Here is a 121,896-nt window from a genome sequence, read left to right as displayed (position 1 = left end):
ACCATCTTTAAGTCTTCTCTCAAAGAGACAATCTTATGACACTTGATTCATTCAGAACCCTTCTAAAATCATCTCAGATTGAAACTGAATCAAGATAGGTCTTCATCACCAACAGAAACAAGTGGGATCGACTGGAGACATGCTAAAAATCAGGAAACAACATCAGAGCAATTGCCCTAGTCTAGAGAAGAAGGGCTAAAGGTGGCTTCCTGGTTTCTAGCACTCAGCTGTTCTTCATAGGGCTAAACTCTCGCTATAGAGTCTTTTTATTTGTATTAATAGAATTAAGTCCCCTGAGTCTAAGTTGCTATAAAGTACCTTCTATCTTTAGTGTTTTTGTTTCAATTTTAGTTTTCTTCCTCAGAGATACCCTCTTTCAGAATTAATAATTAACCATAAAACTAATTTATCCAAATTCTTTAAGCTCCGTTTATTTAAAAGGAAAGTAGCTTCAAGCAGTTTGAGTCCATGGTTTAAACCACCTCTAGCCATGGGCCTTTTGGAAATACTTTGTCTTTTAATCTTCCTGGAGAAAAGTTGGGGTCAGGAACAAACGTAAGTAAAACAAATCATCTTCATTTCATAATGTATCTGAGTAGTGATGAGTGAAAAAGTAAGTTCAACAGATTGTGTTAATTTGAAAATAATTTCTCCTGAGAGAACCAAATGGATAGTCTCAGTTCTAGATGAGAAAGTCATGGAAGCATTTTGATTTGATGAGTGGCTAATAAAGGGACAGATTTTATAAGATTATTTATAAAAAATTGATGTAAATGAATATTCAAATTCCTCTTCAAAAAAGGCACAAAGTAAACTCAAAATAATAACTGCCTTAGCATTAATTGCTTCTTTGTATTTAGTGCTTAGTTTTCTTTATGTTTTTGATGGACTATACACAGCTAAACCAGAGTTACTTGGTGGTTAATTCTAATACTGTGATTTGAAAATTTATTGTAGCAATTAACTTCTACATTCATGAGTTAATTCTTCACAATTTTTAGTGATATTGAGATCATATGCATTTTAAACTATGTCTTATAAATGACGATTTCATATCTAGAAACAATATTTGAATCCTGAAAAGTAACTGGGTATTGTCTAATGGAATCAACTCATTTCATATGTGAAGGTAAGTCCAGATAGGGCAAGTGATTGACCAAAGGTCACACTGCTAGAGAGAGACAGAGGCAGGACTTTAATTCACGTCTTCTCCTTATCACTTCAATTTTTCCATTTTATCAAAATTTTCCATATAAATATATTAAATATATTATAAATACAAATGCTTAGGCTGTCATAAATTTATAGCATCTTCCCATCTCTAGTCTGAGATTTTATCACATGGCCACAATCGCCCCATTACCTTAAATAGTTTTTGTTACTTTTTAATGGTTTTTAATTTCTTTGTGCATTATTGTTATAGGTAATACTGTGTCTCATTTTGACATATTCATAAATGTACATAATATAATTTTCTCCATTTCAATTGCAAGTACAACCTCCTTCCCTCTCCTTCCTCCCCTGTTCCCCTTCCTCTACTTTATTGGTTTTTATCTATTTTTTAATTGATGCATTATATTTGTATATATATTTATTTTTTCATTTTTGAGATAATGAGTTGAAGCTTATAGAAATTGATATTAGTTGACTTCACATTGATGTCAGAACTAGGGCTAGAAGCTAGGGTCTCAAGGTTTTTATTCAGGGGCATTCTGAATTCTCCCCTACTACCTTACCTTGGCCCTTAATAAAAAGCACTTCCTTACTTGTTCTGAAAAAGTGATAATCGATTACTTTAATTGATTGAGCAACTGTTTATTGAGCACCTAGCATGTGATAGCACTGAGGGTATAGCAGATGAGAAAAGATGATTCCTAGAGCTTGCTTCTCATGGGAGAAGCAAATGACGAATGAACGAATCAATGAAGGAAGGAATAAATGAGGACAGGTAGTTACTAGTATCATGAAGTAAAAATAAAGGAAAGTAAGAAGATAAGGAAATGATGGAACACTATTTAAAAGTGTGAGCAGGAGGGTTCTCTTAAGGAGCTGACACTAGCAGATGTTGAAGAAGTGAGGGAGGAAACCGGGTGATCAGCTGGGGAAAGCATTATAGGTAGAGGCTGAAGAAGCATTCTTGCCTCTCTGAAAGCTCAGCAGCTTGATCCTCTATGGCTATTGAAAGAAAATGAAAATACGAAATTCATCATATGGATAGATCATAATATCAGTACATCAATAAGGACCAAAACTTGTATGAACCCAGTTCATACAGCTGGGGACTGAACCAAAGAATGCTCTACCACTGAGTTATATCCCAGCCCTTCTTGTTTTTCATTTTGAGACAGCATCTTGCTATAAATTGTCTAGGCAGGCCTCAAACTTGTAATCCTTCTTCCTCAGCCTCCCAAATAGCAGGAATTCCAGGTGTGGGCCTCCTAAGAGCTTCTAGGCACTGAATACACATGTCTCACCACTACCACCAAAAAGACAACTCAAAACAATACCAAATGAAAAGTGCAAAGTTTCTAAGAAAACAAATTAAAATAGCTTTTTATCTCCAAATGTTCTGATTGCAAAAGTCTTCCAAACATTGGAGAATATCATGCTAAGTGAAGCAAGCCAATCCCAAAAAGCCAAAGGCCAAATGTTTTCCCTGATAAGTGGATGATGATACATAATGGGGGTGGGGGGGCTGGGGGTGAGAGAAGAATGGAGGAACTTTGGATTACATAGAGGGAAATGAGATGGGGGAGGGAGTGGGGGTATGAAAGATGGTGAAATGAGACAGACATCATTACCCTATGTACATGTATGATTACATGAATGGTGTGAATCTACATCGTGCACAATCACAGAATTGAAGTTGTACCCCATTTGTGTGCAATGAATCAAAATACAGCCTGTAAAAATAAAAAATTTAAAATAAAATAATGTGAGTAGGAAAAAAGACTTAAGTGCTGTTTAGGCTGGCTGTCGAAAATGCAAATTCTGGAGAAGGGCTTCTCAGATTCAATTCTTAATTCTATAACTTAGTTTTGTGATCTTAACCAAGCTAATAAGCAACTTGCTCATCTTAAAATGGGTGCAATAATAAGACTCTCCTCACCAAATAGTTGTAACAACACAATGATAGATAGAATGTGATAAGTAATAATTTAATATATATAATGAGTAATATACACTATATAATGGGTAATAATATATAATGTATAAGGATACACACACAGTTTGGGATGGTGTCTAGCACACAGGGAGACGTCAATAAATATATCTGATTACCGTTTCTTATTTTCTGCAGTCCCCTGCTAAGCAAATGACTGAGATGATTGGCTGGTGGTTGGAAGTCTGGAGATTTTTAAATCTACCTATAATTGGCTCCAAATTAGTTATGTAGAGAACTGTTTGTACTTTAAAGGAATTATTTACTGCTAAACTAATTTTGTTACTATAGACTTGTTGACCTTTAAAGACTTTTAAAAAAAAATATCAGCTGTTGGTAGGAGCCTGAGGTAATTCTGCCCAGTGGGGTGATGGGTGCATCCCAAGTCTGTGGGAACACTTCAATCGGTCAATCACTAGGCCCTTTTGGATTGATAGGTACTTCTTATGCAGTTCTCACTATTCAAATTAGATACTCAAGTGATATATAATTAATAATCTAGTTTATATGTGAAAGTTTCTATTTAATAAGACAATGAAAAATCATTTTGAAACTTGAGTTTCAAAAGTTTGTATAGCTCACTTCTATTCCTATATTAAAATGCATAAAAATAAAATTGAGACAAACTGTGATTGGAACAATGCTTGTAACCTTGACCTCAATTATACACATACAACAGAGACCAGAATGTAAACTTTCACTTCATTTACTTATAAGTCATGTGACCTTGATCAAATCAACCTCTGATCACATGTAAAACAGGAATAGCAACAGTACCTACAGTACCCTTAGCTTGCAAAGATGAAATGAAAAGAGTTCCATGGAAGTGCTAACGTGCTCTGACGTCACTGCCCAAGTGCTGCCATTGTGATTATTGTCATGATTGTTATTACTGTGACCTCATGAAACTCCATCACTGCTGTCAGATACCTTCCTCCAGCTCACCTGCATTCTCTGTCTTTACCCCCTCACTAGAGAGACATATTTCTATGATTAGTTCTTTGAACTAACTTGGTGAAATTGGTGGATTTTATTCTTTATTGAGTACTAAGTAGGCTGGGTGCTGCCATATACATGATCTTATTTAACCCTGACCACAGCCTGGTTAAAAAACAAACAAAACCCAATATCTTAACAGACATACTGTTTTTGCTTCAGGCAGGTTTAATGACTTTACCTCGATCATTCAGCCAGCAGATGGCAGAGCTGAAATTCAGTGTCTAGCGCCTGTATTTCTTCTTTCTTCAATGAGAGAAAGAAGAAGGAAGGAAGAAGAAAGGGGGAGAGAGGGAGGGAAGAAAGGAAGGAGGAGGAACAAAAGCAAGTCCCCGTTTGTATGTTGCAGTGAACACCCTCGAGTTCTCCCTGGCTGCTATTATTACCTTTCTAAACATAAACCAAATTCGCAGTTCCGTTTCCCAGGTCTTTATGCTTGGAAACTATCTGAAATTATCATAGATCACAAAATAAATTTTGATTTTAAAATATCATTTAACTTGAAATATGTCTATTTCAAGTTGACTCTCACAAGTGAGAAAAAATATAAGAACAGATGTCACATAAAGATACTGAACCTTTCATGTTTCAACAGCTATGTCATTGCAGCACCAAAAGTATTTCATGTGGGAGCATCAGAAAATATTGTAATTCAAGTTTATGGATACACCGAAGCATTTGATGCAACAGTCTCTGTTAAAAGCTATCCTGATAAAAAAATCAGTTACTCTTCAAGCTATCTTATTTTAACTCCACAAAATAAATTCCAAAGCTCTACGATTTTAACCGTATGTATTTATCCTTTATTTTCTTTATATATACAGAATATTTTGGATAAAATGTGTACAATATTTGAATATTGATAAACTTAAGATTTGACCATTTGTGCCATGCTACCCCTACATAATTATTAGATGATTATTGGTTGCTAATGATAATATGACTGAAACATAAAAATCTAAACAGAAGAATTGTGTAAGATGCAATTATTTGGTGAGGAATTGAAAATACTTTTTTGCTATGAAAATTGTCATGCAAATATACAGAAGAATATGAATATGAATGTCAATCTGTAGTACTTTGCTCACAAACATCCAAGGATGCTATTGAATGTGGGTTTACCTAAACTCCAATATTCTAAAATCCCCAAAGTCATAAACTATTGACTACCAAAACAAATAGCTCTCACTGACAACCCATGGTATATGGAAAGATCAATCCTGATCAACCAACTTCTTTTATTAAGACATGAATGGATTAGAGACATGCTTGCAAGTCATTTGTTATTTAAAATTATGATACTTAAAAAAGAACCAGAAAAATCAAAGAGTTATCAAAGTTGGAAGGGGTTCTAGGGCTCATTGAGACCTGTGTTTGTCTAAAGTGAGTTCTTAATAAAGAAATTAAAAATTGAGCACGTTTGAGGCTCTGAGTTCAATCCTCAGTACCACATAATTTTTTTTTAAACAATATAAATGTATTGTGTCCATCTACAACCAAAAAATATTCAAAAAGAATTAAAAAATTGAAATTTTATGAAAACTTCAAGTTAGAATCATATTGATTGTTAATATTTTGGAATCAGTTCTACAATTGTTTTGATTTTTAATTATGTGAAGTCATAAGCATAAGAATATTATAGCTAATATTAGGTTGGATATATTTAAGACACTGTAAATGATTTTCATTATGCTACAAATAATAAAATGTCAACATCAAGAGTCTTTCATATATATATTCCTTTAAAAGTCATGTATTTATTACTCATGTTTAAGCAACACCTATCTAAATAAATTGTGACCAATATAAGAATTCTATCATTAGTTTTGGATGGCAAGTATTCTAATCTCAACAAATACTTGCACTTATCAGGTTTATTAAGAATTAAAATTAATTCCCCCAGGTGTTGTTTTCAGTAGGCACTCTCTCATTTCATAAGATGCAAGGTTGCCACTAGCCACCTGTGGTGCTCTCCTTTAAATTTAAATCAATAGCTGTGCTATAGAACAGTTGTTGAAAATGGAGATGAAGGCGAGGGAATCCTAAAAATCAATGTTTCTGAAGCATTTAATTTTAGCTTAACATTCTAACGTATCTTTCTTTGCCAATTGGATGTTGTGCCACTATCTTCTAAGGACAAGTCCACTGAACCAAGTTCAAATCTTACTTATTACAGGTTACAGCTTTAACGAATCATGTGTGTTCTGTAGTGTTTCTTAAGAAAGAAATTAGGATGCTTGCAAAGTAATCTGAGTGCAGAATTCTACAGATTTTTACTATGAGTTCAAAATTGCTACAATAATCTCAAATATATAGTTCTATAGCTCTTGGTTTTAGTATTAATTTTCACCCCAGGTTTTAATTCCTGATTTTCTGAGAAGCACTGTTCTTCCTGTATTACATATTTTTGTGTAAAATTTGCACATCATTGAATGCAAAGGGGATCAGCATAAGTACATGCTCAGATTGGGAAGCATGCACGGTGGCCCCTGGAGCAGCAGTGGGTGATGGGCACAGTGTGCCCAGCATGAGCCAGGCTGCCACAGTGGCAGTGGAGAGCAGGGCTCATGCGGGGAGCTGACCAGGCAGCTTCTCACGAGTTCTGTGGCAGGGCTGCCTTAAGAGTGTGCCAAACTTAGCAAGCATGGAAGCCAGAAGAGTGTCAGTTCTTAAAGTTGGTGATGATAGTTGACACTGAAGGGCTCTGGGCAAATTTGATGAATTCCTCTGGCTCCTGTACCACTTCACAAATGGTGAGATGCGCACGCTCGTTTTCGGTTTTAATGAGAGTGCTGTGGTGTTGAGAGAGTCAACACGTCTTAGAACCCTAGAATTACTTTTCTGCATCAACATTTTCTTTTACAGATACAACCCAAACAGCTGCCTAGAGGACAAGACTCTGTTTCACATGTGTATTTGGAAGTCATTTCCAAGCATTTTTCAAAATCAAAAAAAATGCCGATAAGCTATGACAATGGCTATCTCTTCGTTCATACAGACAAACCTGTTTACACTCCACACCAGTCAGGTAGAGTGCAAGATGCTTCCTTCTCTGGGGAAAATTGATGCTGTATTGTAGAATTGTTTAACATCTGAAATTTCAAAGAGCTTCTACCTGAGAAAAAGTCTGTTAAAGACTCTGTTCTTCTGGTAGAGGGGAAAGGCAGAAGAGGCGTCAAACCCTGATGGAGGAGTGCCTGGATTTAGTCTCACTGGACCAAAAGTTCAACCCAGAAAGGCACCACGCTGCCCACAGGGTCACGTGTGCAAAGCCTTCCCTTCCCCACCTCTCCTCCTCTCCATCCTGCCTTTGAGCACTTCAGAGACAGGGTCATGAGAGATGTCTTGGAGAAGAGGAGCCTCTGACATTTTATTAATGATAGTTTTGGGAAAGGACAGAGTAAAGGGGGCAGAACCAGCAAGTTTCACTGAAAAGCTTGGCGCACCGTGGGCGCTGGCTAAATGCTGGTGGGCGTGGACGCAAACAGTGAGGTGGGGTGGCCACTACCTTTTCTGCAGGGGCACCTGTTACAATCCACTCACGTTGGAAGGGCCCAGAGAGGGTGGGGAGATTGCCATCATCTTAGAATGTCCTTGCAGGAACAGAACCGTCTCCTGCCCCTTGACAATGACTCGGTCAGCAAGGCAACAGTCTCTGCCCACAAAGGTCCTTTTAAGCGGATCACACCTAGAAAGGAGCACAACCTCGCCCTTTCTCCTCCCTGTGTCAGTGATGCTCCTGACTGGGTGCTGTTCACTGCCTACCTCTTAGGGTCAGGAGTCACTGTCCAGTAAGAAGTAGTCTAACGTCCAATGTCTAGGACCTTCCATGGCCACCAGTGCCTTCCTGAAGAACCCCTCATTACTCACTTCTCTACCAGGCTTTAACGTAAGAAGGCGAAGGATCCTGTGTAGTGTAGTCACGGAGAAGATGAGACACTTCCTCTAAACACCGCCCCATTCGTGAGAGGAGCGTGTGTAGGGGTAGAAGCAGACTCTGGAGCCAGATTTCCTGGGTTCAAATCCCAGCTTGGGCTTTTATTGCCTGTACGACTGTGTGAATAGACTCTCAGGTCCCCACTTTCCTCTTCTGTAAAATAAAATTAATAATACAATGTACTTCTTAGAGTTGTGGGAACTAAGTGAATTCATAGGTGTAAAGCACTTAAGACAGTGCCCAGCACAGTAGACACTAGTGTTTCCCAGTATTATCTAAGCCTATTTACACAGAAGAAAAAGAATTACTTGAAAATAATTTTTAAATAATTTTAAATAATTTTTAAAAATTGATGAAATCTTGGTGTTTGTAGCTCTAATATCCTGATTGACATATTTAATCTGAAGAGCCACAAGGGACTTTCAGTATAAGCATCCCAGGATAAAGGCTGAAGTCTCAAGGCTTTATAGGTCAAGGGACTGTAGCATATGGGCTAAAATCCTTCAGTTCTCCGCAGCCTGTGGCCTGGTCTTCCCCAGCTTCCTCACCTTCCACGTGCCCCTCAGCTGTGGACACGGGACAAACACAGCCACGCTGTCCTCATTTCAGTTGCTTCCTCACCCCATTTTCCCGTTCATGTCCAGGCCTGTGTAACGTGCTGTTCCCTCTGCATGGTCCGTTCCTGCCCCTCTGTGCCTGGCTGGCTTCTGCTCCACCCTTTCCTGAATTTTACATGTAATTGCATTTACCCCTGTCCTCCTCCCCATAGAAGACACCCATGTCTTGCTTATTTCACAGCTGTATCTTACTGCTTAGCACAGTGCCTGGCACCTAGAAGGCATTTGATATTTTTTTTGAAAATTAATAACCATATCTTCAGTACAAAGATTTAATTCTTGCCTCCGATACCCCATTGATTAATATTTGTCTTAAAACACACTTGGTTAGAAACTCGATTAATAATAATCATAGAGATAATAATAAACATTTATCAATTCTTGTTATGTGCTGGGCTGTGAAAAGCGTTGTCTTTTTTTAGTTCTCTCAGCAACACTAGGAGAAGATCCTGAAATGTTCCTTGTTTTTATCAAGGAGCTTAATCAGGCCTCAAGTGGTTAAGTGCCCTCCTCCAGGTCACACTAGAAGGTGGACCCAATGTTTTGAACTCCAGGGCTGGTGCTCTGGCTTTTGCAACATGCAGCCTCGGACATTCTCCCAGTGATGCTCAGACCCAGACCGGTGTGTCCATAGACAGGCGATGATTCGAGGTGGCAGACAGGTGTAAAACAGAGGAGAAAGAAGAAGGTGGCAAGACTTACTGAGTATGTTGCTTTTATCTTGTGGTCTTGGTAAAGCTGATTTTAACATGGCTTCTTTATAGAGTTTTGCTTAATACTGACTCTCTAAATCATATTGGGCTTATGGTATCAATCCAGTTTTATTATGTGGGTAAACTTTGGCCATGAAAACATTCGAGCCCCAGCTTTTGCTAGAGAAATTACAACATGCCATTGAAAAGCACTTTCTCATTGTGTATCAGACAGCTAAACAAAGGCTTTTGTTCAAAAGTAGGTGTGCATTAATTGGCAGAAGTGAAAGGAAGACAATGAAAAGTTTGAGCCCCTGGCATTACTGTTTTAAACATGAGAAAATAATGGTAGCACTGGCTCACTCTGTAACAAAACCATATAATTCAAAACTTTTGTAAGTGCTCATTTGAGGTCTTGTTGTGTTTTATAAGCAGAAAAGTATATAGATCTGAATCAAACTCCAAATTTTTCACTGAAATCTTTAACCATAATTTAAGACAATATTTTATGTTTTCATATAACCATATGGTAGATCTAGGTCACTATTCTGCTGCTCTGAGATTCTCAATAAATAACCTAAGTATAGATATAACTAATTTTGTACTATGGGTATGTTCCCCTAAAGTTGTATGGAAGCGTATTTTAATAAAGTGAACTGTACTTTAAATTCATTGGAAGAAGGCACTCTTATGAAATCTCAGAGGAATCACTTTAGAATAAAGAATATTTATAGACTCTGTCTTCAAAGTGACCTTACTTTCTTCTAAAAATGGATGGTTGTGTATAGATCTGTTTATTGAGGCGTTTCAATGAGACTCTTTTTTCAGGATTTTTTTTTAAAATATGAAAATACCCTTGTGTTCAGCAGAGCTTTTGATTATATTAATTTTCCTTACAGTAAAGGTTAGAGTTTATTCACTGAATGATGACTTGAAGCCAGCCAAAAGAGAAACTGTTTTAACTTTCATAGTAAGTATATAATTTATTCAAATAACACTAACTGATGTTTTTAAGACGGGCATCCCATTCCATAATCCTGTCCTTACAGCACACTTAGTCATCAATGTCCCATAAATGGATATTAAACATCTACTATGAGAATAACACTATAGACTTTTATGTGTATGCTATAGGCATAAGCAGAAAGCTCAAAAAAATTAAATCTCTACACATTGAAAGATTTTGAGCTAAACCATTGAAGTACATCCTTCGTGATTCCCTTTTTAAAGAACACCCAGCAGTCACTAAGAATTAATTGAATATCTATTATGTTTAAAATTTTTGATTTGCCTAATTTAAGATGAAGAATTATAACCATGGTGCTTACTTTTAAGTTACATAGAGTTTAATAGCTAATATGGTAATGTGTGGAAATTTTTGCTTACTGATGGGGTGAGCAGCTATCATGCATTTGTCAGACATGATAAACAACAGATGATGTGAAACAGGCTTGCAGGTTCTCACCTAGTTTGTGAGATTTGAACAAACTCTTGTGACTTTACCCAGTTTTCACACCCGTGATATTTTTGTAGGGATATAAAATACTGCAATTAGTCATAACTGCTCACTTATTAACATTAGGTGTAGGAGTGACAGTCCCCCACTGCAGGCTGTGGCATCTCTTCTACTGCAAAAACAATAAAACACAAGCGAAAAATCCTTATCAGAATGCAGGTAAAAAGAGGGGATATTAGAGAACAAAACTACCCTAAATACAAACCAAACTAATTATACATTAGGATAAATGACATGGGAGACAGGAGCTCGGAAAAGACAAAACAACGTCACAGGGAGGGCTGACATAACCCTGTTTTGGAATGCAGGAGGCTGAGGAAACCTTGAACTGGTTCTTAATGAAAGGAACTGACATGGGTTCTTTTAAAAGAACAAAGGTCATCCTGTGTAAGAAAGAGTGTGAATTAATCTCTGGGAGGAGGAAGAATTTTAAGCAGAGGTAGTAGTAAATAAACTGACTGCAGACTGATAGAATGTCTGGAAGAGAGCTAAGCAGAAGCAACCTCAGCTCTGCTGGAGAACAGCAGGTCTGTGGACTCAGGCTCCTTAGCCCACAGCTCCATGGTGGAACATGAGTGAAGCAGAACCACGGAATGCCAGTCATCCCAGGCAAGAGCTTCCCCAGGGAGCAGATTGAGGAACTGATCGCAGAGCTGCAGGGAGCCAGTATGTGGGAAGTTTCCTGAAAAGAGTACTCCGAAAGATCATCTTAGATGGATCCTGTACAACCGATGATGGGATAAAGAACACCAGGGAAGAGACTTATCTATGAGTGTTGAGTGTCCATCTTCCACAGGATAGGCTTTTGTAACGGTTACTATTTGTCATTCAAGAGAAAAAAAGCTTAAAATTCCAACCATGAATTTCAGTCTGAGTAAATGGTGTAAAAGGTGCAACCAGACCTCGAAGTGTATTTCGGAGACCCACAAACTTTATCCTAATAATTTGCTAAACCGAACACAGAATTAAGCATATGGGGAAGTTTTATGAGAATTTTCAAGTTTGTTCAATAATTTTGAGGGTTCTAGAAGCTTAAAATGTCCACACTGCATGTTTATAAATTGTCTAGTTAAAATTCAGTTTGTAGAATATTTGCTTTGGAAATTTAATATGAACATACATAAAAAATGAATTCTGGCATTTCTAAAGCCTGCTAGGCTCACATTTGGCTTATCAGAGGCATCAGGGATAGTTTGCTGTTGTTGCCCACACGTCGCTGCACTTCTTTTTTTAATTATAAAATAAAGAGTGGAGCCATTTCTGGATAATGAGGACAGATGAGAGAGGTTCCCAAACCAGGAAGGAAGTGACTTTAAATGAACTGTGTGTACCTGTCATAACATTACATCGAATTTTGTTTTTCATATTTAATTTGAAAACAGGAGTATTTGTTGGTAAGTATTTCTGTGGGTCAAAGATCATACAGTTAGTTGAAATTGTTAAAATGTAGTTTCTGTGCTTTGGGGGCTGCTGTGGGTTGAGTATGTGCCCCAAGCCCAGGTGAGGCAGTGCTGGGAGGTGGGGTCAGGGGAGGGTTAGTTCAGAAGGCTCCGCCCTGATGAATGAATGAGGCCATTCTCAGGGGAGCAGGGCAGTTCTCTGGGAGAGGCTTTGTCTTCAGAGCAAACTCTCCCATGGGCTTCCTTGCCCCTCCCCTTTTTCACCATAGGAGGAAACAGGACCAGGGTCCCCCTAGATGCAGGCACCATCCTCTTGGACCTCCCGGGCTCTAGAATAGTGACTCCAAATAAATCTGTGCTCTTCACCAATTGCCCAGTCTCAGATATTCTTTTATAGTTGGAGAAAATAAACTAAGACAAGGGTGTTTGTTTTTATTCAAAGGATCCCCAAGGATCAGAAGTCGACATGGTAGAAGAAAATGATTATACTGGAATTATCTCTTTTCCGGACTTCAAGATTCCATCTAATCCTATGTATGTAAAAATATTACTTGATAAAGTTTTCCCTACACAGCTCAGCAGGAACGCTTGGCTGTGAACAGAGAAACAGTCAAATGGAGCCACCTAGTGTTGACGAAGGGTGTCACAAATGTGGGGATGCAAAGTCTTCAGTCTTCTGAGAAGTTAGGATCAGTTCCCCGGGGGGAAAAATATCCCAGTACTAGAACCTGACCAGGCAAGTTGATAGACCTTTAGGAGGCAGAAGCAGGAGAACTGGTTAAGCCCAGGAGATTGAGGCCATGGTGGGCTATGTAGTGAGACCCTGCCTCAAAAGGTAAAGACAAACAAACAAAAAATCTCATTGCATCTCATTCATTCTCTTTCCATACAGAAATAAAAATTGGGAAGAGACAAAAATAGTGCTTGGGCTTCCTTTTATCAAGAGCATCACCTCCCGCCTTTGAAGTATGCTGTGGGTTCAAGAGGCTGGTGTGGTGCCATTCCTTTCCTGGGTGTTAGATAATCAGGTCCTCTGTAGTTTTTCTTTGCATAGACCAAAAGGCAGAGTCCAAGGGGTGGATATTTAAAGCCATTTTCTCATTGGTCCTCATGTGAAAGGACTTAAAATCATGTCTTCACAGAATTCGATGTAATACATCTTTAGTGGACACATTCCTGGTCCTGATAAGTCACGATAGGAGGGAGAGGTACCCAATAGAAACCAAATATCCACAATCCCTGCTTTGAAGGAAATTAAAATACAAGAGGATGCATAAAACGCCCCCCCAACCCCCCCACCCCGCCTAGAAATGACTACATTGTAACTTTGAGGCACAATGATTTTATGGTCATTTTTACTCTGCCCTCTAGAGGGGAGTTTGCATTTAGTTCATAGGATTATCAATCTAAAAATTTAGATTGAAATCGGGGGATTTGAATAATTTCGATAATTTACAATTGTGTCCTTTCTTGAATATGCTGCATGCCCTACAATACAGAATCAAGCCTATGATTTCACTGCCATTATCATGTCTCTGTCTTCATCTTGTGCTACTTTCCCCAAGGAAGATTATGTATCATGATCATGACCACGACTTTCCCAAGCCTCTCTTTAGCGTGTACTTCACCTTGTCCTTCACCAAGTGAGCTTCCTGTCACCTTAGGCCTCAGAGAAAATGCTGCTTTTTAAAGAGGCCATGACTGGACATGCTCTATGGAGTCCTTCACTTTCTTTACTCTGTCTTCTCACCTTGTGTATTTTCTTCATAGCACCACAATATGGTGATTGTTTATTTATTAATTGGCTTGCCTTTTATTCCCCTCTAGATCGTAAACTCCTTGAGGGCAGGGCTCGTGTCCATAGCTCACTGCTGTGTCTCAGGACTTCAACATAATAGCCACTTGATAAATACTCATTGAGTTATGATGATGATGATGATGATCTTAGGCATAGCATTACCTTGACTGACAACATAACCAATCTGCAGATAGATGTTCTGTTCTTCATTCCACAAGTCAAGTAACTTGTACAATTAAACCTGGTAGTAAATGGAAAAGTGAGGATTTGAATTTTCTTCTATTTTTTCCCATTTTTTTTATTTCTAGTGCTTAATCTACTGCTCAGTAAATATTTTTAAATGCATGTTGTTAATTAAACAGATACCGAATAAAGAATTAAGCCTATAATTTTACCAATCTTTATTGATCTTATTATTTTTTACTACCTCTTTAAACACACCATACTTTGTCTCCAGCCAGAATTTCATTTGTGTGAGGTATGAATTTTATCATCCAGCCAGGCTTGACCTATAGTGTATGTTTCCAGATATATTATTATGAATTTTCAACTCTATTGTGAATCTTAGTGTTTTGCTAGCATAGTAAAGCTCCAGGATTAAATAAATTCTCAAGGTATCATCAGCTCTTCAAATCAAAGCTAATGAATCTATATTAAGTTAAAATAGCCAGGCATGGTGGCACATTACACCTGTAATCCCAGTAATTTGGGGGACTGAAACAGGAGAATCACAAATTCAAGGTCAGTGTCAGCAATTTAGTGAGACCCTGTCTCAGTATAAAAAATTAAGGTTGCAGTTCGGTTGTAGATCTGGGAAAATAACACAATATATGAAAATCTAATTACTAAACAATTTTTATTGTCCTGAAAATGCTCAGTCAGTTTTTTTTTTAATCTTGCACAAACAAAACATTTAGGCCACATGTAGATGTATAAATATATTATAACTTCTTTAAAATAGAAATGTGTTCAGTTTCCACTGTGTAAATGAAAAGATGTGATAATGTGTAATTTTTAATATTTTGCTTCCACAGATATGGTGTGTGGACAATCAAAGCTAAATATAAAGAAGACTTTTCAACTGCTGGAACCACATACTTTGAAATTAAAGAATATGGTAATTTCTGACAATTAGAAGTTTACCACTAAAGTCAGGATTTTGCAGTAATTCTTTTCATTAGTGTGCCTCAAGTAAAATCATCCTAGATGAAGATGGGGACACCTGGTGGTGTGGCTCAGGACCTTTTGGCGGGGAGATAGCTGGTAGGGGGTATTGAATGCCCAAGTTTTGGATCCAGGTTGCCCTTGTTCATCTTGAGCAAGTCACCAGCTTCTCCCCCTGGGCTCTTCTTCATAGAACTAGAGGAGTCTTGTCCCCTAAAGAGCTTGGCTTGTTAAGGTCCTTTAGAGAATTATGATCTTCGGGGAAATAAACAATCAGAGTTGAGGAGAATGGAACCCAGGAAGATAAATGAGTCACTCAAGTCTCAGTCACTTAGTGACAGAGCAAAAATATCAGATTTCCTTACACCTAGTCCAGTACTATGTCTTCCAGTTCATGAATCCCTAACATATCGATTTGTAAATTTAGGGTACTCTCTTTGAAGTCAATCATATTAATGAGCTAATAATTAACATATCAATAACTCTTTGCAGTTGTTGTAGTAGTTAACTAGAATATCTGTATGCTCCACTATCAGATTTAACTTTTTTTCTGTTTGAAGTCATTTTTTCATTTCCTCGGGAGATTCATAATGAGAGAGAGAAGGATAAATACGTAGCAGGAAATTTTGACATATAATAAGGAAAACAGTGACAAAAATTTATACTGAAAACTGAAAGATTACAGGCTGCCAGGGACACGGTGTTCAAACTGATCTCAGTTCCTCCACATGCTCTGCTGCTGCCTGCGTGTGTGTAGAATTCACCCACTTTCTGTAGCCACCCTGGTCAAGTCATCACTAGGCTTCTCCATGACTGCAAACGCCTCTCCATCTGCTGTCTGCTTCCAAGTCTTAGTATTAGCCAAAAACAAAAACAAAAAAACACTTATTCCTCCGATGATGAAAATCAAAATCCTTATTGGGAACTGGCCCCAGCTCTTCTGCATCCTCACTTCACTCCTGGGCTCCCTGACCTGCAGCACAGGGCTTTACACTGATGTTCTCTCTGCCTCCAACACTCTTCCCCTCCCTCCTGGGCCAGCCAGCTCCTGCTCATGGCTCATGTCCAAGTCGAAATCCCTGTAGACAGGAAGCTCTCCTTGAACTCCTTTCCCTGGGTGGCATCCCTGTATTCACATCCGTGCTCATCACAGTAGCTTGGATGTGGATCTGTGTAATTAGCTCCCTGTCCTATCTTTGCTGCTTGTTCGTGTCTGGCCTGGTCATCCGTGTGTACCTGCTGACAGGCATGTGCTGCTTCATGGTAAGCAGGTGTCTGCTGGAAGGCTGAAATCGTTCCCTGCCCTCCTATCCTGCAGATAGCACACCGCCTTGGTCTCTGATGAACAGACTGCTTCATTCTGTTTCTTCCACTTCCTGTCTGGCAGACCCGTGAGCCACAGCCACACCAACTCACCCCCTCTGTGCACAATATCCACTTCCCTCAGTCACCCAGTTCGTTGGTTTTCTGTTAACTGTGGTGCAGGTCACCAGAATCACCCTACGATGTGGTCTGAGTTAGCGTAAAGAGAAGACAGAGCCATTGCAGCAGACTGAATTGTTTTCTCTTGGGCAATCAAGATACCAAAGAGATAAAAGAGAAAAATTAAACCCCTGCCTCCTTTTGGTCTTATTTTTAAATTTGACATTGATGTTCATTCTTCTAATTGTGAGTTCTCTCCTTATGAAAGCCAGAGTTGTATGCTGGCACTTGCACACTGGATGCATTTTATCTGCTAGACAAAAAAAAAAAAGGGGGGGGGGGTTCTGGGGGGGGGGATAATAATAAGAGGGAGATGATAATTCTGCATAATAAACCAGAATTTTCCATTTCTATTTTCAACTTAATAAATACTCATTGAACATAAAGTATGTGAAAGACTCAGGGGAAGGATGAAGGAAGATAGAGAAAAACAGAGAAAATGGTCTTTCATTTGTTTGAAGGAGCCCATACCCCGTGGAGGGAATAACCTATTGCCCGTAATAAATGCTATCACTAAAATGGAAGAAGCCAGGTGCTTCTGGTGGGGAGGCTCCCTAGGAGCATTGCTGCTGATGGCGGTGGTGACGCCAAGGCAGATGTGGTGCTGATGGTGCCGCCTGCCCAACTGTGCCAGTAAGGAGAGCCCTGTGCTGTGTTTTCAAGGCCTCGCTCATTCATTCGGTATTATTCTTTCTCCCCTCTATTTTCAGTCTTGCCACATTTTTCTGTATTAATAGAACCAGAAGGCAATTTCATTGGTTACAAGAATTTTAAGAATTTTGAAATTACTATAAAAGCAAGGTAAGAAAGTTTTGTTTTTTCAGATTACCCAGCTAAATTAGGAAACATCGTGCTCAAAGTTTATTTGCTTATTCTGATTTTAGTTTCGTTGGTTATTCATTAGTGAAAAGAAAGGAAAAAGAAAAGGTCCTAAAGATTTAAACTCTGTGTGTATGTTTGGAAACCAGGATGACTGAGCTTATCTGGGCTGAAATAGGAATCCTTCACTTCTTGTCATTTTTAATGGCTTACTCAGCCAGCAAAAGCTCCATAACCATTTCAAAACCCATGCCTTGATGTCACCCCTGTTTCCTAGTCAGTGGGCAGTTCTGCTGATCTGGGCCAGGCTGATGTCAGCTGGGCTCACCCACATGTCTACACTCAGTAGACAGGTCATTTGGGGGGAGGGGGTGCTGGTCCAGGAAAGTCTTATTCATCACTTGTCTGTCAACAGCTGGCAGGGAGGGGGACTCCCGGTGCCTGGACCGCGCATGGATCCTCCCCAGCAGGCTAGCCTTTAGCCTCAGCAGTGCCTTGACAGAAATGTGAGCAGGAAAGTTCCCTGGAGGCCCACGCTTGGTCCTGGCACACCATGACTTCCCCGTGTCCTTTTGTCCAAAGCAAGTTACAGGGCCAGCCCAGAGGAAGTGGGCTCCTCCACACCTTCTGCAGGCCAGGACTGCGAATGTCATGGATGCAGGGAGAGGGAGAGAATTGAGGTCAGCGTTGCAGCAAGTATGGCAAGAGCCAAGGTCATTTAGAAATGTCAGTATAATGTAGTTGTTAAAAACCAATTTATACAGCACATGTGTCCGCACAGCACCTCTGCATAGCCCAAGTGAAAAAACTGAGGTAGATAAATGCTAGATAAGTTGCTCAAGATCACACAGCTAGTAAGTTGCACAGCTTGTTGGCTCTGGAGCCCAGCCTTTAAATGCTACCCCATACAGCTTCTTTTGTAGCATTTACTCATACATAAAATAGTGTCATTTAGTCTACATTCATGTAAATGGCACACTTGAGAGAAAATTATAGAAACTAACCTCTTGTAATGCAGACAGTTTGTTCAAACCGTGAATAAGGAAAGTTAACTCTTGCTATAGTATTATTTGCTATGCAGAAAATTCACTTTATTCTTACTCTAATTCTAAACTAGAAAGGAAATATGCAGTTTACATTTTTTTCAAGAGAACTATCTCACAACAGTGAGATCAGCATGCTCTTTTTAAAGACATAAAAGAAAATTGGGAATCACTCCCTACTAATGTCAAGATCATCCAGGAAGCTATGTGGGCGGGAGGAAGGGCCCTGGAGTTAGGTGTCTTCTCCCTAAGATCAGCTGCTTCTTTTCTCTCATAGTAGTAAAAGTCCATACTCCAGCTTTCTTAGTGTGGCTTTATGAAGTGTAATTGTAGATGGAAGTGTATCAAGTGCTTTATGTGATTTCAGATCATTACAGTTTATCTGATTACTATTGTAACCATGTTGGCAACACAATTTTATGGTATTGTTTGACAGATATTTTTACAACAAAGTAGTCACTGAGGCTGAAGTCTATGTCACTTTTGGAATAAGAGAAGATTTAAAAGATGATCAAAAAGAAATGATGCCAAAAGCAATGCAAAACACCAGGGTGAGATGCTAAGACGCGTTCGCTCATAAGGATGGCGTGAGAGCAGCAAGATTATTTCAGAACCCTCTGGCCCAATCCCTTGTTCTGCATAGGTGCAGAAGCTGAGGCTTAACATCCTCCACTGGCTTCCAGTTGCCCCTGGGATAAAGGCCAGGGCATCAGCCTCTTGCCAGCTGCTCTCAAGCCACTTCTCCCTTCCTCCCTGTCCTAGTAACCACTCCAAGTTCTCAGACTGATGGTCTCTCCTGTCTACAGGTCTTTGCTCTTTCCCTCTGTCTCCCCCTGGCTCATCTTCACCTGATTAATTCCTTCTCATTCTGTGCATTTCAAAGTCGACACCCTCTCCCCAAAGCCTCCCCTGGCTCTTCTGAACTTAGGTGGCTGTCCCCGCTATGAGCTCCCAAGGCCCAAGCCTCTCTCATCAGACATGTGCCATACTGCCTGGCAGGTGCCCAACCAGGATGATTTTCACCCTCAGGGAACATTTAGCAATGCTCAGAGTCATTTATGGTTGTTACGACTAGGGAAGAGGGTACTACTGGCATTTAGTGGGTAGAGGCAGGGATGCCCCTAAACTCCTACAAAGCACAGAGCACCCCTCCAAACAACAAAGATTATCCTGTCCAAAATGTCAGTAATGCCAAGGGGAAGAAGTCCTTCTTTTGGGATGGCTTATTTACTTATTTATCATTTTAGATATTAAACTCTTTGCAGGTCCAAATCATTCCCATTATATGGCCAGAGACAGCATATCTCTTTGCAAAGAGTAGGTGCTCTGTAAATATTTGTGAAGTTATTTGTTCATGGTAAAGGGCTAGCGATTGCTGGAACTTAGATTAGAGCCCTGGCCCCTTTCCTCTTATTTAGCATTCTTTATATTATACCGTGGGTAATACAAGCTTATGTCATTTTTTTCTTACTTTTGCATATTCATGTATTTTGCATCATCAATTATTCTCTGTTTTTTATATTTTCAAGATATAAGTTTAATGTCATTTTTTCACTTCATACTGAGGATTGAACCCAGGGGCACTCTACTTCTGAGCTATACCTCCAGCCCTTTTTATTTATTATTTTGAAACAGGGTCTTATTAAATTGCAGAGGCTGGCCTTGAACTTGCAATCCTCATGCCTCACCCTCCTGAGTCTCTGAGATTACAGGCACAGGCCACCACACTGGGAAGTCAAATTTAAAAAAAAAAAAAAGTTTTTTAAAAAATTCTACCCTAAATAATGAGACTTACAGCTACATCAGAACAGGGGTGTAGCTCAGTTCTCATGCAAGTACTTAGCATATGTGAGACCCTACTTTCAACTCTTAGCATCAAAAAATAAAAAAGATAAAAATAAATAAAACTAGGGGCTGGGTTGTGGCCCAATGGTAGAGCGCCCACCTAGCACGCATGAGGCCCTGGGTTTGATCCTCAGCACCATAATATATATGAAATGTAAAATAAAATAAAGTCATTGTGTCCACCTACAACTAACTAACTAAATAAATATATATATATATACACATAAACATTTTAAATAAATAAATAAATAAAACTAAATCAGACAAAAATGCCTGTCTTCAAGTCAAACATTTAGAATTAAAAAATAAGGAAAATCTATTTTTAAATATTTAAATAATACGATATGCCCTTAACGTCATCTCCCTCTATTGATTGTACGTTTCTCAGTTAGCATTTAAAATTATCAATAGCCAAGTACAAACTAAATATAAAATCCAACAAACTCTCAGCTAATGGCAGAAACAGCATGAAAGGCCTCTGAAGGTGGATGAGGACTCGGGGGTTGGAAGAGGCATCTTTGTCTCTAGTATCCAAAAGGCCTGTTGTTCCCCGTCATGTTCCAGCTCCTCCATGTCTGTAGCTCCACAGAGGAAGCAGGAAGCGACGTGCTGGCCTAACTGCGGCCTCAGTTGTCCGCCGCATGGGTGATGCTAAAACAGTCTTATAATATTTGCTTTCAATTTAGAGTCTAGATAACACATATTTTGTTAATTTCTTCTTTTAAATTCTTCTCTAATGTTTCCATTTTCCCCTCTTAAAAAGTTGATAAATGGAATTGCTCGTGTCACATTTGATTCTGAAAAGGCAGTTAAAGAATTGTCATATGACAGTCTAGAAGATATAAACAACAAGTACCTTTATATTGCCGTCACAGTCATAGAGTCTACAGGTAAGTTTTTTTGTGTGTGAGTGTGCATGTGTATTTAACTTCTCTTGGGAAATAGTGTATCAAGGGTGCAAATGACTTATATATTTTTTCATGGTTAAATTTTACTTTAACATCATTAAAGACTGGGATTAGAAAAGAGGTCTACCACACTGTAGTTGCTAGGCAAGCCACTGGGTCCCTGCTCTGTTATCTGCAGAAAAAGAGTCACAGTGCCCAGGTGATATCTGAAGTGGCCGTGCAGGCATCAGGCTGGAAGGTCTGCTACCCTGTGTCTTCTCCTAAAGAGAATCTAAATCAAACATGAGATTATATATGCAAAAATGTTTCATGAATACTATGCTAATGAAAATCATTACTGTTCTGGTCTCCTTATCTGTGCAACAGTGAAGTTGAACTAAATGATTCCTAAATCCTTTAGATGTAAAATTCAGGATTTTTATCTAAAATTAGAGAGAATAATATTTCTGAAATGAGTATAGTAATAGTTTATACCTTCTAGGGTTAGGATAAGGATCAAAGAATCAATATAAGCAAAGCTTAAATGGTACCTGTCAAACTAACCCTACATCCGACATCTTCTTTCTCTCTCTCCCTCTTCTTTCCTGCCTTTCTCCTCCTCCTTTGCAAGGTCTTCCTACTACCTCCCTAACACGCTTAACATCCTGGCTAGTGCTTTAACCCTACTCCGTGGTTTTCAAGAGTTATAAATCACTGTTCCAAGTCAAACTGTCTTGCTTCTATTATCTCTTGTTTACTAAGGAGTTATTCGTATTTTCAATTTTATATTGAACTCCTACCTAACCTTCAATAAATAATTTAACCACATTGATTAAGCCCAACATTTTTTCCATAAAATAATAGTTAGGCCAAGCATGATGGCTCAGGCCAGTAATCCCAGCATCTTGGGAGGCTGAGGCAGGAGGATCTCAAGTTCAAAGCCAGCCTCAGCAACTCAACAAGGCCCTAAGCAACTCAGCAAGACCCTGTCTCTAAATAAAATATAAATAAGGCTGGAGATGTGATTTAGTGGTTAAGTGCCTCAGGTTCAATCCCTGGTACCAAAAAAAAAAAAGTTAGATCAGGCAATTCCTCTGACCTTTTTCTTGCCCTTTAAGTTTGTCCTTCTGTGGTACCAGAATAACAAATCGGAGTAATTGTGCAGTCATTGAGCACCTCACCTATACCAAATGCCCAGCAGATGTCAGAGAGTGGCAGTGACATACCCTGGCTATTGTTTTCAGCATTGTTTCAATGTCTCTTTCTTACATTTTTGTTCCTCGATTTATCTTACATAAATTCAGTTTGACCAATATTTATGAAATATCCAAAGTGTCGCTAAACACGCAGGCTTATAAATAGGACTGACGTATAATGCCAGCACTCAAGTGGATTAAAAACTAACATCAGGTAGAAGACAGAGTCCAAGAAGCAATTTCAAAGGTGCTCTAAACAAAGCATTCAATGCTAGTGACCTTGAGAAGAGGGCAAGCTTCTGGACGATTGTACAGGAACCAAGAACAGGGTCTTGGTGATCAGTTGAAGGAAAGGGTCTGGAGACAGGGATGGTAGTTAGGGTGAAGGGGGGCTCCTTCCATGGGGGGATCCTTCCGTAGGGAGGGCTCACCAAGAAGCCTAGAAAATAAAGACTGGTCTTTTGGGGGGAGGGTAGTACCAGGGATTGAACTCAGGGGCACTCAACCACTGAGCCACATCCCCAGCCCTATTTTGTATTTTTTATTTAGAGACAGGGTCTCACTGAGTTGCTTAGCACCTTGACATTGTTGAGGCTGGCTTTGAACTCATGATCCTCCTGTCTCCACCTCCCAAGCCCTGGGATTATAGGCGTGCACCTCTGTGCCTGGCTGAAGAGTATCTTTGAGAATAAGATTTAGGGATGCGACACTGGAATGGAATTGGAGGACACTAGAGTTTTGTATGTTATTTTAATGTTCACCTTAACTTTTAGCTGTAGGATGGATACTACTGAGTTTTTGCCAGTGGTCCCTCAGGTTCTCTCTCCATCAAGCTCTTTTCTGATTTTTCTGCATCTCTCATATCTACTATCTGACTGAATACCTACCTGTCAGGCTCAGTCTCTGGCTTGGCCTTTTGCTGTCTCCTCGCCTGGTGAACAGATTTAACTGAGACTGGGGCCACTGCTGAAAAGCAGCATCCTTCCTCCTTCCTCCTCAGTCCACTGCAAAAGCTCTGTTTGTACAGAGGCAACTACCAGTGAGCCTTCTACGTGGGCTTGGAAACCCTCAGGTCTAAGTTCCTCTCTGCCCCTCAGAACCAAGAACTGTGTTCTACTTACTGTCAGGAAAAATGAATGAGCAGGGGAGAGAGTGAGAGAAAGAGTAAGTCTGTGGGGTCCTACAGATGATGTAGGGACCCGTACAGATCATTGGGCTTCAAATATGCTGACATCGCACTTGTCATTTCCTTAGGTGGATTTTCTGAAGAGGCAGAAGTACCTGGCATCAAATATGTTCTGTCTCCCTACAAACTGAACTTGGTCGCTACTCCCCTTTTCTTGAAGCCTGGGATTCCATATTCTATCAAGGTAGACCATTTTGCTCCTGCCATGTCTGAGTGTGCCTCTCTCTGCTGTGCACAACCCTGTCTGGTCTCTTCTCTGCGTTGCTCTCTTTGCCCTCCTTCCCATTTTGACACTGTCTGTCTCTGACTCTTCCTTCTGCCTTTTTAACTCCCTTATTCCTCTGCTTTTCCTTTTTAAAATGCTAATAGTATGAAGTCAAAGCATCCTCTTAATGTTGATTGTATTTATTATTCTAGTCAATATTTCAATATTTTATAGGTTTGGGGTTGTAGCTAGTGGGAGAGCACTTGCCTGGCGTGTGTGATGCACTGGGTTTGATTCTCAATACCACATATAAATAAGTAAGAATAAAGGTCCATTGGCAACTAAAAAATAGTTTTAAAGATTATAATGTTATATATTCTGTCTTTATTTGGGAAAGGCTAGAGCATGATGTTTTAATTTTTTCTTTGAGAACATTTTTCTTTTAATAATAAGCTTAGGTAACCAGTAAGCCCTCTATATCCATGGTGTCTGTGTGTGTGACTTCAACCACCTACAGACTGAACACATACAGAATTTTTCCTTATCATTATTCCCTACACAATTCAGCATGACAACTATTTACATGAGGTTTCTATCATATTAGGTATTAAAGAAATATAGAGCTGACTTAAAGAGTTAAGTCTACTATGCCAGAATTTTATAAGAGCCTAGAGCATCCTCCTGGAACTAACACTCATGGATACAGAAGAATGACTAATTAAAATGCATTACTGGTTGGACGCAGTGGTGCACACCTGTAATCCCAGCGGCTCAGGAGACCAAGGCAAGAGAGAGTTCAAAGCCAACCTCAGGAATAGTGAGTTGCTAAGCAACTCAGCGAGACCCTGTCTCTAATAAAATACAAAATAGGGCTGGGGATGTGGCTCATGGTTGAGTGCCCCGGGTTTCAATTCCCGGTACCCCACCCACAAAAAGAAGCATTACTTCCTACTTACAGTGGGCCACGAGCTTTTAAGAGAACAAGATTTACCAAGCCCAAAGCAAGCTTTAGATGTACTTACAACTTCTTACATACATGCACAATACATATTATCACAGAATATACAGCGATATGTAGCATATTACATAATAAAATATTTGAAATATAATATTAGATTTTGTATCACAAAAATAAAATAAAAGGTATCCTTTTGGAAAAAAATATATATGGTGGTAAAAGGTAGAGGTTAAGAAAAAAATGTTATCTATTTATTGAATTGTTCCCAGAAGTCATTGCTTCATTTTCTCCTTTATCCAGTCCTATTTAAAGAAACCCAGAAGTTGGGTCACAGTAGATCTTGTCACATCTTGTGGGTTTGCATAAGGAATGATATTTATGTTCTGAGTCTGATTGATATATGGGGGAATCCACTCAAAATGATTAAACTAAACACAATTGAACATTTCTATATGTCACGAACACACTTCTTACTCAATTAACTGTACTGAATTTGTGTCTTGGTGGAAAGGAAGGAAAATGACTCAGAGTTGTTGGGCTTCAAAGGACACGATGAGCTGTTGACATGGATGGAATTGTTCTGACAAACAGGTGCAGGTCCAGGATTCTCTGGACCACTTGGTGGGAGGGGTCCCTGTAACCCTGAATGCACACAGCGTGGATGAAAACCAAGAGACGGCGGACTTGGAATTGCAGAAAAGCGTCACACGTCTGGATGATGGAGTAGCCTCGTTTGTGGTTAACCTCCCATCTGGAGTGAAGGCACTGGAGTTTCATGTGAGCTGAATCTCTGGCTATATTTTCTAGGACGAAGTGCACTTTTGACTGCATGTTTTGGCAAGTGTAGAGAACAGATGTGGCAGATTTTATAAGTGAGTCCGGTGAACAGTTCTACAATTTGAAAACAAACCAAATGACTACAAAAGACAATCTTCTAACTCATTGAATGATCCTTGAGGAAGATCCATATTCATCTGTATTTCATTTAGGAGTTAATTATTTTCTCTTACACCAATAAAACTATATTAGAATCCAGAAGTTTCAGAACAGGTATAGCAGTGGACATCAGTGGTAGTAACTCCCCCCGCTACACACACCCATTCTTCATCTCTTTTCAGGGCCACATAAGGGTCAAATGTGGAAGCCTCCTTTTTTCTACTGCACAAATCACTTTACTTTAGGGCTCAATCTTCTTTTCTTCACAAAAAATGTTTGGGTTCCCAGTCTCAACTGAGGTATAAGTTAACTACACAGGTCAAAGACTGCAGCACGCATAGACTCACTATCATCTACCCAGCCCTTACTGAATACTTGCACATTGTGCTAAGAGATTTCTGAGGAACACACTTTATACCCATTTATCAGCAGTAAGAAGTGGAAAATGTTATATTTGCCATTTTGTGGTCAGAGGAAAGGAGATTTTGATTCCTGTTTTGACCAAAAAGCTTGTCTAGAATTTATAAGTGGCAGCACCAGAATGCAAACCAATGTGTATCTGACCCCAGATCACAAGCTAGTAACCTTTCTGCTGCCTGAAGGCAGATATTCCTGCCATGATACCACAGACGGTGTATGTGATGTTCATTCCTACCTTCTGCCCCCAGTGCTTGAGTTGGTACTACCTCCCACTTCCTCCCCTCTCCTCCCTCAGTCCCTGTCCTCCCACTCCCAGAAAGAGTCCAGCTTACTCAATATTTCAGGAAGGGAGCCAGTGTTTGTTCCTGGAGCAGCTTTCTCTCTTCATTTCACCAGACTTTTCCACCATGGCCCATAATCCCATTGTTATTTTCCATAGTCTTTGCAAAGTTACTTGATACGACAGCTGTACAAACACTGGAGTACTGGAGATTCCCCCCATCCTTTGGTATTTTGCATTATGAAATTCAGAAATTTAAAAAGTAAAGAATTTAAAAGGTTTTTTTTTTTTTTTTTTTTAAATAAAAGCATGACTCATAGTCCACATGTCTTTTGGAAATTTTCCTTTTCAGGTCAAAACCAATGCCCCAGATCTTCCAGAAGAAAATCAGGCCAGCAGGGATTATCGAGCAATAGCATACTCATCTCTCAGTCAAAGTTACCTTTATATTGATTGGACTGGAAACTATAAGCCTCTGCTAGTGGGAGAATATCTGAATGTTATTGTTACTCCCAAAAGTCCATATATTGACAAAATAACTCACTACAATTTCTTGGTAAGTACAATAATGATAGATTTACATCTCATCCCCCACCTGGAGAAATCTGTTTTGTTTATGCTTAGAGAAGCATTGGGATGATTCTTTACATTTGTAAATACAAAGCACTTTCAATAACATCACTTAGGGGCTAGAGCACCTGCCTACCACGCACCCAGTCCTGGCTTCAATTCCCAGCACCCACCCCCAAAACATCTAATTTGAATATTAGCTTTTCAAAAACTTCTCACATAAAGCATGATTTTCATGACCATTTCACAGATGAGGAAGGTGAGGGATAACTAGGTGATAGGACTTACCATGTTCACTTAGCTCAACTGAGAAAAATTTGGCTTGAATGGAGGACCTATTTCCTGATCTGATAACGCTTCTCATCAAAGAGAGAGCCTGATTAAATTACATTGCCTCTGGCCTATTTCATGGCCAAAGTATATTCCCACACCTAGTTCAAATATGTGCATTTCATAAGCACAGACGGGGGAACCCCAATCCAGTTCTGAGGAACTGAGTCTTATTGTCCTGTTTCAGTGCTGCCGTCAGCAGCATGCACATTTTTTTTTTTTTTTTTTTTTTTTTTTTTGAGGTGCTGGGGATCGAACTCAGGGACTTGTGCTTGCGATGCAAGCACTCTACCGACTGAGCTGTCTCCCCAGCCCCACATGCACATTTGACGGAGGGTGCAGCAGTCAGGCCATAGGAAGGAGGGTGCAAAGGCGTCTGAGGGCTTCCCGACGGTCTCCAAAGACAGAACGAATCCTGCCACAGGCCAGGTCAAGCAGGTGGTGAGGGCCTTTGAATAACTTTGAGGAAGAAATAGAAAAAAAATAAATGAGGACCATACAAAAATATTGACTGGTGAAGAACAGGGAAACTGCTTATGGATTTCATGCCAAAACCATGTAAGCAGTCCTGCTCTCTAAAGACAATTTCTCAAAATATTTTTTTATTGATCAATTTAAAGGATTAAAAAAAAAAAAACTTAGCCTTCCAATTTAAAATCAAATCCATGCTTAAAACCTGAATTCCCCCCAAAAGATACACTCTACCTACTCATCTCTTTTTTTAAATCAATGAAACACAGAAGGACTTAGTGACAGTATATGACTAAAACAGATCTGAGTTCAAATTTTAGCTAATTTCTAGATATGTCATTTTCAAGTAAAATCAGTATGACTTTCAGAGTTGCTGAGCCTCAGATTCTCCAGTGGGGGCACTATGCCGGCCCCACTGCTGTAACATAAGAATCAAAGGAGTTAAATAAGTGTTAAAGTTCCTGGCGCATAGTAGGAACATACATACACGTCGACCTTGTTCTCCAAGCTCCACCCTGATGCACAGGTTTTGTTTCTGTAATTTTTTTCACGGCTATTCTTTATGTTTAGATTTTATCCAGGGGCAAAATTGTACACTTTGGCACAAGAGAGAAGGTTCTAGATTCATCTTACCAAAGTATAAACATTCCAGTGACTCAGAACATGGTTCCTTCAGCTCGACTCCTGGTCTATTACATCGTCACAGGAGAGCAGACTGCAGAGTTGGTGTCCGACTCAGTCTGGTTAAATATTGAAGAGAAGTGTGACAACCAGCTCCAGGTGAGTCACAAATCACATGTCACAACTAGGTTGTGTTTATTTTTTTAATGGAGGCCTCTGATTAGTTCTGTCACATACAAATGTCCTTCTTTTTCACATGACCTTCTAGGTTCATCTGTCTCCAGATGCAGATGTATATTCTCCAGGCCAAGCTGTATCTCTTAACTTGGCCACTGAGTCAGAGTCCTGGGTGGCAGTGGCAGCGGTGGACAGTGCTGTGTATGGAGTCCCAGGAGCCAGAAAGCCCATGGAAAGGGTTAAGTAGTGCTGTTCGGGGTTGCTGTGGGGGGTGTGGCTCAATGCAGCCTTCACCCAGTGTGGCCACCAGCACAGGTGAGGGGAGAGTTAAGGCAACACGGCCTGATTTTCCACAACGTCCCCAGCACCGTGGGTCTCAGGAAGGGGAGCCACGCTCAGCCAACATCCAAAGCACAGGTCGGTGCTTTTTCGTTTTCCAAATTCAGATCCAAGCACTTTAAAAACACACCACCATGGTAGCAATTGCATCCGTGGAGCAAAAACGCCCTCAACTGAGAGAGTTGGAGGATTTGGGGGCATGAGGTAGTGGTGACAGAAGCAGCACAAGAGAAGCCCGGACACAACCCTTGGGTTTGTTTAACTCATAGAATCTGTGGTCCAGAAGAATTTGAAAATCACTCCATTCCTACTCAGCGAGTATTGTCTTGGCTTGGGTGTCTTTGAACAAGGGAAGAACAACGTAAGAAACTGCAAAGTTTAAACTATTTAGAGAGGAGAGAACATTTGAAGTCAAAATCAAAACTGAAATAAGTCCCCAGAGCAGTCCTTCCCACTTAGAACCCAGAGCTCTCTCCCAAAAACGTAAGAGGGTATGTTCTTTTTTGATTTAGCAACTTGAAATTAATTTGTTGATTCACCCCTTGTGCTTTCACTTACTCATTCATCTGGTTTAGACATTGATTGCAGCAGGTAGTCTATGTACAAAACACCCTGGGTCAGTTTCTAAGAATCTCCGTTCTCAGTTGAATTTTGAATAGGCATGTATTTATAAATATAAAACCACAAACTAAAGGAATGGAGATGGGAGACGGTCCTGGTCCTTGGATAAACCAGTGCCCTGTGCATCTCACAGATTGGGCTAACCACTTGACTGGCCAGTACCCTCAGTTCTTCACACACCTGAAGATGCTCACCGTTTCACCTTTCTGGACAGGTGTTCCAAGCTCTAGAGAAGAGTGACCTGGGCTGTGGGGCAGGTGGTGGCCGAGACAATGCAGATGTGTTCCATCTGGCTGGACTCACCTTCCTCACCAATGCGAATGCAGAGGACTCCCAAGACAATGGTAAAGCCAGCATTTATCACTGAGACTGACTTTGATCCCTTGCCTCCCAGATCTCTCCTTATTGTCCCTCTTCCAGAATATTCCCCACAATGATCTTACAATGCCGTGACTGCGTAACTCCCCTGTATAGAGTGTATCAGTGGCCTTCAAGATGAAGAGCAGATTCTTTAGCATAGTACTCAGCGCCTCCTGTGATCTGCTCCCTGGTCTTTCCATCCTTTCCCGCCCTGCTCTTCCTGTCTGTCTACACCGTACCAGGCACCAGGCGTAGCTCTGGTCTGCTGCTGAGCTATTCACACCTGTGGGCCTTTTCTCATGGGGATGGCTTCCCACCTATGAGCCTGGAGAAGCAAGTAGAAGAATCCTCTCCTCTAGGAGGCCTCTTCCCCACACAGAATGGATCACTCTCTCCTGCTTCAGGAGGGTGTGGCAGGGACAGATCGCTTTATAACATGACAGCACTGGGTCACTGCATATCCTCACACTTAATTATAGATCACATCCCACCCACAGCAATGAGGGCTCTTCAAGGGCAGCGACCACATCTTAATCACCTTTCTGTGGTTTTAAAATGGTTCATGATTATTTTTTCTAACTATGCTGTTCTTATTTGCTTTGTAGTAATATAGCTCAAAGAGCATATAAGAAAAATCTTTTCATGAATCTGGGGATCGCTTTTGGTAGTATAGCCCTTTTGACAATATAAATTCTGCCAATCCAAGAACATGGGCGATCTTTTCATCCTCTGATGTCTTCTTCAATTTTTTTCTTTAGTGTTCTTTAATTTTCATTATAAATGTTTTTCACCTGGATTTATTCTCAGGGTTTTGTTTGTGGATTTGGGTGGGGTGTTTTGTTTTGTTTTGGTTTGGTTTTGAGTGGAATTGTTTTCCTGAATTTTTTTTCATCAGTTTCATTATAGGTATGTAGAAAAATGATTGATTTTTGTATGTTGATTTTGTATCCTGCTGCTCTGCTGAATTTGCTTTTATCAGCAAAGTTTTCTGGTGGAGTTTTTTGAGTCTTCTAAGTATAGAATCATATCAACTGCAAATAAATAATTTCACTTCTTCTTTTCCTTTTTCTAACTCTTACTCCTTCTCTTGTCTAGTTGCTGAGGCTAAAATTTCAAGTACCTGGTTGAATAGGAATGATAAGAATGACCATCCTTGTCTTGGTCCTGATTTTAGAACAAATGCTTTCAGTTTTTCCCCTTTGAGAATGATATTGACTTTGGGTTTGTCATTTATAGCCTTTATGATATTGAAGGTAACTTCCTCCTATACCTAAATTCTTCACTGTTTTTAACATGAGTGGGTGCTGAATTTTGTCCAAGGCTTTTCTGTATTTGTTGGGATGATATTTGTCCTTAATTCTATTTATGTAGTGAAGAACATTTATTGATTTGCATATGTTGAACCAACCTTGGGTCCCTAGAGTGAAACCAGCTTGATCATGACATATCATCTTAGTGTGTTTTCGAATGAGGGTGGTTAACTTCTTATTTAGGATTCACTCCACTCTAAATGCTTTGGTAATTTTCAATAACTAGTGGGTCCATAAGTTTTCAGATTCAAATCCAAATCCAGATAAAACAAATCGATCTATATGACACCATGCTATAAGCCCCACTGTGATAAGACAAGTCACATTAAGATGTGTAGTGCACAGTGCCCCAGAGTAAGCGCTCCACAAAATTTGTTAAATGAATGAGTTGTGAACGTCTTAAGTACTTAGGACCATGCTGTTTTTCTTTTAGATTTTATCTTTTATTCCCTTATTCTTTTCTTTTTTTAATTAAACAGATAAACCTTGTAAAGAAATTCTCAGGCCAAGAAGAAATCTGCAACAGATAATAGAGGAACAAGGTACTCTACAACTTTCATGCAATTGTAGAAAATTTATGGTCATATCACTCAAAAGCTGGAGAAAATGAAACATTGTGTAATTTCCCCTAATTCAAATAGAATGGATTTTTTAAAAAAAGATATGTATGGAAGTTTAGCTCGGTTCCCTCAGAAAGATTAATTCAAATATATCCAGTAGCCCATTTGCCATAGCCCTACTATGAGATCATTCTGTATTAGTTTTATCTCTAAAATCTAAAATATTATTTTGATTTGTCACGAGTATTTTTTCTCTGCAAACTTCATCTGTCAATTAAATCATATTCTTCCATTTTATTCAGAAAAATATCCATGATTTGGTTAACTTTGGGGCACACCTACACCTCTTTCTATATGGAATCTACACAATTATCTGGTCCAAGCCCCTTACTTCACAGACCAAGAAACTGAGGCACAAAGCCTCAATATATATTTCTTTTTTTTCCTCTTTCCACATTTTTTATTGGTACATCATAGCTATACATAATGATGGAATTCATGGTTACATATTTGTGCACACACAAAATATAACAACATAATTTGGCCAATATCACTCCCCAGCACTTCCTCCTTCCTCTCAATATATAGCTAATAGCTAATAGCACTTTGGATCATTCATTGGAAAATAATTCTAACAGAAATTATTTCAATGGTAATATGACAACTGATCATCTTATAGTAAAAAGAACATCTGTGTGAGAGTCCAGAGTCTGAGTTCAGCTAAGGATCATCTTTATAGTAACATAATGACTTCTTTCATTTGCATATGAGCTGCTGTAATTCTAACCTTCATTCTTAGTCCTAATGATGTGAAAGAAGAGAGGTTGATTAATCTGAGCACTTACTTTACAATGAAGGATGATGCCACTGGAGAAGTTCTACAGATCGTGTCACATAAGAAATCTTTCAAAAAGTAGGATATTTAGCATGCAGAAGGAAATTCCTGTATAATAACGATAGCCACCTTCAGATATTTAAAGGCCTTCTTAGATACTTAACTTATTATACTCAAAATGTGCTGAACCCTAAGTGCCATTTTCAAAAGTCAGTACTGGGACTGGGGATATAGCTCAGTTGGTAGAGTGCTTGCCTTCCAAGCACAAGGCCCTGGGTTCAATCCCCAGCATGTGCCCCCCCCCCCCCCGAAAAAAAGTCAGTAGGTAGTTTATGCAGGAAGCCCTTCAACCATTTAGTGTGAATTGGGATGGACCACCTGGTGGGGTCACATTCTCCCTATTCTGGCCTAATTCCTAGGACAGACTGGTCAGTCAACTAAGTATGGCTACCGTGGGTAAGGGGGCATTTGGTAGAGACCAAATGAGAGATGCCATGACTCAGCCTGATCAAAGGCACTTGTATCGTTATTCTTTTAGCTGCTAAATACAAACATCAACCGCCAAAGAAGTGTTGCTACGATGGAGCCCGTCGTAACGATGATGAAACCTGCGAGCAGCGGGTGGCACGGATCACCAGAGGCCCGTTCTGTGTCAGAGCTTTCAATCAATGTTGTATCATGGCAAACGAGTTCCGAGCTGCAAATCCTCATAAAAGTATCCAGTTGGGAAGGCTGCGTGAGTATGACATTTTCTGTCAGAACTGCCCAATGTGGAGAATGGTGTGTAATTTTATGCTGCTAAGAAAAGCAGTTTTCATGCTACAGTTGAAAGTAGAAACAATAGCTTGTAAATGCTGACAAAAAGAAATCTGTTATCGTTTTTGGAAAATCAGAGAGATGTAGTACAGAGCAGAGGGCACTAATCCAGAGCCAAAACCCAGTGAAAACCTAAAACCAACTCAGTTTGTAAATGTGAATGACTCCTTATCCTCTGTGAGCTCCAAGCAAGAAAGTTGAACCAGATATCTCCAACATGCCTTAGAGTTCTATCGTTCTGTAGTGCCCTGGTATTACAGCCATCGAAAATGGTTTATATCTACACTGACCCAATACATAGCAAGAGCATTTTAGATCTAGCCTAAGTTTATTTGTACTTATAAAAGTTGAAATCTTATTTTTGTTTCAGCCATAATAAATGTTTCCAGAATTTATAAAACTCTCTTTAATGTTTTTGAACTTTTAGGACTTTCATTTATATATCATCTTAAAGAAAACAAACAAAAGCAGATAGCCCTTAAAAAAAAAAAAAAAAGAAAAGCAGAGTGGTAGCTTCTGCTTTTACCCTGAGTGTTTTGCCTACCTATGTATTTTAAACATTGTCTTGGGCTGGGGAGATAGTTCAGTTGGTAAAGTGCTTGCCTTACAAGCACAGGGCCCTGGGTTCAATCCCCAGCACCGCAAAAAAAAAAAAAAAAAAAAAAAAAAAAAAAACATTGTCTTCTCAGAAGAGGGTGCATTTCAACACATATAAATGTTATAGCCATCTATCAAAACCATGTCATTAGGTATAGTTAAGTTTTTTTCAATTTTGGGTTTATTACAGCATTATGATGGAAAGTCCAATACATATATATATACATACATATATATGTATACACACATATGTGTGTATGTGTTTCTATGTATATATATATGTATGTGTGTGTGTGTGTGTGTGTGTGTGTGTGTGTGGAACTCCCCCTCTACGACCCCTTCATCTCTGGAGACTCTACCTGTCTTTCTAGGCAACTGTGCTGTCTTCAAGACCACCAGGCTGTGTGTGGCCTCCTTGGCTGCCCTGCCTATAAACTGCCTCCAAGCAGTAAGCTGGGGCGATTTTAGGGCTCCCTCCTCTCAGGGCTCATAGTCCCGTGCTGTTTTTGCCCTAAGGGCTGAAAACTGTTGCTTTACATATTGTGTAGAGTTTTCTAGGCATTTTAGGCTGAGGGGTAAATCCAGTACAACTTGGATAGAAGCAAAAGTTCTGATTATTTTTATTAAAGTAAATATAAATAAAACATTGAGTTACTGCAGGGAATCACATAAAATCCCCATTTTTTAATAATAGACACAATTATTAAAATTGTAGAAGTGATCATAACCTTATAGACTAGCCAGTATCTTGCATAACCTCAGTAGAACTAAACATTTAACACTCTAAGGAAAAAATCATTAAGATATTTTTCTACTTTGTCTTATCAGTGCTGTCAGTGGAGAAATCCTATGGTTCTGCTTTGAAATCACTAAGCAAAATGTTTTATTGGCCTTTTGGAAAACACTTAAGTAATAGATTAACAGTCATATTTTAAATTTCATCTTCAAAGAGAATTTATATTGTTTTTCCATATGCTTTCCCCCATTCTTCAGATATAAAGACCCTGTTACCAGTAAGCAAGCCAGAAATTCGGAGCTACTTCCCAGAAAGCTGGTTATGGGAAGTTCATCATGTTCCCAAAAGGTATTATACTTCTCTCATGTTCCTCTGAAAAAAAATGTGGAAAATGAAAATATTTTGGCCAAAAATCTCGATGCTACTTATTCCCCATAGTTTGCTTTAGAGTTAAGATGATCTCACCATCTGGTCCAATTTTGTTGTTTAGCTTCATGATTTTTTGTTCGTTTGTTTGTTTTGGGTTTGTTCTGTTTTACGATGTACTTTGCTGTGATAATTCCTTCCAGGGCAGCATTCATCATTGGTAAGGGAGAGCACTCTTCCATTCCATTTCATTTCCCTTTAGGATCCCTTCACTACATGCAGCTCTATGCTCTGCACCACAGTAAGCAGCTATTTTCATCCTAAGAATGAAGGAATCTGTACTATAAAACAAACATTGATAAACAAAAAGATAAGTTATTTTGTTGTTAAAGTCTTATTTGACACATCTTAATGGGGTGGGTGCTTGTGCTGGATCAGGCACTGAGAACAGTGATACGTAATTCTGAGTCTCCAGGACACATTATTTCCAGGTTCAGAGCCAGCAGTAGTTTCCTCTTGGGTCTCCTTGTCCTCACCCTTGTCCCCTCTGGTTCCTCCTCCACACCCTTGTCCATTTCATCTGACACTGCTCAAGCTAACACTTCTGGTACTGTCCAGTGATTGCATTAATCACCCTTTCTGATCAACCCTGTTGCCTATATCACAGTATTCTAATGGTCTGTTTACTTCCTGTCTTTCTCATTAAAATGTAAATATCTCAAGAGCAAAAACTAAATCCAGATTACTTTTCATATCCAGGACCTGGTCTAAGATCTTACTTGTAGAGGTATGAAAAGAAAATGTGCTGATAAACACATGCGGTCTCTGGCCTCTCTTAGCATCTATTGGTACAGCTATTACAGTGAAGTACGGTTTATTTACTTAAAGATTTCTCCCACTAGACTATAAACTGATGGAAACAGGACTAAAAGGGACAAGTGCTGTATATTCAGTACTTGAGACGGTACTGATGCAAAGCTGGTCCCCAAGAGCTGCAAACAAATATCCATACTTATTCATAATCAGAAAATTTGGGTTTTATCAATTTGTTGTGAGCAGTGTTTGGCTGTATTACTTTGCTTCCCTATTTTAGAACATACCATAAACATAGTTTTTCTTTGCCTTAGATGCTTTGAAATGCATCCTTGAGTGCTCCCCTTATAATGCCTAAAATCATGGAATAGAGTGGAGAACTGCTGAATATGTTTTTGTTGACGAGTCTTTCCCTAATACCTGACTTAATTTTGTCTTAGGATTTTTTTTTTTTCTTTCTTCTAAAGAAGTATAAAGCAAACATTCTGTCAAGTTGGCTTATTCAAAGTTTTACTGCGTTTGAACATCAACATTTTAACTTCTAGGAAACAGCTGCAGTTTGTGCTCCCTGATTCTCTAACCACCTGGGAAATTCAAGGTGTTGGCATTTCATATGGTGGTAAGAAAGCTGAAGTTAAACGCTCATTTAAGGAGTGCTTTGATTAGCAAGATGTAGTTCCTTGTTCCTGTGTGTTCAGCTTACCCAGGACTTAGGTGGCATCATTTAAAAAATATATTCTTCATGTATTATCAGGAGACTTAGACATACCCACACCTTTGAGCCTAGTGATTTCTTCTTTGTTCTTCTGTTAGCTGTCATTTTATTAGTGCAAGTGTCACGTCCCTATTTTCTTTCACTTTTCTCAGTGACTAGGAGCTTGAATTGAGTTAAAAATAAATACGTGACTTCCCTCTTGGCCAAATGCCCCTTTGTGACGACTTACTTTTATGAGTAACTTGAGCATTGGCTTTGTTTGTTTGTTTGTTTGCTGTTTTTCTTTTCACAAAATCTTATTTTCCACAATCAAAACTTTATGCCAATTTTTGCAGCCAATCATAAATATCTAAAAGCCAATCATGAATGTTTATTAGTTAATAAGCACTTTGATGCTTTAAATAGCATTAAATATTTATTGAACTAATAAAGGTTTCTGTAAATAACAATAATTATTAAAGATCACTGAGGCCTGATGGCACATGCCTATAATCTCAGTCACTGGGGAGGCTGAGGCAGGAGGTTCTCAAGTTCAAGCCAGCTTTGGCAGGTTAGCGAGGCCATAAGAACGTAGCGAGACCTTGTCTCAAAATAAAAAAAAAGGACTGGGGATGTGGCTTAGCGGTTAAATGCTACTGGGTTCAATCCCCAGTACGCATCCCCCCCCCCCCACTAAAAAAAGAATAAAGACCAATGAGCAGAAAATTCAAGGATATGGATGATAGCACAGAGAAAAACAGGATGTAATATTCTTCCTACCTTGACGTAAAGCCAATGTGAGACATTTCAGTACTAACAAAGCAGGACTGGAGTTCCCTGATCTGCCCCTGCTGTGCTTTTCCTTTGCACTGAAGGTTTGTGTGTTGCTGATACCCTGAAGGCTACGGTGTTCAAAGACGTCTTCCTGGAAATGAACATCCCATATTCTGTTGTGCGGGGGGAACAGATCCAACTGAAGGGAACTGTTTACAACTACAGGACTTCTGGCATGATGGTGAGTAGGCATTTGTGGTGAGGAAGAAGAAATGGGATTCTGGGAAAGTCCTTGGCATGATTATCATACACACTAAAACAGAAATTCAGCTCAGTTCAGAAATATAAGCCACAAGAAGTGTGGCACTGGATATGCAGCATGGTACAAGAAGGGATGCAGAGGAGGAAGGGTTGAGACCAGTGTTCATGTAACTCCAGAACAAAGTGCCCAAGACAGTCCATGTGCTCTGGTGGTTCAGAGAAGGGTGAGTTCACGTTCAGTTCATTTAACACCTTGAGTTCCTTGATCTCCTTGACTCTACCCTCCTCTTTCCTCGTGTCCATTTTAGCTGTTCATATTCATCTTTACTTTGAGGATCTTGACATCCTCCCATAAGTCTTGATTTCAAACATCTCATCCTTGGGTCAAAACCTCCTTCCTGTCCTCTGACTGGCTAGCCCTGTGGCCTCCACAGCCATGGCTCTGCAGCACTGTCCAAACCTCCAGTCTACGACTCGATCACTTTTTAATTAACTATGAGCCCTCTGCCATTTTTACTTTAGTCCTCATACAGGTTATAGTTCAGAAGCCATCATTGTAGCCACACTGATTAAAATGACATCGACTCCCTTGATCCTGTCCCTCCAGTACAGTCCGTGAAGGACTCCAGCCCTGAGGGGACCCACCACTTGTCTGCCCTTTGCCAGCACACCTCTAAGAAAAGTGTACCCAGGCTGGCTGCCCTTGAAAATCACAAACACAAACTTCATATGGGGTCCATTGTGGTCCTCATATCCAATTGCATATTATTCTTATGTGTTCTAATTAGTTTATAGGTGACAGCAGAAGGCCTTTTGACACATTGTACACAAATGGAGCACAACTTCTCATTCCTCTGGCTATACATGGTGCAGAGTCACACGGGCCGTGCAATCATGTGTGTACATCGGGTAACAATGTCCAACTCATTCCACCATCCTTCCCACCTCCAAACCCCTCCCCTCACCTCACTGAAGTTCCTCCATTCTTCCCTAGTGCCCCCCCATTATGGATCAGCATCTGCATGTCAGAGAAAACATTCAGCCTTTGGTTTTGGGCGTTGACTTATTTCACTTAGCATGACATTCTTCAGCTCCATCATTTACTGGCAAAGGTCATAATTTCATAATTCTTTAAGTCTGAGTAATATTCCATGTAATATTCCATTGTGTATATGTACCACATTTTCTTTATCCATTCATCTGTTGAAGGGCACCTAGTTTGGTTCCATAGTTTTGCTATCGTGAAGTGAGCTGCTATAAACATTAATGTGGCTACATCACTGTAGTATGCTGATTTTAAGTCCTTTGGGTTATAAACCGAGGAATGGTATAGCTGGGTCAAATGGTGGTTCCGTTCCAAGTTTTCTGATGAATCTCCACACTGCTTTCCAGAGTGGTTGCACCAATTTGCATATTTTTACATCTCCAATTTTATTCTCAGAGGTGACTATTTCAGTGGCTCCACCTATTTCATTTATGTACCCTCTAAATTTTTGGAGAACTGTGTATTCCACTGACATATTTTAAGTTATCATCTAAATTTTTTCATTATGAGTTATAAAAGATGCCAATCTATAGCTTTTGAAATATTTAAATATATATTTTTAAATAAGACTGTATGTCACACTGGAATATACATAACATAATCTAAATAACAAAGTAATCCATTTTTTTTTAATTTAATCAGTGCATTTTATTTTTTTTTCCCCTTTGTGCTTTCTTTTTTTTTTTTTTTTCATTTTTTTTTTATTGTAAACAAATGGGATACATGTTGTTTCTCTGTTTGTACATGGCGTAAAGGCATACCATTTGTGCAATCATAAATTTACATAGAGTAATGTTGTTTGATTCATTCTGTTATTTTTTCCCTTCCCCCCACCCCTCCCACCCCTCTTTACCCTCTATACAGTCCTTCCTTCCTCCATACTTGCCCCCCTCCCTAACCCTAACTCTAACCCTAACATTTACCCTTCCCTCCCCCCCATTATGTGTCATCCTCCACTTATTAGCCATATCATTCGTCCTTTGGCTTTTTGAGATGGCTTATCTCACTTAGCATGATATTCTCCAATTTCATCCATTTGCCTGCAAATGCCATAATTTTATCATTCTTTATGGCTGAGTAATATTCCATTGTATATATATACCACAGTTTCTTTATCCACTCATCAATTGAAGGGCATCTAGGTTGGTTCCACAGTCTGGCTATTGTGAATTGAGCAGCTATGAACATTCATGTGGCTGTATCTCTGTAGTATGCTGATTTTAAGTCCTTTGGGTATAGGCCAAGGAGTGGGATAGCTGGGTCAAATGGAGGGTCCATTCCAAGTTTTCTAAGGAATCTCCACACTGCTTTCCAGAGTGGCTGCACTAATTTGCAGCCCCACCAGCAATGTATGAGTGTACCTTTCTCCCCACATCCTCGCCAACACCTGTTGTTGTTCGTATTCTTGATAATCGCCATTCTAATTGGGGTGAGATGGAATCTTAGGGTGGTTTTGATTTGCATTTCTCTTATGACTAGAGATGTTGAGCATTTTTCCATATGTTTGTTGATTGCTTGTAGATCTTCTTCTGTGAAGTGTCTATTCATTTCCTTAGCCCATTTGTCGACTGGATTATTTGAATTCTTGGAGTAGAGTTTTTTGAGTTCTTTATAGATTCTGGAGATTAGTGCTCTATCTGAAGTATGATTGGCAAAGATATTCTCCCACTCTGTAGGCTCTTTCTTCGCATTGCTGATAGTTTCCTTTGCTGAGAGAAAGCTTTTTAGTTTGAATCTATCCCAGTGGTTGATTCTAGCTTTTATTTCTTGTGCTATGGGAGTCCTGTTAAGGAAGTCTGATCCTAGACCAACAAGGTGAAGATTTGGACCTACTTTTTCTTCTATAATCTGCAGGGTCTCTGGTCTGATTCCAAGGTCCTTAATCCATTTTGAGTTTAGTTTCGTGCATGGTGAGAGATATGGGTTTAGTTTCATTCTGTTGCATATGGATTTCCAATTCTCCCAGACACCATTTTGTTGAAGAGGCTATCTTTTCTCCATTGCATATTTTTTGGCCCCTTTGTCTAGTATGAGAAAATTGTATTTATTTGGGTTTGTGTCCGTGTCCTCTATTCTGTACCATTTGATCTACCTTTCTATTTTGATACCAATACCATGCCGTTTTGTTACTATTGCTTTGTAGTAGAGTTGAAGATCTGGTATTGCAATACCCCCTGTTTCACTCTTCCTGCTAAGGATTGCTTTAGCTATTCTGGGTTTCTTATTCTTCCAGATGAATTTCATAATTGCTTGCTCTATTTCTGTAAGGTACGTCATTGGGATTTTAATTGGAATTGCATTGAATTTGTATAGCACTTTAGGTAGTATGGCCATTTTGACAATATTAATTCTTCCTATCCAAGAACATGGAAGATCTTTCCATCTTCTAAGGTGTTCTTCAATTTCTTTCTTTAGTGTTGTATAGTTCTCATTGTAGAGGTCTTTCACCTCTTTTGTGAGATTGATTCCCAAGTATTTTATTTTTTTCAAGGCTATTTGGAATGGGGTAGTTTTCCTAATTTCTCTTTCTGAAGATTCATCACTTATGTATAAAAATGCATTGGATTTATGGGCATTGATCTTGTAACCTGCTACTTTACTGAATTCACTTATGAGTTCTAAGAGTTTTCTGGTGGAATTTCCAGGTTCCTCTAAATATATAATCATGTCATCAGCGAACAGGGATAGTTTGAGTTCTTCTTTTCCAATTCGTATCCCCTTTAATTTTCTTTGGTTTGTCTAATTGCTCTGGCCAGAGTCTCCAAGAACGATGTTGAATAGAAGTGGTGAAAGAGGGCATCCTGCCTTGTTCCCGTTTTTAGGGGGAATGCTTTTAGTTTTTCACCATTTAGAATGATATTAGCCATGGGTTTAGCATAAATGGCCTTTACAATGTTAAGGAATGTTCCCACTATCCCTATTTTTTCTAGTGTTTTGAGCATGAAGGGGTGCTGTATTTTATCAAATGCTTTTTCTGCATCTATTGAAATAACCATGTGATTCTTTTTTTTTTTTTTTTTTTTTTTTTTTTATTGTAAACAAATGGGATACATGTTGTTTCTCTGTTTGTACATGGCGTAAAGGCATACCATTTGTGTAATCATAAATTTACATAGAGTAATGTTGTTTGATTCATTCTGTTATTTTTTTCCCTTCCCCCCACCCCTCCCACCCCTCTTTACCCTCTATACAGTAGTTCCTTCCTCTATACTTGCCCCCCTCCCTAACCCTAACTCTAACCCTTCCCTCCCCCCCATTATGTGTCAACCTCCACTTATTAGCGATATCATTCGTCCTTTGGCTTTTTGAGATTGGCTTATCTCACTTAGCATGATATTCTCCAATTTCATCCATTTGCCTGCAAATGTCATAATTTTATCATTCTTTATGGCTGAGTAATATTCCATAGTATATATATACCACAGTTTCTTTATCCACTCATCAATTGAAGGGCATCTAGGTTGGTTCCACAGTCTGGCTATTGTGAATTGAGCAGCTATGAACATTGATGTGGCTGTATCTCTGTAGTATGCAGATTTTAAGTCCTTTGGGTATAGGCCAAGGAGTGGGATAGCTGGGTCAAATGGTGGTTCCATTCCAAGTTTTCTAAGGAATCTCCACACTGCTTTCCATAGCGGCTGCACGAATTTGCATCCCCACCAGCAGTGTATGAGTGTACCTTTCTCCCCACATCCTCGCCAACACCTGTTGTTGCTCGTATTCTTGATAATCGCCATTCTAATTGGGGTGAGATGGAACCTTAGGGTGGTTTTGATTTGCATTTCCTTATTACTAGAGATGTTGAACATTTTTCCATATGTTGTTGATTGCTTGTAGATCTTCTTCTGTGAAGTGTCTATTCATTTCCTTAGCCCATTTGTTGACTGGACTGTTTGAATTCTTGGAGTAGAGTTTTTTGAGTTCTTTATAGATTCTGGAGATTAGTGCTCTATCTGAAGTATGATTGGCAAAGATATTCTCCCACTCTGTAGGCTCTTTCTTCGCATTGCTGATAGTTTCCTTTGCTGAGAGAAAGCTTTTTAGTTTGAATCTATCCCAGTGGTTGATTCTAGCTTTTATTTCTTGTGCTATGGGAGTCCTGTTAAGGAAGTCTGGTCCTAGACCAACAAGATGAAGATTTGGACCTACTTTTTCTTCTATAATCTGCAGGGTCTCTGGTCTGATTCCGAGGTCCTTAATCCATTTTGAGTTTAGTTTCGTGCATGGTGAGAGATATGGGTTTAGTTTCATTCTGTTGCATATGGATTTCCAATTCTCCCAGCACCATTTGTTGAAGAGGCTATCTTTTCTCCATTGCATATTTTTGGCCCCTTTGTCTAGTATGAGAAAATTGTATTTATTTGGGTTTGTGTCCGTGTCCTCTATTCTGTACCATTGATCTACTTTTCTATTTTGGTACCAATTACCATGCCGTTTTTGTTACTATTGCTTTGTAGTAGAGTTGAAGATCTGGTATTGCAATACCCCCTGTTTCACTCTTCCTGCTAAGGATTGCTTTAGCTATTCTGGTTTCTTATTCTTCCAGATGAATTTCATAATTGCCTGCTCTATTTCTGTAAGGTACGTCATTGGGATTTTAATTGGAATTGCATTGAATTTGTATAGCACTTTAGGTAGTATGGCCCATTTTGACAATATTAATTCTTCCTATCCAAGAACATGGAAGATCTTTCCATCTTCTAAGGTGTTTCTTTAATTTCTTTCTTTAGTGTTGTATAGTTCTCAATTGTAGAGGTCTTTCACCTCTTTTGTGAGATTGATTCCAAGTATTTTATTTTTTCGAGGCTATTGTGAATGGGGTAGTTTTCCTAATTTCTCTTTCTGAAGATTTCATCACTTATGTATAAAAATGCGTTGGATTTATGGGCATTGATCTTGTAACCTGCTACTTTACTGAAATCACTTATGAGTTCTAAGAGTTTTCTGGTGGAATTTCCAGGTTCCTCTAAATATATAATCATGTCATCAGCGAACAGGGATAGTTTGAGTTCTTCTTTTCCAATTCGTATCCCTTTTAATTTCTTTGGTTGTCTAATTGCTCTGGCCAGAGTCTCAAGAACGATGTTGAATAGAAGTGGTGAAAGAGGGCATCCCTGCCTTGTTCCAGTTTTAGGGGGAATGCTTTCAGCTTTTCACCATTTAGAATGATATTAGCCATGGGCTTAGCATAAATGGCCTTTCAATATTAAGGAATGTTCCCACTATCCCTATTTGTTCTAGTGTTTTGAGCATGAAGGGTGTGCGTATTTTATCAAATGCTTTTTCTGCGTCTATTGCAATAATCATGTGATTCTTGACTTTAAATCTATTAATATGGTGAATTACGTTTATTGATTTCCTGATGTTGAACCAACCTTGCATCCCTGGGATGAAACCCACTTGATCATGGTGCACTATCTTTTTAATATGTTTTTGTATGCGATTTGCTAAATTTTGTTGAGAATTTTTGCGTCGATGTTCATTAAGGATATTGGTCTGAAATTTTCTTTCCTTGATGAGTCTCTGTCTGGTTTAGGTATCAGTGTGATATTGGCTTCATAGAATGAGTTTGGGAGGGTTCCCTCCTCTTCTATTTTATGGAATACTTTGAGAAGTATTGGAATGAGCTCTTCCTTAAAGGTTTTGTAGAACTCGGCTGAGAAACCCATCTGGTCCCGGACTTTTCTTTGTTGGTAGGCTTTTGATGACTTCTTCTATTTCAGTACTTGAAATTGGTCTATTTAAATTGTTTATGTCCTCCTCATTCAGTTTAGGCAATTCATATGTCTCTAGAAACCTGTTGATGTCTTCGAAATTTTCTATTTTGTTGGAGTATAGATTTTCAAAATAGCTTTCTAATTATGTTTTGTATTTCCATCCTGTCTGTAGTGATATTCCTTGTTCATTCCGAATTTTAGTGATTTGGGTTTTCTCTCGTCTTCTCTTTGTTAGTGTGGCTAAAGGTTTATCAATTTTGTTATTTTTTCGAAGAAACCAACTATTTATTTTGTCAATTTTTTGTATTGTTTCTTTTGTTTCAATTTCATTGATTTCAGCTCTGAGTTTAACTATTTCCTGTCTTCTACTACTTTTGGTGCTGTTCTGTTCTTCTTTTTCTAAGGCTTTGAGCTGTAGTGTTAGGTTGTTTATTTGTTGAGTTTTACTTCTTTTATTAAATGCGCTCCATGAAATAAATTTCCCTCTAAGTACTGCTTTCATAGTGTCCCAGAGGTTTTGATATGATGTTTCTTTGTTCTCATTTACCTCTAAGAATTTTTTAATTTCCTTCTTAATATCTTCTGTTATCCATTCATCATATAATAGCATATTGTTTAACCTCCAGATGTTGGAATAGTTTCTGTGTTTTACTCTTTCATTTATTTCTAACTTCAATCCATTATGATCTGATAGAATACATGCTAGTGTCTCTATCTTCTTGTATTTGCTAACATTAGCTTTGTGGCATAATATATGGTCTATTTTAGAGAAGGATCCATGTGCTGCTGAGAAGAAAGTGTATTCACTCTTGGTTGGATGGAATATTCTATAAATGTCCGTTAAGTCTAAATTATTGATTGTGTTGTTGAGATCTATGGTTCTTTTGCTCAATTTTTGTCTGGAAGATCTGTCCAGTGGTGAGAGCGGCGTGTTAAAATCACCTAGTATTATTGTGTTGTGGTCTATTTGGTTTCTGAAATTGAGAAGGATTTGTTTGACATACATAGATGAGCCACTGTTTGGGGCATAGATGTTTATGATTGTTATATCTTGCTGATTTATGCTTCCTTAAGCAGTATGAAATAACCTTCTTTATCCCTTCTGACTAACTTTGGCTTGAAGTCCACATTATCGGAAATGAGGATGGATACTCCAGCTTTTTTGCTGAGTCCATGTGCATGGTATGTTTTTCCCCATCCTTTCACCTTTAATCTATGGGTATCTTTTTCTATGAGGTGAGTCTCTTGCAGGCAACATATTGTTGGATCTTTCTTTTTAATCCAGTCTGCCAGTCTATGTCTTTTGATTGATGAATTCAGGCCATTAACGTTCAGGGTTATTATAGAGAAATGATTTGGTTTCCCGGTCATTTGGTTCATTTTTAAAATTTTGTTTATTTATTTGTTTGACACAACTTGTTTCCTCCTTTATTTGACAATTCCTTTAGGATAATTCCTCCCTTTGCTGATTTGCTTCTTTGTTTTTCATCTCTTCCTCATGGAATATTTTGTTGAGAATGTTCTGTAATGCTGGCTTTCTTTTTGTAAATTCTTTTAGCTTTTGTTTATCATGGAAGGATTTTATTTCATCGTCAAATTTGAAGGTAAGTTTTGCTGGGTATAAGATTCTTGGTTGGCATCCATTTTCTTTCAGGGCTTGAAAAATGTTGTTCCAGGACCTTCTAGCTTTTAGGGTCTGGATTGAAAAATCTGCTGATATGCGTATTGGTTTCCCCCTGAATGTAATTTGGTTCTTTTCTCTCACAGCCTTTAAAATTCTGTCTTTATTTTGTATGTTAGGTATTTTCATTATAATGTGCCTTGGTGTGGGTCTGTTGTAATTTTGTGTATTTGGAGTCCTGTAAGCCTCTTGAACTTGATTTTCCATTTCATTCTTCAGATTTGGGAAATTTTCTGATATTATTTCATTGAATAGGTTGTTCATTCCTTTGGCTTGTTTTTCTAGGCCTTCCTCAATCCCAATAATTCTTAAATTTGGCCTTTTCATGATATCCCATAGTTCTTGTAGATTCTGTTCATGATTTCTTACCATCTTTTCTGTTTGTTCAGCTTTGTTTTCAAGGTTAAATATTTTGTCTTCAATGTCTGAGGTTCTGTCTTCCAGGTGTTCTATCCTATTGGATATGCTTTCTATGGAGTTCTTAATTTGGTTTATTGTTTCCTTCATGTCAAGGATTTCTGTTTGGTTTTTTTTCAATATCTCTAACTCTTTATTGAAATGATCTTTTGCTTCCTGTATTTGCTCTTTTAACTGTCGATTGGTGCGATCAATCAATGCTTGCATTTGCTCTTTCATCTCATCATTCAATGCTTGCATTTGCTCTTTCATCTCCTCGTTTGCTTCTCTGATCATTTTAATTATGTACATTCTGAACTCCTTTTCTGTCATTTCTTCTGCCATGCTGTCATTGGGTTTTATTGATGTAACATCTAGATTTGTTTGCAGCATTTTCTTTCCTTGTTTTCTCATGTTGTTCAGATATCAGTGGACCGCTGAGATATTGCAGATTTCCTCTGTTGATTTACAATGACCCTGAAGATTTCTATATATATCCCCTCTTAGCCTTCAGTAGGCTGAAGTCTTGGAGGAGGTTGATAATGCGGTGCTCCACAAGGAAGCTGCCTCTCTAGGAGTGGTGGCCTTCAGGTGGGGTATATTCCCTGCTAGTGGGCAGAGGTGCCTCCACTTGTTGACCAATGGTCATCCAAAGGGGACCTAGGCTGTGGGCTGAGGCAAGGCCTGTTTGGGCCTGAGCCTCTGGTTTTACCGTCCTTGTGGGAAACCTCACCCAGCAGGGAAGACTCACCCGGTGGGGAGGTCTCGCTGGTCAGTTTCCTCCTAGAGGTTCCCCTCAATTTACATCTACTGCCTGGGCTGGGCTGCCTTCCTCTGCAAAGTTTCCAGGGGCCCGGCCCTACCTCCTGGGCCTGGGAGCCTCACCCTTCGCAGATGAATCTCCTTAGGCTGCCCCTCCTCAGAGAATTTGCCCATAGGCCTGGAACCTTCGCTCCGCCCTAAGCCTGTCTCTGTGCGGCTCTTCCACCCAGAAGCCTCCTAGATCCTGGGACCCTGTTCTGCACCTAATCGCCTGGCTGCGTGGCCCCTCCTCTGAGCAGCCACCTGTGGCCCCGAACAATCGCTCTGAGTCCCAGAGACCCGCCACAGGCCTCTTCCTCCAGACAGCTGCCCAGTATGCCGGTGCGGTCACTAGGAGTCCAAGAAACTCACTTCGTGCCTCCTCCTCCCACCAACCACCCGTAGCCCGGGGCAATCAATCACTCCGAGTCGAAGTGACCCTGCCCGTTCCTCCTCCTTCTCCAGATAACCCCCCGGGTGTTCAGGAGCAGTCCCTCTGAGTGGCTCTGAATCCACGTGACCCGCTGCACGGGTCCTCTGGGCCACCGCCCGGAGCTCTGGTGTGGTCCCTCAAGACCAAGCGTCCCACCACGCTTCTCCTCCAGGCAGCCCCCCTGTGTTCAGGAGCTGTCACTTTAAGACCAAACAACTCACCACTCGCCTTCTCCTCTGAGCAGCCGCCTGGAGCGCTAATGCAGTCACTGCGAGTCCAAAGGACCCGCCGCGCTCCTTCTCCTCCTTCTCCTACTCCTCCGGGCAGGCCCCGGGGTTCAGAAGTGGTCAGGGTCCAAACAGCTTGCCACGCAGCCCCTTCTCTGGCAACCGCCTGTAGTTCCCGTATAGTCGCCCGAATCCAAGCGGCTGCTCCTCTTCCTCCTCGTCCTCAGGGCAGGCCCCGGGGTTCAGAAGCGTCGTTCTGATTCCAAACAGCTCGCCGCGCGGCTTCTCCTCTGGCAACCGCCTGCAGCTCTGGCGCAGTCTCTCCGAATCCAAGTGGCCACGCTCCTCTCCTCCTCCTCAGGGCAGGCCCCGGTGTCCTGAGTCCACACAGTTCTCCCCGCCACTCCTCCCCCGGGCAGCTGCCGGAGCCCCAGTGGCTGCTCCGAGTCCCAGCGCTGTGCCGACCGGCCTCCTCTATGGCGCTCCAGCGGGGGGAGGGGCGTCTCGCCGGCAGTTCTACTTCACAAAGTTTCCTGCGTTCCGGGACCCCCGTCCCATCCGGGATGCCCCCCCAGGGGGTGAGAGTCACCCGGCTACTTTGAGTTGGTCCCAAGCGTCTCAATATCTCCTCTCTTGAATCCTGAGTTCTGGAGCAACACGTAATGCAGCCACCCTCTAGGCCGCCATCTTGAAAACCGACCATGTGATTCTTGACTTTAAGTCTATTAATATGGTGAATTACGTTTATTGATTTCCTGATGTTGAACCAACCTTGCATTTCTGGGATGAAACCCACTTGATCATGGTGCACTATCTTTTTAATATGTTTTTGTATGCGATTTGCTAAAATTTTGTTGAGAATTTTTGCGTCGATGTTCATTAAGGATATTGGTCTGAAATTTTCTTTCCTTGATGAGTCTCTGTCTGGTTTAGGTATCAATGTGATATTGGCTTCATAGAATGAGTTTGGGAGGGTTCCCTCCTCTTCTATTTTATGGAATACTTTGAGAAGTATTGGAATGAGCTCTTCTTTAAAGGTTTTGTAAAACTCGGCTGAGAACCCATCTGGTCCCGGACTTTTCTTTGTTGGTAGGCTTTTGATGACTTCTTCTATTTCAGTACTTGAAATTGGTCTATTTAAATTGTTTATGTCCTCCTCGTTCAGTTTAGGCAATTCATATGTCTCTAGAAACCTGTTGATGTCTTCGAAATTTTCTATTTTGTTGGAGTATAGATTTTCAAAATAGCTTCTAATTATGTTTTGTATTTCAATCCTGTCTGTTGTGATATTTCCTTGTTCATTCCAAATTTTAGTGATTTGGGTTTTCTCTCGTCTTCTCTTTGTTAGTGTGGCTAAAGGTTTATCAATTTTGTTTATTTTTTCGAAGAACCAACTATTTATTTTGTCAATTTTTTGTATTGTTTCTTTTGTTTCAATTTCATTGATTTCAGCTCTGAGTTTAACTATTTCCTGTCTTCTACTACTTTTGGTGCTGTTCTGTTCTTCTTTTTCTAGGGCTTTGAGCTGTAGTGTTAGGTCGTTTATTTGTTGAGTTTTTCTTCTTTTATTAAATGCGCTCCATGAAATAAATTTCCCTCTAAGTACTGCTTTCATAGTGTCCCAGAGATTTTGATATGATGTTTCTTTGTTCTCATTTACCTCTAAGAATTTTTTAATTTCCTTCCTAATATCTTCTGTTATCCATTCATCATATAATAGCATATTGTTTAATCTCCAGGTGTTGGAATAGTTTCTGTGTTTTACTCTTTCATTTATTTCTAACTTCAATCCATTATGATCTGATAGAATACATGGTAGTGTCTCTATGTTCTTGTATTTGCTAACATTAGCTTTGTGGCATAATATATGGTCTATTTTAGAGAAGGATCCATGTGCTGCTGAGAAGAAAGTGTATTCACTCTTGGTTGGATGGTATATTCTATAAATGTCCGTTAAGTCTAAATTATTGATTGTGTTATTGAGATCCATGGTTTCTTTGTTCAATTTTTGTCTGGAAGATCTGTCCAGTGGTGAGAGAGGTGTGTTAAAATCACCTAGTATTATTGTGTTATGGTCTATTTGGTTTCTGAAATTGAGAAGGATTTGTTTGACATACATGGATGAGCCACTGTTTGGGGCATAGATGTTTATGATTGTTATATCTTGCTGATTTATGCTTCCCATAAGAAGTATGAAATGTCCTTCTTTATCCCTTCTGACTAACTTTGGCTTGAAGTCCACATTATCGGAAATGAGAATGGATACTCCAGCTTTTTTGCTGATTCCATGTGCATGGTATGTTTTTCCCCATCCTTTCACCTTTAGTCTATGGATATCTTTTTCTATGAGGTGAGTCTCTTGCAGGCAACATATTGTTGGATCTTTCTTTTTAATCCAGTCTGCCAGTCTATGTCTTTTGATTGATGAATTCAGTCCATTAACATTCAGGGTTATTATAGAGAAATGATTTGGTTTCCCGGTCATTTGGTTCATTTTTAAAATTTTGTTTATTTATTTGTTTGACACAACTTGTTTCCTCCTTTATTTGACAATTCCTTTAGGATAATTCCTCCCTTTGATGATTTGCTTCTTTGTTTTTCATCTCTTCTTCATGGAATATTTTGCTGAGAATGTTCTGTAATGCTGGCTTTCTTTTTGTAAATTCTTTTAGCTTTTGTTTATCATGGAAGGATTTTATTTCATCGTCAAATTTGAAGGTAAGTTTTGCTGGGTATAAGATGCCTGTCCATTTTCTTTCAGGGCTTGAAAAATGTTGTTCCAGGCCCTTCTAGCTTTTAGGGTCTGGATTGAAAAATCTGCTGATATCCGTATTGGTTTCCCCCTGAATGTAATTTGGTTCTTTTCTCTCACAGCCTTTAAAATTCTGTCTTTATTTTGTATGTTAGGTATTTTCATTATAATGTGCCTTGGTGTGGGTCTGTTGTAATTTTGTGTATTTGGAGTCCTATAAGCCTCTTGAACTTGATTTTCCATTTCGTTCTTCAGATTTGGGAAATTTTCTGATATTATTTCATTAAATAAATTGTTCATTCCTTTGGCTTGTTTCTCTAGACCTTCCTCAATCCCGATAATTCTTAAATTTGGCCTTTTCATGATATCCCATAGTTCTTGTAGATTCTGTTCATGATTTCTTACCATCTTTTCTGTTTGTTCAACTTTGTTTTCAAGGTTAAATATTTTGTCTTCAATGTCTGAGGTTCTGTCTTCCAGGTGTTCTATCCTATTGGATATGCTTTCTATGGAGTTCTTAATTTGGTTTATTGTTTCCTTCATGTCAAGGATTTCTGTTTGGTTTTTTTTCAATATCTCTAACTCTTTATTGAAATGATCTTTTGCTTCCTGTATTTGCTCTTTTAACTGTCGATTGGTGCAATCATTCAATGCTTGCATTTGCTCTTTCATCTCCTCGTTTGCTTCTCTGATCATTTTAATTATGTACATTCTGAACTCCTTTTCTGTCATTTCTTCTGCCATGCTGTCATTGGGTTTTATTGATGTAACATCTAGATTTGTTTGCAGCATTTTCTTTCCTTGTTTTCTCATATTGTTCATGTATCAGTGGACCGCTGAGATATTGCAGATTTCCTCTATTGACTTACAATGTCCCTGAAGATTTCTATATATATCCCCCCTTAGCCTTCAGTAGGCTGAAGTCTTGGAGGAAGTTGATAATGCAGTGCTCCACAAGGAAGCTGCCTCTCTAGGAGTGGTGTCCTTCAGGTGGGGTATAATCCCTGCTAGTGGGCAGAGGTGCCTCCACTTGTTGACCAATGGTCATCCAAAGGGGACCTAGTCTGCGGGCTGAGGCAAGGCCTGTTTGGGCCTGAGTCTCTGGTTTTACTGTCCTTGTGGGGAAACCTCACCCAGCAGGGAAGACTCACCCGGTGGGGAGGTCTCGCTGGTCAGTTCCCTCCTAGAGGTTTCCCTCAATTTACAGCTACCGCCTGGGCTGGGCTGCCTTCCTCTGCAAAGTTCCCAGGGGCCCGGCCCTGCCTCCTGGGCCTGGGAGCCTCACCCTTCGCAGATGAATCTCCTTAGGCTGCCCCTCCTCAGAGAATCTGCCCGCAGGCCTGGAACCTTCGCTCCGCCCTAAGCCTGTCTCTGTGCGGCTCTTCCACCCAGAAGCCTCCTAGATCCTGGGACCCTGCTCTGCACCTAATCGCCTGGCTATGCGGCCCCTCCTCTGAGTAGCCACCTGGGGCCAAACAATCGCTCTGAGTCCCAGAGACCCGCCACAGGCCTCTTCCTCCAGACAGCCGCCCAGTATTCTGGTGTGGTCACTAGGAGTCCAAGAAACTCACTTCGTGCCTCCTCCTCCCACCAACCACCCGTAGCCCAGGGCAATCAATCACTCCGAGACGACGTGACCCTCCCCGTTCCTCCTCCTTCTCCAGATAACCCCCCGGGTGTTCAGGAGCGGTCGCTCTGAGTGGCTCTGAATCCACGTGACCCGCTGCACGGGTCCTCTGGGCCACCGCCCGGAGCTCTGGTGCGGCCACTCAAGACCAAGCGACCCACCACGCTTATCCTCCAGGCAGCCCCCCTGTGTTCAGGCGCTGTCACTTTAAGTCCAAACAACTCACCACTCGCCTTCTCCTCTGAGCAGCCGCCTGGAGCGCTAATGCAGTCACTGCAAGTCCAAACGACTCGCCGCGCTCCTCCTCCTCCTCCTCCTACTCCTCCGGGCAGGTCCCGGTGTTCAGAAGTGGTCTGAGTCCAAAGAGCTCACCACGCAGCCCCTTCTCTGGCAACCGCCTGTAGCTCTGGTGTAGTCACCCCGAATCCAAGCGGCTGCGCTCCTCTTCCTCCTCCTCGTCCTCAGGGCAGGCCCCGGGGTTCAGAAGTGGTCTGAGTCCAAAGAGCTCACCACGCAGCCCCTTCTCTGGCAACCGCCTGTAGCTCTGGTGTAGTCACCCCGAATCCAAGCGGCTGCGCTCCTCTTCCTCCTCCTCGTCCTCAGGGCAGGCCCCGGTGTTCAGAAGCGGTAGCTTAGAGTCCAAACAGCTCGCCACGCAGCTTCTCCTCTGGCAACCGCCTGTAGCTCTGGTGCAGTCACTCCGAATCAAAGTGGCCACGCTCCTCCTCCTCCTCCTCAGGGCAGGCCCCGGTGTCCTGAGTCCACACAGCTCTCCTCGCCACTCTTCCCCTGGGCAGCCGCCGGAGCCCCAGTGGTTGCTCCGAGTCCCAGCGCTGTGCCGAGCGGCCTCCTTTACGGCGCTCCCAGCTGTCCGCGTTCACTGCTCCAGCGGGGGGAGGGGCCAGTAATCCATTTTTTAAAAACCGAATAAGCTCTTAACAACCAATTGTATATTATTCCTTTTTCTTTATGAAATCATTTTTATTCCACTGCCCAATATTTTATGCTTGAATTTTTCTGTTCTATTGATTATCCTATCAAACTATGGTAGGATGAATTTTTCCCTTTTATTGATCATCCTATCATAGTATGATGCAGTAAAAATATGACACATAAAAAATAAAGTCTTTTTAAATTCCATGTTTATAACACTAGGTGGCAAAGAATTGTGGATTTAGTTATCATTTTAAATATCATTAGTACATAACTGATAAGAAAACATGACATATATTTCTAAAGTCATTAAACAATTGGTCCAATTACTATGGATAAATAGTATTTATTGCTAAAAATGAAAGTAATCTCAACATTAAACCTATTCATATTTCACCATTTTAATAGTAGATATTCCTTGCTTAGCCCCATATAATCAGGAAGGTTGGGAATTTTAAAACATTGTCAATTTTATTTTCTTATTAACATGTTTTTAAACAATTTTTTGCTAAAATAAATTTTAAGCTGTGGAGCATCACATTCAGCTTATCCAATTTATGTAATACATTTGCCATATGACCTAGTTAGAAAAATCAGTTCATTACCACAACAAAAATATTTACATAAACATAAAATTTTACCAGTCTGATGGAGAGAAAAGCTATGTCACCGGTGCTTTATTTTTGTCACCCCACTACAAGCAATGCTGAGCCTCTTTTCCTTTGTCTGTTATCCATTGTCTTGCTTCCTTCATATTCTTCCCTCGATTCCGTTGAGTTTTTTCCTGAGGGTACGCTACCTAGCCCCTCCTCGCCTAGTTTCCTCATCTGAAACATGGAAGAGTAACTATGTTTGCATTAGTGGTAGCAGAAGTAGTACTGGAGGTAACATCATTCTGTAGCCCAGGCTGGCCTCTAACTCCTGGGCTCAAGTCATCCTCTTGCCTCAGCCTTCCAAGTACCTGGGACTATAGATGTGTCAGCCTCCTGAAAATTGAGACAATAAAAGTCTGTGCCTCGTGGTTGAAGGTTCAATCAGCCAAACATGGTAAATATAGTACCTGGCCTATAATAGGTTCTCAATAAGTATTGACAGTTACTGTTTACAGGAGCTCTTTGTATGTGACAGCTTTTAATCCTTTGGGGCTATATATGTTGCCGGTGTTTTCTCCAATCTGCTACTTGTCTTTATCTTTGTTAATAGTGCTTTTAATTTGTATGTCATGAGAGTTATAAGTCTTTTCCTTCATGTCTTCTTGGTTTTGAAAATCTTTCCTCACAATAAGTTGTTTAAATGTTTTTATTTTCTTCTAGTAATTTGATGACTTTCACGAGGATTAGGTTTTTGTTGTTTTTCTTAATCTGAAATAAAGATCAAAGCTCAAAATTCCAGTTGACCCAGAAGTATTTGTTAAGGACCTCATTCTTTCCCACAGGTCATCTCGATCATATATGTGGGTCTCTCTTGAGTCTCTGCTCTGCTCCATTGAGCTGTCGGTTTTTGTTTGTACCAATATCACACTGTGTTAAAGTACCATAGCTTTATGGTTAAATCATGTATCTTTTAGCCAAGTACTCTCTGGTATTCTTAGTTTTCAACTGTTTTTATGTTGTTATTTTTGTACATGTACTTTGCCAAATACATTTTTTTGTCAAATTCTACTTTTAAAATTGAGTTAGAATTTTTTTTATAGATATTATCTTGAATTTGTAAATTAAGGTAAGAGAAACTGATCTGCCTACAAAGTTGAACCTTCTCATCTCTTTGTTCTTTTGCTTTATGTACTAGATCAGTGGTCAGCAATCTATGCCCACAGGCCAAACTGGGCTTGCTACCTCTTTTTTGTGACCCAGAAGCTAAGAATGGTGTTTGAATTTTTAAATGGTTCTGGGGGAAGAGATTTCATGACACATGAAAATTATATGAAATTCAAATTTCAATGGCCATAAATAAACTCTACAGCCACAGTTATTTTTGCAGACATTGTCCATAGCAGAGCTGAGTAGACGTGATGAAGGTGCCCGAGAAATTGCAATGATTCCACTAAAACTTACAGTATTATAAAGTGTCACACATATCACTGCATTGCCTTATTTTATTTAATCTTAAAGTTTTCAGTGTATTTCTGAGATGCAAAACAAGTTCATCTATGATATCTCAGGGTTAGTCTTTAATAATTACCTTCCCCTTGAATATGGGTTATGCTTTCCTATTTCCTTATATCTTGGATTGAACCTTGCACCTTATTAATGAAATGTCATAGAGGTTCTGGATTCTGTTATTTTCCTCTACGTGCTTTCATTTGGGATCATATATGTTAACAGGCAAATGGCTGAATTTGATCCCAAATTCTGAAATCCCCCTTCAGTTCTCATAGGCTTAGTTTCCATGCGTGGAGTCCGTGCTGTGCATAGTGTTAGCTTGGGAAAAAAGAGGCGTGCAGTTATGGTTCGTCGCTAGCTCCCAGAAATGCTCCACAGATACAGGTCTCATACAAGGAACCATTTATTTGCGCAAACAAATTCACGTCTGCATGGGGAAGGGGGAAAAGCAAAGAGAGAAAATGGCGTAAGGTTCGTCTCAGACATAGTAACTTTGCGGGCTGAGAGGAACCAATCGTGGAGGAGAATTCTTACAGACTGACTGATGGGCCAATGACATAGTGGGACATAATGCAGGAGGCAGGAAGCACCGTAAGCCGGAAATTCCTGTAACGTGAGAGGCGGGCTAACGCAGATTGACAGGTGGTGGGGAGGACAGGAAATTCCTATCACAGGAGAGAAAGATGGCTTTATATCTTACATATAGTTCAGGGGCCAGCGGGGTTTGAGCAGATTCTACACAGGGCTCAGAGCTCCTTCCCTGCTCATCTGCCTGGCTGCCTCGGGCTGTGTCCTCTGGTTCCTCAAGCCAGCAAGATGGCGGGTTTCTACTGGGGATTCAGCCACTGCTCAATGGGGCTGCCCTCAGTTAAAGTCGTAAGGAACAGGACAGTTAACCAGTGCCATTCCCTTCTTCCAAGTGTCACTGTCCCTTCCGCTCTGTAGGGCCTTCAGGCAAGTTTGTTTGTTTCAGTATTTTTCTTGCATAGAGATTATAGTTATTTTTACAGAAGGGCTGCCCAGTATGAGCTATTCAGCTATTGCTGGAAGCCAGAACTGCTGCTGTAGGTTTTTATCAATATTGTCCATCGGTTTCAAAAGTCCCTTCTTATTTCCAACTTATTAGAAATGTTTATAATGAAATTATGTTGAGTTTTATCAAATGACCCTTCCATTTCCATCCTCCCCCATCCTGCTCTGGCTAGGATGGGGGAATCACCGGCTTCAGGTAACCCTGTAGTTTTCTTCAGCTCCTAACAAACCAGGGTTGTCACTGTCAGAGGGTGGTTAAGAGGGAGAAGGAACGACACATTTTTGAAAACTTCCTCAAAATTCGTTATGAAATGTTGATGCTTTCTTTTGTTTATCTTGATTCACTCTGGATTTTATGGATTCAATCTTTCAGGTATAGTTCTTGATTTTTGTCAGTTCACCAGGTTTTGGAGGGAAGGTGAAACATATTCGATGTTTGAGCCAAAAGTCAGTGAGTCCTGTTACTATTCCCATAGTAAAGACGAGGAAATGGAAGACTAGAGAGGTCATGCAATCCGTTCCCGTGTCACAGTTAATAAGAAGAGAGCCAAGGTTTGAATCTAGGTATTTCTAGAGCTAGAGTTTAATTGTAAAACAGGGTACACATGGGAAGTTAATATTATTGGAAAAAGAAGGTGGGGAGATAGTGGGCTGTGCATGGGCCAAAATAGTAGTTTTCAGTCTTTCATCAAACCATCATTTAGTGAAAATTGGAGGCTGAGCCAAAAGATACAAAGAGGAATAAGACATGGAGGACCTGAGCTGGAGGCTCCCACTGTTCCAAACATAAACACACAGAGAGACAATGTAAGTGCTCTCAGAATAGCATGAAGAACCACAGTGCCTTTGCACCTCACTTATGAGGCAATGGCCTAAGAAAGGCCAGGTATCTCCAAGCCAGTGCTGAGTTTTCTGGACTTCCTTTCCCATCACTAAACTCCCCAGCAGCTTGTGTGTATGTTAGGAAAATCAGAAGCAAGCTTTCTGCCATGCCTGGGAACCTCAGGGGTCACCTTAATATCACTAAAGCCGCAGGGAAGAGTGTGTCTAATAATTCAGGGTAAATGTTCCCAGAGGTAAAGTGTTTTGTTTTTGTTTTTGTTTCTCATAAAATGTATGACTCAAATGATAACATTGATGATATGATTCTTGCCTGGTGATATTTCAGTTCTGTGTTAAAATGTCAACTGAGGAGGGAATCTGTACCTCGGGAAGTTCAACCATTGACCCTCAGGGGACAAGGTCCTCCAAATGTGTGCGCCAGAGAGTAGAGGGCTCCTCCAGTCACTTGGTGACCTTCACCCTGCTCCCCCTGGAAATCGGCCTTCACCGCATCAACTTCTCCCTGGAGACGATATTTGGAAGAGAAATATTAGTAAAAACATTGCGAGTGGTGGTAAGAAATGCGTTCTTTTAAAAATTACCTTTTTCTGGGAAAAAAAATGTTCTCAATCACTTATGCTTAAATGATTCAGGTGAGCCGAGGAGGAAAAAAATAATAATGTAAATGTCACAAAATATTAATAGTCGAGAAATCTGAATGGAGGACATCCCTGATTTTTTTTGTACTATTTTCCCAACTTTCCTGTGAGTTTGAAATTATGCTTACATTTTTAAAATAAAGCAATAGCACTTATTGTAGAAAATATGAATACTGCAAAACCACAGAAAGAAAAAAAGTCACCAGTAATCCCCACACCCAGAGATTCCCAATTTTAATAATTGGTACGTGTCTTCCTGGCTCTCTCCAGACAAATTCAGAAAGTGAATCTTGAATTACACATGTCAGACATCATACTAGGTTCTGAAGTTAAAGTAAAAAATAACACATGGTCCTTGACTTTAAAGAACTCACAGTCTAGAAAACTTTCTGATTTATAAATGAGTGAACAGGCCAAAAAAGAAAGAAAATAATGATTTATGAAATCCTATTAATCCCATAGTCTGTTGAGTGTTTCCATGTCAAGATTAACACTCTCTCATACAATTCAGATTTGTCAATTTAAAACAATGCTAATTTAAACCAAGGTCAGATTCTTGGCAAGGGTCACATGACTAGTTACTGATAGGTCTCCCTAAATCTTCGTTCTCCGAATTCTGCTTTCAGTTATGGAATTCACTTCTGTGCAAGGCACGTTGCTGTGCATCCTTACCTCATGGTTTCATGCACAGACTCTGGAGCAAGCTGCTTGGCTTCACACATCCATCAGTGTGACATTGCATGAGTTACTTGATCTCTGCATATGTCAATTTTCTCATTTGTGAAATGGGAGTAATTATAGCACCTTCCTCATAAAGTATTTTAGAGGTTAAAAGCTAATAAATACAATGCATTTAGACAAATTACCCAGCCTATCATAACTTCCATTTAAGGGTTTGCTCTGCTCATTATATAAATCGCCAGAAAATCTTATTATTACATACAAGTATTTATACATAGTTTGCCTTTTCAAGAAAAGAGGATTGTTTAAATTGGGAAACTGGACCCAAAAAGTTGGTTCAAGGAATTCAGGTCATATAAATGTATATGTTCTTAGCTCATGTTTTCTGCCTTCACTTTAGCCAGAAGGAGTCAGAAGGGAGAGTTATGCTGGTGTTACTCTGGATCCTCAGGGAATTTATGGTAGGAAAATGATTTTGTATTTTATATGTTGTCTTTTTGCTCTAGAAATTGAAATGCAAGTGTAACTTAAAACACTTTTTTCAAAATGTTAAATGTGTAAAATCGGAAGTATCTGCTTCCTAAATCACTGACTTTCCTGATAACATGTGTCATGGTATAAACTGTATGATTGAGACCAAAGATTATCCTGTTCATTTTAAATACAAAATACTGAAATAGTAAGAATTGTGTGGATTCCCTCATACACCGGTTACATCAGTTATGTGTCTTTTTCACCAACAGTGCCTCCTATCCTGACAGTATTCCGTCACAATAATAATTTATACTATTATATTATAGAACCATAAGTCCAAAGAAAAGGTCATCTGCATAATTATTTAGCATGCATTATTTGAAAACACAGTAATGTTGATTGATCACTTAACAAATTCATTCCTCATTGCTCCTCATTCCCTGTTTTTCCCTTAACTGAGATACTGTGAATCTCCTTAAAGCTAGACTCTTGCAAATATTTGAGTATTAGGTCAAGGCCTAAACACAAATATACAATATATATTTCTGAAATTTAGAATGCGCTTTGTTAACAATTCTTTTCAAGAAGGGAAGACAGGCTGTCTTCATATTAAGTTGTTACAATTCACCTTCTTGTCATATCCAGTCATTCTTGTTTTCTTTCCATGATTCAACAGTGGGGTGAAAAAAAATTTACTTACAAATAAAGACCACTAGACTCAGAGTGCTGTTTCCTCTGGGAAAGCAAAGTGCTACTACTTTTACGTTTTAAATCAGCTCGATATCACAAACTGAGTAAGGATGATTTCAGAAGAGAAATCCACAGAAACTCCTCCCTACGTGTGGGTAGCCATATAGGCACGGACCCACAGGGGATCGTGAGTGGGTAGGGGAGGAGGAGACGCTGTGTGTTCTGAGATCTGAGGCCTGGGGCAGGGCCATCGAGCCTCAGAGCCACCGTGTCCTTTTCACCGACAGTGCCTCCTATCCTGATATTATTGCAGGAAAAAACTCCACCCTGTCTTATTTGTCCTAGGTGTGAACCGTAGGGCCACAAGAGGGGAAGGAATTCTTTTCCTAGAATAAATCTCTCCAGAGAATTTCTTAGTTTACAAAATTCCTGGGCTGGGGATGTAGCTCAGTGGCAGAGCACTTGCCCAGCATGCACAAGGCCCTGGGTTCCAACCCAGCACCGAGAAGGGAAAGCAAGTCTATGCCTCTTTCCAATCTGATCATGTGCCTTTTTTTCTTTATAAATTTTAGCCAATTTAGATTTAGGCAGCTTTGTTACCTTCTAAGGAGCTAAAGGTAGCAATCCATTCTGTACAGTTATTTTAGAGATTTTATTAAATGCTTCCAATATTTATATATTGAAATTGCTATACCACTGTGACATTGCAGAATTCAGTTTTTTAGAAAAAGTCAAGATGTATCTGAAAAAGTGAATGGACAATAATATTATTAAAGGAAATCTGAAAATATATGTGTCAGTAAGGAAGAACAGGGTCTCACATCAAACTGGGAAGTATTACCCTTGAAAACTCTGGAAGGCATTTATCTGGACTATATATCCAGAAGTGGGACTGCCGGTCAAAGGGCACACACGTATTTAATGTCATTTACTCTTTAGTATTCCTGGGCTTCTACCAGCACGAGGGCTCTCTTCTTTCGCCCACCATCACCAATTCTTGCTGTTACTCACCTCTCTGAAATGTGGCATCTTTTTGATGGTTATAAAGTAATATCTCATTAACATTTTGGTATGGATTATTCTGGTTACTGGTGATTTTAAGCATTTCTTCATCTATTTATTAGCCATTTGGATTTTCCATCTGCCAATTGCCCATTCACATCTTTTGAACTTTTTCTGTTTTCCACTGGACTTGTTTATTTCGTCTTCATTTTGACTCTGATATAGTTTAAGTTTAAAAAAAAAAAAAACTCTTAATGGGTTTTGAACTATAATTCTTTATGCTGAAATAGTCGAATCCATCATAATGTCAACTTATGATTATTTATTTTGGGGGTAATCATTAAGAAGTCTTCCTCTACCCTTAGTTCCAAAAGACATCGCTGAATATTGTATTCTGTTGGCTTTACAGATTTGCCTTTTTCATGTTGTACTCTCTCTAAATCTGTTATGCCATGATGGCTCTTTTTTCATGATCTCTTAAAAGAAGTCGAATTGACTTCCTGAGTTCTAACCTCCTCCTTTAGCTTTTCCATCTGGTAGTAGAGTTGTCGATGAGAATTAAAATAGTCAAGAGCAGGTATCAATGGAGAAAATGGCAGAGGCTCAAATTTAAATATTCACAAACAACCTCTCTGTAAGTAAGCGCCATGCACAGAGCATGAACTGGATGCCAAGCTCTCCATCTCCACTATTTTCACCTCACACACATCCTTTGAGGAAAAAAGTATTACCTCCATACAACTAAGAGACAAACTGAGACATAGAAAGGTTGTGTCTTGCTCAGTGCCACTTACACGGGAAGTTCTCTCTGAAGTCCAGCTTCCGTCAGCCATACTGCAAGCCCCTTAAATGCCTTCACTGACTTTCATCTTAGTATAATACCCTCGGCACTTTTCAGGGTTCATGGAGGAAAAGGTTTCACAAGGAGCATTCCTGCATCTTTGGCAAAGCTATGTGGTGTGTCCATCTGTCACCAACTGTCACTCATTTCTTCAGCATCGTCCATGAGCCAGGGACTATGTGAAGTGCAGGAACTTCAACTTGAGTCAGAGATAGTTCCTGCCCCGAAAGAGTTCTTAGCAGGACAACAGGAGGAGGTCGAGTCTCTTTCTGGAGACTACAAAGGACTGTAGTAAAACTTCCTCAGCTCGGACACAGCTCCCCCTGTACAAATCCTGTGGCCTTCAACCTCTCCAAACCCAATTAGCTTATCTATGTAGCACACAGAAGTGTTGTGAGGATCCACTGTAATAACACATCTAAAGAACTTAGTACAGCGCTTGGTACTCCATCAGGACAATGATAAATATTATCATTTTATGATATAAACCACTGAATGATTATAATAGGATAATTCTCTTGATACCAGTATGCTAAAACTCTGTAGTTGAGAACATAAAGAAAAATAGAGTCTAAATTAGACTAGGAGGGGAAAATGGAAAGAATTTCAGGTCATGCTTCCCAGCAGAGCCAGTGTTCAAATAACCTTGACGAACAAATTACATGTTAGTTATTTTTAGATTTCAGTTCCAGGAACAATTTTCTCCCTTTGGACAAAATGGCATGCTACCCTATACTGGTGGATAAATTTGATATATCCTACTTATTCCATGGCAGGAAGCTTACAGCCAAATTTAATATTTTATATAAAAAGATTATATAAGCCTAGGATTTGAGTTTTCTTTCTTTTAAGATTTTAATTGTTATTATTGACGTCTTTTGTTTTGAAAAATTATTTGGCAGTAGGTAACTTATAAATAATCTGCGAAGAGTCTCTTCCCCTAAGAAGTCTGTAAATCTCATCATTTTTTGATTTACAGGTGCCATTAGCAGACGAAAGGAATTCCCATACAGGATTCCATTAGATTTGGTCCCCAAAACAAGTGTCAAAAGGATTTTGAGTGTAAAAGGTAAATTAACAAATTCCATTTTATTACTTACTTCACTTTGTGTTTCACATAAAAATCGAATATCCTTGTGATTTCCATTTCTGCGATTCCCGACACACACAGATCTGCCTTTGAGCATACCCTGTCCCTCGCTACTCCCACTCATGCCCCCTCAAACACTTGGTCACTTCTGCAGCTGTCCTCTTCCACTGACCTGATTCAAATGGAGATTAATTCTCCCATGGTGGAGGATAAGGGCTCTCGTGGGCCCAGAGACGTCTCTAAAATGGGCGTGCAGCTGCTTCTGGACTCAATGGTCCTAACCAGCCCTGCTCCACAGAAGGCTTCGTGATGTGCCCACTGCCCTATGGAATGACCAGTCCCAGAGGAGCCTTAGTCCATTTGTGCTGCTATAATGAAATACCTCAAACTGGGTAATTAATAAAGACCAGAAATGTATTTTTTACAGTCATGGAGGTTGGAGGTTGGAGATCAACATGACAGCAGATTTGGTGTCTGGCAAGGGCTGCTCTCCGCTTCCCAAGTAGCCTTGTGTTGCTGCATCTTCACAAGGCCAAAGACAGGGGCTCAATGATAAAAAGGCGGGGACAGCTTCCCACACCTCTGTTATAAAGTCATTAATCCCCATGAGGGCTGAGCCTGCATGACCTAGTCGTCATCTCTCTCTCAGTCCCACTTCTAATACCACCACCTTGGAGATTAGGGTTCAGCGTAGGTTCTGGAGGGGCACATACCTTCCAACTGTCGCGAGCTTCTCTCCCTCCAGTATGTTTGCAGACAACGACATCTTTGGTGGGTTTCTCCTGGTCTCTGGCCTTCACAATTCAATAACTTACCACAAAATGATAGAATGTCCTGACTGTTTTATCTCAGACAAAATCTTGGAATCACAGATCATTCCTACCGGAAAGGACCTTTTTGATCACATGCAATGCTGCTTAAATGTTGGATTTATAAGAAAATGGCTTGCCTAAGGTTGCACAGGGAGGTGTAGCAGAGTGATTCAGCACTCCCTTCTCTGGCTCTTTGCCTCATGGAAGGATTGTTAGTATGATTTACAATGTTCTAAATCTATCAGGTTGAATGGAAACCAAGTTGCCATGTTCCCTAGGCAGTAACCTGTCCGCCATATAATAATGATATCTTTTAAGTCTTCTCTTTTTGATTCTTTAAAGTTCATGTTCCTATCCAGTTCATTCTCCTCAACCATTTCTGAGAAGCAGAGTAGAGATGGTTGATCTTCTGTCTTTAGAGTACACTGTTAGAAGGTGATAGAAAGGGGTGTGTCGACTGATTTCTTTTTGTTTCAGGATTGCTTCTAGGTGAAGTGCTCTCTACTGTTCTGAGTTCGGAAGGCATTGACATCCTAACCCACCTCCCCAAGGGCAGTGCAGAGGCAGAGCTGATGAGCATCGTCCCTGTATTCTATGTTTATCACTACCTGGAAACAGGAAATCACTGGAATATTTTTCATCCTAATTCATTAACTAAAAAACAGAACCTGAAGAAAAAAATAAAAGAAGGTAAAAATAATCTATTTTACATAATAATCCAGTGGTTTTTTAAAGCAAATATCTACTTAAACTAGCACTTAAGTTATGAACTATGAAAAACTTAATTATAAAAGAATTTGAGCCAAAAAAAATGGGTTGGATCCTACTATATAAATAGATACTATTTCTTTAGCATTTTGGCTTAACTTTCCAAAATGCCTGGATGGGAGACAAGACACCTGCATTCCAAACCCTACTGAACACTTCCTTCCTCTTTGAATGAGATTAGAATGTTCTAGTTGATAATTCCCAATTCGAGCAATTCCTGCACCTCCTTTGAAAAGTTGAGTGTTGGCCACAGAGCACATGCTCGCTGTCCAACACCAAAGGGAGTTTACTGCTCCCAGGGGCTGATACCCTTTGAGTAGAAATGGAGTTCAGGGGAGCTCTGTGTTCTTTTTCTGGTGCTTCTTAGGGATGGTGAGCATCATGTCCTACAAAAATGCTGACCACTCTTACAGCATGTGGAAGGGCGGAAGTGCCAGCACTTGGTAAGTAGATTTTTTACTTGTGTTGTCATATAGAAGTTGATTAATTAAAGAATAACACTCATCATGGGAACTCCATTCCTCCAGTAGTTGCTCCAACTAAAAGCCTATCTCATTCTTTACTCCTCCTTTTCTCTGACAACCCACATCTGGTCCAGTAAATATGCTTGGCTGCACATTCAAAATATATCCTGAATTTGACTAGTTCTCACCAACTCCAGAACACCATCCTAGCCCAAGCCAGCATCCTCTCTGGATGATCGCACTAGCCTCCTCTAGCCTTCTGACTGCAGACTTTGATTCTCTTTGGTCTGTGCTCAACACAGCAGCTGGAGTGACTCTGTTAAAACACAAGTTAGGCCACATCACTCAGAACCATTCAGGAACTTCCCATCTTGCCCAGGGCAAAACCCAAACTTTTAATTGAGAAATCACCATCTGATCTTGCTCTGCCTCCCCTCATCTATATGATTTCTCCACGCCAGGCAGGCTTCCACCTCTGCACCTTTCCACTGAGTGTTCCCTGTCTGATTACCACCTCCCAGGTGTTAGCAAGGTTGGTTCCCTTATTTCCTCCAGGTCTTTACCAAAAGTCACCTTCTTAGGCCCCTGCTTTATCATTCTATCTAAAATTGCAACTCACTTTCATTACAGCACTTTTTTGGTACCAGGAATTGAACTCAGGGGCACTCAACCACTAAGCCACATCCCCAGCCCTGTTTTTGTATTTAATTTAGAGACAGGGTCTCACTGCATTGCTTAGCACCTCACTTTTGCTGAGGCTGGTTTTGAATTTGAGATCCTCCTGCCTCAGCTTCCGGAGCTGCTGGGATTACAGGTGTGCGCCACCACACCAGCTCATTCCATCACTCCTTATCCTTCTCTGTGTGTTCCTTTTCTCCTTAACATATAGTACTAACGTTCTTGCTTATTTCACCATCTGTCTCTTCCATTAGAACATAAGCTGCCTATAAGCAGTCTCAAATATTCCTAATGCCTGGTACATACCTGGTGCTCAATAAGTATGCAACATAGTATTACTTCTGTAATCCTGATAATTTGAGGTACAGATAGTTTGAATGAATTAAAAGTCCACATGGCAGTCTGTTTTCAAAAAATACTATCATGCTTTGACAAAATACTTAACAAAACACAGTGTGCCAGGTGCTTTGTAGGTAGCACTATGTGAAACACATTTTTAAAAGTTTAATTTTAGCTTTTCCCTTTAACTCAAGAGTCCCCAGGATTTCCTCCTTGGCCTCTTATGTCCTGTAATCTCTCCTTGTGCAATCTCATCTTTGCCCCTGACTTCCATAACTTAATGCTGATGGCTCCCTAATTCCAGGCCTACCTTCTCTCTTAAGCTCTGCAGCCAAAGGCCTCGAGCACAGTTTGTGCCAGACTCACTCTTTCCTTCTCAGCATGCTTTCCTCTGTTCCCTGCATCAGTGCGCAGCAATGCCCGACCCTCACCCCACCTGTCAAGTCAGAATCCTCGGTTGGCTTCTGACCCCTCCCTTCCCTTTTGGTTCCAAGTCCAATCAGTCACCAAGTGCCACAGTTGAGAATTGGGTGTGGGTGGCACATTTTCAAAGACTCATGGGTCCCTGGACACACCAACCAGAGGATCACCGCTGGGTTCCTAGAGTCGGGTGGTGTCAATGAAGACGGGAAACTGCCCCAAGAGGAACTGGAAACAGGCCTGGAGAACAGAAATCCCGAGAGAAGGCGGCATGACTTCCAGGTTCGCACTGAGTCTTTCGAGAGGTCGGGGCAAGGCTGAGTGCTCAGCCAGAAACCCAGGAGCACTTGTGTGCAAGGGGTACTGCCCTCGACTCCATCAGTTCCTTCAAAGAAATAATATGCATAAGAGGAAACAGCCAGCACCTGAATACCCTCAAAATTTTTCTTGAAAAATAAAAGATAGAAAAAAGTATCATTAATACTTTGAAAAGTACACGTATACAAAAAAGTATACCACTCATATTAACAAAACCCAGAATTAATGATTGTGAACTTTTTGGTGTTTATTATAATTCATAAAGAGTCCTTTTGTGTGTGTTTTTTTTAAGTTTTCAAAACTAGTATCAAACTAGCTATTATCATTCTGCCACTTGCCTATTTCCTTCAATATTTACTTTTTTAGGTCTAGCAGTATAGGTAGATCTGCATTCTTCCCGCTGCATGCAGTATTACATTCTACAGATATTCCACATATACTGTCCTCCTTGTCCATTCTCATTTGATGGATAATTATTTCCAGTTTTCAGAAACGACACTCACATGAGCATCTTTGTACATCTTTTCGTGCGCACCTGTGGGTTTCTATAGGATATATCCCCAGAAGTAGAATTTCTGGGATGTAGGACATGCATGTTTTCAGTTTTATCACATTTTGTTAGATTTCTCTTCAGGGTGGTTTCAAACACTCTTTTCCACTATAAATTCTTAGTATACCAGACCCAATTATAAAGCTGGAGAAGCTAAGCCAGTCTACAAGAACTTCTAGAGGTAGTCTGAGGTCTAGAACAAATGCAAGTCAAATAATCCACAATTTCTCCTTTCCTCACACTTAAATTTTGAATTTCAGACCCATCTGAAAAGAGACAGGTCAGTGAGAAGAGACCCAAAAAGGCTGAGCCAGATGCTCTTGCTTCATTGCTAATGAAGAGCTATCTAAATATCTACTCCTGGGGCCCGGGCTCCGCAGGACCAAATAGAGGCAGAGATACACACTTAGACACATAACTGTAAGCCGGAACTATTTTTAGGTGTGGTCATGTGACTAACCCTCATAACAGATTCCAGAAGTGAGAACTTTTTCCCATTTATTGCTATTGCCTTTTTCAGAAATGAAACTGAAGCCCAGGGAGGGTACTTAAGTGGCCAGATAGCTAACAGGTGGCCTCTGACTCCACTCTTAGGCCTCTCTAGGCTGCTAACAGAAGGCGATTCCAGAAGCTACATCCCAAGGGAGCCCCAGCATGAAATGTGGGCCAGTGAGGGTTCTGGTCATGACCGATCCATGGGTGTTCCTCCTGCTTGGGAGCACATGGGGGTTGCAGGAAGAGGCTCTCTCAATTCTTTCCCCTAAAAGTCAACAGAATAGAAATTGGCCTTCTGATGTCATCGGAGGGAGATTAAGAAAAGGGACCCATTTGTGGAGAAGTAAACCCCAATTAACATCAAAAAATAATTAAAAAAAATAAAGCTATTGAAACAAAGATTGAGAACAACCTAATGACCCATAAATAGGTTCACAGCTAAAATAGTCTCGTGTATCTGTACCAAAATACTGTAAAAATCATCTGTGAAAGAATAAGGAAACTATGTATTAATATAGACTAACCGCATTAATATAGACTCTAAGATGTATTATTAAATGAGAAAAGCCAAGTACAGGATAACGTAAATATTCTGCTGCTTTGGTGTGGCTGGGATGGTAGGGTAACAGGGAGCTCATTTTCTTGTGTTTACTATCCGGAAGGATCCGATAGAAACAGTATTAGGGGCTGGGGATATAGCTCAATTGGTAGAGTGCTTGCCTTGCAAGCACAAGGCCCTGGGTTCAATCCCCAGCACGGCAAAAAAAAAAAAAAAAAAAAAAAAAAGAGTATTAGCCGCCTGTTGGAAGGTGGGGGCAGGGCACAGGTGGGAGGAAGAGTCTTCATTATCTATGCTTTTATACATTTAAATTTTTTGAATCATATGAAAGTTTTCCCTCTTGAAAACAATTACTTAAAATACATTTTTAAACAGCAAGTTTAAAAAAAATTCTAAATTTTAAAGTGAGGGGAAGTAGAGGGGGCAGTCAAGTGGTCTGAGTTTGAGACCTTGAGAGGCTGAGTGTTGGGGGCTCTTGGGCAGCTAGAGAGGAAAGAGGTGTTTGGGGAGGTCACGAATTCCATCCTGCCTGAAAGCTCTGTGTTAGATACTAACAGAGCCTGAAATTGCCTTTTGTCTAAGTAATCCTGATGTTAAAATTTCCTGTGTAGTGACAAGTTTTGTGTCAATGGCAGAGTTCAAGGGGAAGAAGTGCGACAGACCATTCCGGGGGTGTTGGGAAAGGAAATTCAAGCTTTAGTGATTTAGATGCCAGTGCTGTGCACATTTTACCACTTAGAATTTACAATTTTACTCTTCCATGACTTGTGTTCATGCATCAGTATCTTGACTCAAAACTCTTTCTTTCACCTTGGTTTTCTTTAACTAGAGAAAGTAATCTTTTTTCTTTGTCATCAGGAATCAATTTTAGCTTATGTGCTAGCTAACACCATTGTAATCACAGAAGACATGCTGTTCGAATTTATTATTGACTGAATGTTTTAGAGATCTTTCAAATATCTTCTCTTATCACCTTGTAAAATGGCGACTTCCTTTGGAATCGTGTGTTTCAAATTTTTTACTTTCTTTGGCAACATAAAATTGTATGAACTAACATACCCTGCAAATTGAAAGCCCAAAGGAATTCAGGGTGCTAAACATTTATTTGATTTTTGTCTTAAAGGTTAACAGCTTTTGCTTTAAGAGTACTTGGACAAGTAAATAAATACGTACAGCAGAACCAAAATTCCATTTGTAATTCTTTACTATGGCTGGTTGAGAATTGTCAATTGGAAAATGGATCTTTCAAGGAAAATTCTCAGTATCAACCAATAAAATTACAGGTAAGGAAGTCAAATGTACACACTAGCAATAATTTTGTTTATGAATTTGAGTTTCATTCTCATTCTACTATGGGAGGATGAAGAAAAGAGGAAAAATATATATGTGATCTGGTAGGAAACTCCTTTTGTGAAGAGGCAAAGAATACTAAAGGCCCTCCTATACTCTCTGAAGTGGAGAGATCCTCAGGTAGCTCCCTGAAGTCAGATAAATAACTGGTAGAACAGGCATTTGTGGCTCACATGAGCTAAATTCCAGAGATCTCAGAATAAATATAATGTACTAATTTGCCTACCTTCCCTTGGTGTGAAATCTGTACCGAAAGTTCAGAGTCTTCTTTCAGATCAAGGTGTTGTCATGAAAGACGAGAACTTCTTTAGATCCTGTTAGTAAGAGAGATGGGGGTCAGTTTATTTTAAAAAGTATAATGAGTTTTCTGAGATTTAAATCTATTTACAAACTTGAATTACAAAGAAATTACAACACTCCAAGATAGCTCAGAAATTTCTTCTGCACCTTAGAATGCTTACTTAAGATTCAACAGAATTTTTTTTTCTGCCTGTTCTAATCTAGTCCCTTTCACATCAAGCACAAGTGACCTCCAAGACTGACAGTGGATCTCATAATGGTCTCTTGTTACATCAATAGCATAATATTGGGGCAACTAACATCATCAAGGTACTATTTGAACAGTAAATTCTATATCACTTTTTTCTTCAGATACCACCCATCCACCCATCTACCCATCCACCCATCCACCCATCCACCCATTCAACCATCCACCCATCTACCCATCTACCCATCTACCCATCCACCCATCCAACTATCCACCCATCCACCCATCCAACTATCCACCCATGTACCCATCTATCCATTCACCCATCTACCCATCCACCCATCCACCCATTCAACCATCCACCCATCTACCCATCTACCCATCCACCCATCCACCCATCCACCCATCCAACTATCCACCCATCCACCCATCCAACTATCCACCCATGTACCCATCTATCCATTCAACCAACCACCCATCTACCCATCCACCCATCCACTCATCCATCCTTCAACCATCCACCCATCTACCCATCTACCCATCCACCCATCCACCCATCCACCCATCCACCCATCCACCCAGGTACCCATCTATCCATTCACCCATCCACCCATCCATATTCATTCAACAACCATCCACTGAGCCTAATAGATGCAAGAACCTATTTGAGGCATGGTAGGACAGAAGAGGTGGGAAGAATGGACCCCAGATAATATCACTGCCACAAAGGAGTCCATACACTGGTAGAGAAAGTGGGGTACAAATCACTAATTTGCTTAATAAATGCCTCTGGAGTATGAGTCAAGGGCCTGATGACAGGGACACAGCAGTGAACAAAAGAAGTGTGGCCCCTGCAACCACTGAGCTTGGGACCCAGCAGAGAAGTCAGACACCAGATAACTTCAAGTGTGTGGCACATGCTAAGAAGAGGAAAAAGAGCCAGGCATGGTGGTATACACCTGTAATCCCTGCAACTCAGGTAACTGAGACAGGAGGATCCCAAGTTCAAGACCAACTTGGGCAACTTAGAGAGACTCTGTCTCAAAATAAAAAATAAAAAGGACTGGAGGTGTAACTCAGTGATAGAGCAGCCCTGGATTCAGTCCCCAGTACAAAAAAAAAAAAAAAAAAAAAAAAAAAAAAAAGGAAGAAAGAAGGAAGGGAGGGAGGGGAAGGGAGAAGGAAAAGGAAAAAGGGAAAATGGTTTCATTGAAAGTAGGGGATCTAGGGATGCAAGGTTGGTTCAAAAGTTGGAAATCACAAACATAATTTACATCAAAAGACTTAAAGATAAGAATCACATGATTATCTCAATAGATGCAGAAAAAGCATTTGTCAAAATGCAGCATCCATTCATGTTCAAAACACTAGAAAAACTAGGGGTAGTAGGAACATCCCTCCACACTGTAAAGGTTATCTATGCTAAGTCCATGGCCAACATCATTCTAAATGGAGAAAAACTGAAAGCATTCCCTCTAAATACTGGAACAAGACAAGGATGCCCTCTTTCACCACTTCTATTCCACATCATCCTTGAAACACTAGCCAGAACAACTAGACGGAAGAAAGAATTAAAGGGATACAAAGAACTCAGACTATCCCTATTTGCTGACAACATGATTCTATATTTAGAAGACCTTAAGAAAAACTCCAACAGAAAACTTCTAGAACTCATAAATGAATTCAGCAAAGTAGCAGGATATAAAATTAACACCCATAAATCAATTGCATTCCTTATACATCAGTGATGAATGTACTGAAAGAGAAATTAAGAAAACTACCCCATTCACAATAGCCTCAAAGAGAAATCGGGGAATCAATCTAACAAAAGAGGTGAAAGACCTCTACAATGAAAATGACAGAATGCTAAAGAAATAAATTGAAGAAGCCCTTAGATGATGGAAAAATCTCCCATGATCTTGGATAGGCAGAATTAATATCATCAAAATAGCCATACTACCAAAAGTGCTGTACAGATTTAATGCAATTCCTATTAAGGTTCTGATGATGTTCTTCATAGAGACAGAAAAAATAGTCATGAAACTTATCTGGAAAAATAAGAGGCCCAGAGTAGCCAAAGCAATCCTCAGCAAGAAGAGTGAAGCGGGAGGCATCACAATACCAGACCTTAAACTATACTACAGAGCTACAGTAACAAAAATGGCATGGTATTGGCACCAAAGCAGACACAGAGACCAATGGTATAGAATAGAAGACATAGAGACAAACCCATAAATACAATTATCTCATACTAGACAAAGGCACCATAAACATACATTAGAGAAAAGATCACCTCTTCAACAAATGGTGCTAGAAAAATTGGAAATCCATATGTAATAAAGTGAAATTAAGCCCCTATCTCTCACCCTGCACAAAACTCATCTGGAAGTGGATCAGGGACCTAGGCATTAGACCAGAGACCCTGTGCCTACTAGAAGAAAAAGTAGGCCCCAGACTCCATTATGTTGGCTTAGGAACCAAATCCCTTAACAAGACTCTGAAAGTCTAAGAGGTAAAATCAAGAATTGATAAATGTGGTTGTATCAAACTAAAAAGCTTCTTCAAAGCAAAGGAAACAATCAAGAACATGAAGAGAGAGCCTACAGAATGGGAGAAAACCTTTGCCACCTGCACCTCAGGTACAGAATTAATCTCCAAGATATATAAAGAACTCAAAAACTTAACTCCAAAGAAACAAATAACTCAGTCAATAAATGAGCTAAGGAACTGAACAGATACTTCACAGAAGAAAAAATATGAATGGTCAACAAACATATGAAAAAATGTGCAACATCACTAGCAATTAGAGAAATGCAAATTAAAACTACACTGAGATCACTCCAGTCAGAATGACAATTATCAAGAATACAAGTAATAAATGTTGGTGAGAATGTGGGGGAAAAGGTACACTCAGACATTGCTGGTGGGACTGCAAATTGGTGCAACCACTCTGGAAAGCAGTGTGGAGATTCCTCAGAAAACTCAGAATGGAACCACCATTTGACACAGTTATCCCATCCCTTAGCATATACCCAAAGGACTTAAAATCAGCATACTATAGTGACATGGCTACATCAGTGTTCATAGCAGTTCAATTCACAAGAGCTAAGCTATGGAGACAACCTAGGAGAATAGATAAGAAATTATGGCACATATACACAATGGAATATTACTCAGCCATAAATAAGAATAAAACTATGGCATTTGCTGGTAAATGGATGGAACTGGAGGCTATCATGCTAAGTGATATAAGTCAATCCCCCAAAAAACCAAAGGCTGAATGTTCTCTCTGATATGTGGATGCTGAGTCTCAATGTGGGGGGTGGGGGGTGCAGGCTCACCAGATTGGACAGTGGGGAATCAGGGGAAGGAAGTGGGAATTAGAATGGAAAAGACAGAATGAATAGGACAGAACTTTCCTGTGTTCCATATAAGAATGCACGACCAGTGTAATTCCACATCACCGGAAGCCACAGGAACGAGAAGTCATAGTTCATGTATGTAATAGACGTTACTGTCATGTATATCTAAAAGCAGGGGATCTAACCTAGATTGGAGGAATTAGAAAAAAAAATGTGTTGACCAGCCTCCTCAGAGAAGCAGGAGGGACACAGAAAGAGCATTCCAAGTAAAGTCACAGCATGCCTGATGTTTTTCCATCAGTATTAATAGATTTCTTTTTTTAACTAGAATTTAAATTGTTTTTATTTATGGCATAAAGCCTGATGTTTTGCTGTATGTATATATTGTGGAATGTTTCAATCAAGCTAATCAGCATATATATTATTTCACACTCCTATTTTGTGGTGAAAACATTGAAAATCTACCCTCTTAGCAGCTTTCCAATGATATACAATACATTGTTATTAGCTGTAGTCTCAGTGTTTTTCCATGGATCTTCTTGTCTAAGTGAAACTTTGTATCTGGCCAATCTCTCCCCAGTCCAGCCCGGCTGCTGGTCCTGGTTACTGCTTCTGTGAGTTCCACTTTGTTAGATCCCAAACATAAGCGGACTTGCCTCTCTAAGACGGGCTGATTTCATCCAGCATAACGTCCTCCAGGTCCATCCATTTCATCACAAGTGCCGCGATTTCCTTCTTTTTGAAGGCTGCGTCATATTCTGTTGTGTGTATATGCACTGTATTCCCCATATCCATGGATGGACCCTGAGGCTGATTCCATATCTTGGCCTTGGTAAATCAGGCTGCAGTGCATGTGGGAGGGGCAATATAGCTTTGAGAGCTTGGTGGCCTTTCCTTTGGACATACTCCCAGTGTTGGCATTGGTAGATACTAACTCTTTCTCTTCACTTTCTGAGGAACCTGTTTTCCGCGCTAGCTGGCCTACGGTACATTCGCACAGGTCCCTTTTCTCTGTGTCCTGGCCAACACTCACTGCCTGTCTTCTTGCCCAGAGCATCCTAACGGGTGCCAGTGTGCAATGCCCCGATGGTTAGTGGCGTTGAGGATCCTTTCATGCGCCTGTTGTGCCTGGCATTTTGAATTGCAGCGGGTGGGGAGGAGGTTCATTTAAAGAACCGGGACCTGGAGAACTGGCTGGTGAGCCACGTGAAATAAAGCTGGAGGGCAGGTCCACCTCACCAAGGTCTTGCAGGCGTGGCTCTGGGTGAGCACTACCTCGGAGGGAAGAGTAGGGGACAAAGACCAGAGCTCTGCTTTGCAGGAGAGGAGTCCTTTTCATGGAGGGGGAGAGTTTGAGGGTGGTGAAGAGGTACGAGGTGGGGTTGGGGGGTGCGGCGGGGAGACGGGCAAGAGAAGGCGCTGGAATAAGACCTGAGCTCATGGAGAACGTGAGCAGTACAGCGGGGGTGCGTGAAGGGAGCAAGGAGGTGAGTCTCAAAGAGAAATCAGAACCAGATCATTTTACTTTTCTCTTAACACATTGTTTTTAGGGCACCTTGCCTGTGGAGGCTGGAGAGAACGCCTTGTACCTCACAGCCTTTGCTGTCATTGGCATTAGAAAGGCTTTTGACATATGCCCCCTGCTGGTAAGTACGAGTCTGCTTTCCCTTCCAGCTTCTGCGGTGTCTCACACGGGAAGCCACCAATTGGAGGACACTTTGTTTCAAAGATTTATTTTCCTCCTTTTCACATTACTTGAAAATGACTCTAACTCCAGAATCAAAGGCTTGGGGAACTACGGTAGCTATTAGAGACCATGGCGTCTCAACTCCTTGACACTTAAGAAACCTGAGACCTGTAAATAAGGTGACTTAATCACCCAGTGGCACAGGTTACAAAACTGTAGAACTGGCACAGTAACGGGACTGTGAGGGACTGTCCCAGTGTCTGCAGCTTCCCTCTCTTACTGTAAGTATTGCTCTATGTGTGTTGCTGTTAAATTTAGTAATCGAAGCTTTGTGGCTCGCAAGTATTTAGGCCACACAGGCACAGGTCTGCTCCTTTGGGTGGTGCTGTTTTGCTTGCTTGGAAATTGAGGGGAGTAAAGAGGATCCTCCTAAGTGAACCAACATAGAAGCCTGCAGACGCTAATGGAGATGTTATCTTGGTGTGGGAAGAGCTAGATCCTGGAGCTGAGGTTAAATACTCCTCTCTGCACAGCAGAGTCAATCCAGGACACAGAGCTGAGATGGAAAAACCCAAGGGGATTTGCAGAACCTGAACCAAAACACTTCCAGGTTGTTTAATGAGCATTTGCAGTTACACCAGGTAACCAGGTGCCTACGGACCAGTTGGCACCGGGCCACGTGAGTGAGAAGAGCGTGGGGAGAGAGGAGGAGCAGGCGGGATGGCAGCCACATGCTTCAGGCTCTCCCCCGACCCGCGCATTGTGGATACAATACTCCTCTAGTGGTCTCCACCCAAAGTGACAGAAACCTTTTCCCAGGAATTCATAGGACCAGAAACTCTTTGGCAATGGGGCTCTATTTTCCTGCTGTTTGTAGTTTTGAGTGTAATTTCTTTTGAACACGTGCACCGTCTCCCCTGTGCTGAAAGGGAAGGGGGAACGTTCTGTCTGTGCTTGGCACTTCTTTCCAGAGGCCAGGACTGACATTGCTAAGGGACAAACTCTAAAAGGAAAGTGGGAGTTAGAGGTGAGAAGCCTGACCCGATGTGGACGACCAGGTTTCTTCTCAACGATGCTCTTCCCCTTCTCTCAGAAGGGTTTGCATTGCTGACACACTGTCCGTGTCCACCGAGTGTGTTCCTCCCACCCTCGTCTCCCCTGCCCGGGACGGTGCGCCCCGAGAGCTGTGCTTGACCAAGCAAACTTAGGTTTCTTCTGCTCTTGTTTCCAGAAAATCAACACAGCCCTAAATAAAGCTGACTCCTTCCTGCATGAAAACGCCCTCCCGCCCCGGAACACCTTTACTCTGGCCATCGTGGCCTATGCTCTTTCACTGGGAGATAAAATGCACCCACGGTTCCGGTTAATTGTTTCGGCCTTAAAGAAGGAAGCTTTGGTTAAAGGTGAGACTCATTCTGCACAGTTATTCAGCAAGTGTTTACTAAGCACATGGAGTCTGCTAACACGGGGAAGCAGGTGACCGTGAGGTTGAGCAAGGCACAGTCCCTGCCCTCAAGGAATAAGACATCATACGTCAGTGACAATGTTGCTACTCATTTATTTATTCACTCATGCAGTAAATACGTATTCATTCCTTTATTCAAAAAGGGTGTGTTGAGTGTCCTATGGGAACTTTCTGTGTGCCAGGCACTGTTCTAGGCTCTGGGAATAAAGAAACAAATAAAACCAACCCCAAAGGGGAAAAAATCTAGCCCTTATGAAGCTCACATTCCACAGGGGAGAGAAAGCATGATATGAAAGTGAAACTGCCAACAGGTTGTGGTAACTGATATGAAGAAAAATAAAGCAGGAAAAGAAGTTAAGAGCAGGGACAGGTTGGGATGCTAGGGAAGATGCTTCGGCTTAAGCCTCACAAAGACAGTGCGGCTGTGTGTGACTGCCAGCCACCTGTGTTCTGAGAGATGCATGGGCAGTGGGTCTCTCCATTGTGGGAGCACGTGGAGTGTGTTCACACAATCCTGGAAGGCAGGCCTGGTACACACCCAGGCCCTGTGGTACATGCCCCTGTATAAGCAGCCCGGTGTTGACTGAGACGTCATCATACAGTCCCGTATGTGACTGTGTGTGAGTGAAGACCCGAAAGGAGTTGAGGAAGAGAGCCCTTTGGTGCTACAAGGGTGTTTCTGGTGGAGACACAGCAAGCACAGATGCCCCGAGGCAAGAGCATGCCTGGTGCTCCAAGAATAGCAGGAGGCCAGTGTGACTATGGAGAAGTTGAGATGAGGAACAGGAAGTGAAGTCAGGGAAGGAGAGGATGAGGGAGTGAGGGAAGCTTATGTAACACACTGGAGGCCATTCCAGGAATTCTTCAGGGTTCTGTATATGTTATGCAATGATTAAGGCATTTATTTGCCTTAGTCCAGTTTCTATTGCTGTAACAGAATGGAAGAGATGAGTCAATTTATAGAGGAGAAAGTTGTATTTGGGCTTACAGTTCTGGAAGTCCAAGAGCATGGTGCCAGCCCCTGCTCAGCTTCTGATGAAGCCCTGTGGAGGAAAGCAGATGGGTGAGTGGGCACATGGCGGAAAGAGAAAAGGGGACTGAACTCCGAGGGTAGCTCTCCCATTCCCATGAGAAAAGGCATTGGTCCCCTCATGAGGACCTGCCCCCAACCAGACACTGCCCATTAGGCTCCACCTCCCATCCCTGCTGCACCATGAGTTTGGGGAGGACCAGCCATATGTAAACTGAGCAGCACCCAAGCAGCTGGCAGATTGAAGCTGAAATCCAGCCTATGCTCCCCTCTTCAAGGCGCACGCCCTGCTTCAGGGCAGCCTCCCTCCAGAGCAAGGGATATCTGTGTCTCACGCACCTCAAAGCGTTGGAGGGCCAGAGGGCACCCCAGATCTTTAACTTCCACTTGGAGTGAGAAGGGACGCCCTGGAAGGACTTGGAGCAAAGGAGCACTCGGCCTGGCCTCTATTCTTTCAGGAAGCAGAGGTCATCTGCACAGTTGGGCACCCTCGAGCCTGCTGCTGGAGGGGGTCTCTAAAATGGATGAAACTTAAACAGGTTTACGGCCTACAAAGCTTCGCTTCTGTCATCCTGTAAAAGTGACTGTTATCACATACCTCCGAGCCTCTTGTAAGATACTTCAAAAATCACCCAAAAGCAATTTATGCTTTTATTTTAATTTTAATTTAATTTTATTTTAATTTAGTTTTGCATTTTATGATATGGATCATAAAATCATAGAATTTAAGAGCTAGAAGAAAACTTAATAATTCAAATAATGTTCAAGCTGAAGTTTCTTTCAGAACCTAAACTAAATCTTTCATTTCAAATGTAGCAAATGTGAGTCTCTGAGAGGGATGGGAAAGTCTCTTGCCCAAGATCCTGAAAATAATGCAATTAATGCATCATAAACAGACACATGGAATTTTTTACTAACCTTCAAGAATGATTTCAAAATATACTGTTGTTTAAAAAAATAATAATTTGTTCCAAAAAGGATTTAAGGTGACTGGTTTACTCAACTAAAGCATTACTATATATAATAATATTAATATACATATATTTATATATGTGTATATATATACATATATAAAGAGAGAAAGAGAGTTTAGAATCTATGTTATGAAAAGTGCTGCATATATGAAATTGTCTTTGGTATTTTAAATTGGGAGAAGATAATAAAAGACCTAATAAGGATGTGGGTGGTATCTAATAATTCCCAGGATGTGAATTCTTTTCTTCAGTGAGAAAGGTTCTCCAATTTACTTCGTAGCATCAATAATAGTAGTAATCTCTTACATATGCATGGTGTTTTCTGGTTTACAAATACTTTTGCATTTAGAATCTCATTTGAGTTTCACTGCAGGGAAGAAAGTATTATCTACATGAAGTATTAGGAGACTGAGTTCCACCAGACCAAGGGAACTTGCCCGAGTTGACAGAAGTGTTAGTCCTAGAGGAGAGACTGGCACCTGGGTCTGTTAATCTCCAGCTTATTGCACTTTCCACTCCACTGAAGCACCTTGCCCTGGTACATGTGGCCTTTCCATGTTGACCTTTTAAATAAAGACAAATAGCTGTCTTAATGGATCTCATTTTGTATTGGTCCCTTGAGGAATTTCTTCATATAAAGAAAATAAATAATTTATTCACATGAGAAGGCCATAATATATACTCACTACTAAAGTGGCATCAAAGTCAATTTTTAATCATATTAATAAATGTGATGTATTGATACCAGGTAATCCACCCATTTACCGCTTTTGGAAAGACAGCCTCCAGCGCACAGGCAGCTCCACGCCTAACGCTGGTACAGCAGGGATGGTGGAAACCACCGCCTATGCCTTGCTCACCAGCCTCAGCTTGAAAGACATGAATTATGTCAACCCAATCATCAAATGGCTAGCGGAGGAGCAGAGGTACGGAGGCGGCTTCTACTCCACCCAGGTAGTATTTCGTGGCTTCTTTGACCCCCCTGTAGACATTTTTATTGTTTCCCACACCCACATGCCCCCTTACTCTGGTCTCCATGCTTTGCCCACCAAATGAGCACGTTATAGTTAAAAATGAATGTTCAGAAGTGAAGGCCCCTAGAGCCGTCTGCACTGATAGCCTTCCCCTGTGGAGAGGGAAGGGAGCCGGGGAGTTCCCGCAGGGAGTTAGTGGCAGACCTAACTCAGGACTCGCGTCTCCTGACTCAGCCCAGGGCTTCCTTTCTGATCTTAGACACCATGAAAGACGGTAAGATTATTAACAAGTACATCATGTCTCAGGTAACATGTAGTGGTTACCATGTAGACAAAGGTACCGATGTCCCCGTCCCTGCAGAAAACAACTAAAAAGTGAAACACTCACGGTTATATGTTTACCTACCTATCAATCATTCGACTATGCATAGCTTATGTTCTATTATGTGCCACACACTAGCATTTCAGTCAGTGACAGACCACAGACACAACAGTGGTTCCATGGAGCACTGAAGACTTCCTGTTCCCCAGTGACCTGTGCTTATCATAATGCTAAAGTGTGGCTCACGACTCACCTGCCTGTGGTGGCGCTGGTGTAAACAAACCTATTGCACTACTGGCCATAGGAGAGCGTAGTACACACAGTTGTGTACTTAATACTTGATAATGATAATAAATGAGTATGGTACTGGTTTATCTATTGATTATATATATATATATATATATATATATATATATATTTTTTTTTTTTTTTTTTTTTTTTTTTTTTTTTTTTTTGGTGCTGGGGATTACTAAACCCTGGGCCTTGAGCTTGCTAAGCACCTGCTCTACACTGACCTATGCCCCTCCACCCCTACATGCACTTCCTAACATTACTTTAGAGCATACTCATTCTACTTACAAAAAAAAACTTATTGTTAAACAGCATGCCACATTTCACCTGCAAAGACCGCATACATCTTGTGTTGACCACATCTCTTTATTGTTTATCAAGAGGCCATGTTGAGTGATTGTCCTAAAATCTCAGTTTGTATGAGATACTCTGATGTTTGCACAATGATGGAATTGCCTAGCAATGTATAGTCATGATGCATTTTAAGCAGAACGTGACTATATACATCTGTATCCAAAATTTAGCTCAAATGTTACCATCTTTCCTGTCCTCTGAATGTTTAAATAATGATGGAGCTTGTATAGCTACATGTATTTATAGATACATGTAAATATATAGTACGGAGGTCCTCCAGGATTAATCTAGTGATCATCTTATGGGTTTTGTCTTTCCTGTAGGCTTAGCAGAAAAAAATGCCCTACTGATTAGCACTGGCTTCCATGGGCACAGGCAGAAGAGCTGTGTACTTAACATCTCGGATCTAGCCACATTTCCTCATCTTATAGATGAGGAAGATGATGTCCAAAATGATAAATTTACTCCTTCAACAATACTTCTTGAGTAGCTATCATATTTACCTACTAAATGGAATATATGTTATGTAAGTCAGTTTTTTGCCGCTGCAACGGAATACCACAGACAAGGCAATTTACACTGAACAGAAGTGTATTAACTCATGGTTTGGGAGGCTGGGAAGCAGATTAAGGAGCCAGCGTCTGGCAGGGGCCTCCTTGCTGCACCATCCCATGAAGGAAGGGCAAAGAGAGGTCAAGAGAAGGAAAGAGAGAGAACGATCACACACGAAAGAGCGTCAAATTCATACTTTTATAAGGGACAAAAATGGCATTACTCCATTAGTGAGGGCAGTTGCCCTATGACCCAGAAATTTCCCATTAGAATCCGTCTCCCAAAATTGCCACACTGGGGGATTAGGTTTCCATTCCGAACCCGAGGGACACAATCAAACCATAGTGGATACCAAGAAAGATACAGTACCCACTTTCACCATGAATGGAACATGACAGCGGGGCAGGCCACTAACTATAAATACAAGTATCGTAAATTGAGATGGGTGCTACACAGGGAAGAAGGGGCACATTAACACAGGGAATATTAGGAAGGGAGATTTTTTTGTCCTTGCAGGGACAGTATTTAAACGAGACTGAAATACCAGAGAGAGATTCGCGCAGAGTCAGGGGTGTTCTGCAGAGTGGCTTGCCTGAGGTTCCGTGGGCAGAATACGCAGACGACCCAGGTCTGAGGCCACGCATACTTTCTGTCGCTGCTGACAGCAGCATCCTTGTTGAGTAGGGAGAGACCTCCCTGCCACCTCCACAATGGGGACCTTCACCAGTGCTTGGGCACTAGAGTCCTGCCTCCAACGACAATGATGCCTGGCACCTCGTAAGGAAGGGCATTTGTCAGCGGAGGGATACGAATAAGCTCAACGTGTTTCGTGCCTTGCTGATTGTTGATAGGACACAATCAATGCCATCGAGGGCCTGACAGAATATTCACTCCTGGTTAAACAACTCCACTTGAATATGGACATCAATGTCTCCTACAAGAACAAAGGTAACTTCCACCATTACAAGGTGACCGAGAAGAATTTCCTTGGGAGGCCAGTAGAGGTAAATAAAGAATTTTTTCATAATATTTCATGATTGGGTAAGACCACCAAAATCATCTGACCCGCCCTTACTGAACAAATGTATTTATGCACCATTTAAACATATGCTGAGTGCCTGCTGTGCCCTAAGTAGCGGTGCCTGCTATATCTTGAGTGCTGGGGACTCCAAAGTAAAACCCGAAGCTGTGTACTGGGGAGAGACAGTCATTTAAGCACACAGTGACAATTAAGAACCTTCATAGGTACGTGGGCGTTCCAAGGGGGGCCTCCTGATCTAGGCTGAAAGGTGGGGGCATTGTCTAATGTATCCAAATGTGTGGGTCAGATCTGGAGCAATCAGAGTGAGATAGCCAGGCAAAGAAAGGGAGGAACATTCCTGGTATCGGTGCCTCACACACAAAGGTACAGTTGTGGAGTGGGAAAGAAGACCTGTTTGGGAGACTCCTGGTGGTTTCTTTGGCCTCGGTCCTATCCGCAGACTGTAGCCAGGTAGGAATTGGCTTTGGGTTCCCAAACTCCTTGCCTCATGTCCTTTGCTACTGACAGTTTTTAAAAGTGAAAACTTGAACGACTTATGAAAATTTCCCAAAGAAAAGGACACGCTGGGGAAAGTGGGTTCTGTATTACTATTAGCAGTCACTATGCAGCTGCATATATTTTTTTCTGATTATTATGCTTATATTATTAAGCATATTTAAAGATACAGATAATTGGGATAGTCCTCACTGTCTACATCCTCCACAATTCTTGTGAAAAGTATTAAATAGGCATGAAAAATAAAAATAAAATTAACACAAAAATTGCAAACCAGTGGCCCATAATTTTAAAAAGATATGGATATGGATACCAATCTATGTCAACATTTAAGGATCCAGAGACATCAAATACAAATCTGATTATCAGCTTCCCTTAAAAAATCAAAAGATCCATGATAGAGCTCTAGGCGTTGATTGGCATGCCATTTTTAATTTGCTGCAATCTCCACTAGTCAATGACATATGAATTTATGTCCACACTAGCTTCCCTGGGCCTCTGCAGGCATTTGCTCTTGTGGTCCTTAGGTTGGGAATGTGTCACCTACCCCTGGGAGCATTCAGTTATTGGTTTTTGTTTTATTTTGTTTGTTGTTTTGTTTTTGTAGAACTGGGGCCTCACTCTTACCAGACAAGCATTCTACCATTGAGCCATCCCCACCCCACCCAAAGCCACCCCGCCCCAGAGCATTTAGAATTCACCAGATTCACGTTTTGAGTCCAAGTTCTAATGAGGAGCTATTGACTTGAGGATCCTAGTGGCTTGTTTGAGGTAGCTGGAAGCACTTTTCTCCCTCGGAGAAAGGAGTCTCTTGTCATCTTAAAATACTTTAAACCTCAGCCCAGAATCCTGCTTCCATGTGAAACCTGGTCTGTTACTATCTAGTTTGGAATTCTCTACACGAGCATTTCTTTAAACATGTTACATGAAATGAAAGAATGTTAGATGATTCAATTAAGTGTGGAAACTTTAAGTGAAACGAGTTCTTTAGTACAGAATTCTATTCTTTAATATGTATGTGAGCAACTGGGGTGGTGTAGGTGGGGCCTGGTGCACAGCATTTCCCAAACTTATTTGTTTGAAGAGACCTTTTCTCTAGCTTTCTGGTAAATGTTGCAAGATTCTGACAGGTAGAATAGGAAAGTCAGCCGATTATCTTAGGCTTGCTAACATTTGAGGGAAGGATGACCAACTTTAATGTACCCTGGATCCCTCTTACACTAGTGTGCTAAGAACAGGGAGGGGAGACTACAGGCTGACACCTCAGCATGACCTCTCCCAGACTTCCCACGAATCAGGGAGCACTGGAACTTCTCTGGAGAGGAGAAGTACTTAATGGAGTTCATGTCTTCACTTTGCTCCTAGTGGGCTGGGAAGAAAAGCAACAGCAGCGATGGATTTAGGAGGCTTGACTGGGCTGCCAGGGGGTTGGACAAACAAGGCCAGCAACTCGTGGGGGAAGATGATCCATCAAGAGGTGCAAGAGGGGTGCACAGGGGAAGATGGGAGAGGGCCTAGGACATTCTGCACCCACTGCAGAGTTATGTGTCTCCATGCTAATGAAAGTAGTCTCCGCCGGCACATAGGATACCCACTCCTGAACTAGAAACGTAGTTGGCTGGCAAGAGGAAACAAAGACCCAGGTTTACTACAATCATCTGTAAACAGTAATGCAACCAAAAGTGACCTCTGACATGAGTGAGCTCTCATTAGGAGAGTGCAGGCATCTTAACTACACGTGGGAGCGAAGGGGAAGCTCCAGCAACTTTGTGCCAACTATAGTCATATGTCTTATCCACTGATTCTCACCAGAGCTCTGAGAGGAGGCTGGCGGGTGTCAGTCATCTCTTGTCATTAATTCTGTCCTCTCTCCCTATTGAATAATAAAAAGCTTGCTTTCTTTCCAGGTGCCTCTCAATGATGACCTTGTCATCAGTACAGGATATAGCAATGGCCTGGCTACGGTACACGTAAGTATTTACCTGAAAGCCAGTAGGGAGCTCCGTCTCTATTCTACTAGGTAACATAAAAGTTAAGGACTTTGCCACAAAGTCACAGAAATCTAAACTTAGATAACCATGGCCATAGTAGGATTCAGAGAATTTTCTAATTCTTCCTAGCTATCTTAACAGCTGTTCATACAATTTATTTTTGATAATGACTATATAATGTTAAGGATAATGTTAATCCTTGTATGCCTACCTTCCATATATTTGTGGAAATTATATAAACCTAATTATACACAACTATGCACTGCATAATGACATTGCTGTCAACCCTGGGACTACATAGACAATGGTCTCATAAGATTATACCACCTAGTGATGTCATAGCTGCCTAGCTTTTGTAAGTAAACTCTACGATGATCACACAACACCAAAACTGCCTAGTGACTCCTTTCTCAGAACATATCCCCAGGGTTATGTGGTGCATGACTATGTACAGGTCTCTAATTTTTTGGCTATATATGAGTGCATCATACATTGTGTATGGATATATGTATGTTTTCTTTTGTTAGCTACATAGTCACATCTTGTTTATCCAGCATGTTTAGGGATTGAAGGATTATACATCAAGGATTAAGTTTCTTTTATTTTAACAATTCTGTGGCTACAAGTTTTTCTAATTTCTTTACATATGTCTGTGCAGTCTTAAATTGTGTGTTCTGAGCTGAATTTAACGATCTATTGGTGGTTTTAATTATGTTCTTATCTTTAATCCCTTTACTCCTTCAAGTTTTGTTTATAAGATTGCATGAGGAGGGGTAGCCCACTTTTCTGCCCTTCTGGTCGCTCTCACTGTACCTACTTCTGGCAACTCCCTCACCCATCCAAACACCCCTGTGTTGCTTGTCTTGATGGTGTGTGGGCTAGTGTTAAACCACACTTCCCAGTCTTGTAGGGTCATGTGTAAAATTAATGTGTACAAGCTCAGGGATGAGGCCCTTGGGAATTTTCTGTAGTGTAAGGTGCTCAGAGAGAGTCTGCGTGGCCAAAGGTCATTTTTCACTTATGTTGGGCTTCCCAGCTATGTTTCAGGTTTGGAGTTTGCTGAAAGTTCAGCTGCCAGGAAGGAAGTTGTTAGTATAAACCATTCATACCGGATTCTGAAAGCGAAACTTCAAGCATCCCGTTTACAGCAGCAGTACTGCCATGATACCTTTTTCATTTTCCTGTTTTAAATAGGATCTTCTTGTTTCCATGTCTTAATGTAGGTAAAAACTATAGTTCACAAAACCAGTACCTCTGAGGAAGTTTGCAGCTTTTATTTGAAAATTGATACCCAGGACGTTGAAGGTAAAACAGAATGACTTGCATGTGATTTTGGCTAAACACAAAGAATGCCAAAGAGAAAGTTTCCCTGGTTAGAAAAAAATGTACTCACCCAAAAAAACAAAATTTCTTAATCTAATTCCTAAGCAGGTTAATATCCAAGGAAACATTACTGCAATTATAATAACTGTAATTCTTAATAACTGTTGGAAACTAAATGATTTAATGACTAACCTAAGTGTATTCACTATTGATGAAGAGTTGTTTTGATCATGTTACTTTTAAAGATTGTAATTAGTTGTAAAGCTGCAGAAAGGTCTAATTCCTTTGAATTTCTGTTAATTCTGTGTCAACATTTCATTCGGGACCTTGAATTCTCTTGTAACCCTGTGATTTTCCATCCCTAGCTTTTCTGCTGCATTCCAAGAGGTCCAGCAAATGCATAGTCCTCTGCTCCATCTTTATCTTGTTCTTCTCTTCAATACTCGAAGTCGTCCTCCTCACCTTCCTCCTCCTCCTCCTCCCTCTCCTCCTCCTCTTCCTCTTCTTCTCCCTCCTCCTCCTTTTCTTATGTGCCTTTCTTTTTTTTTTTGACCTGTGGTCCTCCCATGCCTCTGGTAGTCGGACCTCACTCCCCTGTCCAAAAGCATGTCCACTTGCACACTCCAGACCATTTCCTCTGACCTTTGCCCCAGGGTCAAGGTGCTTGCTGCGCCTCTGCCCTGAAAGCTTCCATTTGGGCTCAGAGGCCTATTCCTACAACTTTCTTGCAACTACTGCAAATGCAGGCATCGGCTCTTCCTCCTTCCAAATCTCCAAAATACATTGCCAATATATACTTACCTTAAATGATATCTTCCTTCAATTATAGGTTCTTTGAGAACAGAGAGCAGTTCTAATGATCTAAAGATTTCCTAGTATTGCCATAGCCATGAATTTCCATTAAAATCACCAAAAGTGCCAACCTCCAAATGACAAATCCTTTGAAGTGTGTTCAGAGACTTGATCAAAACAGTTTGCTTCGTATTTACTCATTTGTTCCTTTGTGTGTGCTAGCGTCCAGCTACAGTGGCTTCGGTGACTCGGGATACAAGCGCATCGTAGCCTGTGCCAGGTAAGCCATTTCCACAGAGTGGAGTGTGGAGTTCAAGGGTCTCACTTTTATCATAGTATTATTCCTTTGTATCTTTTTGGCTCTTAAGATGTCCAGAAGATACAAAGTTGTTCATTTTTATTTAAGTTCTACATATAACATGTGTTCTTCTATAACTGCTTATTATAAAGATGAACTTGGGTTCTGCTCACATATAGTTTTCTCCCCTATTTTTGTTTAAACCATATGACTTTTTCCATCTTTGATGTGTTAGGAAAAGAAAATCCAAAAGACCCTCCCATTAGCAGCTCCTGCCCTCTTAGAAAAATCACATTCACTGAACAAAATCCATGGCCACTATCAGCCCGCAGTTCTCAACTCAGGCTGCTCATTGAAATCAGAAGTTTCAGAAATGACCAAAGCTCAGACCTCGCCTCAGAGGCCATTCTAATGAAGCCAAGGTTGAGAATCATCTATGTTAAACCATCTGTGACTGAACCCGGAGGCCTGGATTGGCTACTTCATTAGCTTCCTATTGCTGTTAAGTAACAATTTGCTACCAACTTCATGACAATTCAGATTATTCTCCTATACATCTAGAGATCAAAAATCCTAAAATCAAGGAGTAGGCAGGGCTGTGTTTCACCTGGAGGCTCCAGGAAAGATTCTGTTTCTTTGCGTCTTCCAGATTCTAGGGGCTGCCTTGTGCCTTGGCTTGTGGCCTCTTTCTCCAGCTTCAACGTGACGTCAGAGCTTTTCCAGTTGCCCTTCCTGACTCCGGTGCTTGCTTTCCTCTCACTTCTCTGACTCTTCTGCTTCTTTCCCTATAAAAGATCCATGATTCTACTGTGCCCACCCAGAAAATCCCGGATATCTCCCTACCTCAGATCCTTAATTCAATCACATCTGTCAAGCCCCTTTTGCCGCATAATTTCAGGTTTGAGGGACTAGGATGTGGAGCTTGTGAGCCATTAGTCTCTTACCAAGCCACCATCCTCAAACGTTTGTGAATGTGTACGCTGGTTCTGAAAATATGCATGTGTTTTTGGCTTCACAAAGAGTGCATCAGTTAGTGGTAGAGTCAGGCGAGAACCCAAGCTCCTTCCCTCTCCCCTCAAGGCCCTGTCCTGTTCTGTCACATCCTTAACTCTTCATATTGTCATACACAGTTGCATGTGTGGAAGGCTTTCTGCTGTCTTTACTTGTAATCACGTATGTTGCCAAAGCCCTCACTGTGGACAACTTGGACATTCAGTGGGGCTGTGTAACAGATTAGAGCGCAAGAGGACTTTGGGGATGATGTGGAGATAGGCTGATTGTAGAAATAGACTAAGACCCAACGATGTAATGTAAGCCGCCACCTTCTCACAGTTAGATGCAGAGCCAGGTGCTCAAGTCCCTGACCCCTGACACCCAATCCGGTATCTAAACCAACTCTGTCCATCAGTGTAATCTGAGACCATTGATCCCAAGAAAGCAAGTGTTTCCCACTGCCCACCTCCCAGCTATTCAGGCCACTCTTGCTATTCCCTCGCTCCCTAGTCCTCTTCTTTCCTTGGCAGCGTTCCTTCCTTCCAGTATTCTGTGCTTCCTGCCTTGGCCAGTTCTCTCTCTGTTCTCTCTTGACAGAGACAGCATCTTTCTATGAAAGTCACCTTCTCCCAGGCAGCTTCCTTCCTCCTAAATGCCCATGCCTCATCGTGGGTACCTGTGGACTGAGGAGACACAGTCATAGTTATCTTTAAGTCCGGCGCCGTTGTCATAGGGAGGTGTGAGCAAACTTCTGGGCAGAGCCGGAATCAGTGCGCGGGACTCCCTAGGGAGGCTTCTAGATCCGCACCAGGCCAGGCCCTTGGTGACAGAGTGGCACACCTGCGTGCAAGCCGCCTCTACACACGTGCACTCGAGTGACCCTCGGCAAATCAGCTCGCTTCTCCACCTTTTTTGTAAAGCAAGATCCACTGGACAGTCTTATGTTAACATTTCTGCCAGTTCCAAACGTCCACAACTCTGCTACAGATCAAAAGGCTCTTATTTAAAAATTCATTCATTCGTCTCCATTGATGGGAAGCCTAATTTCACATCGTCAATGTACAAAAGAAAGTAAAAGTGTCATATTGAATATTCTCTCTTTCAGTTTGTACACATTGGAGACTAAATATTCAAAAAAGGTGGGTGGAATATGTTTTTGGCTCTGTGATACAGAAGTTAGGTTGGATCAATTCCAAAAGTAACTGTGTAGTCCTTATTCATGTAAGAAATTCTTTGCCTTCAAATATTCTCTCTCCTGATTTAAAAAAAAAAAAAAAAAAGCCAGCACACAGTCTCTGTGTTCAGAGGGTCTCTTTCGTGCATTTAGCTTTTTACAACCTCTCTGTTGTATTCATAAGAAAAGGAGACGGAAAAAAGAGGATTTCATTTCTCTCACAACAAAATGCCTTGGGGAAGATTGGTTTTGGCAGCAGGCAAAGGGCTTCCTGAAAGGAGGATTTCTGTTCCGTGGTTGAAACCGTCTCCATGGCAACCAGTCATCAAGGCTCCAGCGACCTTTTCATGGACACCCTCCACCCGGGGGGGCCCTTTTCCATCCTGTCCTGGAGTATTTGCATCTGTGAGCCAGAGTTCTCTGCCTCTACCCATCCAATTAGGGTGTCACAGTACATTCAAAGAAGTCTTATATTCTCTTCTAAATGGTTCCTTTGGTGGAGAATGGGGTTACATTTGTATGAGTCAGAGATTTTCTAATCCTTTTTTATTACTGGGGTAAATAGTCTACCTAAAACTTCTGATAGAGGTGTTTTGTGAGTGCTCTGTTATGTGTGGTTGAGGAAAAGAGGTGCCCGACCCCTCACCGACTCAATGTCTCCTGCCTCACTACCTCTCATTCCTTTGGGTGAGATCAGTTCATCCTCCCCGCACCTTTTCAAACTGTCTTCTTGGTTTCTTCTGCTCTTCCCAGCTCCAGCCTCCAGGACACAGCTGCCTCCGAGGCATCTTGTGTGGAGGCTGGAACCTGGAGGTCAGCTTTCTGCTGGGGCCCTGCCTCTGCCCCTGCCTGTCCCTCTTTCAGTCCTCTGACTGCCCTTAATGGTAGTGCCAAGCCTCTGCCACTCAGCCAAAGCCTCAGAATCATAAAGACAAACGTCAAACTTGAGTTTCTGCTTCGTCACAAATCATTTTGCAAATAAGAAAATGAGCTTAGAAAGGGGAAATGATTTCTGGAAATCTCTCAGCGGAATCGGGGTAAAGCCCAGCTTTCCTGTCTCTCCCTCTCCGTGTTCTTTTCTCTCTGACCAAAACCAAAACAGACAAACAACCCGAACACCTCCCGCTCCTTCCTCACCTTTTTCCTTGATTTCCCCCTCGCATGATTCTCAGAAAGGGACGGTCCTTGAGGCCGACTTCTTTAAATCGACGTTTGGAGGGAATTTTTAAGAACTGAGTAAAGCATGGGAAAGAAAAGAGAGATCAAGTGTGATCTCACCCTCCAGAGAAAGTAGCTGCTAACATTTAAGTGTATTTTCTTCCAGTCTGTTCCTAGACCTGCTTATGGAGTCTTCTTCAATAATACAACTGATTTTCAACTTCAAATGTACCCAATTCAAAAGAAACCTGGATTCTAATGAACTAGCCACGTAACCTTGGCGGGGTGAGCATCTCACGCTCATCCTCGGTTTCCCCAGTTAGTTCTCTTGGAGTGATGCCTTCTGCGCTCCAGAATAGGGTGTACTGAGATTACTGGACAAATCAAGGAAACGGAAGAAATGAGTCAAAGACCTCTCGAAACTCTAAAATTCAGAAACTCTAACTCGTGTAATGGAGAGGAGTAGATAAATGGAGACCCAAATTCAAAATCTAGAGCATGGAGTCCTTTATTAAAGCATCTTATTCCAATTCCTAATCTCTTATTCATCTTAGCTACAAGTCCAGCAGGGAGGAATCATCATCCGGGTCCTCCCATGCAGTGATGGACATCTCTTTGCCTACTGGAATCGGTGCAAACCAAGAGGATTTACAAGCGGTAAGTGTTTTCTTGTAACTGTTGCTGTGAATGCTCGGATTTCTTTTCTGCATTATTTTTGTAGACACATTTGTCTTTTCATTCTCATATGCCACTTTTATGTAATCACCCCAATTTTTCTTTCCAAAGCAGCAATCTACCTACATTTTGATTTACACAAGTAAAACCAGGACCTATACTAGCATGGTCCAAAAAGTGTGAGTGCTTGTGCTAACATGTTCAGGCTTTTTCAAGAGGAGAAAACTACACTTGAACTTCTTTGAATAGTGAATCACATGCCTGTGGTTTAACATCCCATCACCAAATGAATGCAATGAAACAAAGAGATGATGCAATGAAATGTAAGCTTTGTTCTTTCCTTCCTTAGTTTGTGGAAGGGGTAGATCAACTACTAACTGACTACCAGATCAAAGATGGACATGTCATCCTGCAACTGAATTCGGTAAGGTCCACCTCCTGCAATATTCCCCTTACTACTGCTATTCAAAATTCATAGACTAAGCCATTATGAATGTCTTCTCTTTCATAATTTCCTTAAATCCTTGAATTTATCAGATTCCCTCCAACGAGTTCCTTTGTGTCCGATTCCGGATATTTGAACTTTTCCAAGTTGGTTTTCTGAATCCTGCCACTTTTACAGTGTATGAATATCACAGACCAGGTAATCAACTCTACTCTAAAATTTCTTCAGAAGACTACTTGATAGTCTTCACTTAACCAATAGAAACCCACTAGAGGTCTATGCAATTTATATATGGCCTCTCTTAGAACCCACTTCATAAAAGTCCCAATCAGAACATTCAAACTATTGCATACAAGTTTCTTGTTAATCTACTATATACAAACCGCTTCATGACATTGAGAAAATCACTTCATGTCTCAGTTCTCACTTTCCTCGTTTTTAAAATAACTGAATCAGGGCTGTAGCTCAGTGGCAGAGCACTTGCCTTGCACACAGGAGGCACTGGGTTTGATCCTCTGCACCACATAAAAATAAATAAAGTTATTATGTCCATCTACAATTGTATGTCCATCTACAATCCATGGCTTGTTTGAGAGCCAAGCTTGGTTGAGCTGTTAGACAGGAGGATCTGTCCTCAGGAACTGCCTGGGTCATGTGGTTATCCTGCATTGGTTCACCTCCTAAATTCAAATACAAGCACTGGATGTGGAAGTGACCTGCTACAGTAAAATAACTTGCTTAACTCCACCTCACATCCTGTTTTTCTCAAAGAAGCTCCTACCGGTCCCCTTTTGATCTGTACCGCCATAAATAAAGCAAGCGTGGGCTCCTTCCTTTGTTAGAGCCAGACCCTTCTGGACAGCTCAATAGGTCGTGCCCCTGCTCTTAAGATAATTCTGTCTTCTGTTGTTATTTATGAAATAAATTTCATAGCCTTATTTCACAGCCAGCCCATCGCTCCTACAGGTACCCTTTTCCTTGCCCCACGTGGGACATGAGGCGAGATACAACTAAAAATATATTTTTTAAAGAACTGAATTATATTGCCTAAACTTAAAATTCTTTGCCTCAAGTTTATCTGTGGTGTTTGCTGCCAGTATTCATTGTATCACTCCTTTTTAGAGAAGCCCTCTTACCCTTCTGTTTCTTTGACCCTCCCAGAACAATTTCTACCCTGTCGTCCCGTTACAATTTGCAGATAACTCTGTTACAGCACTTGCCACATGGCATTGAAATTATTTGTCTGTCTATCATTCTCACCAACCCCAAAGTGTTTTCACCCTTGTGTCCCTAGTATCTAACACAGTGTCAGGTACATGGTGTGTTCCCAAAGAGTGTTTGTTGAATGAATGATCCTACATTGAACTACTCAGTCACTCCCAAGATAGTTAAGTGATTGGAGAGCCCGTGGGTTCACAAGGCCTATGACTTGAACTTGGGCAGCTCTGTTTGTTAGCCACGTCTCATAACCACTCTTTTATTGCCACAGATAAACAGTGCACCATGTTTTATAGCACTTCTGACACCAAACTTCAAAAAGTCTGTGAAGGGCCAACGTGCAAGTGTATAGAAGGTAAACTTCACTTAACATACTTAGACTGCATGCTTATTAATAATCCAAAATTAATCTGGGGGAAGCTGTTGGGCAAGTCATTATTTCTCAGAAGTAGAAGTGTAATCTCAGCTGATGGAAAGGTAATGATTCCTTGCCTTGAGCATTGCGAGGCTACTTCTCCATAACTCTTGAACAACTCCATGGAATACTGCACTGGAGCAGAAACACACTGTCCAGGTGGTCGTTGGATACCTCAGGGTAACGTGATGGCACATTTTTACTTTCACCGAGTCTTTTTATCATAGGACCACAGCCCAAGAGAGTGGACTCAGAGCTAAGCCACTAGCTTCTCTTTCTCCTTGTCCCTCCCAGTTCAGGAAAGTCTCTTTATGGTCTAGTTCGGCTCCATCTTCATAAATTGAAAACGGTTTTCTTGGCCAAGGAAAAGATCCAGAACTCACTAGTAACCAACCACAGGCTCCAGGAGGGTCTGAGTTGGTTTTGGTTCTTTCAAAATCCTTGATAGCTACATATTTGCTATGTACATATCATATCATCTTATAGCTATAAATCAGTCAAATTTTCATTTTAGGTTGTTCAAGGGACTTTTGATTAGACTCAAATGAAAAAATTACCCCATTCTTCAAGGGAAGCATATACATTCACTCCACTGGCTGTGGAGTGAATACCTAGTCTAAGTCTTATGTTCTAGATTTGGCATGCACTGGGTTGTTGGTTTTATTTTTGCTTTATGTACCGTTTCATTTTATGGAAGACAAGAAAATGGACAAGTCCTAGCAATCTGGCACTTGTAAGATTATATTGGATTGTCTCAGGACTCATAAGACACCATGTTTATTCCCAAAGACAGCACTGGATTCTTCACAGTGACCTAACTTGTGCCATTTTTCACACCCAGCTGATTGTGGGCAAATGCAGGAAGACTTGGATCTGACAATCTCTGCAAATACTAGGAAAGCAACAGCATGTAAACCAGAGATTGCATATGGTAAGTTCAACTAGAGTTCTTTTAAACATGAAATTTTATGAATCCATGATCAATTAGAAAGGTCAAAAGCCTTAAATAGTGATTCTATGGATACAATATTCCATTTGCTCTCTTGAAGGAAAATGGTATCAATTTTCAACATTAACATGGAAAGTTATTTATTCTCTAGCAAAGAAATATGATTTTTATTATAAATAATGAAAGTGGCATGCATATCCAGACTCTTTAGTAGATCCTTTTGAATTACAGACACTAAAACCTATTCAAGGGAACTTTTGAGACTCCAGAGGGTTTTAAATTTCCATTCTGTATCCCTCCAGTTGACAGAGGAAGCAGCGGGAAGGGTGACTTGGGGAACTTGGTTCTTTTAAAAATTTATTCAAGGTAAAAATAAAGGTACTAAATAATGTTTAATATTTGCAGAATTGCAATCCATGTTTCAGACTGTATTTCAAAGGAGGATCACCTTCTGGTTGTCCAGAACTCAAAGCTAAATTAATACCCAAGTACCATTGTAGCCTTGTCTCCAGTTCCTGATAGAATTAGCTTCTTTGTTTTTTATCCATAGTTTCCCATGTATATTTCTGCCCCTTTTTTATTTCCTTAAGAAAGAGAAATCATATTGTACACTATCTCAAATCTATTTTTGAAAATTTGAAAGGTATCATTTCTAAGTAAAAAAAATAAAAAAGAACAGGTACAGTTGATTTGGCACTTTGTAATTACCAACTGCTTTTGTATGTGGTTTCTCAATGGAATTCCAGAAGAGCCCTTTGGAAAACCTAGTGTGGTGGCACACACCTGTAATCCCAGCAACTCAGGAGGCTGAGGCAGGAGGATCACAATTTTGAGGCCAGCCTGGGTGACTGAGCGAGACCCTGTCTCAAAATACAATTAAAAAGTGATGGACATGTAGCTCAGTGGTAGAACACTTGCCTAGCAAGTGTGAAGCTCTGGAAGCCCTGGATTCAGTCCCCAGCACAGGGCGGGGAAAAAAACTTTGAGATAATAGAGTTTTATCACTGTTCTACTCATGAAGAAAATGGGCCTTAGGGAGATTTTAAAATTTTACTCAAGGTCATGCAGGAAGTTGTAGAACTAGAATGCAGCCTGATCTCCAATATTATTTCCATCACAATATACTGAAATCTCTCACTGGAAGGAAACACTGCTATCAGAATAAATTTTGAATGCTTTAAACTATTTCTTTTCTGTGAATTCATCCTGATTTTTAAAAAGTCTGACTCAGCCAAGGTCCACTGCAGTTTTTTAAATGTATCAAAACTTAAAGAGAATATTATATTGCTTTAGCAAACAAAATTTTGTTTTGCTAAAACAAACAAAATTTTTGCCAAAGTTCTTTCTTCCTTCCATTTTAGAACTATTTTTACTCCAAAATATCAGAAACCTATTTTCACATAGAGAACACATGCAACCTGGATTCAGAGTATTACTTTCAAGAACAGACCTAGGGCTGGGGGTATAGCTCAGTTGGTAGAGTACTTGCCTAGGACCCTGGGTTCAAATCCCCAGCACCACAAAAAAAAAAAAAAAAAAAAAAAAAAAAAAAAAAAAAAAAAACAGACCTAGCTGACTTGTTCTAATGACCACAGACCAGTACCATAATAGCACAATGGAAGCAAAAAATAGTCCCCTCCCTCCACCCCTCCTCACGTAGTAAATACATTGTCTGTGTCCAGTCCAAAGACACACATCTGAAATTCAGGACATTTTTCATACACCCTAAGCCAGGGAATTACATAACTTTTTCTTCTGCCACAGTGAGTTCACTCTCTATCAATCATTTATCTTTGTCTGGGGTAGACTGACAGGCTACAAGGATCTCAGAAATAAAATTTCTCTTTTAGTTCTTTCATTGCAACTCCATCCCCAACAAAAGCAAAAATAAGAGAGGAGTCTTTTAGGAAGCCAAATAGAAGGGATGGATCCCTTCAAGCTCGTCATTCCAGAGCTGAGGTCCAACATATCATAAGTCAAACCCTGAGGCCTGAACCTTAAATGTAGGATTGGGGGTGGCCCATGTCTGACAGTTGCCCATCCAAGCAAGGATGAGTGAGGAAACAGAATCCTGTTAAAAATGGGACATTGGAACCAGAGAAACTCTATGGGGAAGCAAAGCAAGAAAACAAGCTGGTAGGTTGTTTCCCACGGAAGGCCTGACAGAAAGATAAAGACCCCACCTGTTCCAGGTAGAGAAGGAAGGGGGTCTGTAATTAAAAGGATTAACATCTGAACTTTACACCTAACACATGTTTATCTTATTTTTTTGGTTTTATGTGCTTCTGTCATTTCGTTTGGTATGTCTCTTACCCTAATCAGCTGTTCTGTAACCATGACTGGGGCTAATAATTCTAATAGTCTGAGGGGCTTACGAAGTCTCCTTGGAAGAGGTAAGATCTACCTCGGGGTTCCCATAAAATAGCTGCCAACCTTCATTTCTCATTTGTTTGTCAAATTCTGACTTTTATTGAACATAGTGTCAGTGGTATTCAGCCCGAATTGTTCATTTTTGTCCTATTTTATTTTGTTCTCTGACCAGCTTACAAAGTTAGCATCACATCCGTCACTGAAGAAAATGTTTTTGTCAAGTACTCTGCAACTCTCCTGGATATCTACAAAGCAGGTGGGCCTTCACACACTGCTTCATTCATTCAACAAAACTTTAGCATTTTCCGTTTGACAGGCCTTCTATTAGACCCAATGTTGTATCAACTTGAATAAAGCAGCCTGACTTTTGCCTTGATAAAGTTTTATATTATACTTGGGGAGACACATCTTTTATAGACGTTTACATAAATATTTCTCAACGAATCCTTTAATCTCAAACCTCAGCAAAACAGTTTGATGTGTTGTTTGATATTTCCTTCCAGCACTTTGAGGTCAACAAAAACCATAAAACAACTTCAAAGTCTTCAATTTGTTGTTTTGAGTCACTTAAAACACATTTTAAATGAAACAGTTTATTTATGCAATGTGATGAAATTTTTTTATTGCCTTATTTGTATCTTCCAAACACCTATTTTCTCATTTCAGTAGATGTAAGTTCAGTAATAAGTAGATCCTAAACATAAATTGTAATATGTTTATATCAATTTTTTTCTCTTCTGAATTTTTATCAAGTATTTTGAGTATTTGAGTCTGAAAATGTTTGATTTTTTTAATCCTCCTCAAGATAGGGCTAAAAATTATAATAATATTCTCCAAATTTTAATTTGCTTTATTGATACTGACATTTTCCCTAGTTTTTATTACTTTAAATGTTTTACTTTATAAAACTGATTTGTGATGCTGTTTCATTTTTCCTCAGTGGTGGTCACAGGTTTTCTCCATTTAAACAGATCGCCTTTAGCACTCTGATCATTCCAGCATTCATTTTTTGAGCACCATTTGCATTCAACATCCACATCACAAACAATAAGCTGTTCCTTTTTTACTGAGGTAATAAAGTGCTTTTCATTCCCAAAATAAAATTACTTATTTTAGTTTGCAATTTTTGCAATGCATTAAGAAATTCAAGATTGTCTTGAGTTTTACACAGTATCAGATGATTCCCAAGCCGTAGTCCTTTACAAGTGTCATTTCATTACTCTACAGATGCAGAAGATTAACTTTTATGATACCTAAAAGGGAATGTTAAGCCATTTTCACATACTTTATCTCCCCTTTCTGGATGTTCATTTTTAATACTTACAAATTTAGCATTTACATAAATATTAAAACAACATACACTACTTGCTTAAGAATTGTTGCATACTAACAAGAAGCCATTCGGAATCTAGGATAAATGATGCAGTTGGTAGATAATGATAAACTGGTATTTTTCCTAAAGCATAAGGGTGCTTATATTAGGTGAGGATATAAACAGAAAAAGGATTTGTGATTGTTGAAGCTGGCATTAATAAACTATTCTTTCTCCTGAATATGCTTGAAATCTTCCACTAACAAAAGGTTTTTTTAAATAATAAGGCCCATATAACCACACTGCATAGTGTGACAGTGGTTGACTTGGCAGATAGCTCTGGGTATGTGGCTCAGATGTTGCTGTAACAGGATTCGATGTCACTGGGACAGCCCAAGAAAACTAGCTTGAGCAAGTTACATTATAAATTAAAGTTTTTCCATGTATACAGTTATTAAACATGGTTTCTAGACAGGTTCAAACTTTTTTCAATTAAAAATGACTCCATCAGAGGGTTGTGTGTGTGTGTGCGCACGCACGTGTGTATGTTCTTGTTGTTTGTTCGTTTATTTACTTGGTGTTGGGAATTAAACCCAGGATTGCTTTACCACTGAATTACATCCCCAACCCTTTTTGTTTTTTTATTTTGAGGAAGGCTTTAAGTTGCTGAGTATGGCCTTGAACTTGTGATCCTCCTGCCTCAGTCTCTCAAATTGCTGGTATTATAGGCGTGCCCAGCTCTGCCAGAGTTTAATTATTAAATATCAGTCCTGAATACACATCAGTGGATCAAACACAGTCCCTGCCTTAAGAAGTTTCTAGTCTAGTTAAGGAGACAGACATGTGGTATGAAACACTGATAGAAATTCACAATAAAAGAAGTGAGGGAGGGACTGGGAGTGTAGCTCAGAGGTAGAGCTTTCACCCAGCATGCTCCAGGCCCTGGGTTCCATCCCCATTACTCATATGACAAAGAGTAGACACGAAAGTCTTATTGGGTACTGTGGAGATTGAACGTGAGTCTAAAGATGGGTAAAATTCACTGGGCACAGTGGCACACACCTGTAATCCCAGCGGCTTGGGAGGTTGAGACAGGAGGATCACGAGTTCAAAACCACCCTCAGCCAGAGTGAGGTGCTAAGCAACTCAATGAGACTCTGTCTCTAAATAAAATACAAAATAGGGCTGAGGGGGTGGGGGTCGTGGTTGTGGCTCAGTGGTAGAGCACTTGCCTGGCACATGTGAGGTACTGGGTTCGATCCTCAGTACCACATAAAAATAAATTAAATAAAGGGATTGTGTCTGTCTCCAACTAAAAAACATTTTTTTAAAAATAGGGCTAGGGATGTGGCTCAGTGTTGAGTGTCCCCAAGTTCAATCCCCAGTATCCACCCCACCAAAAAAAAAAAATCATGGGTAAAATTCAATAGACCAACATGGGGAGGAGTGTATTCCGGGAAGGAGAACCAGCTTCTAGGCTCCTCTGAGTCCTTTGGGAATTCCAGTTATTCTCCTTAAGACTTTCCAAGTCTTTCATGTCTTACACTTTTCAACAAAGTTGACCATTGCCAGTTAACAAATGCTTTTCTGTTTTGCTATATAACACATGGAGATTAATATTGGTCAACTATAGAGCAATAATTCTGCGTCTACAAGAGTAGAAAGGACAAACACACACAGTTTTTACTATGTTCTGAGCACTTTGCACGCATTGACCCATTCAATCTCCCAACTGTTCCACAAGGTAGGTTTATCCTCATGCCCAGTTTTCAAATGGGAGGACTGAGTCCTTAATACAGACAGCATAAAGTATTTGTCCAGAGCCACACAGCCAAGAAGTGGCACAGCTAGAGTTTCAGTGAGACAGTCTGGCTCCAGAGTCTGAAGTCTTAACCATATGGATATTGCCACTGTCCAGCAGCCATTAACCTCTCAGAAGCCATGAGGAACTAGACAGCTTGAGAAGGTCCATAACTGTGATATGAGAACAAGAATGTGATACGCTTCCTTGTGTATCTTGCAGGAGAAGCCGTTGCTGAGAAAGGGTCTGAAATCACCTTCATCAAAAAGACCACCTGTGCTAACGCAGACCTGGTAAAAGGAAGACAGTATTTAATGATGGGTAAAGAAGCCCTGCAGATAAAATACAATTTCAGCTTCAAGTAAGTCACCAGTAGTCTGAGGCCTCTGATCTTCTGTTCAAAACTGAGCATAGGGCTGGGGAGATAGCTCAGCTGGTAGAGTGCTTGCCTTGCAAGCACAAGGCCCTGAGTTCGATCCCCAGTATCACAAAAAAAAAAAAAAAAAAAAAAAAAACTGAGCATAGTTCATTCTTATCTGTGCCACATATTTCGTATGCACCTGCTGTGAGCCAAGAAACCACTGCGAACATAACAGAACTAATACAGGCTTACAGCAGAGCAGTGCTGAGAACGTCACAGCAGCTCTGCACGACCGAACCAGTATGGTGAGCCAGTTCAGGTGCTCTTCCGGCCTCCCTGACCGCCACACCGGCTCCCTCGCTCTGTCCTCAGAAAATGTTTAAATATGCACCTTAAGATCTGTTTCCAAAAACTGGACCGTGACATAATGCCGTGACCACCTTTAGCCATGGGAGCCTCAAGCTGTTCCTGGTCTTTTGAGGGTTTATGCACTTCCCCAGGCTGGTCCAGAAGAGTGTGGCTGATAGCCAGGACCCTGGGCCCTGCCCGTGGGCTCTTGCCACGGAGATCTGATACAGCTTCCCTCCCTGTGTGGCGGTCCTCACAAACTCTGTCTCCATTTCTTCTCGGTAGGTACATCTACCCATTAGACTCCTCGACCTGGATTGAATATTGGCCTACAGACACGTCGTGTCCATCATGCCAAGCCTTTATAGCCCATTTAGATGAGTTTGCTGAAGATATCTTTTTAAATGGCTGTGAAGATGCCTGAAGAAGTCCAGTTGCATGGAATTTTGAATTATGATTCCTGTTGCTGAAATTCCACTTTTTCCTTTTTTTATTTTTTTCAACATTCACAGCTTGTCTTATTTGGAAAGCCCACTTTCCTTTAGAATTAGTGGCACTTGCTTTTATTAGTGTACAATTTTAAGAGCTTGTAGCTTTCTGAAATAACATGACCTTGGGGGGTATGAAGACGGATCCTCTAAAGTCATTGGACACCAGAAGCAATAAACTGGAACGCCTCCTAAACCCTACCACTCAGGAATGTTTGCTGGGGCAGAAGAATTGAAGTGGAGTATCTTATAAAAACATGGCCTTTGCTTGAAAGAAAAATACCAAGCAACAGAAAACTGATCTTTAAAACTTGACTTTCAAAATGTACTAGAATGCATGTTATTTTATACTAGATCATCTTCACCCACACATAGCCAAATTGAGAGAGGGTAAGAAAGGTGGCAGCAGAGAACCTGACCCTGAGGAGGCCCAAGCTCACAGCCTCCACACTCTGAGAAGGTAGGAGAGCTCAGCTTTGCCCCCTCCTCTCCGCTGCCCTCTCCATACCCTGACAGGAGATCCCTCTACTCTCCTCCCTTCCTTTCCCTCCCAGCCCTTATTAATTTCTCAGGAACTTGCTCTTGCCAATAATTGCTCTACCGGAAGGCAGGCCCCAGTGCAGTAACCTGGTGAAAAGAAAACTCAGTAAGAATCTGGAGTCACTGGTTTTAGCCTTAACAGGTCTCTCTCTGAGCCTCTGTGTGAACTTCACAAAAGATGATTCATAATAGGAGGTTAATTTTTAAGTGACATTTTGTTGCACTTTAGATCTTACAAGGGTTCTCACATGTATTCCCATTTAATGTCTCAAGTCTCTCACAAGGTACAGCAGTTATTATTGTCCACACTTGACAGCAGCAGAAATTGAGGCTCAGAAACACGAAGCCCATTGCCTAGGCTCACAAGAGGTAGAATCAGAGATGAAGCCCCACGGTGCTTTCTCAGTTAAACGCACCCCTGTTCCAAATCACTACACATGGCATTGCTTCTTAGGTTTAATTTTCTAAGACTAAGGCAGGGTGGAATTGGAGTTCCTTAGCCATGGGTTAACCAGCCCCACCAAACTATCTCAAGGAAATACACAAACTCTGGATGTAATGGTAACAGGGACAAAAGTGCATCCCCTTTAGAAGAACCTGCATTTTACCAGTTAGGTGAAACTACCTCAGGCTTTGCAGTATGCCTCACAAATGACACTAAGATTTCCACATCCAGAAACTTAGGACTTTTTTTTTTTTCAACATCAAAGCTCACATTGTGGGGCCCCTCCCCAGCAAAAATGACCAATAAGCAGGTTATGGTAGATTATGCCTGTAATTCCAGCAACTCAAGAGGCTGAGGCAGGAGGATGGCAAGTTCAAGACCATTCTGAGCACCTTAGCAAGACAACAACCTAGCAAGACCCAGTATCAAAATTTTAAAAATAGAAAGAGCTGGGAATGTAACTCAGTGGTAAAGTTCCTTGGCTTCAATCACCAATACCAAAACAAAACCAAGTCCATGATACCCGAACTCTGAAAACTGAGGGGTCACCTCCAGAGGAGACCTGCAGTCTCTCCTGTCACCTTCCAGCTAAATACAGCGAGGTAGAAACCCTGGAGCTGCTTCTAAGGCTGAGTGTCCCTGAGCTCCTGGGCTGCCTTCTCCCTAAGTACAGTGGCAAATAAGTGAGGCCACCGTGGCCTAATTAACCCATAATGCAGCTGAGTTGTCAGTCCCAAAGTGGGTGTGACTTACTTAATCATGTAGAATTGTGTGTGTAGTGGTGTCTTCCTGAGCACACCGCAAGCTCTGAGCAAGGCCTGAGTCTGTTCTAGTCACAGTTCTCTGCTATACATTATAGGGACCCAGTAAGTGCTGGTGGATTCCCCCACTGAGAGTGAAGAATCAGAAGACCCAAGTTGGAGACTTGGCTTTGTCCCTAATTGGTGGAGATTCGGGGAAAGCCCTTTAATGTCCTTGACAGCCTACAAAATAAGGAGGTTGAACACTCTAACATCTCTTCTATCTATAGGAAGACATGTGATAATCCTATGATGCAAAACAGAAAACAAAACTAAATTGCATGTCAGTCGGTTTTTTACAAACTGGCTCCATTGCTCTGGGCCCGAGGTGAGGAAGAACGCTGTGGTGGAAGGGCATGGCGGACGAAAGCTGCTCAGCTCTCGGCAGCCAGGAAGCAAGAGAGCAAGGAGAAAAAGAAGCCAGCGTCAATAGATACCTTTCCAGCTGGGCGCACACCTATAATCCCAGCAGCTCAAGGAGTGAAGGCAGGAGGATTGAGAGTTCAAAGCCATGCTCAGCGATTTAGCAAGACCCTAAACAACTGAGATCCTGTCTCAAAAGCAAAAATAAAGAAGGGTTGGGGATGTTGCTCAGTGGTTAAGCACCCCTTGGTTCAATCCCTGGTACCAAAAAAAAAAAAAGAAAGAAAAGAAATACCTTCCCAGGGCACACCCCCAGTGACCTACTTCCTCCACTCATGCTCCACCACCTCTAGCCTCTACCCCTGCCCCATAGTCCATTCAGCTATCAATGGATTAATCCACTGATGAGGTCAGAGCCCTCCTGGTCCAGCCACTGCCCAAAGCCCACCTATGAGCTTTGCTGCATTGGGAAACACACCTTCAACACATGAGCCCAACCACACCAAACGTCAGCATCCAAGTGTTGGGTTATGCATCTCTGTGTGTAAGTGTGAAGGAAGTTCGAAGAAGGAGGCTGGAGGAGCTGCCTGAGGCCTCCCAGAGAAGGACAGTGGGATTTGAGGAGGTGGGAGAGGCTGGAGGGCCTTTCTGGTGGAAGGAAAAAGAATAAGCAGGTCACCACAGAGGCTAAGCAAGATGGTCTTAGCTAATAACAAATACGCCTTTTTCATTTAATAGCTATGTGTTTATTTTAGCATGTATTAGAAGAAACAGCACATCGCAGCCATGATATGAAATTTTCTTATAAATTTATTTGTCAAAAAGTAACTTTATTTAAGGAAAACATAAAGTAAATAAGAATACAGATTATTCTTGGGACAGAAATCAAGAGGTTGGCAGGCAGGTGGTTCAAAGTCTAAGAAACTATTAAGAAGATACATAAAATTGACTGTGACCCAAGTTCAAGGAATCGGTGAGGAAATCTGGACCAAAGTGATGTTCAGTCTTTCATTTATTCAGCAACATACAACAAATATGTACAGATTGGCAACTGTAGGCCAAGTCCGTTTTTAGGTGGTTGGTACCAAGATCCCTACTCTTGTGGAACTTAGACTCCAGCTGAGGGAGACATGCAGGAAACAATAAGGACAATAATTGGGAAATTGATCTTGGACGTTAGAAGATAAGAAATATAAGAAAAACAGAAAGTAGAGCAGACCCAGGGGACTGAGAATGGGGGAAGGTCTGCATTTTAGATAGGGTGGTCAGGCCAGGGTGGGTTTCAGTGGGGAAATCTGAACCAATATTTGAAGGATATGAAAGAGTGACCAGAGTGGGTAGCCAGGGGAAGAGTGTTCCAGGTACTCCGGGGTCCCTAAGGCAGGAGCCTACAGCAGGAGCATGGAGCGCCACAGGACAAGCAAGAAGGCTGGAGTAACAGTTCAGATTACGTAGGCCGATGGAAGGGGATTTGGCGCCTGCCAGGTTTGAATGGAGGGGTGTCACAATCTACCTCCTCTTGTGGCTACCCTCTGGCTACTGTGACTGCGACATTGAAATAATGTGAGGGTAGAAGTAAAGAGACCAGTTAGAAGGTGACTGCAGTAACCAGAGGGGTGTTGGCACCTCAGCCCAGAGAGGTATCAGTGGGTATTGAAACACAGTTGAATTCTGGATATATTATAAAAGCAGATTTGATGGAATTCTCTGATAGATTGGAAGTAAGTTTGAAAGAGAGGAGTCTGAATGACACCAAGATTTTTCACCTGAGAAAAGAAAGAATGGAGTTGCCATTGACAACGATTGCGAAGGCCGCTGATGGAGCTGACCACGGGGAGGCAGGAGGGAGGCAGGGGTTCGGTTTTGGATGTGTGGAGTTGTAGAAAAGATCTAGGAAACATCCAAGTGAAGGAGTCGAAGAGGCAATTGGTCGTGTAGTTCTGGAGTTCAAGAGAAAGGTCTAAGCTGATATAAATCTGAGAGTTCATACCTGAAGCCATTAGACTGAACAAGATCACAAAGGATGTGAATATAGATAGAAGAGGGGGAGGAAGACCAAGCACAGACCCTGAAGCATCCCAAGATTCATTTGATGGAGAAAAGACTTTGAGAAAAGCCACTTAGGTGAAGTAGTGGGGGCAAAAGCCTAATTAGAGTGGATTAAGAGTGAATGAATGTATTATTGCCATGGATCTAGTTGTCAGGTATTGTTATCAATTTTGAAGAAATCAATTTCAAGGAGATATAAGGAAAAAAATGCATCTTATGATATGTTACCATGAAGCCTACTGTTGACCTTTGACTATTAGGAGTTTTAAGTGTGTTAAAATCTGGAATGGACAGTTAAAGGAATTAACCCGAGAGCTGTGAGCTCGCCAAACAGATTTCAGTATAGATTTTGTCTTTATCAAATGAACTTAAAGAACAAGTTACAGTGTGAGTGGAGGGCCTGCCGTTGTCGCTCCGCACGCGATTGTTGCTGTCTACATTCCTCTGTTGAGCCTGCATCTTCATAAGCCTGCACCTTCATGTTAGCAGGTAAATGGTGAACACTTCTGCTTCATGGTCAAGATAGAGGCTGTTGATATGGGCAACTCGTCTGTTTTCTTTTTCCATGACTATATCTAATGCCTCATCTTGATTTATAAGCAAAAACCTGGAAAACCTACAAAATAAATATGTTGTGATTTATCTAGAAATAATATAGAAAATATGGCTGTTATTTTTGGTGAAGAAAATCAATTTTGTAGAGTTTATTTCAATCTAAATAAAATGTGAATTTTGTTTAAAAAAAAAAAAAGTGAATAAGCCAGGCACAGTGACTCTCACCTGTAATCTTAGTGACTCTGGAGGCCGTGGCAGGAGGATCACAAGTTCAAGGCTAACCTGGGCAATTTAGCAAGACCCTCTCTCAAAATAAAAATAAAAATGGCTGGCGCTGTAGCTCAGTGGTAAAGCAAGCCTGGGTTCAGTCCTCACTATGGGGCAGGGCAGGGGTGGTGGAGTGGAAGGGAGGAGAGGATTTGGGGACAGGGAGGATCATTCTTTAAAGAAGTTTTGCCACAAAGGGGAGCAAAAGAAATAGACTGGGGAAGTAGAGTGAAGAAAAGGTTAAGATGGAAGAAAGAACACATTTGTGCATGAAGGGAGTGATCCAGAGGAGAGGACATTGTTGACACTGCAGGAGAGAAAAAATGATTGACAGAGGAATGTCCTAGGAGAGGTCAGAGGGCACGGGATCTAGAGTCCAAATGGAGGCTGGGCTTTAACCAAGTGCATCGCCCTCTCATCTATGCCAGGGATCAGCAGGCTTCTTCTGTAATGGGCCATGCATTAAAATATCTGTAAACACTTTAGCCTTTGCAGGTCACAAGTTCTCTGTAGCAACATCATTGCAGCATAAATGCCGCCACAGATAATGCGTAGGGGACTAAGCACAGGCAGGGGGCAGGCAGGCTGGATTCAGCACTTGGGCTGCAGTGGACCCAACCCCATCCACAGCAATAGGCAGGGAGAGAGTATGTGGGCAGACGCTGGGGGGTGGGTAGATGTGCCAGAGAACCTGTGCAAGTTCCTTCCCCACCTGAAATGAGGAAGTGGTGGAGCAATTGTCTAGAAGAGATGGAGACTGAATGGACTAAGAACTTGTGATATAACTGCCTCTCAGACTCAAGGGTCCACTTGAGGTTTCTGGTCATGAATTTCAAGTGGGACTGGTCAGCGTGGGTTGTGGGATATTTTTCTCTAGTCACATTCGGATTCTAAAAAGCTGTAGACTTACCAATTCCCTGCGGTCAAGGCAACGGGAAACACCTGTCTTTGGACAAGGTCAAGTTTATTGAGTGGAACAAGGGAGAGCACATGCAATGAGACTCAAGAGGTTTCTCCATAAGAGGCTGTTAGAACAGACTCCTCATAGGATTAGGTCTGTTAGTAGATCATTTTGGGAAAACTTCAAGGAAATGGAGGTCTGCTCTGGACTGGACGCTGTCAGGAAGCTGGGGCGATACCATACTGGGCCATCTGGACTCTTTTCTAGCAGGAAGGGAGGGAAGCAGCTCTCACATTGGCCAGGAAAGAGGCATGTGTGGTCGTTTCTATGTCTTGGACAATATTCTTGTTTTTACTCTCTGCTCAAACATGATTATGGACTACTTTTTTAATTGTCTTGATTCGTTTTGTCCGAGGGTTGGTGTTCTGTGACATCAGATACAGAGAAAACCACGGCCCAGCTCCAGACACCAGGCTAGCTCCTAGAGACGCCAAGAACCACCTCCAGGGTCAAGGGCTGCTCCTCTCTTTCACAGATGCATTTTCCCAGAAAATGCATGTTCAGACAAAGCACACATTTGCACATGAATTCAGAGGTCCCCCAAAAGTCCATGCAGGGACTTCATGACTGAAAACCACTGTCCCAACAGCCAGGAATTTTGCAACCAAATTTGAAGATTCTGAGAGGCATGGAACAACTCTGGATTATGTTTTTATAGGTTTTTCTCTACTCCTGAAAAGAGATCGGTTCAGTATATTTGACGTGCAGAGAAGTACATTACCAGGGACATGATCTCTAACTTTGGGAAATCAGAATATTTGTGATTTAGAGACATTCTCTTAATCAGAAAGGAAGGACGGGAAGGAGGGAGGAAAAAAGAGGAGGAGGTAGGAGGGAAAAAGGAGGGATTTGGTTTTAAGACAAGATGAGAACTCCATTTCTAAGAACCTCCTGGATTCTTCTCAGCTGGCAGGGTCGCCACCCTCTCAGACATGTTGGCTGAAACAGATCTGTTCTTGGAACACAACGTTCACTCCGTCACTGTTTCCGTCACTGGAATCAGATATGTGTATGTTACACACTCCATCCCGAATTATACAATCCTCAAGTGTCCAAACCAGAAGGGACCCCGAGTTCAGCTCCTCCAATCCCTTCATATTCACCTGGAATAACCGAGTTCCAGAGGAGCCGCCTGCCTGTGGTTATGGTGCTAAGTGCCTCTGACTCCCGGCCCTGTGCTCCTTCCACCACACAGATAAGCAGAAGTTACAGAGAAAGAAGTTAATTCCTTATGCTCAGGACCAGTCAAAAAGTGGTTCCAAAAATGGACCAAAAAATGATTCCAAAACACCCAGTTCCCCAGCACTGGCGACATCGAAAGCAGAGTCCAGGTGCCACCTTCCAGAAATAGGGCAGGCACAATTCAAGGTGAGGGGCTGGTCCTGATCACCGCCCAACCTCCCTGCAGTTGTGAGAGGCCATTGATATTCGGGAAAACACTTCTCTAAGCCTCAGTTTTCTCATAGGAGAAACGGAAGTACTAGTAATTCCCAGGTTGGAAGATTTCTGTGAGACTTAAATAAGCTAATACAGATAATGCATATCAAGTTATTAGCACAGTACCTGGCATAGTAAAAGTAACTTGTGGCTGCCCAATATGTCCCTGGCACACCATAGGTAATAAATGCAATGAAACTTTTCCTTGTGAACATTCCACTTAGAATCATAAAATATTATCTAAAGCACCCCTGGAGGTGCTCTAACCAACCCTCCCTATTTCACAGCCCACAAGGAGCATGGACTCTCTGAGGGCTCCACAGCCCAGCTGGACCCAGAACCACAGCACCAAGCTCCTCTGCCCTCTGTTGGCAGCCAGGTGTGTCCTCCTGCCAGCTGGGCCTCACGGGAGCCATGCCAGCAAAGGCCAGCAGAACAGAGCCCCAGGGAGGGCAAGGGGCCAGGGCTAACATTTCTAACAGGCCACAGAAGAGAAATCAGAACTTTCTGCTGAGGAAGGATCAGAAAGAGAGCGTTTTGGTTGGAGTTTGGGCTGTGTGTTGTGTGCAGGTGGGAGGGGGATTGAAACCGAATGAGACAAGAGAGATTGAAGTGAAGGCATGGGTTGTTTGACTTAAAGGGGTTTCCCACCCCCCAAATAAAGAATCTGTAGGAAATTGGAGCCAGGACTGGACTGTAATTCTCTGAGAGCAGAAGAAGAGGAAGCAAAAAGAGATAGGGCCTGAGAAGGAGGAAACAGAATGGTTTCCTGGATCTGAGGGGCTTGGGCCAGGTTGGTCATCGTCCATCCCTCCTCCCCAGCCCCTTTCACCTCTAAAGGCAAAAGGCAACAGTGCTCTACAGCCGAAATGTAAATGGACCATCGGCTGGCTACACCTCGTGTGTGTGTGTGTGTGTGTGTGTGTGTGTGTGTGACACAGACCATGAGAAGGGAGCTGTTACTGTGAATAACCACATGGTGAAGAATTAAGAGCCTGTCCAGGAGACAGGAGAGCCGCATTCCCTGACAGGAGCCTGGTGCTTCAGGAAGCAGAGCTACTGCTCTGGAATACCTGCTGACCTGTGTGGGTGACCCTGGGAAGGTTCCCGAACCTCACCTCGGTGTGTCCATCTGTAAAGTGGGCGTGATGTTGTCAGCCCTGAAGGTGGTTAAGTATTAGAGAAACACCTAGGTGCCAACCCAGGAGACGCCACCCGTGCTGGCAGTGGCAGCTGGTGGCTGTGGGCCTCTGCCTCTCTGAATTCCTTCGTCTCGATTCTCTTTTGAAAAGAAGGCTAAGAATTTTCTTTCGATGCAATTTGTAGAATTGTTGCAAGGAGGACATAAAATGAAAAAGGGAAGAACTTTTAAACCGTGAAATGTTAAACAAACATGGACATAGCATCAAGAACCACAAGCATCTTTGTGCCACAAAAACCACAGGCAGAGTGAGCTTGGTGATTTTAAAAGATGGGAAAAGCCACCATCTTGAAAAAAGGATGTCCCCCAGTGCCTCCAATCTCCCCATTAGCCCTTCTTTCTTTGGTCCTTGGAGGCTGCCATTCTCCTGGGGGGGTTGTTAGAAAAGCAGATCCTCAGGCCTCATCCCAGGGAACCCCAGAAATCTATATTTTAACAAATTTTCCAGGAAAATTACAGGTACATCAGAGTCTAAGAAGTGTTATTGAAAAGTTTGTGAAAATGCAGGTTCTGGTTCTGTAGGGCTGGGGTGGGCTGGAGCCTCCACATCTAGCTGATGCCCAGAGAGAACTGGTCTTGAACCTTGAACAAGGTTCTAGAATGTTCTATGAAGTCAGAGATTTCAGCATGAAGGAAAATACCCCTCTTGAGAGCAATTCTGCACAGGATTTTCGAGAATGTGTTGCAGAAGAAAAGGTTTAGAGACACTAGGGACAAGGAAAACAGATATTAATCAGAAAGAGATCTTAAGGGAAAAGGAGAGCACTAAAGGAAAATTTGGTTGCCTGTACAGAATGTGTCTAGGACAGGTCTGGGCATGAACTAATCCATTCACTCACCAAACGCCCTCTATGTGTGACGTGCTGGGTTTTTTTTGTTTTGTTTTCGTTTGGGGATTGGGGATTGAATCCCGGGGTGCTTAACCACTGAGCCACATCCCCAGCCCTTTTTTATATTTTATTAGAGACAGGGTCTCACTGAGTTGCATACTGCCTCACCAAGTTACTGAGGTTGGCTTCCAACTCACGATTCTCCTGCCTTAGCATCCTGAGTCGCTGGGATTACAGGATCCTCCACTGATTCACCAAATCAATGAATTAATAAAATCTCCCAAGAAGTGGGTACTATTATTATTTTATAGAGAAGTAAACAGAGAAACAGAGAGATTAAGTAACTTACCCTCAGTCACTCAGCTAGTAAGCAGTGGAACAAGGATTTAGAACCCAGGCTACCTGACTGGCACTAAACTCTGCTGCTGTGAACACAGTCTCTCAGGAAGCCTACAGTCCAGAGGGGAAAATCGGTTGGTTCCACCAAGCCTGCGCTGGGATGATGCCCTGTGCGTGCCAGGCACCAATCCGAGCACCTAACATCTATTTACTACCCTAGGTCCTGGAGCAAGCCTATGTGACAGGGACCATGATTGTCATCTTCCCTCTATAATCAAGTGATTAAGTGAACCTGCCTAACATCAGGCACTTCGGAGGAGCCCAGGCCCGCCAGGCACTGCATGGGGGCCTTTGCTAGAAGTGGAGAGTGCGATGAGGAACGGGACCCATTAGGTGGGCTTCCTGGGGCAAGTGGTATCTGAGCTGATATCTGAAGTAAGAGGACTTGGAGGATAAAGAGGACGGGAGTGGAACAGAGGGAAAGCAACAGCTGAGCAGAGGGAGCTGCGAGAGCAAAATGGGACCAGGCATCAAAGATGTGAAGAAACCAAAACTCTTCAGTGTGGTGGGTCCCTCGGTGGGTAGAGGAGATGGAGAGGTAAGGAGGGTGGGGGTCATGAGGAGTCCCAAGGTCATGACTCAGAGTTTGGCCTTCCTCTGGAGCCGAGAGGCACCCGTGGAAGAGTTCAGAGGTGGATGATATTTTAGGAAGTATCAGTCTCTGGTTTGGGTTGATTGTATATTCAGTAAATATGTGCAAGACACAAGCGGCCAGACAAAAACACTCGGCTTCTGGAAGGGAATACTGACAGTAAAGACATTGTTTATGCAATTAAATATTTATTGGTAGCAATAATAATACAGGGAAACTGCTCCTATACAGAGGCCCAGTAACAGGAAGAAACATGGAAAAGAGGGAGAGAGAGACAGAGAGAGAGCCCGGAACCAATGCATGGTGCAAAGGCAAAGATAGAATGGAGACACTCAGATCCCAGGAAGGGAGAAGCAAAGAGACAAAGCCAGGCCAGAGGCTGGTGGAGCACCCTGGCTTGTGGCCCTGGCGATGGAAAGAGGGCAGACCAAGCCTCACAAGTTACAGGGAACCTAAATCAGAGTAGATCCTAAGGAGAACCATCAGGAGGGTGGAGGGCTGTGTCCTGCAGGACAGAGATTGAAAGATACAGAGAACATTGGGGAAGAGCAGAGCACTGATTGGACGGAGGCGGGTCGCAGTGAAGACCTGTCTGTGCAGTAGGGCTGGAGGTGAGAGGGGGAGTGTCCCACGAAAGGTACACTAAGCAGGGAAGATGCCAGTGTTTAGATCCAAGCACACAGCACCATAAATAACCTCCCAACACCCCAGCCACCTGTGCCCACCTCCAGCTCTTCCAAGGCTCCCTCACCAAGCAGAAGACACTGAGTAGAACTTTCTCCAGTATTATGCCATCCAGTTAGCAAGCCGATTACTTGCCCAGCACTTTCCTTTAGAGAGCACGTTCACATCCAGCTACCTGTCAGGAGGCGCCATTATCTGCATTGTGGTACTGTTATCCAAACTCCCTCTGTCCCCCTTTCGAGCCTCTAGGAACCACCGTTCAGCTTTCTACTTCTAGGAAATCAATTATCTTGGCTTCTGTATATGAGCATGTGACATTTGTCTTCCAGCCATTGCTCTAATAGCCCAGCAGGGACACAGGGCAGGGCCCTGCTGAACAGGCCTGGCCGTGGAAACAGCATCCAACAGGTCTCTCTGTTCCTATAGGCTTTTATATACAGGGGTGCTCATGTCACTTTATGTCCCAGACCCCATGTCCTAAGCAGAATAGCTCCAATCTAAAAATAGCCTCTACAAAGAGCCCTCAAGCATAAGATCCAAGTCCTGCTCTGTGTCCTCATTTCTGTCCCCCCACTGCTGCCCAACCAGGTATGCAGGACAGGCCTCACTGAGCCAAGGTGCACCTGTCAGCTTTCTGCCTGCCCAAGTTCACAGAACAGATCAGCACCCCACCTGTGTAGGCCTTCGGGCCGGACCGGGCTGTTGACCCGCTGCCAGACCTGCTCCCTTGGCTCATTGCCACTGCAGCTCCCTCCCTGACCCTCCGGGGCAGCAGCTCTGACTGGCCACCCCCTCCTCTGGTGCATGCCCTCCTTTCCCCTCCCCCCACATACCAAAAATCACTGGCTTGGCACTTAGGACTCAGAAAGTTGCCTAACAAATGAAAACTGATCTTAACCTCTTTGCAAAGCCATTTGACAGTAAATTTCAAGAGTCAAAATGTTTATATTTCTTGATCCGATAACCCTCCTTCTGATGAATTATTTCTGTAATTAAATTCCCAAACAGAAAAAAAGAGCTCACACACAAAAGTCTTCTGTGGAAGATTAATTATTCATTCAACAAATATTTACTGAGCACCTCCTACAGGCCAGAGGCAGTTCTAGGTGATGTAATCAAGATAAACAAGGCTTCTACTCTCCTGGAGATTTGAAATGTGGGGAGAAAAACAATACCTACATAAACTAGAAAAATAATATACTTGCTAAATTCCTGGCAGAGAACTAAAATAAAGGTTTGTGATGGAGAGTGATGGGTAGCTGCTGAGATTGGATGGTCAGAGAAGGTCTATTAAATGTCACTATGTAAGGTGACAAAAAAGACCAGCCATATGAAGGTGCAGAAGAGATCTTTCTAGAAGGGAAGCTAGTGAAAGTAAACATTCAGTGGTCCAGGGAACAGCAGGAGGATGGATGTGACTGGATCAAAGAAACCAAGTTATGGGACATGAGGCTGGAGGGGTGGGAGAGACCAGATCAATAGGATTTTGTAAGCACCTGTGGGGCGTTTGGATTGTAGTCAGTTGTAAGTATTAAGCAAGGGCCTGCAACCAGACTGGAGATGAGAAAAGGGGCCCTGAGCTAGTGCAGCTGTCTGGGGCAAGGTGAGACTAGCTTGAAACCGAACCATAGAAATGGAGTTAAAGAGGAATGGATGGAATCAGGATAATTTGGGAGGTGCAGTTGAAGGATTGGCGAAGGAATGGAGATGGCGAGGAAAGTGGAAGAACCAAGGATTGTGCGTGGACCCTTAGCTTGAGCTACTACAGGTGCCATTGACACAGTGGGGGAGACAGGAGAAGATGCACATTCAGGAAAAGAAGGAAGATGTTACGAGTTGAACCGTGTCCCTCCAAAGGATGTACTGAAATTCTAACCCGCCGTGCCCAGAATGTGACCTTGTTTGAAAGTGAAGTTGTTGCAGATGGAATGAGTTAAGAGTCATTCTGAAATAGGACAGACCCTTCATCTACTGTGACTGGTGTTCTGAAAAGAAGAGGGACATTTGGACACAGAGTGAACCTCATGAGAAGACACAGATAACAGAGAGAAGACATGAAGACAGAGGCAGAAGCCGGAGTGACGTTTCCACAAGCTAGGAAGCACCAAGAATGGCTGGCTGCTAGGAAGCAACAGGGAGCAGGCCTCTCCTTGGAGCTCTTAGAGGCAGTTAGTTCTGCTGACATTTTGATGTCAGGCTTCTAACTCCAGAATCGTGATAGAATAAATCTATCTATTCTATAGAGTAAATCTCTGGATATTTCATTACCACAGTCCTTGTAAACTGATACAAGAGAGGAAAAGGATTTCTAGATTTGAGAAGACTTTTAGACATCCAAGTAGTAATTGGATAGGAGTCTAGAATAATGATATATAAAGTAATGCTTCACACATTATTGAGGTACTTCATACAATTTTTAAGATATCATGTATACAGTGAGGGCCTAAAAGGGGGAAATCATGCATAAACGATAGACACATATTCCATGAAATATTGTGCCACCTCATAAAAGGATCATTATAAAGCCAGTGGTTCCACTATATAATAATTATGTAAAGGGTGAGATGCAGGTGTCAAACCTCCTGAGTTCAAATCACAGTTCCAACTCTTCCGAATGGCCTGAGCTAAGACACAGGTCTCTAGCCTACAGGTTGTATTTATTCACTCTGTTTGCAACAAAGGGTAAGTGGACACAAGGCTGAGTTGAAAAGTGCTGAGAAGGACAGAACGAAGAAGCAATCAGGGTAGGAATCAAAGGAAGCAAGGAAAAGGTCCTGGACTTGCTGACATTTGCTGAATAAGTGCATGACCTGCAGCAGGGTGCTCGCCACAGGCGGAGCATCAAGGCGGCATCCAAGGGTAGACTTGGTGAAGAGTAAAAAGTTGCAACTGAGACTAGAAGCCAGTTTGACACCTCCTTCTTCTCCTTTACAGTTATTACTAGTGACAATATAACAGTTCTTATAAGAGGTGACATAATATTTCCATCACATATGTAAAGGCTCCAATAAGCAGTCTGTGAACACACATGTGCCGGAGCTCGTCACACACAGACTTCTATGGCTTGTCCACATTCTTCCAACCCCTTCAGGACAGGGATCATGTCTTGTTCTATCCTAAGCCCAAGACCAGGCACAACATGGGTATAAATGACAGTCAGCGGCATCGCATAGAATCAGCACGTGGGTGTCATACAAGAATTTGCAACAAAGGCACATTGATATTAAGTTCCTCCACCTGATGACATGAGAATCAGAAGACAGTATGGGGAGAAGGTGACCTCTGAGCTGGATCTTCAAGAAAGACACAGATTTGGATCCACTGAAATGAAGTCAGTTCAGTAAGAAGAAATAATGTAGCAAAGCCCAGTGGCAGACAGAGATCAAGGGAGACGAGGACAGACCTTAAGAAGTTTGGTTTCAATGAGACAAGTGGAAGAGAAAGCCAAGCGGGACCAAAGACAAAGAACAAGAAAGGATGTTTGGAGATTTTCCCGCAGGAAGTGAGACGTTTTGAGTTTCTGAACGGGGCAGCGGGTGGAGGCCGATGAGGGAGGGCAGTGACTGACTCTTGGTGAAACATGTTCTTCATTTCCTTGAGTCATTAACCACAGCCCCATTAAGAAGAAAAACAAAACAAACACCTCCAGGACCCACTTTCTTTTCCAAGAAAACTCCTGCCCGGTGGAGCCTCTCAGGGGTTCAGTTTATGAAGACATGCAATCCTGCTGTCACTGTTTGTTAAGGGACCCTGGCACCACTGCCAGTGCCAGGACCCAGGCTCCAAAAGCCGGAGGGGGGGTGTCTGTCTGACCATGTGCCGGGCCCCAGCATGGCTGTCTGCGGAGTCCAAGGAGAGGGGCTTCCCTTTCTGACCAAGGAGCCCTCACCTCCAATGAGTCCTGCCACAGACTCTGCCCTGGGCCTCACTGAATTCAGACCTGGAGCCAAATGGGGAAAAGCCAAGAAGCTGCAAAGCCAAGAGCACAGCCGGGTGGATTCCAATCCCAGCTCTTCCCCTTCCCTTTCTGATCTGGAGACCTCGCCGAGACTCTTAGTCTTAATCCGTAAAATGAAAACAAAAGCACCCACCTCGCAGGGTTGCTTGCAGAGATTAAACGATAGAGATTTAGAAGCAGAACTGGCAACTGGCAGATGCTCAGTGAATATTCTGCCTCCCCCTTTTCCCAAGATCTGTGGCTCAGCTTCCTCATCTATTAAATGTGATGGGCATTCAAGAATAAAGTTGAATCAAGTGATGTCCCCAAATCTCTTGTCATCTGTCCCACACAAGGACCCTAGGTAGAGTAGAGGACCTGTGAGCTCTGGGAACTGTTTCTTCTATTGTTTTCAAAACAAATCACAAATGACCACTTATTAATAACACACACACTGGAACGAGTCCGCATCCCCCCCCCCCCCCCCCGTCTCTTCCCTCCTGACCACTCTCTGACTCCGTTTCCCCATCAGCAAAGCGTCTGAGGTAGGTAGGTCTCCCTCCACTCCGCAACTGCCCGCTAGGCCCCCAGTAGAGGGCGCTCCAAGAGTAACCTCCCGACCACGGCCCTGGGGAAAGGCAACAGGCCAAGAAAAATTCTAGTGGAAAAAATGAAGAAAAGATTCCAGGTTTATGAGTCCCAGACTTTGAAAAACAAAACTGCTGAGTTGTCTCCTGAGTTAGGGGAACAGAACACCACATCTGCCTGGAGACTTCCAGGAAACTATTTGGGAAGGCTTTGGGCAAGGCTGTCAGGAGGCTGGCAGAGGGAGCTAGGGTCGGCACAGCTTAGGTTCCAGCACCCTGGGAGGTGGGACAGGGGTGATGGTGTGCATGTGGGAGCCTGGGTGAGCTATGTTCTTGGGGCTGGTGGCATTATGGGTGTGTACCTGTGCCTTGCCTATACCTGTGTTTGTGTGCACCTGTGGGTGCAATTCCACAACAATTTACTGAGCAACTTCTATTTTGTGCTAGGCACAGTGATAGGTAATGGAGACGCAGTCTCCAAGTGCTTAGCTTAGTGGGGGATGCAAAATCACAGGCAGCTTCAACCCAGAGGCCAGGGACAGGGCAGTTCGTGCGGTAGTTCAGGCTCTGTGGTCAAGCAGACTGGGATCCTAGTCCAACCACCCGCTAGCTACGTGACCTTGGAGATGGCTCTGACATTCAGTCTCCTCAGTTGGAAAACGAGAATACTAAAACCACATCCTAGGAGACAGTATGCTCGTGTTGCTTTTCAATGGCGGTTCCTCTGGTGCGTGCACCCGGTCCACATCTGGATGAACACACACAGTATGTGTGCAGTCGGGTGAGCTCCATGTCAGCACGTTCACACGTCTGCTCATGATGTGTTTATGGAGTGCCAGGCTCTACCAGAGGTCGCAAATAGTGGCCCACAGACGTGGTTTGTGGGGAATCTCATGTGGTTTGGGTTTGTTTTTTGGCTCACAGAATGTTCTAAAAATCAAGACATTTCACATCAAAGTCCAGATTTCCAGTTTCTTTTCAAACCTTGCAAGAGCCAGCCATCCTGCAAATGTGCATGTGTGTGCCTGCCTGCTGTGGTCTCTGCTTCCTGCTGAATGTGTCCTTCCCAGGGGCACCCTCTCTCCTGGCTGGTCTCCAGGGCTGTCCTTGGAGGGCCTCCAAGGCGGCTCAGGAGAGCTTGTGCGCAGACATGTTCTGTATGAAAGGAGAAGCAGGATGGGGCAGGAGCTGGTGCCAGGCCCTGGGCCTCCCTCAGCAGCTCTGGTTTCAGCAGAGGGGCCAAAGGGAGCTGCAGGCCCAACCCAAGGCTCTCTGCTGTGCAGCTGGACGCTACTTACAGAGCATAGTAACTGAGGATGGCAACTAGACAGAACAGCTTTTCTTGTCTGTTTGATTTTGCATTTAAAAATGTTGCAAGTGTAGATCTGAAATGAGTAAGACAATGACCTCCCCTGGAAAGCGGTGCCACATATTTATGCAAGGGATACTTTTTAAAAAATGAGCAATTGGCTCATAGCAGAAGCTAAATACGCATTTGTTAAATACATTTTGGGAGCCCACAAGTGTGAAGGGCGGAATTGATATTTTCCTGGTATCACTAAATCTTCTTAGGATAGTGAATTGGTCCCTCTGCGTAGATATTAACTGGGCTCTCCCTGTGTGCAATATGTAGACTGGGGCCCAGGGGATTACAAAGATGTATATGCCCTGCTCCTTGGCCCTCGGGAGACCCAGAGTTGCAGAAATATTACAAGAGAAATTAATGCAGCTACAAAGGGACAGGTATTACTGAGACAGTTTGGGACAAAAGGGCAGAGGAACAGAAAAACACTTCTGGCCCTCTGACTGTGTGAGCTGACTTTTCTCTCTGGGTCCATTTCCCCTTTTGTAAGACAAGGAGATCAGAAAGGATAAGCAAACACCAACCCCTCGTTCACATCCCTCCTGGCCCCCAGCTTGGGAATTCTCTGCACAGCAAGGGCTGCAGCCCCATGTCCTAGCCTCTTACTCCTACCCCACGTTCCTGCTCCCAAGCCTTGGCTTGTGCTGGTAAGTCATCTGGCTTGAGCTCTGAAAGAAATCCATCAGAAGAGGTTCTCACATAGGTTCTCTGAAAGAGAAGAAAAGAAGAGGCGGGGAGAGAGGGGAGAGGGGGAGGGAGGGAGAGAGGGGGGGAGGGAGGGAGAGAGGGAGGGAGGGAGGGAGGGAGGGAGGGAAGGAAGGAAGGTCTGGAGTCCAAAAGAACAAGCCACTGGTGGGAGCTTCTGGCATCATTTACCGTCCCTGGTGCCTCCCCAAGTCCAGATGAGAAGCCTCCCCTTAGACAGGTGGGAGGGTATTCCCCTTTCCCAGCACCAGAGTTTGAATGATGAAAGTCTAAATGATTAGAGTTCATGATAATTCTTCTGAGGTTGTTCTCCCACTTTGCAGATGCGAAGAATAAGACCATGGTTGGGGGAACTTTCCCCACAGTCCTTCAGTCAAACACAGAGATGGAACTCCTCGAGTTTTCTTTCTCAGGCTGAATCCTCAGGATGGAGCAAGATGAGACCCACCAGGCTGCACCCCTCTTCAACCAGATGCTGGCGGCTATTGATGCAGAACACGAGCCTTCCCACCCTGCACTAACCAACTGCCAGGGAAACTGAGCCTGACAAAGGTAAGAGGGAAGGAAGAACAGGAATTCCACCACCCAGCAAAAGGCCCCAGTCTAGCATCCACCCACGGGAGAGGATTTGCTTCCAGAGTCCATGCATTCTAGAAGGAATGGACAATGGCCAAGGCAGACTCAGAACAGGGCATATGGGTGAGCAGAAAAATAGAAGCAGAGGTGGGCTAACACTGAGGCCTTCCTTGTTATGGTCACCTTAGAGCTTGTCCCTATCCAAAGGTCTATCTGCCAAGCTTCTCCCTGGACCACCTCATTCATTCATGAGTGTCACTGGCTGCTGGTCCCAGACTGTTGGAAAAACCCCAGGGACCTCTTAATGCCTGTAATTCAAAGAACTTCAAAGGTGGGTTTTTTGGTTGGTTTGGTTGGTTGATTCATTTGTTTTGTTTTGTTTCTGTCTTAAAATATGGAAATCTGTTGAGACACAGAAACTCCCTTCAACAAAACATTCCTCAGTTGCTTTTCAAATATTTTACTAGAATACTATTCCTAATTTCACAACATCCTGGTAAAGGCCTGGTTAAAGATACACTGAATCAATGCTTCCTGAGTGTAGTGAAATCATCCTTAACTATTGTTACCTTAAGCAAACATTTTCATGAATAGTGTCGTGCATGTTAGCCAGTCAGGGAACATTTATTTCTTGACAGTATCCAGGTGCCTTGAGCTCAATCAGAGGAACAACAGTAAAGTCAGACACAGCTTTATTTCTATGGCTTTGTCTCATATAGTTTATGTATTCATATACCTAATTTCATGTGTCCTTATCATTTCATGGGCTCATCTATTCTACTAGGACCAAAAGGAAAAACTCATAAATGGGCACATTTTTCAAACTTCCAGTTAAAATAAATATAAGAACGACCAAGATGGAGAGTAACACAAAGAAACTCAACACATGTTTAATCATCACACCAAGCAAAAAATACATCTGATAAGCTCTAGTTTTGATAAGACCCTTTGGTATGTTTCTTCGTTTTGTTGTGAATATCAATTATATGCAAGCCACACCAGGAGACATTGAATTTGGGTTGAAGAATCCAGCACCATTTGGTCTTTTAATCTAGTGCACTGCAGATAGCTTGTAATCATCTGTTTAATTAAATTTCCTGGTTCATGAGTCAGAAGTTATCATAGGAGATTCAGATGATGCTATCGGGAAGGCTGGTCACTATTGTTTTTACCAAATATGACAGAGACAAGACATGCTGCTGGTGATGATAAAAAAGAACATAAGGAGAAAATGAGGAATGCTTGGCATTAAGTAGGGGAGTGGCAGCCCACTCTGGGGCTCCCCATTTTAAGGGCTGTTGACAAACAGGGATGTGTCCAAATGGCTGTAGTTAGCCAGCTGGATTCATTCACTTCTTTCACATCATCCTGCCTTAGCGGCAGCCATCAGGAAATGAGGGCCTTGTCCATCTCATTTGCAGCTATAAGCTGGAATGTGCTGGTGGCCTAATATGGTATAAGTGTTCAATAAATGTGGGGGGGTCAACAATAATGTCTGCTGCAACCTCAGTCCATGCTGCTTCTCACCTCTCCATGGAGCCTCACCTTCCCCCACCTTGGACTCTCCAGTTCCTTCTCTCCTAACCTGTTCCCATGAAAGACTCTTTGTAATCCTTGGATGGAAATATAGGTCACCATGACTCATGGATCAGTCTCTTGATAAACAAATGTCAAAATTTAGAGACTGAAGAGCAGTCTGCTGTGTTGGACTGAGTTAAGGAATCAGGTGGCTCCTACCTATTCCCCAGGCCAAGAGGTTGTCAGACGCTTGGAGGCAAGTCTCAGGGCATCCAACTGTACTCTACCATCTTCAACACAGAATGGCCCTTATCCAGTCCTCCTGGCCATCACAAGCTCTAAAGACTACGCCAGGCCACTTCAATGTCCAGAGTCTGACGGCTGGAGGATCAGGGCAAAACTGAAGAATGAAAGTCATTCTGTGCCTCTGAGAACAAGGGGAGCAGATGTGGATAAGAAGAGAGCCTACTGGAGCTCAAACATCTCATTTCCCTGTCTTTGCTTTCTTGTTCCTCAATCACGCCCCCATACTCAGACCACCAGATCTCAGGCCATTTTTAGAAAGAAAAAAAAAACTATAGGGTTGAGATGCGTGGTTTCCAAAAGGTTTATTTCCTTTCTGGATCAGGTTCAGCCTCAGAGAGCTTCACTTTCAATTTCTGTAGCCTTACTGTTCCCTGGCCTCTCAGAGGTCCTCCAGTGATGCCCCCCTCTATTCCAAGAGCCCCCAAAATTAAGTTGACTGACTACAAATAAGTTTTTGGTACTTTCCAAAATTAAACTATTTCCCTTGGTAAATTTCCAGCGAATGAGCTCACTAATCTGAAAACAGGATGTGGCACACAAAGATCTGTGAGGTCAGATCGCCTGCCTTTCACTTACACTAGCTCAGGGCAGAGAGGAAGGGCTGGGGGGGGAGAGAGGTGGCCCAGATAATGGCTCTTACAGGCCCCACATCCTTGAGAAACTCCACTCCGACGACTGGACTGAGAATCAAGGAATTTTTAAGTCAGAGATGTAAGGGACTTTTTTTTAATCCTTTGCTCTTAGAAAAGGCCACTTCTGATCCTGTCCAGGAGACAGGATCGTCTCCTGGAGGCTCCTGAGACCCCTGTCCTCAAGCAGGTATCTCCCTTCCAGGTGGAACCGGAGGTCCTCGTTTCCGCCAGAGCCTGTCTGCTCCATGTGTCCTGCAGCCCCAGCCTGGCTGCTGGAAACTGGAAGACAGCAAGCAGTTCAGCCTCTGTAATAGGTGGGAGACTTACATACATCCCAGGTTACAAACAGGAAAGCAAAAGGTTGCTCCCTGCTCTAAAAATCCACCTTAGAATCAAGACAAAACAAAACAAAACAAAAACCGCTTCACAGGTGCCTCGCGGAAGGTCAAACAAA

General features: G+C 41.7%; 1 protein-coding gene across 2 annotated transcripts; it reads left to right on the top strand.

Moving 5' to 3' along the window:
• Positions 1-421: 421 nt before the first annotated feature.
• On the top strand, positions 422-101,023 carry C5 (complement C5). Of its 2 annotated transcripts, XM_079112705.1 has the most exons (42): positions 458-555; positions 1,061-1,129; positions 4,755-4,947; positions 7,025-7,187; positions 10,305-10,375; positions 12,764-12,855; positions 15,154-15,236; positions 17,476-17,566; positions 19,064-19,178; positions 21,236-21,362; positions 23,810-23,925; positions 25,496-25,681; positions 26,893-27,096; positions 28,482-28,691; positions 28,801-28,947; positions 29,884-30,013; positions 31,819-31,881; positions 33,273-33,470; positions 35,141-35,231; positions 36,608-36,681; positions 37,632-37,771; positions 57,706-57,933; positions 59,100-59,160; positions 62,686-62,775; positions 64,086-64,298; positions 64,744-64,819; positions 69,323-69,482; positions 74,949-75,044; positions 76,317-76,488; positions 79,303-79,508; positions 81,899-82,051; positions 84,492-84,554; positions 85,799-85,880; positions 86,913-86,970; positions 90,868-90,970; positions 91,338-91,412; positions 91,526-91,631; positions 92,923-93,006; positions 93,908-93,997; positions 96,558-96,641; positions 99,721-99,859; positions 100,493-101,023. In XM_079112705.1, the coding sequence occupies exons 4-42, from the start codon at positions 7,115-7,117 to the stop codon at positions 100,629-100,631; spliced, it is 4,689 nt and encodes a 1,562-aa protein (XP_078968831.1). In that variant the 5' UTR covers positions 458-555; positions 1,061-1,129; positions 4,755-4,947; positions 7,025-7,114; the 3' UTR covers positions 100,632-101,023. The 2 variants fall into 2 exon arrangements, with proteins under 2 accessions (XP_078968830.1, XP_078968831.1); XM_079112704.1 differs by lacking the exon at positions 1,061-1,129 and having other exon boundaries at positions 422-555.
• The last annotated feature ends 20,873 nt before the right edge of the window (positions 101,024-121,896 follow it).

The sequence above is a fragment of the Sciurus vulgaris genome, assembly GCF_902686455.1.
Source record: "Sciurus vulgaris genome assembly, chromosome: 15".
Lineage (NCBI taxonomy): Eukaryota > Metazoa > Chordata > Mammalia > Rodentia > Sciuridae > Sciurus > Sciurus vulgaris.
Note: the sequence above shows the minus strand (reverse complement) of the source record. Positions and strands in the feature narration are given on the sequence as shown.

What these genes read in the sequence shown, in the direction of transcription:
- C5 (XM_079112704.1), top strand. Translation starts at nt 491, where the DNA reads ATGGGCCTTTTGGAAATACTTTGTCTTTTAATCTTCCTGGAGAAAAGT. An exon ending in TCCTTGGGAGGCCAGTAGAG is followed by an intron (nt 82,052 to 84,491) that starts GTAAATAAAGAA and finishes CTTTCTTTCCAG; the next exon opens with GTGCCTCTCAATGATGACCT. An exon ending in ATGGCCTGGCTACGGTACAC is followed by an intron (nt 84,555 to 85,798) that starts GTAAGTATTTAC and finishes GTCTTAATGTAG; the next exon opens with GTAAAAACTATAGTTCACAA.